Source organism: Podarcis filfolensis, assembly GCF_964270895.1.
Source record: "Podarcis filfolensis genome assembly, chromosome: 15".
Classification (NCBI taxonomy): domain Eukaryota; kingdom Metazoa; phylum Chordata; class Lepidosauria; order Squamata; family Lacertidae; genus Podarcis; species Podarcis filfolensis.
In genome coordinates, this window is record NC_139618.1 from 893,769 (window position 1) to 1,030,264 (window position 136,496).

Consider the following 136,496-nt stretch of genomic DNA (forward strand, 5'->3'; position numbering starts at 1 on the left):
CATGCAATGAGGGAAGGGCTCCTTTTATGGTTCCCATGTAAGAACACGAAGAAGAGCCCATTTAGTCCAGTTTCCTGTTCTCACAGTGGCCAAATATCCCTAGGAATCTAGATAAGACTCTTTCTGGAGGTTCCATAGGGACGTGCTAAGAGTTGCTGGATCAGGGCAATCAAGTCCAGCCTCCTGTCCTCACAAGTGGCCAACAAGATGCCCCAAGGCAAAGGCCCCAAGCAGGATCCACGCACGAGAGCCACACTCTCCCCTCCTATGGTTTCCAGCAACTGGGATTATAAATAATAATAATTTATTATTTAGACCCCGCCCATCTGACTGGGTTTCCCCAGCCACTCTGGGTGGCTTCCAACACAATATTAAAATACAGTAATGCATCAAACATTAAAAGCTTCCCTAAACAGAGCTGCCTTCAGATGTCTTCTAAAAGTCTGGTAGTTGTTTTTCTCTTTGTCATCTGGTGGGAGGGCGTTCCCCAGGGCGGGTGCCACCACCGAGAAGGCCCTCTGCCTGGTTCCCTGTAACTTGGCTTCTCGCAGTGAGGGAACTGCCAGAAGGCCCTCAGCGCTGGACCTCAGTGTCCGGGCAGAACGATGGGGGTGGAGACGCTCCTTCAGGTATACAGGACCGAGGCTGTTTATTCAGGATTCAGAAGCATTGCTGCCTCTGACTGTGGAGGCAGAGAAGAGTCATCAAGAGCCCTCTCTTCCATGAACTGGTCCAATCCTCAGTTTCTTCCACAGTTTAACTCTGTGCTGCGTGGACTTTATCTGCCCTGAATCTTCACTGTGCAGACTACGGAGGCTGGCACCCATGGGGCTGGGTGGCTGGCAGGCCAGACAGCAGCCGGATCCAGAATCAAAGACAGTAGGAAGAATTGATGATGATGGTGGTAATTTATATTCTACTAAGGAATTCTGCCTGAGTTCTATTAAGGCAAACTTGAGACTAAGGGAGGAAGGGGAAAGCAGCCAGCCCCACCCTGAGAGGAAGGCAGGCGGGTGGGGGGGGGCTGGCTGAGGTTGGTGGGGAAGAGAGCCATTTGCCCACATGGACCAGAGTCCACCTGTGCAATCCCACAACAGGCAGGTCTGCTCCTCGCCACCTTCATCCTCCGTACCTGAAGCAGAAGAGCACCTGGCTCCCCCCCACAGCTGCTCCAGGGCCCCACCACTGAATTGGGAAGGAAGTTCTCTGGGGACAAGGGAGGAATGTGATGCTTTCATTACGAAGTGGTGGGCAGGCAAGCTGGCAGCTGCCGTGAGAAGGATGGGCCATGGCAGAACCACAGCTCAGAGCGAGGGCTGAAGCCCAGGGAATTGCGGGCAGCAAAAAAAAAAAAAAAAAAAAAAAGGCACTTCTAACATGCCATTGAGTTACTTTGATGGAGGGAGAAGCCAGTGGGTAATAAGAAGAGAAGAAGAGTTTGGATTTAATATCCTGCTTTATCACTACCCGAAGGAGTCTCAAAGTGGCTAACATTCTCCTTTCCCTTCCTCCCCCACAACAAACACTCTGTGAGGTGAGTGGGGCTGAGAGACTTCAAAGACGTGTGACTAGCCCAAGGTCACCCAGCAGCTGCATGTGGAGGAGCGGGGAAACGAACCCGGTTCCCCAGATTACAGGTCCACTGCTCTTAACCACTACACCATAAGCAACACCTGGCCAATTCCTCCACTTGGGCAATTGGGACATGTCCTGGCACATCCATCATGGCTCAGCTCCTTGTCTGTGGGACTCATAGGGGAGGGTGGGGAGAAGGGAGATATTATCTTTAACCACTAGGGAACATAAGAGCCTGCTGGATCAAGCCAGTGGCCCACCTACTCCAGCATCCTGTTCTCACAACCAGATGCCCCAGTGGGAAACCAGAGAGCCCTCTCCCCTTCCCAGCAGCTCAGTGGGAGAGCATCTGTTTCGCATGTCCCAGACCCCAGGTTCAATCCCTACCACTCCAGGTTGGACAGGGAAACACCCATCGTTTTCTGAAAACCTGCTGAGCTGCTGCCAGTCAGTGTAGACAGCACCATGCTAGATAGACCAAATAGTCTGGCTCAGCATGAAACTCCCTGAGATTAAGACACCCGCCCAGCCAGTGTCCTAATCACCAATTGTTTCTGCTTAGCCAGCACGCAGCAGAGGGGTCGCTTGCTTCCTGATCCACTGACGAGGAAAGTGAGCGCTTTCCCCCTGGGACCAACACTGAGCAGGGGACATGGTGTGTGGACGCATCCCTTGGCCCCCAACAGGCACCTGAAGCAGCAGGCTGGGATCATTTTGAAAGTTTCCCTGGAATACAAGAGGCTTTTAAAAAAGGACACCCTTTATTGCTCCTACAGTAAGGTTACCAGACAGTCCCCGGATTTACAAATCAGCCCCCATACAAAATGAATTGAAGTTGAAAAGTGTCCCCGGATTCATTGAAAAAAAATCTGGTAACCTTATCCTACAGTGGTACATAATAAAAGGCTTTTCCTGCTATGGGCCAAACACCATTTGCAGTTGCTTTGCTTGCAGGATTCCAGGTTCAGGGCTGGGGAAACCGTGGAGAAGGGCAGCCAGGATTCGATTCTGGGTGAAGTGAGCCAGTGGCCTTCCTGGCTATAAAAGCAGCTTCCAGTGTTGGCCCTCTCTGTTGTCACAATGGGAAAACAAGCCAGCCAGCCTCAAAACCCAAAGGCCACATGGATTCCTGAAACTGCAGGCTCACTCTGGTGTGGAGTGGGGCATTTAACAGCTGGGCTAGGCAGCGGCACCAAACAGCCACCCTGCTATCTCTGAAGGTCATGTGGAAGATGGAGGAAGCTATCTGCTGCTACAGAGGATCCAAGCCAACGGATTCAATTGCTGAGAAATGAGATTCCGACTAAACAACAGGTAAAACTTCCTGATGGCAAGAGCCACTCAACAGTGGAGCAGACTCCCTTGGAAGGTGCTGGATTCTCTTCCATGGCCATCTGTCAGGGATGCTTTAGCTGAGATTCCTTTACTGCCAGAGCCTGGGCAATATGACCCTTGAGGGTCCCTTAAAGGTAAAGGGACCCCTGACCATTAGGTCCAGTCATGGCCGACTCTGGGGTTGCGGTGCTCACCTCGCTTTATTGGCCGAGGGAGCCAGCATACAGCTTCCGGGTCATGTGGCCAGCAGGACTAAGCCGCTTCTGGCGAACCAGAGCAGCGCACGGAAACACCGTTTACCTTCCCGCCGGAGAGGTACCTATTTATCTACTTGCACTTTGACGTGCTTTCGAACTGCTAGGTTGGCAGGAGCAGGGACCGAGCAACGGGAGCTCAGCCCGTCGCGGGGATTCGAACCGCTGACCTTCTGACCGGCAAGTCCTAGGCTCTGTGGTTTAACCCACAGCGCCACCCGTGTCCCCTTGAGGGTCCCTTACAACTCTACAATTCTATGAACAGGGTAGCGTAGGAAGCTCCCGTGAGGAGCAGATGGCACCACCTTTCTCTAGAAGAGCATCCCCCACCCCCGCCACCAGCTCAATGTGCTGCTAATGCACAGCAGCCGTATCAAGGGAGGCTGCGAATAACACAGCCATTAGCGCAAACTCACACGCCTGCGTTGCTGCGCTAAGAGATAGCATAACAGGTGAAAAAGCTAAATGCCTGGGAATTTTAGCACCCCCGCAGATAAATGGAAGCCTTTGAGCAGGTAAAAAGCAGTTCTCTTCCTCTCTTGTGTTTGGTGTGGGGGCCAGACTCGCCCCACAGAGGAGGGGAATCGGCTTCCCTTTCTATAAATAAGATGGCCAAGGCAGGCTCCCTGCCAGAGCAGCCCAGTCAATACGGCTTTCTCCGTCTGTGCTGCCAAACTTCACTTTAAGGGAGTGTATTAATTACGTAGTCGATATCTGTCTGTTTCATTAGTGTATTAAATACCCGGATCAATAATATTTATACTGTTCACAGAGACAGCCTTAAGTAGGGGGGCAGGGAAGGGGGGAGAGAGAAATGGGGGACGTTTTGGACCTGGAGGATTCGAAATGCCAGGGGAACCCACCAGGGACCAGCCGGGGCCTTTTAATGGAAAGCATAAAGCACTGGAAAGAGACAGGAGCCAGATTATCACTATCTGTTTTTCAGTCCCTTGAACAACGAGGCACGGGGGAATTCAAGGAACATTTAAGAACTGGAAGTGAAATGATTCGGTTCACTTCTCCCTCCCTCCCTCCCACGGAGAGAAGGGGGAGAGAAGGAACGCGATTCTCCACCCACCACTCCCAAAGAGTTAAGTGAAAAAGTGGCTCGATTGCAGAGCGCCACCACTGGCCTTTTATTACAGCCTTTACGAGGAAGCTAATGACTCCGTGCTTGAACCTAATTAGGACATATGGCTGCATAGAAGACTTTGGTCACAGCACTCCCACTATGGTTGTCTGCAAACAAACTTATTGGTGTTTTCTTTGCGGGGGAGGCTGCTTCTCTCCCCTCACCCCACATTCAACCGTCAGGCCAGAGAGCCATCTGCACACACTGAAAACTCCACCATTTCAGCCCGTGTCCCCTTCTCCTTCCTGAATTCGGGGGTGGGTGGGTGTGGTAGTGAATGGAAGCCAGGAAGGAATAGAGACTGGTTAGCAGAGCAGAAAGAAAGACGATCACACCAAACCTGCAATTTGTCAATCGCGAAGCGGGTGGAAGACCATAATTTCCAGCCAACGTTTCATAAGCAAGGTCAGAAGGAAGAAGTGCCGAGGCCCCAGAGCTCGCTTGGGAGAGCCAGAGAAGGATGCTCTGCTCCACGGAGAGAGCGAGGAGGGCCAAGAGGTCAGGGGTCGAGGGAAGCCCTATTTTCATGCTCATCGCTAGAGAGGACATGCGCTAAACAAGGGCGACCTGTGTGGGCAAAAGCATCGTTGGCTCCAGAGCCGCCTTCCAATTCACACCCCGCGGGGAAGCTGCAACGCTGCCCGGCCATGCAGCCAACGCTTTGCTGCAGCTGGCAAATGCATAATTCATGCAACCAGAGGCAGGCGCAGCTCTCTGGCTCTGCTAACTAGAAAGCCCAGCAGCAGCACCTCTGTTCCCGGGACCAGTTCACGCAGAGCACGTGTATGTAAAGCCTGGTTAGTTCTTAGACTGCTAGGTAAACATTAATAAAAAAATAATAATCCAAAATGCCAGAGAGGCCACCTTCACCAGCCAAAACAAGATCACATTATCGGCTCTCGTTGACACAAGGCTGAGAAAAATCGCCACTCTTCCATCTCGCCAACTTCAGCCCCAGCGTCTTTCCCCCAAGTGAAAGCGTATTATGAAAACTAATTAATTGCTTTCCAGTAATGAGAATCCGCTGGCGTTTGCAGAAAGCAGAGACCACAATATAGAACTAAATGCTGTTTATAGAAAGAGACAGGAGGAAGAAGGGGCACAGGCGCACCCTCCGTTGGAGGCTTCTATGTCCTCAGTGATACAGAGAAGGCATTTCGTTCACACACAAAAACTATGGACAGGTAGCAAAGCCACCGCAGTCGGCAGCCCCAAAAATGCAGTATTAATTGAAGTGCAAAACTAAAGCACTGCTTTGTAGTTGCCTAGATTTCCCAGGGGGATGAAGAGTCAACGCTTATCAGCCTCTCTCAGAAGAGACAATTTTGATTAATATCGGGCCCATCTGACTCAGTCTATTAAACCCTGAAGGAAGGATATTCTTCAGATATAAGAGATACGTCTTTGATTAATAATTCTGCCATATTGCCATTCCAAGCATTAACAGTCGCCTGGCACCTGTGGAAGGAACGAAGCCTTTGAACATTAGGGGGGGAGGGGAGCCTCTGTTGAGCTAAGGGACCCCTTCCACACAACACCACCCCCCTCACAGAAGTCCTGGCCCCTCCCACCCAGGTCTTTGAGCATTTCCCAAGTTTGTGGGGGGTAAGGGGGTCTATCGCAGCCTGGAGTCTCCCCTTCCCAGCTCAGCCTGCAGGTATTCCCTTTGTGCCGGCAGGTCTTCTCCACCCCCCACCCCAGTCAACGATGGCACTCAGCCAAGGCACAGGAACACAGAATCAACGGAGGCAAAGAAGGGGATGCAATGCATTCTGGAACTTGGGTCTGTGCAAGAGTGTGGAGAAACCAATTCAAACATTTGTCTCTAGTTATTCTACAGAGAGGACCCCGGCTCTGCCAAGGGGCAGGGGGGCACCAGTGCCAGGCTGCTCATCGCCCTCTTCAGCATCCCAGCTGGGCAGCATTCTTCCTGATGGTCCCGATCAGCCTCCTGCTGTACTCCTGGTAGTTGACAGGCTTGACATCCAATGCTGTCGCCTTCAGGCGCGATTCGTCCTTGGGAAAGAGAAAAGGCTTCAGGTGAGGACACCGTACCGTCTCCAGGCTCAGCTGCGCTGCTAGCAAACCAAACCACCTGGCGCGGCTGCACAGTTCCCGGCATTGCAAGCAAACCCCGGAATTGATTGGGAGAGGCCCAATTCTCAAAGGCTAATTCTCTGGCAAAGGCAGAATCCTACACAGTGTGCGGATTGAGGGAGCAGTGTAGTGGTTAACAGCCTGCCTTTTGAGCTGGCTCAAGTTCACAAAGTGGCCACAGGCAAAAGCCTCTCAGGCCCCCGCAGGAGCCTCCAGCAAAGGAACATCTCTACTTAAAGGGAAAGAGGGAGAAGGGGGAAAGTGCCTTTATATATATAAAACACACAGAGAGAGATTCTTTTGGAAGAGCCACAGAGGTGGGACCTGTTTCAAACCCATCTCAGTTTCTAGTGCAGACACTCCCCTCAATCCCAAGCAAAAAACACCTGCATGGAATTCCCTCAGATATAGTTTTGACTCCTTGCAGCTACTGATCATCACGCAGCATTTCCTGCTGCTGGTTTTCAAACCCTCTTTAATTTTGTCTAAGCTCTGTGTGTGACGTTCCACTGGACAGCCTCCAGTTTTATTCTGGCAGGGCCCCCTCTCTCCTACTTTTTCATTATAATGCTCATTCTTCCACCTCTGCCAAAGAAGAGCCCAAATTGCTTAACAAACAAACAAACACCCCAACCCCACAAGATACAGATCTGCTTGTGTGTCCATCTTACGTTGAAAGTCTCTTGCTTGACTCTGACCCGGAATACATGGGTGGTGAAACTGGCTTTCTGGAGCACCTCATCAAACGCGCTTTCATTCTGTGGAAGAACAGCAGAACAGAGGCGTTGAGGCCAACCCTGAGCTGGAAGGGAGCATGGGGAGCCCAGCAGAAGAGGCACTGTGGCACCTTCAGCTCCAGTCCTAAGCCAGCTCAGAAGTTCCTTCCCAAGCCAGACAGACGCGCAGGTTCACCAGGAGACGCTATCGGCAGAAGGTGTGGGAGGCTTCTCCGCTGCGATTAAAGGCGGGTGCTTAAAACACAAGCGTGGATGGCCCTTTCCTTGTTGCCAGGAGCCTTATCAGAGGCAGTCAGCTGTCCCTGCTTATCTTGCAAGCCACATCCCGAAGCTGCAGTTGTTCCAGCTGGGGGGTAGGGGATGGGCAGGTGCTGAATGCTCTCTGGTCATCCATAGCACCAGCGCTATAGAGCCACTGGCTTCAGCGCATAGGAGAGAAAAGCAATGGACTAGCAGCTCGGATGCCAAGCACTTGTGCCCAGGACACACCTCACGGGAGCTGCTTCCCTTCATTCCACCCCAAACCAGCCAAACTCTCCGGCTCCGAAAGAGCTCTCCATTAGCCGGCCACTGCATGACCCTTTGCCTTCCCTCCATCTGCATCTTCCCTCTCTCCACAGCCTTTTAAGGTGTGCTCCTCATCTGTGCCGATCTAAGCAAGGCTAGCCCAACCCTCAGAGCTTTAGATTAATGATCAGGCACTGGCTGCCCAGGAAAGGGGCCTGCAGAGAAACAAGGAAATGCTATTATCTTGTTGTGCTAAACGCACAGCTTGCGTCCTCCTTGGCAAAATGGCTGCTTTGAAAGCAGCGAGGCAAGACGCCTTGCTAGAGAGCACCGCTGCCCATCTACCCCTACAGAGCACGGCTCTTTTGCCAGCCACAACATCTCTGTTCCCCAAAAATTAAGACACAGCAAAGCCTTTCGTTCTTGCCGGAGTCTACCCGACGAGAGGGCAGATCGCGTCGCAGAAGCGAAACCGCATGCCAGGAACTTTAACTGTGTCAGTTGGAAGCCCTTTTTCTAGTTCAGGAAAGCAGGTGAGCTGCTAACGCAAAGGCAGACTCTGCGCCACAGGAAGGAAATGGATGGGGGGGGAAAGGGTTGTCACATTAAACGAACACAGGTTCTTCAGGGCACGAAGGACTCGCTCTTCCAAAAGCACAGCATTTCGGCTGCAATCTGGAAAGATTTAGTAAGAAAAGCTGCAGCCAGATCAGGCTGGGGCTCATCTAGGCCAGCATCCTGTTCTCACAGTGGCCAAGCAGTTGTCCCAATGGGAAGAAGCCTGCAAGCAGCGCATGAGAGCGCCTGGTAATGACAGGCGCAGGGCCTCTGGCCGTGGAGGAAGCACAGAGCCAGCACAACTCCTGGCCAGCCCTTTCTGGAAAGGGCAGCAACAGAGATGTGCCCCCAACCAACTCTGGTTTCTCATAAAACATCCAGCTACTCCTACATATATGAAAAGCAATTTAAGGAACAACCCTATAGGACAGTGGTTTTCAAAGGACATGGCAAGAGAGGATGGAAAGGGTGGCAGGAAGATGCAAGGACAATCCAGGAAACATTAAAAAAATTTCAGTGTAGTACAGTATAGTATCAAAATAATTTATTTATTTGCAGAATATGGATAGGTATCTTTTCAAAGCGAGCAAGAGCATCCTTCCATGTGACAACAAGGGGTTAGAGGAATTCACAGGAGGTTATCCCTGGCGAGGCAACACCAGGCAAGGGCAGAGACCAATGAGGCCATACGCCCCGAATGTCAGCTGCTGAGAAAGAGTGCGCCAGGTGATCTGGGACAGCACAACAGCAGGAAAGCACATGGGCCTCTGCCAAGAGACCACAGGCCACTGGGAGGTTCTGCTCAGCCCCACCACCTCCCAGAAAGAGCATCACTATGAGGGAAAGACAAGCCTGGGTCCATTTATGGGCTGGAGAAAGCTGCTCTCCCTGCAAAAGAGAACGCTCAGACTGCAGAGCAGAAGGGAAGAGACTTCAGGGAAATTCATCTGCTGTGGGTCCACTGGTGTGTGTGTGTGTGTGTGTGTGTGTGTGTGTGTGTGTGTTGTTTTGTGTCCATTGTTACAATCTGTTATTATTATCTTAAACCGTCACTATAGGTGTAACTGTTTTTAAATGTTTGTATTTACATTATTTCTTAAAGCCTGTATTGTTCTCTTATACAGAACTGAAGTGGAACTGATTTTCATTCTCGTTGTAACTGCTTCATTTGTTTCATAAGAATGTCTTTTGCGTATGCTGCCCAGGGACCTTGCGATGAAAAGCGCATTAAGAAATCAAGCACAATAAACAAATAAACGAAGTATTCTGATTGAGAGGCAGGGCACAAGCCTCCCAAAGTAAATGGATCCCAGGGAAGGCAGTGCACAGCACTTGCTAAGGACTCCTCACGCCCCCCCCCGGCCGGAAACACAAAAAGCCAAACAGTCCAGGCTGCCCTGCGCAGCTACTCAGGATTTCAGGTATTTTCTCACCGGGGTGGGGGTGTCCTCAAGAGAGAAGCAGGACTGTGCCCTGAGTGCCTCCCATTTTCAGACAAAATTGTTACACACTGCCTTGCCTGCAGTCCTCCCGCCACTGGCTGCCAAGCAGCCTTCAGACACAGCCCCCCCCAAAAAAAACACTGCCAGCAGTAGGCAGACCCCTCAGGGCAAGCCCCCCAGACTCCCCTCCCCAGAGAGCTCATCGTTGTCAAGGAGCCGGAGAGGCCTCTGCAGACCCAGTAATGATTGTTAAAGCATCCAGGTGAGGAAGGGAAGAGAAGCCCCCAAGGCAAGCGACACAAGTGGCCTGACCTTTTCCTTCAGTTCTCCCAGGAAGGCTGTATTCTGCCCAAGGATGGTCTCTGCCGACTCCTGGAAACAAGTCAACCACAAATTGTCCTGGAAATCAGCAATGTTGACCTGGGGGGCGGGGGAGAGATAAGAAGACCAATGATAAAGCAGCACAGCCTCAGCCCACCACCAAGGGCAGCCTGGAGCCCCCAGCTCAGCCCCTCCAACACGCCCCCCCCCCGAGCCTTGACCCCTCCTGTTCCCACTGCCTGCAGGCAGCCACCACAAGTGGAGGCACACATGCCAGGGGGCAGCGGCCACCCCCCAAAGAAAACGACATGTCAGGGAGGTGTCAGTGGAAAGGAGCTCCTCTCGCACAACCAGGCAGCACAGAGCAGCCACAAGTCAGGGCAGATCACAGGGCTCCTCTGCACAGCCCTTCCCAAAACCTCTGTCTTTCAAAGTCCTTCCATTTTATCCCCATCAGTGCCCACATCCATTATTCAAAGCAGTGTTTCTGTGCTGTGAAAGCAGCTCAGGGGTTCTTGGGCAAGTTTGTTTTGTTTTTAAAAACCGAGAGAGAGAGAGATGAGGAAGGGATGGGGAGTAGGAGCCTGGCCAAGAGGCTTCACTTCAACCGGCCACATCCTGCTGGGACCATGTGGGACAATCAGGGCTGTAGATAGGGGGGGTGAGGTGGGCCCCCGCCAGGGGCACAGGTAATGGGCCCCCCCCCCGCAAAAAATTGTCCATAAGTATAAATATCAATTATTGCCTCATAAGAAATCATTTTAAATAGAGGGTGAATTGAATGGGTGGAAGGTGGGGGGTTGGAGGAGAGGCAGAAAGAAGAGCTAATTTGTCCGTGGCTAGGGGGCGCAACCTGGACAGTTCTGTGGCCATCCCCAGCCGTGGAGAAGAAGCAAGGGATGCCTCCTTAGTGGTGGGGCCAATAACGAGGAGGGAGGAGGCGGGACAGGCGAGTCAGAAGAGCCTGGTCAAGGGCAAGCCTGGCTCTCAATTATGACCTGAAAGACAAAGAGGCTAGGCTCTGGGGCTTTGATTCTGGCAGGAACTGGCGCCCACCATGGTGGAGGAAGGAACCAGGGCAGCCAGAGAAAGCAGGTTGATAATGCCTGATGGGCATTTAGATGCCTTCTGAAAAAGCCAAGACACTTTAGTGTATTTCCAGGGGCCAGAACCAACTTCAGAGCAAGGAAAGGGTTTATAGTCCAGGGCAGCCTTCCCTTCATCCCACTTTCTGACTTGCAAATTGACCCTCTTCTGGACGGACAGGGCAGAGCCTTCCACTCTTTGGGGATTTGAGACAGCTCCCAATTCACTCAACAGTGTCACTCAAACACAGACACACTTTCAACAGGAACTGGGCGTGCAAGACCTCTGGAGAAGCCGCCCAAACACATCCCTAGGAGTGCACAGTGCCCGCCTCTTCTGCTCTGTAGCTCCTTCCTGGGACCACCAGCATCTCTCTCTATTTCTGGCCCAGCCACCCGCTGCCTGCTTGGGCCTCACAGCCAAACACACTCCCTCAGAAGGTGTGGGGCTCTCCTTCCTTGGAGGTTTAGAAGCAGAGGTTGGCTGGTCACCTGTCACGGACACTTTAGCCGAGATTCCTGCATTATATAATAATTTAATAATAATAATTTATTATTTATACCCCGCCCATCTGGCTGAGTTTCCCCAGCCACTCTGGGCGGCTTCCAATCAAGTGTTAAAAACTATACAGCATTAAATTTTAAAAACTTCCCTAAACAGGGCTGCCTTCAGGTGTCTTTTAAAAAGAAGATAGCTGCTTATTTCCTTCACATCTGAAGGGAGGGCATTCCACAGGGCGGGCGCCACCACCGAGAAGGCCCTCTGTCTGGTTCCCCGTAACCTCACTTCTCGCAGTGAGGGAACCGCCAGAAGGCCCTTGGCGCTGGATCTCAGTGTCCGGGCTGAACGATGGGGGTGGAGACGCTCCTTCAGGTATACTGGACCGAGGCCGTTTAGGGCTTTAAAGGTCAGCACCAACACTTTGAATTGTGCTTGGAAACGTACTGGGAGCCAAAGCATTGCAGGGAGTTTCACTAGATGACCCTCGGGGTCCTTTCCCATTCTGCAACTACATTCCCCCCTCTTTCTCTCCCCCTCCTCACGCTCGCTATCTTCACCATTTGGGGCGCGGGGGCAGGCAGAGAAGGGATTTCAAAAGGAGCTCCTGTCAAACACCAGGCAAAATCTCTTGCTCACCGCAGAGCCTAGCAGAACAAATGCGGAAGGAGAACTCGAGTGGCCCGTAATTCAGAAGCACTTCTCCGGCTTCCCTCTCCCTCTTGCCCTCCCACCTCCACTCCGTACAATAAATCCTTCCCCCAGGGGGACGGCTCCCCCCACCGCCACGTCCTCAAACATTCTAATAAGGTGAGGCCGTCGATTTGGAGAGGCTGTTCATTTAGCCGCTCTATTAGCTGAAGTGAAGCCTCCAGCAGCCGCCAACCTCCCCTTTGCAGGCTCCCTGCATGGGAGTTTCTAAAGGCGAGTCGCAGGGGCCCTAATTTGGGGGCACTTTCATGAACCGGAGGATGGAGGAAAGCAGCGGCGTTGCTCTGGAGGTGCAAGCAGGCGTCACAATGGCAGCCCTCAGATGCTCTGCTCCAAAGCCGGTTCCCGTTAATGCGCGAGACACAGAACATTAGCCACAAAAGAGAGAACTAAATATAGGGAGCAGCTGAATGAGTGCAATTACAGCTCTCCAGAAATGCCATTCCACATTAGCTTATCTTCCTAACAAAGAAACGTGGGCCAGCGATGCTCCTGCGCTGAAGGCTGCGATGCTCGCAAAGGGGCTCCGCTGGGCGAGAGGCACTTGGGGTGGGGAGGGAGGGAGGGCAAAGGGCTCAGGAGGGCGCAAGGACCGCAGGAGCCAGTTAACAGTACCCCCTTGAGAGGGGGCAAAAAGGATCTATTCGTTCTACTTCCTCCCTTGCCGCAGTCGGACACCTGAAAACGGTCTCCAAAACCAGCCACTAAGCGAAGTGCACAAAGGTGTTGTGACCACACAGTTCTCAGCAGCAGGGATCCTAATGCACCAATTCCCAGTTCAGTAGGAAAAGAGCGGCAGGGATAAGGGACGTTTAACGGCACAGCACCATCTAGGCTGTGCAGCAGCAGCAGCGCCACAATGGCAGCAGAGCAGCCGGAAAGACATACAATGAACAGGCAAGGCCAACTTTAAAAGCTTAGCCATTAAAAAGGGGGCATGTTCTGAACTGCAGTCAACAGAGCGCGCAGTTCAAGAGGCTGCAAGGCCCTCACAGAGCAATAGCCTGGATGGTTTAGCACAGATAAATAGATGGCCATATTGCTTATAGACTTGGTTTGGACAAATATACTGACATTTGGAATGAACTTATACAGAATGCAGTAGATTATTAATGACCATAGATGTATTAAAATAGCACTTAAGGTAATAATATCACTGTCATGGATGCTTTAGCTGAGATTCCTGCCTTGCAGGGGGTTGGACTAAATGACCCTTTGTGTCCCTTCCAACTCTACGGTTTTATTTATATATATGTGTATGTATGTATACGTGTGTGTGTAAAATGTATGGAAATATTGCTCATTTTACTAACTGTATTACACTGAACTTTCTGCACTTTTCTTTCCCCCGTTTTTTCCTTTTATCACTTTTGTTCTTTATAAAGGAAATTCTACTAATAAAATATCAATATAAAAAAGGAATGGACGGTCATGGCGGAAAGGGGCCCATTTGGCCTGGGTGGGCAGGAGAGCAGCCGTTGCTGCACTCCTTGAAGAGGCTGCAGTGAGGAGTGGGAAGAAGGGTTGCTTGGCCCCTCTGCGTGGCATCTGCACAGCGCACCTTTCCATGGGAATGCAGGGCTAAGGAACAGAGGAGCCTTGCCTGATGCCAAGTCAGGACATCTGGCTCAGGATTGCCTGCGTTGACTGGCAGCAGCTCTCCAGGCTTTTGGAGGGGAGTCTCTCTCTCTCTCCCTCCCTCCCTGCAGGGGTTCTGACAGTGAGCCTTCCCCCGCAGCTCCAGAGAGGGAGAAACAGAAGGTGGTCTCCGTGCACACTCACGTGGTCTGGGAAAGACCACTGCAAATGCCGATTGGCTCAGCATAATCTTCTCTCGTCCGCTGGAGCGGGAGACAGAAGCTCTTTGGTGCTCATCTTTCCCCTTAGCAAGAGCAGGCTGGCCTGCACACACAGCGTTCTCTGCTCCTCCCAAGCTGAAAAGGAGCCTGGCTGCGAAGGGCACAGGACCTGCTGGAAAAGGGACTCACCGAGAGGATCATGCGGTACTTGAAGTTGGAGAACTCCCGGTCACATTTCTCGCAGCGGTAGAGCCCGTTCTGCAGGTCGACCAGCTTCTTGTTGCAGTCCGGGGATGGGCAGGCCTGGTACATGCAGTTCTCCTTGCGCAGGTACACCACTGTGGCCAAGCAGCTGAAGTAGTCTGCCTGCGGGGGGACAGGAAAGGCTGTGGATGGGATTTTGTTTTTCAAACCTGACCAGCCACCACCAGAGCAGCGCCTCAGGGAGACAGGCAGGCCGCTGCAGCTCTAGCCCTGCTGGAATCAACACCCCCAGCCCCCCCATGTTAAAGGGACCCCAGCATGCCACACCTCCTGCTCAAAGCCAGAAGGGTCCACTGCCTAATCATTCCTTCGCATAATCAGGCAAACTCCCAACAGTGAGCTGAACAATGTGCCTGTGCTAGTTAGGAGTCAAGATAAAGAACTATGTTCATTAAATATCCTCCAACACATTACCTGAATTGAGATATTGTAACCTGCGCATGTGTGTTTTAATTGACTGATTAATGGACGAACCGTTTAGAGAGTGAACTAATTGAGCTGGCTGAGGAACCTGACTGGCTGTGCAGCCGACATTTCCCTCCATTGCAAATGTGAGGCCCTTTGTCTTGCCTTATTAACATCCCAACACCTCAAGACACCAGGGCTATTGCTCTTAATTCTTATTTTAAAAGATAATGAGCTGTTATCAAGACTGACATTTAGGCTACCAAAGTGTTTCCTTCACGTTTCTGCTCCACTGGAATTGAATTGCCTCCAGACACGGTATGATTTAATGTGGTTTAACTGCGTTGCCTTTAACTGGTTATTTACTGTAAGGTTTAGGAACGTCTGATGCATTCTTAAGAATAAAATACAACCACTTCAGTATGAAACACTTAATGAATTCCAATAGGCAATTTTTAAATTATTTTGACTTTTGTCCTTAGTAACTCTGCAAGGAAGGCAGGAACACAGGAAGCTGCCTTAGACTGAGCGAGACCGTTGTGCCCGGCTTGCTCAGGAGCGTCTCCTGCATCCTCCGGGGTCTCAGGCAGGAGCCTCCTTCCCAGCCCCACCTGGAGATGCTGTTGAGGACCTTCTGCTTGTCAGGCAGGTGCTATGGCCCGTCCCCTGAACGTAGCTGCTACTTTCGTTTCCGAGAAAGGGAAGGGATGCTGAAGGGGGAACTTGCGCATGACTTTGCAGGCAGCAAGGGGGACCCTTCTAGTTGCAGGGCTCTGCTGACTGCCTGCCTCTGCCACCTCCACCACAGGAGCCCCAGGGAACAGCCCAAAATGCTGAGTCCCCATTGTACCTTATCTCCTTGCCCCAGGTTCTCAGATTTGGCCTCATGCAGACTCTTCCAGTTGGTGTCTGCACCTCCCATGGGCCCAGTCCTTGTGCCTGAGATGGAGGTGGACTCCAGGAGCTGCCCTTCAGAGTCAAACCTGGAAGCAAAACAAAATAAAGCGGGGGTGTGGGATATTTCTCTCGGTTCCAAGAAGAAACAGGAACATACCAGGGTTTTTATTTTTACCCTCCTGCGCTCAATGCAAGAGGGATTTTTATCAATGGCTTGCACAGGAAACAATTACAGTAACTTGTGTATATTACTCACTAAAATAGCATTTCAGGATACACTAATACTCCATTTTAATTAGTGCAATATTTTATAATCTTGGAAAACGGGGACACGCTCCGTTTCGCTCGTGCGCCAACTAGAGGCCATGGCTCAGCACTGCAGCCGCTTCAGAGGAGAGCTGAGGGCACTGGGACATTTGCACGGTGAGAGCTAAATTACATGCTCACATTATCTTTGCAGAAGCTTGGGAGAGAAATGCAGGGAGAGCTTAATAGATCCCATGCCCGAAGTAAAAACCAGCCGGCCCCTCTGCCAACCAGATAAGCTGGTGCTACCACCCCTGCACCAACAAGCAGCACCGCAGTTTAATTTGTTTTTTCGCACGAAGCGCTGGCCTTTGTTTCATCAGACCCATCAGGCACGGCTAACAAGCAAGGAAGCGAGAGAGCAGCTCACGTCGGGCGGAGGAGAGGGGCTCAGTGACAACCTCTCGGGTACCGCAGGCGGAAAGAGAAACAGAGAAGAGAGGAAAGAGGAGAGAAGCAGCAGCCCACACCAACAGCAGCAAGAAGCCGTCAGGGCAGGGAGGGGAGGGCGCTTTGCTTCAGGAGAATTTTGTTCCCCTCCACAAAATTTCACCAAGGAAGGGAGAGAAAGGGCTGAACGCAGCATTTTCCGCTTGTGAACACTGCTGGCTTCTGAAGGAGCCTGAGGCAGAATGCCAGGTGGGAGTGTGCAAGGGCCAGAGCAAAGGCGAAGCCCTCCCTCAACGGAGGCAGGACACAGGGCCTGCTAGGAAAAGAGCCAGGAAGGCGGCTGAGGAGAGAGCCCACGCAGAGTCCTGTCTTTCTTCCCAGGGGGCTCCTCAGGCCCGCCTTTGCAAAACCTCCCTGAAGGGGCGAGCAGCAGCCTAGGCAGCCATGCAGGCAGGGCGCTGCCTGAGTTCCTGTTCCAAGGATTCCCCTCTCAAGCCTGCAGTGGAAGCAGGCACCTCAGGGAACAGAGCCAGCCTGAGCTACTGACCCCGTTCTGGAGGGATGCAGCCACATCCCCCTCTGGAAAAATGGTGACTCTGTGCTTGAGAAGGACCCACCAATAATCAAGGTGGCAACTTGCGGGGCTCACATGGACCAGTGCTCCTCCATACCAAAGCAACAGCATTCCTTGCCTGCGGACAACTAAAAGGCAGAAGGGAAAGGAGTGGAGTGAAGCCAAGCCCTTGGCACTTGAGTTTCATATGCCCATGAGCCCATCGCTTGCACATCTTAAGCAGCTCAGCTCTGACATCCAAGAGGTAAACAGGCCCTGAGAGTCTGAAATGAAGTGTTTAAGAGGAACAACAGAAGCTGCCTTATACAGAGTCAGACCACTGGCTCCACCTAGCCCAGTACTGTCCACACTAACTGGCAGAGGCTCTCCAGGGGTCAAGGCAGGGAGTCGTTCCCAGCCCTACCTGGGGATGCTGCCGGGATTGAACCTGGAACCTTCTGCATGCAAAACGGCATCTATCCCACGGAGCTGTGGCTCTTCCCTTCCAAGACTGTTCCCAGAGCAGGGGTAGGCAACCTAAGGCCCGTGGGCCGGATGCGGCCCAATCGCCTTCTCAATCCAGCCCACGGATGGTCCGGAAGTCAGCATGTTTTTACATGAATAGAATGTGTGCTTTTATTTAAAATGCATCTCTGGGTTATTTTTGGAGCATAGGAATTCGTTCATATTTTTTTTTCCAAAATAGAGTCCGGCCCACCACATGAGGGACGGTGGACCGGCCCACGGCTGAAAAAGGTTGCTGACCCCTGTCCCAGAGGGACAAAGTCAGGCAGGGTGGCCAAGATCCTTGGCACTTTTGAGGCTCTATCTCGCAACCACCTGCTTGGTCCTCCTTGACTACGCTCTGCACCACAGCTGCTTCTGCCTCACAGCTGCCTGCCCCACCTCTCTCCGGTGCTCACTTCCTCCCCCAACACGGTTACCAAGAAGGCAGGCTCGGCCTCCTTTCCAAGCCCCTCTCCAAACCTCCATCACGCCTGCAGAGCCGTCCATGAATGCCAGCCCACGCACCGGCACTCCAAGCATGCAGGAGGTGCCCAGAGACAAGAGACGCCACCATCCTGTGCCTCTCCTGGTGGCTTCTCAGGCTGGCCAGCAATTCAGAAGAGAAGCGTTTGGCAGGGGGAGGAGGCGAGCACGGCTGCCTCCTCTTCTGTCTCTGGCACAGCCTTGAGTGTGCCAAGAGCACTTAGAGAGGAACAATGCGCCAAATGAAACGGAGTGCATTATTGAAGTGCCTCCGTCGCTAATGGATTCCTTTCCTCAGCAACACACACGAGGCAGCAGAGAGGCGTTGTCTGTGCCCCGTTTATAAACTGGGGGGGGGGGAGGGGGGAGAGACACTGAAGCCCAAGGTTAACCAAGCAACTTTCTCAAAACTTGTTACGGCTGATTCAGGAATGCAGGCAAGCTTCCCTGAGCATGTTTTGGCCACGTTCGGATTCCTCACACGTCAACTGGCAGGGCAGGAAAAACTCTTTCCCTATCCTGGCCCCAGAACCTTGTGCTCCAGCAGGCAAGTGTGGAGCGGCTACAGCCTCTGCGCAGTTGCCAGCAACTAAATGCCCTTTTGGCATCATGTCAAATGCTGTAATCAACACAGAAGCCAGAGTGAAAATAAATGGCAAGCCCCTCGCAGAACAAGAAAGCAGCATCGCCTCCCCCTGAAGAGGCTCAAAGGAAGCAGGAGTATTCTACAAATGAGAGCAAGTGGAAGGAAACACAAGCGGGGGGGGGGTCCCCGAAGAAGGCTGGTCTAATGGGCATCTGGTGGGTGAGGTGGGAAATCCGAAGGACAAGCCCCCTCCTGACTGATTCAAACATGGGGTGCAACACAGCAGGGAAGTCTTGTGGGGCAGCCTGGTGTGATGTGGACCACAACTCTCTCCCCCACCCCAGCCAGTGCAGCCAATCAGAATCACCTGGAGGGTAGCAGGCTGGCCTAGTGGGCAGATCTCACCGAAATGGTCAGGAATCACCAGGACACCTCGCTGAAACGATCAGCACAGAGTCCAACCATGGAACTCCCTCCGGCAGATGGCAGAGATGGTCACCAACTTGAGCGGCTTTAAATGGGGACTGGACACATTCATGGAGGAGGAGAGGGCTATGGGTGGCTGCTATCAAGGATGACCCTGCGCTGCCTCTGCAGTCAGAGGCACTGATGCTTCTGAATACCAGCTGATGGGACCCAGAGGGAGAAGAGAGGCTCTTGCACTTCAATCCTGCTTGCTGGTTTCTCACAGGCATCAGGTTTATTTATTTATTAAATCTGTATGCCGCCCTTCATCCGAAGATCACAGGGCAGTTCTCACAACATAAAAATACAAAATCTGGTTGGCCACTGTGTGAACAGGATGGTGGGCTAGATGGGTCACTGGCCTGATCCAGCGGGTTCTGCTTATGTTCTAAGGAGCTGTGCTTCAAGAGCAGCCGCCTGCAAAAAGCTCCCAGCGGATGGGTCGGATCTGCCTCGCACTCCACTGTCCTCCAGGGTGGCCAGAACCTGCCCTGTGAAGCCAACACCTTGCCCCCTTGGCTCCCAGAGCGGAATCCCATTTCATGCTGCCTTGCACAGATCAGGGAACTGCTTCTGCCTGACCCTCTCCCCACACCCTACATCTGTTTCAACACCCAATCCTTCAAGGTTTGGTCACAGGATTACGGGTGTGCGTGTTTTGCCTCTCTCAAGAGGAACAACACCTCAAATTCCTAGTGCCTAGTTTTTGCATGCAAGCATGTGGCCAGGAATGGCGTGGGGTTTACCTTCCCCCACCCCACTCTAGCCAAGATGTTAAATCCAACACATGCCATGCGGCGCTCACAGAAGCGAGCAAGCGTACCATCCACGCAGCTTGAAGGACTCTGGGATGTCAGGGTTGATGAGGATGCTGCTCGATGAAACAACAGACAGAGTCCGGCCACCAAAATCCGAGACTTTGACTCCCTTGATGGCCACCACAGGCTGCTTAGAGCCGTCAAAGTTCTCTGCCTGCGAAGATAAAGAGGGGCACGCTCATTCCACAAGCGGGCATTTGAGTTTAGGGAAAAGGTGAGTAAGAAGCAGCATGATAGAGCTTGAGAAAATTACACATGGTGGGGGGAAAGCACTAGAACTAGGCTGAAAAGAAAGTATTTCCTTCACATGAACTTCACATGAACTCTGGAACTCCCTCCCACAGTAGGCAGTGATGGCCACCAATCTGGATGGCTTTAAAAGACAATTAGACAAATCCACAAAGAAGAAAGTAGGTAGTAACCATAGTTACTAACACTCATGCTTATGTTCTGCTTCCACTGTCAGGGACAGTAAATGCACCTGAATGGCAGTGGCAGGGAATCCCAAGAGGAGAGAGAGCCCTGCTGGGCCCTGGTCACTAAATGGACCAGGCACGGGATTGGTGAGCCGCCGCCCCGAGGCAGCAGGCACTCCTTGTTCGTCCCTATGTATGGCGTGAGCAGCAGCATGCCTATGGGGTCTGGGTGGTCCTGAGTCTCCCTGGGCGCAAGTGCAGCAAGCCCATGAGGAGTCCACAACAGCACTTTCTCAACCAGCCCCTGGTTCTCGGGTCTCTACAAAAGGTGGCAGGAAAAGTGGTGCTCGCGTGGGCTCTGCTCACCCCCCTACACAACTCCCCAATGTTTCAAAAGCAAGAGGAGTTTGCAATATCGACCTAGGAAGCCGCGGTGCAACGTATGGAAATGACTCCCTCAGTGCTTTCTGAGCACGACAGCATTAAACCCAAGGCCATCACGACTCCATCAACCCTATTTGGGGGCGGGGGAGGGAATTGCAGGGAACAAAAACCTTAGGAAATAAAAATAATGTCCCTGGCTTTTCAAGCAAGGAGCTGAGAATAAACTACAGCTCAGGGAGCTGCCCTCTCATCAGATCAGTGCCCTGCCTGGCCTTCCCCGACCTGGCGCCCTCCAGATGTTTCAGACACTACAAGTCCCAGCAGCCTCAGCTTTCTTCAGTAGTGCTGGCTGAGCCTGATAGGACAGTGCCAGGCGGGAGGAGGTTGGTCTGCTAGGATTGTGTCTTCCTCATCACCTCCCCTCTGATCCTTTTGAACAGGAAATGCCAGAGACGGAACCTCGGACCTTCTACATACAAAACCACGGGCTCTACTATGGCTCCTCCCAGATCCAGGGCCAAGAGGCACCTGTCAAAGGGTGCCATTTTCCTGGGTCCACAGGTGAGGCAAGCTGGTCAACAGAGCAGCAGAAATGAAGAGGTTGGGTGGCCCTCTCTCTTGGATGCTTTAACCCTGTATTGCAGAGGGTTGGACTGGATGACCCTTGGGGTCCCTTCCAACTCTACAATTGCATGATTTCTACGATCTTAAGGTTCTAAGAGCAATGTTCTGTCCTGAATGGGCTCCTTACTCCTCTGACAACTTACGTCGTTTCCCCACAGAGTGACGTTCACTCCTTTCCCAGTCATGTCCATCAAGTGCACAACTCTCTTCCACACCTCTCGATTGGAAGACTTTATGGTGATTTTCGTGAGGTCCTCGCAGCTCTTGCAGATCCCAATTACATCTGAAAGGCAAGCAGAGGGATGTTAGGAGCGTTCTCCGTACGTTTATGGCACAGCCCATGTTAGTGGAGTAGCCCAGATCAGCCCTGCCGAAATAGGAGACGGTCCATCCGTATTGGCATTCCGCCAGCTCATGAAGACACACCTGAACCCGAACTTCCTGATCTGATAGCTTTTTAAAAATAACTCCTTTAATTGCTATGCTTTTTAACTGGCTTGTTTTACTGCATATTAAATTATGGATGCTTTTAATGCTTTGATGGAATAGTTTCACTGCATATTGTTAATTATGTATAGATTTTATAATTGATTTTATACCTGTAAACTGCTTAGAACAAGGCTTGTCAGTGGCTATTAGCTACAGTGGCTGTGTTCTCCCTCCAGTGTGGTATGCCTCCGAATACCAGTTGCTGGGAAACACAAGTGGAGAGGAAGAGCATCTGACTGGCCGCTGTGGGGAACAGGACGTGGGACTAGAAGGGCCTCCTTTGGCCAGCCGCCAGCCTCTTCTGACATTATGATCCTAATTAGCACCGTACACTTATCATTTGCCACTCCATGCATCACCAGGGGTAGGGCTTTGGATCCATTTCATGAACGGGGGCTTTTCCTGTGGGGAGGGCACAAGCCCTTGGCTGACGTGCAGGACAGAAGCATGGCCACGGAGGAGCTTGGTGGCGGCTGCCTTCAAAAGTATCATTCTGAGTTGTTAAATGTGGATAAGGAAGTTTTAAATGTTTGACGTTTCACTGTGTTTGGTGCTTTAATGTGTTGGAAGCTGCCCAGAGTGGTTGGGCCAACGCAGTCAGATAAGCAGTATAGAAATAATTTATTATTATTATTATTAATAATAATAATATCACCCTGAAGAGAAGTACTGCAGCAGCAAGGCCCTGACCCACAGCCCAGTTTGCTTATGCACCTTTGGAATTAGTAAGGCCCTGGAAAGCTGTGCCTTAGTGCACTAAGGCAGTCTGGAACCTTTCACCTGAGCTACTACAAGAGCTGAGATCACTGAGGGGAGGGGAAGTTTGGCAGAGCCAGTCTAGAAAGCAAGCCAAGAGGGCTAATGCAGCAGAGGCAACAGCCCAAGAGGAGGAAGGTCAAGAGAGCAATTCAATGGTCCTCTTCTTGTGAAAACACAAATTACTATGTACCCCAGCTGGTGACTAGGTCTCTGCGTGAAAGAGGAAGGCTGCTGGTCTCTTGGCAACAAGGAGCAGCACTGGGATTGTGCCAGGGGAGCTTTCCAACGAGTGAGCATGAGAGACTCATACCTCAGTACCTAAGGCAGCAGCACAGTACTGACTTGGGCTGATGGGAATTGTAGTCAAAAACACCCTGGAAGGCGCCAGGTTGGGGGTGGCTGCCCAAGGTCTTTGGGACCTTTAAAGATGCTCTGATGTGGCCTATCATGTGGTTCCCCTCATACCCCCTGAGGCTTGGGCTGCCTTCACTAAGGACTGAGCCTTTAGAGCGGCAGGCCCTCTGGAACTCCCTGCCAATGAAGGCTCAGCAGGAATCATTCCTGCCTTCTTGCAGACATCTCCTAAAAACTGTTATTCAGACAAGGTCTTTGCAATGGCCTTCTTTTTCTTTACCAGGCAGTATTGATGATTTGATTGTAATTTTGTGTGCTGTAAACCACTTTGCTGTGGTGGTGGTGGTGGTGTTTTTAATATCCTCACATGGCTGGATTGTTATGACAGTGCTGCCCAGAAACATTTTGCTAAACACGCAAGCAATGCCCCCGCTGCCTGCCTCACCCACAAGGGCGTCTCTGTCTGCGCTCTCCAGGTCACCAATGGGGACAAAGTCAAACTTCACAGAGGGGAGGTGCTGCGCTTCATCGCAGGCGACGACGGACGTCTCATTCGAGAACGTGATCTCGTAGTCGTTCTTCACGGTCGTGTACTGCTTGTTGGCCGTCTTCAGGTGGCCCTTTGAGAAGTAATAGACCTGAGGCAGAGAAAAAAGAGTGAAGCAACCGCACACACCCCGATTCAAGTGCTCCGCTGCTCCCCTCTCAACCCCAACTAAGGAAATTCCAAGGGGGTGGAAGATCAGGGTCGCGTCCAGAAACACAGAGGAACCTGCGCTTTCAGACAAGTCCACTTGCTGTCTCCTGAAAGGGGAACCTCAAATTTATATGGGCTAGCCCAAACCCTGCTGTCTTTATCAAAGGCCCTTCTCCAGATGCCCCACCCAAGGGAGGGGTGGAGGGTGACCACACAAAATGGGCTCCAGCTGCAGAATACTCTGCTGGCCTTTGACAACTAGGCTGCCTCCCACGGTGATGCTCGTGTTTCAGTGGGGCAGGGAGGTCTTGTGGCCTTTTATGTTAGCAGAGGAGCACCTTGTGCTTTTGAATTGTTCCCTGCTTTGAATGTTTCTCCTTTTAGTTTGTTGCATTTTAACTTGCCAAGCTGCTCTGAGGCTTTTTCTTTTGTATATCGCCGCTGATAAATTAAATAACCATGATTATTACTATACGAGAGCTCTGCTCTTGTTTTCAGGCATGTGGACAGGGCAGCAGTGCCTCCTAACCTGTGAGCTAACCCAGAGACCCTGCAGGGGAGGGGGGAGGTTTGGCTATGGGCAAATCAAGCTGTACTGCAACCCTTCACCCCTTAGGCAAGAGTAACTGCAACACTCTTCCCCCTAGCCTTAAGAGATTCCAGTTATCAGGCCCACAGATCAGACAGACCCACACAAGGTTTATTCCTCCAGGCAAGAATGAAGGCAGGCTGTGCACATTCTGCTTTAACACGTTTAAAATACATCCCCACCCCCGCTGATCCAGCCAAGGGCACAGTACCTTGTTCAACTCAATGAGGGGGAAAAACTTGTCCACTTGTTCATTGAAGGCCGTTGCTCTGATCTCACCCTGAAATAGGGAAGCAGGAAGGGCAATCAGCACAAAAAAGGGGATTCCAACCCCACCTCCAGACCACATGAAAATTGCTGGGGGGGGGGTCTTTGCAGACCCCTTAACGGTTCTTTCGCCTGTTGAAGCAATGTGCTGTGCTAGATGCTATATGTGAAAGCAGCAGTATTTTTACTGCTTCTTTCACTGCTTACATATTGTATTACCATTCCACAGAATTCAAATTGCAATTCAATAAGATACAACAGGTAAGAAATAAAAGAAGCAATTAAATTACAATTAGCAGTCAATATGAATGTTATATATCTTCAGGCGCCAGGCAAGAACATTTCTTTGTAATCAGGCCTTTGGCTTTTAATGATCTGGGGCTTTTTAGAGTGGGTAGGGTGTTTCAATGTTTTCTTTAATGCATGATTTTTTTATTTTGTTAAGTTGCCTGTAGCAAAAAAGTGACTAACAGGATTTGTTGTTTTAAAAAAAGTCTAGTGTGATGGATATGCAGTCTTCTATCTTCAACCATAAATCTGCAGGCATGCCACAAACCACCTGAATGTACCCCAGGGCCACAGCAGAAGTGGCACCGGTCTGTTCCCACCAGGCACCAGTGCTGATCTGTTACCACAGAAGATGGAAAAGGTGAAAAGGTGGCCTTCCCTTTCAGCAACAGGAGAGGAAACCTTTTGCACATTCTCACAGTTCCACCATTATCCCAGAGAGGCAGGCTTGGGTAGCATGTAAATTTCACATGAATTTAAAATCAATCAATCAATCTGTTAAAAGGGCAGATGATTTCTAGTTGCCAAATCAGCTGACAATCCTAATGATGCGAGGTATTTTGTATTTGCTTTATGAACGTAATCTTACTGTTGATTTTATGCTGTTTGCTGCCATGTTGTTTCCCCGTCCTTAATGTCAGTGATGTAATATTTTTTGCAAATGAATAGATAAGTATAAAAAATAATACCTATGAACAGATTCCTCTCCCCACCCGGACTCCAAGAACTCTCTGGGTTGCATGCTTCCCTATAGTCCCCTGAAAATAAACTCCAGAAGAACAGGGCCTATGCCAGGCATAGGGAATCTTTGGCCCCCCCGGGTGCTGCTGAACTACAACTCCCATCCTCCCCTGCCACTGACGATGCTTGCTGGGGCTGATGGGAATTGTAGTCCAGCAAAGGTCCCCCACACCTGGCCCATACAGAGCAGCAATGAGCCCCTTGCGCTGCCGCCCAGCTGAGAGCCCTCTTCCGGCTCCACGACAGTGTCGTTGTCTCACAAGCTCCCTGATACCTGCTTCTCGCTCCACAAATTAGCGGATGACATCACCCACATAGCAGCAGGAGCAGAGGCACCCAGAGTGTTGTGACAGGCCCTTCCCAAAGTGATAATTAAAAGCGGAGCTAGAGCACCACCAGCTAAGATGTTTATGCAGGAGGAGTATTAAAATTGTAATAAAAACCGTCAGTCAGGAACCTGACAGCACGGAGATAGCGAGGAAGCAAAAGGAACAGCTGACGAGGATGTGCCAGGAGTTCAGAGCCACACCTCCCCCCCAAAAAATGTTTCCACACACGCAGACAAACAGGCAACAAGCCTCTGCGCAGCAAAGAGAGCTGTAATTTGATCAAAAGCTTGGAATTACAGAGCTTAAGTACAGGGCTTGGCTAATCAAGCTTCCCTCCTCGCAAACAAACTGGAGGCAGGAGTTTTCCTCCAGTTACATATTTATTTTCTAATTAAAAAGATGTTCTGTTTGGAGATGCTAATCATTTGCATACCGTACCTCCCTGATTCCACAGGGCGGCTGGGCGGGGGGGGGGGGGAAGAGAACCTGCAATCCACACTGCAGCAGCAGCAGCAGCAGAGCCAGCTGTCCATTAAAGGGGTGCAGCAACAGAAACCAGCAGGCTGCTCTACTCTCTCTAAAAGTTCCTCCTTAGTGACACAAGGTTTTCGGTGGACAGAGAACCTGTGGGGTAGAAGGCTAGAGAAGGTCTGGAGGAGACATGGTCCTACTCACTGAGTGACCTTGGGCCAGTCTCTATCTCTCAGGGAATAAGCAGCGTACATATTCCACTTCAAGACTGGGAATGGGGGGGGGGAGGGATGGTTGATTTGAACTCGGAGCGTTCAAGGAAAGGTGGGCTGTTGAATCCAGCGGCAGCAGCAGAGATGGGAGCATGTAGTAAGTTCAGAGCTTTTGGCTGATCTCTCTGTAGCTTTCTTCTGCAACAGCCTTTGCCAGCTGGGTGCCCTCTGGAGGGTTTGGACTACAACTCCCATCAACCCCAACCCAGCCTTCAATTCTCGCCTCGCCACGAACACTTACACTTTCATCAACCAATTCGATGGAGAAAAGCTTCCCTTCCCCACGTGAGTTGCTCCATGCACGGACCTGGCCCTTCTGAGTCACCCGGGCGCAAATTGTCCACCTAGAACCACAGGGGAGAATTAGGAACCTTGCCAGCCCACTTGGACTAGCTCTTGCCAAAATCTCTTCAAGAGCCTTTATAGACGGACGGCCTTGAAATCCATTTTAAGATTAGGGAAGAACCACACAGGAAGTGCTGCAGTCTCTTACCGTGTGTGTGTGTGTGTGTGTGTGTGTGTGTGTGTGTGTGGAGGGGGGAGAATGAAGCCCTCTAGGCCTGTCTGTCCAGCCCTCTGGACTCCCCCTCCCCTTCCCACTCCACCCCTTCCCTGCACCCCTCTCTCCTAGAGTGCTTTTGCCAGGGTAAGAGATGTGGTCCTACAGAAACCACTGGCACCGATCCCACTGGAATACAGTTCTCTGATCAAACCTGGTGTTCCACCCAATTCTGCCTCCAGCCACGCCCAGCACTGGCATGTGGGCTCTCCAGAAGGTTGCCCACCACAAGAGAATGAGGCTGAAAGGGCCTCCAACCCCGCCTTACGAGCCTCATGACAGCCAATGGCTGATCCAGGGACCGCCTCCCGCTCACCCAGCAGAGCACCTACAGGGCAGAGACAAAGGAACACGCCTGGCAGGCACTTCTGTAGGCAACAGCCTACTTCATCAGATGTGCATATGGAATAAGTGGCATTCAGCTCATAGCTCTCGTACATCTCGCAGCACAAAAGCCCCTTTGTTCTGCCGCAGTAGGAGTAAGCCTCCCTATTCTTTGCCTTCCCCCACAATTTACACCAATGACTACAGCCAGTGACTTGCTGAATGAAGCACGGCAGCATTGGAAACCCGAAACGCAAAGGAACAAGGATGGTAAACAGGCACAATGGAAGCCTGCCATGCCCAAGCCACCTGCTAGGAACGCAGTCGGGAAGGACACTCTGTTTTCGCTGGGAAGAAAAACAAGGCAAAGACGCATGCACGTGCACTCAAGAGCGCAGCTTGCATCGGATTCTGCAGACTTTGTGCCACAGGAGCAAAGCCCTCCCCCCCCCCAAAAAAGAGAGGCACCTGCAGGCTTCAAAATCAACTTCCTAAAAATTAATTTGTCACCCAACCGGGAGAGGTTAATCCCACAGTAGTTGGGGCTAAGCAATTAAGACCAGAGACACAAGCATAGGGCAATGGGGCAGCAGGCCCTGACGTGAAGCTAACGCAGCTCTGAGTGCCCAGGGCGTTCAGGCCATGGTGGTGGCAGGCCCTCACGCTGGACAACTTACCTGGACTGGTACGGGTTCAGACTGGCAATGGGCACCACTTTGGTCTGGGAGCCCCCAGGGGTGCTCAGGAAGCTGGAGCCGCCTGGCTTCCCAGGCACCTTTGAAGGGGTGATGTATTTTGACGCAGACCCTAAAGACAAGAGATGTATCGGGCTAAACATTAGGAAGAACTTTCTGGCAGCAAAGGCTGCTCGATGGTGGAAAAGACTTCCTCAGAAGGTGGCAGACTCTCGTTTGCTGGAGTTTGTTTAAACAGAGCTTGGATGGCCATAAATTGGGGGTTATTTAGCAGTGACTCCTGCAGTGCAGGGGGTTGGACTAGATGCCTCTCACTGTCCCTTCCGACTCTACAATCCTACGATTAGGGATTCAGCTCTGCGGCGCAGCAGCGACATCAAGATACCCTGGCATTTGAGCTCCTTCCATGTATTGACCAAAACCCAGGACAGACTGGTTCTGGCGCCACTCGGCCACTTCCCCCACCCCACCCCTTCAATATCTCAAGCAAAGGCAAGAGCTGGTACAAGCTATTACCACAACTTTTTGTTGTTGTTTTGCATTTAGCTTTTAGGGCCAAGAGCATCCTGCTCTGCCCAAAGGGAACAATCACCGCAACACTCAGCTGGCACCCTGTGACAGTTCACAGTCTAGTGCCTTGTACCCTTCTATAGCAATTCTGTGTGCAAACGCTGCCCCCCACCAGCCACACTGAGTATTGCAAGGAGGGGAAAGCCTCATTATGCAGTTTGCTAACATTCTCTGTTATCACTTGAATTGCACATTCCATGAAAAAGAGGACAAACTGCAGCACCAGTGGGGGGTGAGGGAGGGTGTTTACAATATTAAAATCAACACAGATCCTTTCAGCACCTTAAAGACTTAAAACATACTTATTCTGGCCTACGCTTTGCACCTCTGGTGAAATGGGCTGCCGCCTACGAGGGATCGCACCTTAATAAATGTGCATTGTCTTTTCTGAGGTGGCAACAAGACACTTTTGCAGGGGTTTTTGTTGCAACCGACTAGTCTGCCTCCGGAAGTTTTATAATGTTAGCAATATATACACAAGCTGTTCCGATATGTAAACTCCTTTTGCAAGACATGTATTTCCTTTTCTCTTATGCTGAATAATTTACGCTGCACCACAGTTTGTTTCGCTGTTGTGAAATAATGCCTTAATAAAAAGTAAAAAAAGGGGGGGAGAGAAAAAGAATTAAGCTGCCTATCAAATGCCAGCACAAAGCTGTGTTTCCTCATTTAGATAACAATTACAGTGTGCGCCTCTGATAATTTTCTGCAAGCTACGAAAATGACTGGCTCTATCATTATTAATGAAGCTCCGCTGTAACCTGACAGGGGCTAAAAATTATTTTTCTGTTTCAATTTCAGCGTCCGCCTCTCTTTTTCAATTTGCCTTTCAACTCCGTGTCACCATCCTCCCTGTTAGCACCACTCACCCCTTGGAAACAAAAAGGCAATTTTAATTATAAACGTTTGTTGCCAACGAGCCAGGAGCCAAACTCAAAGAGCTCAGAGTCAAGCGAAGCACCAAGAGAAACCTTTGGCAAATCAAGTCCAGTATGCTTTGATGTTACTTTCACCCACCTGCTGGACTTTCTGGCTTTCCATTTAAAGTAGGGGGAAGGAAATATCTGTACCCCCCCCCCCGATGCTGCTGGGCTACAATCCCCACCAACCCTGACCACTGGCCATGCTGGGGATGATGGGAGCTGAGAGTCCAGCAACAGCTGGAGGGCCAGAGGTGCTCCCCCATCCCCATCTCAAGGCCGGCTCCGTGCAGAGGCCAGCAGAGCGAACGACAGCAGCGCCTGGTGACAGAGTACTTGCCTTGCATGCAGGTTCCATCCCTGACTGCAGCTCCACCTAGGGTTGGGAAAGGCTCCCTGCCTGAAACCCCCAAGAGCATGGGCAGGCAAACTAAGGCCCGGGGGCCGGATCCGGCCCAATCGCCTTCTAAATCCGGCCCACAGACGGTCCAGGAATTAGCGTGTTTCTACATGAGTAGAATGTGTCCTTTTATTTAAAATACATCTCTGGGTTATTTGTGGGGCATAGGAATTCATTCATCCCCCCCCAAAAATATATAGTCTGGCCCCCCACAAGGTCTGAAGGACAGTGGACCGGCCCCCTGCTGAAAAAATTTGCTCAAGAGCTTCTGCCAACCAGTGCAGACAATACTGCGCTAGAGGGGCATTGTATAAGGCAGCTTCCTACATCCCTATGAAATGGGCGCCCACTGAGCAAAACCTCTTTGCCCTTTCGCTCAAAAGATCCTATAGCCGCATACGACAAAGTAGATCCACTGGAAGTAATGGGCCTATGTGAGCCACGTACATCAATTCCCATGGGTTTGCTCTGGGTATTTAAGAACGGTGGCAGCCACGACTTAGCACAGGGCAGCCCAAATCTCTCCAGTTCTTGTGAGGCCAGAATGAGCTTAGCGTAGGGATGCCCCCCCCACCAGACACAGCTGGCCTCCAACTCCCAGCAGTCACCTTGGCCAATGGTCAGAGGTGCTGTCGGGAGCTGGAGCCTGGCAGTATCTGCAGGGCACCACATTGCCTACCCCTAACTAAAACCTACACAGATCTCAAGACTGGGAAGGGCCTTCAGCCATAAACCAACCAACCACCACCACTCCCCCCCCCTTCAAATTGCAGCAAGTAACATTTTGACCAGTGGTTTTTAATGCAACCCTGACCTCACACAGACAAGGGAAGCCAAGCCGCATGGGAGCAGCAAGACACTACCTTCTCTTGCTGCTCATCAAACCTCCTTCTCTCTCTCCTTCACACATCCTGGACCATTTACCTGCTGCTGTGGCTGCTGCGGCTGTGCTCTCATTCGGATGTGCTGGCCTGCTAGGGGCTTGGTTGGTTGCCAGGCTCCCAGAGCTCTGCTGCTGCCCTGCTTGCAAAGTGCCTGGGAAGCAGAGGGGGGAAAGCCATTTCAGTTGCAAGAGCAGGCAAGGAAAGTCTAACATGCTCCCTTGCGGACTTCCGTGCAGCTGCTCAACCAGTCAAAGCAGTGTACAGAGCAGGGGGCTGTTGAGCTCCCAGCTCACGCTAGTCCCAGGCACCACGGAGGGCACCACATTGGCAAATGCTGATAAACTGTACAGTTTATCAGTTGCATTTTGGCTGCTCGTGTCCATTAATTTCAATGGGTCTACTCTGAGGAGTAGCACTGGCCAGAACCTTGTACATTCTTCGTAAACTGCTCAAAACTTTTACCTAAATTTAAGCCGCATACACTTCTTCAAATAAAATAAAATGCAGAGGATGGAGGAAACTCCTGGAACTATTTGTAAACTCAAGAACTTGAACCTCAGATTGCTTGTTTCTAACTTTCTCCCAACCCATATTCATTTTGTGCCATGTCTCATGAGGGCAGGGACTGGGGGGGGGTTAAGAGGGGGATAAAAAATATTTCAATAAACAATAATAACCCTAGCAGCTGTATAGTGAAGTCTCATTATAAAATCTCATTTTCATCTATGCTGCATTTAAAACAGGCACACACTAAGCTTTAAGGGCTGTGGATATCCAGGCTGTAGGGTTGTTTATTTCCACACTTCAGCAAATGGACAACAAAAACTGTTTTTGTACTGCATAATATTTTCCTTCTGGACCTGAATTTATGCTTTAGATTTACGCTCCAAAAATTTGTGAAGTTCAAATCATCTGCATTAAGTCTGGCTGATTTGACTCAACTTATGAACCAACTAACTCCCGTGGCTCCTCTCTGTGAGGACAAGGAAATTTTGTGGTTCACCAGTGTGTTGCAAATAACTCCTAGCGTTCTTAAATATGGGTTCTCCCTAGAACACTTGCCACCTTCTCTTGGGCTGATGGATTTAATCCTTCGTCTGAGATGTGCCCTGCCGAAAACTCAATTTTAGCGTCATCCGACTCTGTTCCAAAGGGCCGAACACATTCCAACGGTGGCGACCGCTCACCAAAGCGGAAGGAGTTATGAATGAGATAAGTGATCCCGGAGTAACAGGGGACGTCAGCAGAGAAGAAATCGCTAATCCAGACACAAAGGCATTTCAAGCCAAAACACAAAATCCCTGTTTCTCATTAGGACGGGGAAAACACATCATTGAAAAGGGCATCGCGGCAGTTAAGATGCCAGAACAAGGCCCCTGCAGACCCATCGCTCAGGAAAGCTCCTTACCTTCAGTGTACTGCACTGGATTGCCTATCTTCCCCGCCACCATGTCAGCCGTCTGGAGGACTTCTAAATCCATCACAATGACCACCTTCCTGCAAAGAAAAAGCTGAAGTTTTACCCGCCTGGTGCCTGCTTTGCTTGTTAAGAGACTGTGAAGGTAAACAGGAGTCAGGATCTTTTGCCACAGGGCAATAGCTGAGAGGCAGAGGTAACCCAAACTGGGGATTTAAGTGCTACAGCACCTAGAATCCATGCTGCACTTTAATTTTAATTATTGAATTTATATACCACCCTACACCCGAAGGTCCTCATATGTTAGAATAGGGGTGGGGAGGCTGCATGCAAGGGCCGCATTTCCTTCACAGCAATTTTCCAAGGGTCCCATGGCAGCAGTAAGCAGGACCAGAGGGAAAAGTAGGCAGAGCAACACACGTCAGTTTTTACCTTTGTACAGTCAGCTAGTTTCTACACACAAACCCCTCTCTATCTTCCATTCAGAAAACCAAGGAGCATCACCAGGGTTTAAGGTTACTTTCCCAGCCCTGCTAAAATACTCAAGGTGCAAAGCTGGGTCAAGTTTTGCAGGCCAGGCAGAGAGGGCTGGAGAATCATGTGGGAGAGTCAGAAAGGGCTCAGGTCTGAGTTTACCCACCCCTGTATCAGTACAGTGGTACCTCAGGTCAAGTACTTAATTCGTTCCACAGGTCCGTACTTAACCTGAAACTGTTCTTAACCTGAAGCATCACTTTAGCTAATGGGGCCTCCAGCTGCTGCCGGAGCCCGATTTCTGTTCTCATCCTGAAGCAAAGTTCTTAACCTGAAGCACTATTTCTGGGTTAGCGGAGTCTGTAACCTGAAGCATATGTAACCTGAGGTACCACTGTACTGGATTTAGAGTATTGGGGGTAGGGGGGTTTACAGTCCAAGATTTGGAAATCTTGAGGAAACAGAGAAAGGCGAACTGGAAATAAAAAATTCTGTCTGCCCATTGTTTTCTTGTTTTGAATGCATTTTAACTACCATTGGATCAGATGGTGGTTTCACATTTTATGGCCCATAAAAGAAACCACTTTTGTCACATATGATTTTGTGATTTATTTGCTCAACACTACCCAATAAGTGAGGGACGCGGGTGACGCTGCGGGTTAAACCACAGAGCCTAGGACTTGCTGATCAGAAGGTCAGCGGTTCGAATCCCCGCGACGGGGTGAACTCCCGTTGCTCAGTCCCTGCTCCTGCCAACCCAGCAGTTTGAAAGCACGTCAAAGTGCAAGTAGATAAATAGGTACCGCTCCGGCAGGAAGGTAAACGGCGTTTCCGTGCGCTGCTCTGGTTTCGCCAGAAGCGGCTTAGTCATGCTGGCCACATGACCCGGAAGCTGTACGCTGGCTCCCTCGGCCAGTAAAGCGAGATGAGCGCCACAACCCCAGAGTCGGCCACGACTGGACCTAATGGTCAGGGGTCCCTTTACCTTTACCCAATAAGTGAAGTTCTGTGAGGGGTTTACAACAGAGATTAAAAAGCATTAAAAATTACCCAAAATCTGAAAGAGAATAAAAATACAAAATGTGTAAGAAATTGCTGCCTGCTTGCCTGCTCTCCACAAGGAGGGGACACAATGCTGTATCAGAGTCTTGAACCCTAGATCAGGCTCCCCAGAAGCCAGCGCTCACTCTAGATGTTTTGGACTACATCTCCCATCAGCACCAGCATTGTACAGCCATTATGATGCTGGGGCTGATGGGAGTTGTAGTCCGAATCTTCCGAGAGCTGGTCCTTTTTGTTCTTCTAGACCCTCAATGTGCCACAAAAGTGACTAATATGGCTATGTGTGGGTAAACAAGGCAATTCGAAAATCTAAGGAAAAATTGCTGTTGCAAACTTCCTCCCCAGGTTGCCGTGGCAGACCTGAGGGCTAAGATGAAAGACCGCAAAAGCATACCAAGAGGAATAAAACACCATGCCTGGACCTTAATGTCACACTAGAGGGGATTGGATTGTAAAGCAGAATCATAGGCCCTCACTTTTATCACAGATTGAGCCGTTACCTTCCATCCTTCAGGACGTTAATGATGAACCTGTTAATCTTGCAGATGGCATTCGCACTCAAGCCCTGGTCATTAACCAGGTCGTTCAGCTGTGTTGCCAGCATGAAAGCTGTAGAAGAAAAAGAAGAAAGGAGGGGGAAAGTATTTTATGAGGTGAAAGGAGGCACCGCGTGATTGTGGCCTGGCTGTGATAAGACTTCAGGTTACTGCTCAGGGATCTAAGAACTGCTTGACTTAAATCAACACTCATCTCATCAACCAACCACCCAAAGACTGACTCTGCTTTGATAGAGGTGCCTGAATAAAAACTGGAGGACAGCCACACGCCAAGGAGGCCTGCAACTGCATCTTGCACTGATTATGATTCTATGGATATAGTTGAAATGCAAACCAACATTCCGTTCCCAAAAAGACAATTTGAGACGGAATAGCCTCTACATTAAGCCAAGAAACTGAAGCCATGTTAAGCCACGTGACACAGCAGCTCTCAAACTCTTTAAAAAACCTAAGTTCATTCAGTGTCCCGCATTGGTAAATTTTTGGGAGGGGGTAATAGAAATGATTAACATGACTATACAGAAAAATCTTGAATTTGCAGAGGAAAATATCCCTTTGAATTCTATTCCCAATACATGCAATCTAACTAAGAGACAGTATGGATTCTACATGCCCCTAATACAGCAAAAAGACTGGTTTTAATGAACCGGAAGAACAAAAACGTGTCTCCCTTCAGCGAATGGATAAAAGATATGTATAAACTCACAACGCATGAGCAAATTACATATAAATGTAGACTTGCTATGGACAAAGTCAACAATATATGGAAATCAGTTGTACAGTGGTACCTCTGGTTACGTACTTAATTTGTTCCAGAGGTCCGTTCTTAACCTGAAACTGTTCTTAACTTGAAACACCACTTTAGCTAACGGGGCTTCCCGCTGCTGCTGCGCCGCCACCGCACGATTTCTGTTCTCATCCTGAAGCAAAGTTCTTAACCCGAGGTACTATTTCTGGGTTAGCGGAGTCCATAACCTGAAGCGTATGTAACCCGAGGTACCACTGTATAAACACTGCATTAGATAAAGTTCAGGATATGTATAATAACAATCCTTTAAGTTTTCTTTTCTTTTTCCTTTTTTGTTTTTAATAAAGAACATAAAAAGCTCTCAAACCCAAAGGCTCAAGAACATGCTGAGGCCCCTAGCACAAGAAGGCTTCCACCAAACCCTACCAAAGCAAGTTCCTATTTTTCTGGAGGGGGAAAAGGGCTGTGGATACACCATACATTTAAAAGCATGTTCCACCACCACTAAGGAATGCTGGGAAATGCAGTTTGTTAAGGGTGCTGAGCACTGTAGCTCTGAGAAGGGTAAACTACAGTCCCCAGGATTCTTTGGAAGGAAGTAAAACCAAAACCACTGATTCTTTAGTCTTTATCTAACCAGTGGCCAAGCAGCAAGGTGGAGAGAGAGTAAGTCAAACTTCACTGGAGCAGGAATTAGGAAAGTTACTTTAGGTAACTTCACCAGTGTAGGGTAAACTCTTAAGACCTTGTGATTGCACTCCACACCCTCTTGTAAATGCACATTGGCAGTGGGCCTCTAGTCCCAACGGCATATGGTCTATTTAGCCTAGTAGTACCATGTCTGGCTGACGGTGGCCCCCCAAGGCCTCAGGCAGAGGGTTCTCCTAGCCTGTCTAACTCAGGATCCTTTTTTAAGAAGGGTGTGCCAAGGGCTGAGCCTGGGATCTTCTGGGTGTAAGCCTGTGGCTCTACAACTGAGCTACACCAACACCCCTCCAAATCGCCAGTGCTGATGTCCAGGAGCATCTTGCAGCAATGTCCCCCCAGCCAACTGTCTCTGTGCATGTGACGCTTACAGGAAAGGGTTTGCACGCCATCACTCATCAGCATCCGGTAACGCTGTGGGCCAGTTCCAGTGGAGATAGCTCGGATGGTCTGCACAGAAAAGCACAAGAGGCACGGTTAGGTCCAACAAGGAGAGCTGACTTAAGGCAAGAACAGTAATGTGAAGGACACATACAGTGTCCCCAATGCTTTGCCCCCTGGGTCAAGATGGTAAAGCTCCCCCATCCCCCGAAGGCCGGTACCTGGCCTCCTGTACATTTATCTTGAAGCTTATTGGACAGGGAGCAGGGAATACTCACAATGAGCTGCAAGACGGGATTATTAACATTCTCTCCTTGCATCATGGCCTGAAAAAAGAAATAGACAGCTGACTCCTTTGAGCAAGAGAGGGTGAATGGCCTGATCTCAGGAAAAGGTTTCCTTGGACTAAATGAAGTTTTTCTTTCTCCTGGAGCAAAGATCAGCACATTTACAGGTGGTTCCCCAGGGAGGCAATTCCAGCTTCCCCAGCCTGCAAAAGGAGTACTGTATTTTTTGCTCTATAAGACTCACTTTTTCCCTCCTAAAAAGTAAGGGGAAATGTGTGTGCGTCTTATGGAGCAAATGCAGGGTTCGCAGCTATCCCAGAAGCTTTCGCTGCGCAGCGATCCCTCTTGTTGTTCTGGCTTCTGATATTCAGAATATTTTTTTTCTTGTTTTCCTCCTCCAAAAACTAGGTGTCTTATGGTCTGGTGTGTCTTATAGAGCAAAAAATACGGTATATCTAGGAGACAGGGAGTGGGGAACCTGCAGCCCTCCAGTTTTTGGCACCCAATGAGAGCCGACCTTTTATCTGTGATTTTAAGTTGTTTTAAACTGTTTTAAAGATTGTGTTTTAATTGTTGTAACCTGCCCAGGAAACTTATGGTGAAAGGCAGCTAATAAATTATAGTATTTTTCTGGACTACATATCACTCAAAGGAGACCCACTGAAATAATAATAATAAGCAACTTTTTTTGTATCCCACCCTCCCCGGCCGAAACCGGGCCCAGGGTTAAAAGACTAAGCTATTCATCACACGTTAATGAAAAAAGGTTTACTTTGAGCAGGGCTAATGCTTGATGCAACTCCACCCTGTGTCGCCTTGAGTCCCTGTTTTGGCGAAAAGGTGGGATATGAACAAATAAATAAAAATAAGTCTCTCTCCCCTTGCAGTTCTTCCTAATGTTATGGAAAAAATCTAGGTGTGAGGCTGCTCAGTCCCCCAGCTGTTCGGGCAGAGCCCGCGGGTCCCTGCGGAATAAAGGAAGGAGTCCAGCCAACCGGAGCCAATAGCTGTAGACCAAAGTTTATTGCGCAATAGGTTCAAAGAGGAAATTTGAACCCCGAGGATGGGGTGACAAAGACTTTTAAAACTTTCCCACCATATCCCAGAATACAGTTTGTACAGCATCATTAATATATCACGGACATGTCACAAAAGGGGAGGGGTTAAGCTTGGCAAACATGTCCAGACAAGTCCTTGGTACAAGATTAGCATAAGCAGACATGTCAGGGCAAGACTCAGGTATAAGATTAGCATAGACAAACATGTCTTAAGTACCCACCACCCAAAAGTACAATAGAAGTTCCTTTGCATGTCTGGAGCCTGAGGAAAGTCAGGTGATGAGATTTGGCATCCTTTGGCTAACAATGAGCCCAGCAATTGTCACCTCTGGGAACTTCCTGGAGTCCTTTTTCAAGGGGAAAATAGCTTTGGAATGGAGGAAACTGGGAAAGGTGATGATTTTATATTATTTTTAAAGCTAGGTAACTTCCCTGAGCTGTCAAGTTGAAAGGATGCATTCAGGCATAATATTTGTAATATTTAACTTTAAAGATGTGCCCCCCCCCCGTAATTTCCGTAACACTCTGGAGCAGCTCTCCCTTGAAGGCTGCCAGGGTTGGAGGGGGCAAGGCAGGTGGAAAGAGCCATTGCCTGATGCTGGCCAGATGGAAAGTCTCTCTCCCCTTGCAGTTCATATTGATGCAAATAAGTGTGTGGATACACAGGCATTCTTCAGTAGCCAGACTGTTCTGTACTTTAAAAAATGGTTTCTGATGTTTTTATTGTGGCTGCAGACCACCCTGGCAGGGTAACATACAATAGGCACCTGCACACATAAAGTGCCTACGATTTAGGGATTACAGTGGTACCTCGGGTTAAGATCTTAATTCGTTCCAGAGGTCCGTTCTTAACCTGAAACTGTTCTTAACCCGAGGTACCACTTTAGCTAATGGGGCCTCCTGCTGCCGCGCGATTTCTGTTCTCATCCTGAAGCAAAGTTCTTAACCCGAGGCAATATTTCTGGGTTAGCAGAGTCTGTAACCTGAAGCGTATGTAACCCGAGGTACCACTGTATATGCAAGTATGTAAAATGGAAAACATACACGTATAAGCAAACTTATGTAACCAATTGTAAGTTATGCACGTTCTTGCATACACACACACACGTGTGTACTTTCGTGTATTCCCGAACTGGATTTCTAACCACGTGCAAATACATGAATACTACTTGCAAAGTCGCCAGAAAAGCGCTAGGAGTCATTAAGTTGGCGGCTCCCGCTCTCCTCAGCCTCACTAAAAAAAGCCACGGCAGAGAAAGCGGGAGCGCGTGCGCGCGAGCATGTGCAGAGTGCGGCCCCCTCCCCGCCTCCCCTCTCACCGCGATGGCCCCCTCGCTGAGCCGCGCCGACATCCTGGCCTCCTCTTTTTCCTCGCCGACAGCGCTTCTGAGGAGAGCGGGGCGGGGGCGGAGCCGGCCTCCTCGTCCCGCGCGCGCGAGGCAGCCGCCGCCGCCGCCTTTCCCTCCGTCACGTGCTGCTGCCGCGGAGGCGCCATTGGCCGAGGGGAGCCTGGTGAGGGCGGAAGGCGGGCCCCGGAGCCGCCTCCCCGCTTCACCGCCGGCGGCGCCGCAGCCGCGCCGGGCCCTCCTCTCGCTTTCGCGCCTTTTCGCGCTGAGGTGGAAAACAACGGGAGGAGGAAAGGCGCGCAGATTCCCGCGCGGGCACCTTTGGTGGTCGGGGCGGCGGGGGCGAGAAGACTGAGGGGGGCACCGAACAGCCGCCCCCCGCTCTTTATTGGTGCGGTGTTATTGCCGCCATTGCTGCTATTGTTGTTGTTGTTGTTATTGTTGTTGTTATTATTATTATTATTATTATTATTATTATTATTATTATTATTATCCTCGCTCAAGTAGCATGACGGGGTTGTGTCTAAGTTTTAGTCGGACTAGACCCCTTCTCTGACAGGCGAGGGGCCAAGAGATTTCTCTGCCGCAGCTGTAATCCGCCTTGAGCCTCTCTCGGGGAAAGGCGGGTACGAGAAGCAAGAGCGGGTGGTTAGGGAACTGGGTACAACAATTGCTGTTCTTCTCCTCCCCTCCTTTTGCAGCACTGCTATTATAGTTCTATTATCAGTATACTTACAACTTACTACTCAACCTTCACCTGCAGGTTCCAGGGTGAGTCACAACAGTTTAAAATTCTGAATTAAAAAGAATGAAAAAAACACTGCAATCACAATGCTAGGCTGGGTATTAAGTGTATGAATATTTGTGAGGGTGGGTAGAGAGAAAGAGACCAATGTTCAGTTCTGGCTACCCCCATTTAAGAAGGATATTGAGAAGTAGGAACAAAGGTGACCAAGATGGCAAAGGGTCTTGAGACCAAGCCTGATGAGGAACAGTTGAAGGAGCTGGGGATGTTTAGCCTGGAAAACAGGAGATAGAGCCATCTTCAAATATCTCAAGGGCTGTCGCATGGAAGAGGAACATGCCTGCTTGCTTCTGCTCCAGAGGGTAGGACTCGAACCCATGGCTTCAAGTTGCAAGAAAGGAGATTGCGACTCAACATCAGGAAGGGATGTTCAAAGTGGAATAGTCCCCGTCAGAAGGTGGTGGACTCTCTTTCATTGGAGGTTTTTTAAGCAGAGGTCGGAAGGCCTTCTGTCATAGATGTGTTGACTGAGATTTCTGCATTGCAGGGGGTTGGACTAGATGACCCTCGGGGACCTTTCCAACTGTACAGTCCTATGGTCCTATCTCAAGTGCCAAATGCCAGGGGGAAGGGGTGGTTTCAGCATAGGATGAAAGCTCTGGGGATGGAATTTCTAGTTCTTTTTGGAGCAGTACCATTATTGCTGTCATCGTCCTTGTCCTGCTTCTTCTTCCCTCCAGGGTGGCAAGCACCATACTCACCTGCCCCAGCTTTACCTTCACAACAACCCTGTGAAATAGGCTGCATGGTAGGTGTGGGGGATATCTTTGGAGGGGGCAGGGATATCTGTAGATGTCATCACAGCCCCTGGCCGCAAAGCCATGCTGACTGCTGGAGCCAAGAAGAATTGGGAGCCCAAAGGCATTTGAAGGGAGAGCCACAGCAGGTTCCTCATCCCTGGTTAGCACCCAGAAGCACACCCTCATATGTCTTTGATGCAAGAGATTTTTTTTAAATGCCCAATTTATTAGATTATGTATTTTTGTCAATATTAGAGTATGTATTTTTGTGTTTTTATACTGTATTGTAAACCGCCCTGTGATCCTTTGATGAAGGATAATTTTAATAAACTACTACTACTACTACTACTACTACTACTACTACTACTAATTTTCCACCTGCTCTGGTCTAAATTCACCCTCTGTTAAATCAGGTATCTTCAACTTTTTCAAGCCCAGGACCCACTTTTAACACAAATGTGCCTTTGGGGCACTTTTCCTAATCTTTTACCATATATTTGCATTGTAGTAGTGCTATTGTTTTAACCTACCATTGCAGAGGCTTGCACTAGATGACCCTTGGGGCATAGCTGTCAATGTTTCCCCTTTTTTAAGGGAAATTCCCTTATTCCGAATAGGATTCCTCGCAAGAAAAGGGAAAAGTTGACAGCTATGCCTTGGGGTCCCTTCCAACTCTACAGTTATGTGATTCCCACCAGCTGAACACCAGTGCATTATCAAATAGTTGTAGATTGTATAGCCTCTGAATGGTTAATCAAAATTTGGATGGATTTGTTTCTAGCTTATCATGGACTTACCTGTGGAAAAATGGAAGCTTTACATTAGCCAGAAACTGACTTCACTGCAGCCATTATTGAAGGAACAACTTTGTCACTCCATGTCGCTCAGGGACAGCTTTCTTCTTTCCTTGACCCTTTTTCAGTAAGTAACTTTGTATATTTGAGTGATGTGTGTGAATATTTTGCTGAGAAGCCTGCATGCTGTTCCTCTGCAGTTCGGCTTCTGAAAAAAACCAAAAACGTTGAGCTAGCTGCTTGACAATGATGAAATTTAATAACATCGTTAATTTGTGATTGTTATGCAGTGCCACGCCATTCATTTCTCGGAGGGGAGCATGTTGCAAATAATGACAGCGAATCGTGGACAGAAAAGGCAGTAATGGCCACCAACCTAGATGGCTCTAAAGAAGATTAGACAAATGCATGGAGAGCACTATCAATGGCTGGTAGCTATGATGGCTATGCTCTGCTTTCACAGCTGGGGGTAACAATACTTCTGAATACCAGCTGCTCAAATCAAAGCAGGGAAGAGTTGCTCTTGTGCTCAATTCCTGCTTGCAGCTTTCCCACAAGCCAGTGTGAGAACAGGATGCTGGACTAAATGGGCCCCCTTTGGTTCTTCTTATGTTCTTGCATTAGATTATAACAGCCAATACCAATTGTATTTGCTGCCTGATATGTATTCCTGTTTGCAGAGGGGCACACAAACTAATGCCATTCCTGCTCTCATTTCCTGTTTTGACAGAATTCTGTGACATCTCTAGCGCTGACTCTCTGCACACCTGTCTCAAATCTCTCCCCCTGTCTCTTGCTCTTTTCTCCCTCTTGTAGTCCTGAAGATGAAGAGTATTTGCTCAGGCTGTCCAGGTACTATTGTGTGAAGAAAGATCCTAAGATGACTCTGTCCTGCAAGGAGGAGGGGAACAAATGGTTTCGAAAAAAGGAGTATAGAACAGCAGCAGTACTCTATTCCAGGGTAAAGACCTGAGAGTGGATGAGGGCGCTCAACACCTATTTATTTATTTATTTATTTATTTATTTATTTATTTATTTTGTTGATTTTTATCCCCCTCCCCTTTTCACTCAGAGCACCCTCAGCGAAGTTTGCAGTATAACACGAATAATGCAAAAATGGGACACAGGTGGCTGGATTAAACCACAGAGCCTAGGACTTGCCGATCAGAAGGTCGGCGGTTTGAATCCCCACGACGGGGTGAACTCCCGTTGCTCGGTCCCTGCTCCTGCCAACCTAGCAGTTCGAAAGCACGTCAAAGTGCAAGTAGATAAATAGGTACCGCTCCGGCGGGAAGGTAAACGGCGTTTCCGTGTGCTGCTCTAGTTCGCCAGAAGCGGCTTAGTCCTGCTGGCCACATGACCCGGAAGCTGTACGCTGGCTCCCTCGGCCAATAAAGCGAGATGAGCGCTGCAACCCCAGAGTCGGCCACGACTGGACCTCATGGTCAGGAGTCCCTTTACCTTTAATGCAAAAATACACTGAAATCCATCTACCATATTTTTCCATGTATGACACCCTCATCTATGAGACGACCCCTATTTTTTTGAACCCCAAATTAAGAAATCAATATTTTAAACACCAGAGAACAACTTTGATATTTCATTAAATATTCAAAGCACTGGGGGTGGGGTGCACACACGGGCACCAGCCCAAGCCAGCTACATGAGATGGACAGTGGCTTTGGCGGTTCCGGCAGCTTCTTCACAGCAGCTGCAGGAAGTTGAATGGTGTTTTTTTTAACCCCTGTGCATTCACCGTCCCTGTATAAGATGACCCCCAATTTTTAACTTCTTTTTTTCTTTCAAAAAACATCATCTTATATACAGAAAAAAACGGTAATCTAATATATATTTTGCAAAGTTGTCAGCATTTGGACACCTCTTTAAGATAGGTAAAGTTAAAGGGACCCCTGACCATGAGGTCCAGTCGTGGCTGACTGGGGTTGCGGCGCTCATCTTGCTTTATTGGCCAAGGGAGCCGGCGTACAGCTTCCGGGTCATATGGCCAGCATGACTAAGCCGCTTCTGGCGAACCAGAGCAGCACACGGAAACGCCGTTTGCCTTCCCGCTGGAGCGGTACCTATTTATCTACTTCCGCTTGGCGTGTTTTCGAACTGCTAGGTGGGCAGGAGCAGGGACCGAGCAACGGGAGCTCAGCCCGTCGTGGGGATTCAAACCGCCGACCTTCTTATCGGCAAGTCCTAGGCTCAGTGGTTTAACCCACAGTGCCAATTTTGCATGGCTGTTCCTGAGATCAAGGAGCATGTTTTTGTCTTGCATTTGGGTAGAACTGGATGCCCTTTTGAATCAAGATGCTGGACTGAACCTTTCAAAATGGAATTTAGCTCAGTCTTCTTACATGGTCATTTCTGAGATCAAGGAGCAGGTTTTCATCTGTGTTTGGAATCAATTGGATGGTCTTTGGATAGCAGACTGAAGCTTTCAGCACTTCACTGATTTTAACTACTGATTTCAAAACTGCTTTGCTTTTTTTGTTCTCTTAGAAATCCTGAGCAGTGCCACGTATGAGACTGCTAGTATGTTAAAAAAGCTAAACCACAGCAGAGCAAAAGCTATAGCTGGGAGACTAAAAGCCATCAAAGGGGTGTGTGAGAGAGAAAGCCTGGGAGTGAGAAGCCATAAAAAGGATGGGCCAGGCAAATCCCAACATAGGGCAGGGAGTTCAGCATTTTGGGCACTGCCACAGAGAAGGCCCCCATCAAAGTCTTTTCCACTCATAAGAGAGATGGGTGTGTGTGTGTGTGTGAGTGTGTGTGTGTGTGTGTGTAGTGGTTAAGAGCAGTAGACTCGTAATCTGGTGAACTGGGTTCGCATCTCCGCTCCTCCACATGCGGCTGCTAGGTGACCTTGGGCTAGTCACACTTCTCTGAAATCTCTCAGCCTCCCTCACCTCAGAGTGTTTGTTGTGGGGGAGGAAGGGAAAGGAGAATGTTAGCCGCTTTGAGACTCCTTTGGGTAGTGATAAAGCGGGATATCAAATCCAAACTCTTCTCCTTCTCTTTTGAAGGCACACCAGTGCATTTTGCCTCTGCAGTTAGCTGTGTCCTGTGGCTGAACTGAGGTTCCAGCCAGAAACTTCCCAGCTCTTGCCCTTTAGCCACTCTACTTATTTTGGCCTCCTCTTTCTCTGATCTTTCCAGGCACTGTCCCACGCAGAAGCCGGCAGCCCAGAAATGGCAGTGTGTTATGCCAACCACTCGGCAGCTCTTTTCCACCTGGGTCAGTTTGAGGTGAGTTGGGGCCAACCAAGCATCACATTGTCCAAAGCCATTGTTTCCAGTTGGAGGCCTGGCAGTCAGAAAGTCACATGCCCCCAGAAGCATTTGTGTGTCTGTGTGTATAGTGCAAGCACTGCAATATCTAGGGCTCCCCCACCTTTGGGGAATCCGGGTTATCGCTTAGAGTTAGAGCATTGCATTCTTGCATTCCGACAGTCCCAGGTTCAACCCTGGCTTTTCCAAGAAGGGCTTCTTCTGCGTGAGCCTCTGTCAGTCAGTGTAGATTTTACTGAGCTAGATGGCCCAATATTCTCACTCAGCATAATGTAGCTTCCTGTGTTTCTAACATGGTAATGCACTCTCTGATTCTAAAGATTGTAAAATAGCTCTCACTGCTTATTGTGCCTGACTGAGATTAACTGCAGGATAGTGGTTTCCTGTAAGTAGAAAGGTGAAAGCTTGGGGGAGCAGGGGTGTGGGAAGTATCATTAACGTGTAAGCACTTCTGGGAAAAGCCATTTACAACACAAAGAGAACCTTGCACGGTATACATGGCACTTGTAACTAGCAAGCTGGCAAGTGGTGGGGCAGATGAGGACCTAGTTGTAGCTGTAAATGTAATAAGAAAGTTGAGCAACAGAATAAGCAGAGCTTAGGACATTGTAGTATCCACAACCCCCTTTTCAAGCTTTCAGAAAACCTTTATTTTCTCCGCAGGTTTGTTTGGAGGACATTAAGAGGGCACAGGGAGGGGGCTACCCAGAAGAACTGCTCCCCAAGCTGTTGCTGCGGAAGGCCAACTGCCTCCTTTCTCTAGGTCGATTTCAGGAGGTGACAGAAGCCCTAGACAGCATGGAGGAGAAAATGTCTGCAGTCCAGAGTCTGGAAGCTGCCAGCCATCATGTGCTGCTTAGTAAATTCAACCAGCTGAAACTCAAAGCCTGCAAAGGGAAGAGTGGTTCAGTCTGTCAGCCTGCTGTGTCTGACAGGATCCAGAAGGATTTGGAGCCCTGGGAGGAGAGCAGTAGGATTTCATGTGCCTCTGCATCAGTGAGCTTAAACTTCTCTGCGTGCAAAGGGCGCCATTTAGTTGCCGCCAAGGATATCCTTCCTGGTGAAATCTTAGTGAGGGAAGAGGCCTTTGTAAGCGTGCTATGCCCCGGGGAAAGCCTCTTGCTTCAAGGCAGTGCAGAGGCCATGTTGAATGGGCAGCCAGCTAACGAAGATCTTCACTGCCACCATTGCTTGAAGCAGCTGCTGTCACCTGTTCCCTGCCAGGGGTGCAGCTATGCCAAGTACTGCAGCCATGCCTGTGCCCAGCTGGCATGGAGGACCTACCACAGCAGAGAGTGCTCCTACGGGGGACTGCTTCTGACATTGGGAGTGTTCTGCCATGTCGCCTTAAGATCGGTTCTGGTGGCAGGCTTTGCAGAGGTTAGCACTTTAATAAAGCAGTCACACACAGAGGAAGTGGTGACAGAACCTGTTGCTGAAGCACCAGCTCCCAGTGTGGTTGTAGAAGAGAACTCTGCCTCCTCCATTCCTGGCTGTGATGCTGATGGGCGGTACAGCAGTTCCTACCAAGCCATCTTCTGCCTTTTGCCACACACTGAAAAGCACAGCCTTGAGCTCAGGCTTCTCTGCAGCCTGAGCGTTGCTGCCTTGTGCAAGATGCTTGGAGAAGCTGGTCTGGAGGCTTTCATTTCAGGGAAGAGCACACCTGAAGACCAGGGAGGACCAGAAGCTGGCAAAGCATGTCCTGAGTGGGAAGTCCCAGGGGAGGCCATGCTGAGGCACATGCTGCAGCTGCAGTGCAATGCGCAGGCAGTGTCTGCACTCCACGTGTCAGGTGAGTACACATGGGATTGCTCTTTCTCATGCTTGGACTCCCTAGAGGAGATGGGCAGAGTGTGTGATACATGAGGAAGCACTTTTAAGAACTGGAAGCTGTAAAGGCCTCCAGATTCTTCCGGCTGGGTTCTCTCCTTCACTGCTGAAGGCAGTAAATGCCTCTGAATACCAGTTACCATTCACATTATACATTTCATTGGTAGTGAGAGATATTGGAGGGCAGGGTGTGGTTGGTTGGCTGCAATGGGGTTTGTTTGCATTTGTGAGGAGGGGAGGGCTTGTTGGGTCAGGAAGCCAGATTGATTTGTATGCTGCTGATGGATTCTTTTTGTCCTGTTGGGCTATGAATGTGATTAAGGGGAGCCATACCAGGGTCAACGCATCCTCTTCTATTTATCCCCTTGTCAGTTTCAGTTTATTGGTTAGCTTTTCTAGGAAGGGCCTATTCTCAGCCAGGTGCCACCCATTGTTGACTGAAGCAGGGTTCGCTCAGGAGTTGGCTTCTTTGGGTGGGTTGTGTATTTCTTGTAGGAAGGCAATGTGTGGTTTCATGGTGTTTACTTACAAGTTGGTGCGTTATCTTTTGATCAGGTTTCCCAGTCCCCTCACATTTAGTGTAATTGCTTTTAAGCTAGCCATTTTGTTTGTCTATTTTACAGGATGATTCTCTGCTAACCTGTCTGGGTTGTCCTGTGTTTCTCACCTTATATTGGCTATTGAACCTAATGTGCTGATATATAGTGTGGGGGAAGAGCAGGGGTTAGTGTTAGGAATGGGCTGAAGATTGGGAGGGTAGGTTATAGAGAGTAATCTTTATGTAATTATATAGGTGTTTGTTTGGGGTAGCTTAGACCATTTGGCTCCCAGCCAGTTGGTCCTGTGTCTCATCTGGGATGAATGGCCTTATTTGAGAACAGGCTGTCCCCCCTTTCACTTGCAATAGGGGTGGGTCAGTGAGATGGTGCCAAGCGCCTTTGTGGCACCTGTGTTGGGTGTAAAATTTATAAAGAATGTTGTCCGCTGGTGGGGCTGGGGGCTCTGTGTGGCCTCCCTGGTTGTCGTCCCCCCACCAGTGGTGGTGGCAGTGTTGACACGGGGACCAGCCAGGTCCAGGACCTGCCAACCCCCAACCCCCGGTTGGTGCTGGCGATCCTCAGGTGCTCCACTCAGCCATGGTGCTCTCACCATCTTGCCTTGTTGGATGTCCAGCCAGCCTCTTCTGATGTTCTTATGGATTCCTCTTGTCCCTAAAGGCCTCATTGTCACTTTCACTCAGGGGCTGAAAATGGGCCAGTGACTAGCAGCAAACAGGTGCGTGTGGCCACAGCTCTCTACCCCGTGGTCAGCCTCCTGAACCACTCCTGTGAGCCAAACACCAGTGTGACTTTCAGCAGCAGAACCGCAGAGGTCAGAGCTTTGCAGTCAATCCCAAGAGGGCAGGAGATTCTCCACTGCTATGGTGAGTAACTGCTATCATTTGGCTGAGGAGGGGGCCAGGTGAACTGATGCCTGGAAACCCTGTCACACTTCTCTCAAGAGAAGCCAGAATGTACCAGTGGCGTAGGTCTTGGGATCTTATCTTTGCTTGTACGTCCTCCCTTTCCCTTTTCTCCCTCCTTGACTGAAAACGGGGCTTAAGGGCCTCATCCCTGCAGATCAGCCTCATTAGTTTCTTGGTGATGCTGAAGAAGTTCTGGGGAGCTGCTCTCAAATTCCTCAGGATGCTGGAATTTGGAAAACAATTTCTCTGCTTCTTTTCAACATTTCAACATGCTTTTTGTCAAAACGATTACAGCTGAGTTCTACAATTTTATCATTTTTATTTCAATTACTGTATTTGAGATTGAAAGTGAATTTGAGAACCCAGCCAACTGATGAGCGAGATATAAATTTTTAAGTAGTTAGCACAATATCGCATTTCTGGGTGACCTGAGTGCATGGAATTTTTCCAGCTCAAGAAAGCTCAGGCCAGAGTGAAAGGTGCACACAGGAAGGCACCAAAAGAGCCACGCTCTTGAAAGTGTCCAATTATTCATTTCAGTTATTTATATCCCACCTTTTCATGATACAAATCATACCAAACAACAAAAAGCCTTAAGGTCCCCCCTGAGGTGGCCTTCGCCTGCCTCTTGCTCTCTCCTGGAATCCTCCCCGTAGGCGAGTTGATAGTGGATGAGGACCCCATGGGACAGAGAAGGGGGAAAGTGTTTGTGCCTGTTCAGGGCCAAACTCAGGGGAAATAAGCTTTCTGGTTTTGCAGTGGGAGATGGCATGCTGTTGGTCAAGATGTCAGCCTCACCTCTCCAAATCTGTTTTACAACCTTTTAAAAAAATGAGCGTGCTTATTTCCTTTAAAAGCCATCCATTAAACATTAAATTGAATGAAGGCAGTGTTCTAACTCTTTCATATGTTTTTTAATGGCCATCAACCTGCCCACGTTACTGGGAGGGGCAAGACCTGAGAGCTCGAATAACATTGGGATTGCTGGCAAGTCTGCTTGTTTCTGGCAAAGCAAAGGTGGCAGGAGGAAGCTGGACTCAGAACCACAGAAAAGCGTGGTGCGGGAGCAGTGGCTTTGATCTGCTTTTGCAAGCACCCCACACTCCAGATCAGTTTCCCCTTGTGGCTGTGGCTCCTGTGGCTATTCTTTGTGTCCTCTCTCAACAGGGCCTCACAGGTGCAGGATGGGGGCTGCCGAAAGGCGTAAGCGGCTCCTTTCTCAGTATTTCTTTGAATGTTGCTGTCTGCCCTGCTTGGAGGAGCTGCAGCCCAACTCAGGAAAGATAGCATCCTCCCAAGGCGGTCTCTTCTATTGCCCTGCCTGCCACAAGCCCATGCAGCAGGTAATGCTCTGACAGGGTTGCTTCTGCAGTATTGAATGGGGCAGCTGCATCTTTGACGGGGGGGGCAGGGCACAGCCCTCCAGTTTACAAGCTGAGGACATTCTCCGCTTATGATAGTGAAGAACGTAAGAGCAGCCCTTCTGCATCAAGTCACAGGCCTCTCCAGGCAGGCATTCTGTTCCCATGAGCCAGCATGAAGGCAAACAGGCCTTTCCCACTGTCATTCCCCACCAATTGGCACCTAGACATGGAAGAGGCATAGTATGGCCATTGCAGCTTCTGGACACCAGTCCACACTGTGGTGTGCTTGCCTGGTGGTTTTAGCCTTCCTCGCATCCCTTTGCTTTCCCCTTTCATGATATAACTAAAGGAATATTTGAAAAGGAATTTCTCCACACATAGTTGTGGAACTCACTCCCAGAAGAGGCAGTGATTGCTGCCAACTTGGATGGCTTTAAAACAGGATCAGACACATTCATGGAGAAGGAGATGGCTATTGATGGCTGCTAGCCAGAATGGCTGTGTTTTGCTGCTACTGCTGGAAGCAGTAAAGGCCTCTGAACAATTGCAGTTGGTTGGTTGATTTTTTTAATTCATTAAATTTTTATACTGCCCTCCTGGGAAAAACAAGTGGGGGGAGTTGCTGTTGCACTCAGGTCCTGATAGCAGGCTTCTTGCTGAGTTGGCTGTTGTGAGCAGGAGGATGTGCTACTTGGGGCCCCTTTGGCCTGATCCAGTTACGGTGCCCTTCTAAATGTTTTTCATTGTGAGAGTAACGCTCATGTCATTTGCTGCAAAGACACTCAAACCGGTTTTTGCATAAATTGGGCTGGATCTGTGCCTGAGTCTGTTTATGGGGTGCCCTTTTCCCCCAAGCACCACCTGGCTCAGGGGTGTGATGGATGAGGCTCTGTAATGTGATACAAACAGGGAGCTGTCCGCTGGGTTTTTCCAGGGTGCAGAGGGTTTGCTCCATTGCTCCAGTGGGGCCTGCGAAGTACGAGTTCATGAGGATCACTTCCAGCATCAGCTCTGTGACCTTCGACTGCAGTCCGAGGCAGCCTTGGAGCTTCTGCAGTGTGGCCACCCAGGTGAGCATCTTCTGCAACAAGTGTCTGTGCTGCTGCTTCCTCACTGACCAGTTGGCACAAGTAGAAATGACCTTGCCTAGGATGTCGTGTTCCTGATGACCACATGGGGGCAGCATTGTTGTATTCAGGCTGTTCCCTCTTAAGGAGCCGCCTTTTGGGAAATTCTGAAGGGGAGAGGCCAGATAAAGTGTGAGGCTTAAAAACACCCAAGAAACTCAGGCAGGGCCTCTCCCTCTAGAAGAGTCGGGTAGGAACCAGGAAGCCCTGGGTTTAGCTACTTAAACGTTTCTGCCATGCCTTTCTGCAGCATTATGAGCCACTCAAGGCTTCTCACAGCAAATCGGCCCTTAATAACATGAAAAGCAAAAGGTGACACTTTTATCTGTCTCGACAGCAAACCTCCACAGCCGCACATATGCAAAACAATACAGAGATCTTAATAGAAATCTGCCCCACAGGCCTCTTGTGAATATGGCCAAGGCTGTCATGTGTCCATCTCACAATTGCATTGGGCCTGGGCTTCTTGAATTTCCAGATCAGTCGATGGAGCTGCTTCTGAAATGCAGGTTGGATGCCAAGAGATTCCTCTCTCCAGCGCACTTGATGGTGGGAGAGATTGAGGATCGCCTGGCGCAGGCCTGCGTCACCCTGGGTAAGGTGCTCTTTTAAACTAAGGGGGGGAAACCCTTTTTGGCTCTGCCAGCCAGAGCCTTATCTGGCCCCACCCCTGCAGACCAACTTTGATGCAGGGGGTGTGCGTGCATGGAGCAACCTACCTGCTAATCACATGATGTAATTATGATAACAGATGAGTGACAGGTAACCTGTCCGGCCCAACTGTCAAAATCCCAAGTGCTCCGCTGGCTGTCAGGCCCTTGGGAATCCCAAGCAATGCGCTTTGCAATCCCTGTGCAGGCAATACAGCCTGCTTCAGCTCTCCTGCCCACCAGCTGATCTTGACTGCATATATCCCTAGCACATCCCCCACAGCATTCATTGTCTTTCTAAACCGAAAAGGCCCAAATGCACCAACCTTTCCTTGTAAAAATGGTGTGCCAGCTTTTTCATCATTTTGTCCTCTTTTGAGGACACCCTTTGCCAGCTCTCTGATATCCTTTCTTGAATCAGGGTGACCGGAACTCTGTACACTATGTTTATTCCAAGTTTGGTTGCAACAAATAATTACATAAGGCATTACGATAAGTGCAGTTTTATTTTCAGCCACTTCCCCAACATCCTCCAGCATGCAATCTGCCTTTTTTTGACACAATCAGACTCTGAATTATCCTTGTCCTTGAGCTAACCACGGTGACCCCAAGCCCTGCCAGGTAAGATCCCCTAAGTCTGCATACATGGGGTTAGGGGTGGGTTTGTTTGTCTGTCTGCTTGTTTTCTCCAATATGCATCACTTTGCACTGATATTTGGCAGTTTGCACTTGAGTAATAAGTTTGCATGATTGATTGATTTTGCAAGGTTCATATAATCTTAAAATGGGAGCTTGGCATCAGGGCTTTGATGATAACAGCCCATGAGATAATACGTACGTGCATACAGGCAACCACCATTGCTTAGAGCTAGAGCCCTCCGTAATCCGTAAATAGATAGCATTTAAGATAATGAGAGCATGAAGCAGTAGCTGTGAGGAGGCTAAGGAAGCACTGTGGCGCCCAGTAAAATGATTCCCACATTATTTCTCCTACCTCGCTCCCAACCTTTCCCAGGGAAGTGGCAGGAAGCAGCAGGGCATCTACGCAGCAGCATCCAGACTGTGGAAGCCCATTACGGCCCCTCCAGCATAGAAGCAGGCCAGGAGCTCTTCAAACTGGCACAAGTCCTCTTCAATGGGTAAGTGCCCCTCCCCCGCTCCCTATGGTGGCTCACAAGGCACATGCTTCCGCATAGCAGTGGACAGGAGCAGCGTGCTTTTCAGAAGGGGCTTTTCAGCGCTGGCCTAGGGAAAGCAGCTGAAGGGTTCACACAGAGGAGTTTTGTGGCCCACCCTGCATCCCCTTAGGGGCTGTGGAGAAAATGGACTTACCTGTGTCATAGGATTGGGAGGCATGTCTTGGGGTTACCTCATCTGACCCCTGCCTCTATTCAAGGCAGAAAGTCCTGTTCTGGAAGTGTCCGCAAGAGCCAACTTTTCACTGGAACCCTCCAAAAGGAGCCTGAGCACTTTGCTGTGTTACTCAAGGGCTGAATCACATGGGAAGTTAATTGTATGTTAAGAACATGCGTATATTTTTAATGTAAATAGCAGCTGCTAAGCCTGGAAGCCATGTGGAGGGGGAGGTTTAGTTCCCCCCCCCCTCTCTCCCCCTCCCTGCCACGGTCAGGATGAATTGCTTTTCAGAGAGATTTTTGTCCAGATTGTGGACAAATTGCTGTTACATAACACAAAGTTCTTCCTAATAATTAACTCCCCAGAACCTCCATCCCTATTTTTTGCTGCCTCCTCATCCTTCCTGAGGCCTCCTGCTCTCCCTCCCTTCAGCCTCTCCTCCTTCTGGACTCTTCTTCATCTTGGGTGGCTGAGATTAGGTCCAGAGCTCAGCTTGGGGTTCTGTTGAGGGGAGGGAGCCATTGCTGCAGCCCTTTCAAGAATGCCTCCTTCTGTGGCCAGGCGTGCTGTACCAGAAGCCCTGCACACCATCCAGGAGGCTGAGAATGTTTTGTCCAGGCACTTTGGCCCCCAGAGTACCCAGCTGCAAGAGCTGCAAGAGATGAAAGCCTGCCTGGAGGAGTTGCTCAGAGGAGGCGGAGCCTCTGTTGCCAGTGCAAGACCCAAGATGTCGTAAGTGAGAAACATGCAGGCCGCCCGGTTAGGCTGCTGTTTGGTACCCTTGGCGGGGATGAAGACACCTGAATGATGGGAAGGACACACCCTTTGTACTCTGGGCAGCCAGAGGCAGGGAGCAAATCATGTGATATTGGCAAACTTCATTAAACTTCCCCAAAGGCTTGAAAAACCATTCCTGCCTCTGCCCACTTGTTCCAAGGAGGACATAGAAAGTTGCCTTTTGCCAAGTCAGACTTTTGGGCCAACAAACCCAGGATGGTCTCATCTCATAGGCAGGATCCCAGGTGGAGAAGGGTTTTTCCCACTGGGAGATGGTTGGGCTGGACCTTTCCCATGCAAAACATGCTCTCTTCACCACTGAAGCAGCAATCCTTTGCCATGAAATTTTCCTCAGTGCATTGAAGGTGGCTGCCATCAAATACATGCTTTGGGAGGGGCAGATGTATCTGTGTCTCGGGGGGGAGTGGGGTCCTCAACTCACAGGATTGAGAGGTACCTGTTGGTTCATACAGGTGCATACACACAGGTCAGAGCCCCTCCAGAGGTACAGGCAGGACTGCTGGAAGGCAACCCCCTCCCCCAAAGCACACACAAGATTCTCTGGATCCCTGGGGAGTAGGGTATTGCCTAGTGGTGAGAACATTGTGCTGGACACTGGGAAGGAAAAACGGGGAACAGAGGTAACTTTTCTCTGCTATCTCTTCCATCCTTCTCAATAATTCTTTCTCCCCTGGTACAGTGGTGCCCCGCAAGACGAATGCCTCGCAAGACGGAAAACCCGCTAGACGAAAGGGTTTTCCGTTTTGGAGGTGCTTCGCAAAACGAATTTCCTATGGGCTTGCTTCGCAAGACGAAAATGTCTTGCGAGTTCCTGCGGGGTTTTTTTCCTTCCCCCCCCCCTTTTTCCCAAGCCGCTAAGCTGCTTATCAGCTGATCCGCTAAGCCCGCTAATAGCGCTAAGCCGCTAATGGGCTTGCTTCGCAAGACGAAAAAACCGCAAGACGAAGAGACTCGCAGAATGGATTCTTTTCGTCTTGCGAGGCACCACTGTATGCTTTCTCTGTCACCAACAAGATAATGAACTACAAGACCCACACAGTTGTTCTTGGGGCATGTTTATTGCAGCACGTAAGCATAAACAGTTGTGGGCACAGCAAGAGTGCAACAGGGCAGTCGGGCCCCACCTACCTACCCCCAACCCATTTCCTCCCCGATGACCACAGGCTGTTCTGATGGGGGTTTTTGGGGGGGGGAGTCTAAGCACTCCGAGGGTCCAGAATTTTCCCAATAAAAAGGAGAGTGCCTGTGTCATTGTCCCGAAGCACAAACAGGAAGGGTCTGTCCAGGTGGTAGTCTATGGCGAAGTTCAGGGGTCCGGTCATCTCTGGAGCAGACACAGGGCGTGCGCCGTCTTCTCTGAGCTCAAGGACTACTTTGTGCTGTGCGTGGGTGAGCTTGACAGGCTTCACAGCGATCTTGCTGAAGTCGGGAGTCGAGAAGAGTGCCTGGAGCCCTGTGAGGAAGGAGGATGTCTCATTAGCTGGGGGGAGAACTGACCAGGGGTGCAGCCAAGCTGCGTCTCCTGGGCTCCTAGCCAAAAAGAAGAGGACAACACTGACAAACTAGGGAGAGTTGGCCAGCAAGGAAGATTGGTGCTGACATGGCTGGACCAAGGCAGTGCATGGGAAAAGAGGAGGCTGCTTTATCCCAAGACCATAAGTCCACTGAGCTCAGCTTGGTCTGGGCAGGACTCGCACTAACGCTCCAGGGTTTCAGGCAGGGAGTCCATCCAGGTATCTGAAGCTGAGACCTTCAGTATGCAGGACGGGGGCTCCACCATAGAGCTGTGGCCCTCAGTGCACAGTCCAGTTGGCTGGAAGTTACATGAGTGATACTAGACCTCTCGCCATCCAGTAAACTAAAAACTGGCACCAAGGGTCACATTGCTTCCTGCAGTTGCCCTATGGCTGCCACAAGTGCAGTTTACTTGTTCAGAAGATTAGACTGGTTCACTGGAAGAGTAGAGGAAGCAGCCTTAGACCAAGCCATCTAGCTCAGCAGTGTCTGCACTGACTGGAAGGGAAACAGCCCACCTGGAGACTCCACAAATTGAACCTGAGGCCCTTCTTCAGGCAAAGCATGTGCCTCTTATCCTGCCCATCCCCAACGTGGACAGAGTCTCTTTGTGTCCATTAGCTTTGGCAACTAGGAATGGCCTTCCATGTTCAAAGGCAGCCAGTGAAAAAATAAGGGAAGGGACGGGGCTTGTAACCTTCAGTGCTTCATCCACCCTGCTGGGTGTATCTATTTTGCCAAGTGCAGCACTGCACTGACGCTCTCACCCCACCTCAGCTGCAGAACTGGGCTGGGTACATACGCATTTCCTGGAGTGTGCTGGCAAGGTTCGTCTCAGAGGTCATCTTGAGCTGGGGTAGGCTCAGCACCGCCTGGACGGTCTTCAGCTGCCTGTCTATGTCATGAATGAACTCGGAGGTGAGGCTCTCTTCAATCAGCGTCATGTTTTGGGTCACACTCTGGGGCAGGAAGAACATGATGCTGACACTTCCTGCCAGGGGCAGCTGAGCAATCTAGAAATGGGAGCCGGAGAAAGTGAAAGGTGTTAGGTGCTGACATTTCAAAAGAGTTCCTCCATCTGTGCTCCTTGCAGGGCTTTGACCCACTCGCTCAGCCCAGGACCCCCCCCCCCCAAAAAGAACGTTGCAGAGTGAGCTGTCTGCCCCACTGTTACAAAGGTAATTAATTTCCCTCTGTTCATTCATGTCTTAGCCATCATAGATGGCTTGAGAAATGTTGCCACGGCCCAGGGGATCCCGTTTGTTCCCAGCCTGTGGAAAGAAGCTTATGCTCCAGAGGAGGATTTTTGGATGTGTTTGTCACTGGGACTATGGGTGCAGCTCTTTGGGAAGCAAAAGGGGGAGTTGTTGACTGAGCCGGGGCAACAGTCGTAGGCAGGTGGAAACTGGGGTCTTGGGATGTTTAGAAGGCTTGAATCCTGCCTACACACATATTTGCACACACACACATATATCCATGGGGCATTTGTACCTGCAACACTTAAGAACACCCTTCATTCTCTATTGCAGCAGCTGGCTAGGGTCCTACCACTTGAAGAGAGGCACTTTTGAAAATGAAAGAGATGACCCAATCAAAGTTGTTCTCAGTGCATAAGCTGCAGTTTACAATCCCTTCTTTTTCATCCCCAGCTTCCAAGTTTAGCTTGCAAATGTGTTGCAGAAATTGACGTACAGTGGTACCTCGGGTTAAGTACTTAATTCGTTCCAGAGGTCCGTACTTAACCTGAAGCTGTTCTTAACCTGAAACACCACTTTAGTTAATGGGGCCTCCTGCTGCCGCCACGCAGAGCACGATTTCTGTTCTCATCCTGAAGCAATGTTCTTAGCTCGAGGTACTATTTCTGGGCTAGCGGAATCTGTAATCTGAAGCGTATGTAACCTGAGGTACCACTGTACTTGCAAAATTTGCAATTCTTCATGAACCAAAATAACCCCATCTTATGTAGCCTAGTTCTCCTGGGCTTCAGCCCAAACAAGCAATGGATTGTGCTGCTCTCTGACTTGGACCTCTGAGAGAAGCCACAGGGTGGGAGGGACTGCTCCAGGTGTGTGAATGAGTTGCCAACCTGCAAGGAACTGGGGAATCTTTGCTGGCCAGTTTTAGCTTATAGCAGGGCAGAGCCACCCATGGAGGTACATCATTGGCACACATTTATATTTCAATAGCATATCCATGCAGAGGTTCAAATCCATCCTCAGGGTTCCATGTGTGATCTTGGGCAGATGGCAATATCTGGCCGCTTCTCAGTGGCAGCGTGGCTAAACAGGAATGGCTTCTTGGGAAGAAGGGGACAAGGGCAAATAACAAATCTGGGCCACTGAAAGTGCAACAATTAATGTTGTTGTCTGTCTTGAGAGACAAAGGAATGTGCCTTCAGAGGCGAAGTCAAACCACTAGCAGCACCGAAGTGACTTCCCTGGGGAGCAAGTCTGGGCAGTATATGGAGGTCCTGGGCTGCCCAGAAGACAAGATGCCTCTCTCAGCCTCATTTATGTGGTCCAAAGGAAAGCAGAGCAATACGTTTGGCGGCAGGAGTTCCTGGAAGGAGACCTACAAAGCGCCATCCAACTATCTTAAGGATTCCACTCTGGACTTGTGTAGGGTTGACTCCTGAGCCTTTTCTTCTCCTGAAAATATCCCACAAGGCAGTGGAGGTTTAGGACCAGAATTTTCCTTCTAGATAGACTGCCTTCCCAAGTTGACAAACCCCACTTGCTCCTCACCTCTCTATGGCACGTGCTGAAACTGCCTTCTTGGCCATTGGACCCACTATTGCTCTCGCCTCCTCTATCCGCCAGAGCCTGTCTTCACATGCAGGGGAAGTCCCTAACTCACTGAGGGTTTGAGACGCTTTGGCTACCCTCACCTAGTTTAGCTGGCCAAATGAAGCTGTTCCCTTCTTGTCACCAATTTAGTGATGAGAGGGAGCAACTGGTGAAGGAAGGCCTGCCTGCCCTTATACTGTGAAGCAGGCAGGGAGACCCTTTCTGCAGGGTCTGCTCCCTGTACTGACCTTGCAGTTGAGCTCAGAGTCAAAGCCGTACTTGAGGATGGCTTTGGGATCTGACATCATGGGCACTTTCACCGTCCGGCCCTCATCCAGGTGGAAGTCCTGCAGCTTAGTCAGCCTGGTGTCAAACCTGGTGACCCACTGCCCTGTTGTTAGAGAAGGTGAAGAAATGTTATTGAGTTCCTAACTCCCTCCTCCTTCGAAAAGCTTCAGCTGGAACAGGGACTCCCCCCGGGGAGAAGCAGAAGACACAGCCCAGCCTTCACCCTCCTCTGTGATCCTAACCTCAAGGAATTTGAGACACCTCTTGTCACCCCAAGGTGCCCGCCACTGGACCTTACCTTCTCCTTTCCTTGAGCACCTCTCTCGGCATGTCTCCCCTTACCTTTGAAATAGGCTGCCCCAAGGAGCAGGATGCTAATTCCAGCAGGGATCTCGCCAAAGAACCTCGTGACCTTCCCGCCAGTCCGCTGCTGCACCCAGTTGTTGATCTCTTGCAGGTCTGCCCGGGCGTTTCCACTCAGCACTCTGGGGCGGACTCCATAGGCCTTGTCCAGCTCATTCACAAACCCAATTTTCATTTTCAGCCCTAGGGGAGTGGGAAGGGGTGAGACCAGAAAGCTCCCATCCTGCTCAGTACTTGGAGGTGATGTCTTAACAGCCTGTACTCATGCAGCCACAGATGTGGAGGCAGCCCAAGGTGACCTGGTCCAGCCTACTTGTATAGAGCCACTTGCCCAGAGGCAGCCAATGAAAAAACCCTTCCAGGCACTAAATCTGAAGTAACTTTAGCAGTTCTCAACAGGAACTGGTCCGTAGAAAACAGTGAGAATCGTGCAGAAGGCAGGCGTTAATTCTGCCTTGGACTTTGAGGCTGGGCTGGTGCTCACTGGCTCCAAACAGCCTGGGTCAAATTGCTCATGAGACTGACAGACTTTTTTATAGAGGGGCTAGGTTAGGTGGCGCCTGCTGCCCAAATATCCAATCCTACCAAGGCAAATGGGTACATCCTACAAGTACGGATGGTTTGATTTGGGGACCAGGAATTCCTGCTTACTGGACCATGTTCCCCGTGGCCGCTCACTCTGCCTTGGGGTGCCTCCTTGCCATCCCCTGTGACATGGGGAGCAGGGTCACAAGGTTTACTTCTCTCCATGATGAGGCGGAAGACGCTCTTCAGGCCTTTGGAGGGAGCCGCCATGGTGGTCAGGAGCTCCTTGTATGTGCTGTGGATCCCGGCCTTGTCAAGCATGTCGTAGAACAGAGCACGAGAGATTATACCTTCGGTCCGTTCTCCTGCCCCTGCGAACCACAAAGAAAAAGGCCTGTGAAATTCGCCTTCCTGGGATGGGTGATGTTAGGAAAGGATGGAACAGAAATAAGCTCACCAAGGGAAATGCCAGAGAGAGCAGTGGCGATGCTGAAGGGGGAGAGCAGGACGTTGGCGCTGGGAGCCTGGCTGGATTGCTGGCGGTACAGGTCATAGCCAAAGTTGGAGACAGCAGCTGCTAGCTTGTTGAGAGGGCTCTTGAAAAAGGGGTCCTCCTCCTCAGTTCCCTCTGTGTTGTCGGGTTCAGGATCCTGTGAAAGGCAAAATTTGCTTGCTCAGAATTGTCCCGTCCCTAAGACTCCTTCCATTTGTCTGAATGCCTTAAAGAGAGCCTTCGCCGCCGCCACGCCCTCCAGATGTTTTGGACAAGGGTTGATGGGAGCTGTAGTCTAAAACATCTGGAGGGCATCAGGTTAACAGAGGCCGCTGTAGAAACATCCTAGGGACTTCTCAAAGTACAAAAGCGAGAAGGCAGCATATGGGTTTTCATCCCCAGCTTGCCATGGGCTAGGTTATGCAGCCCGTCCCTGCCCCTTTTTTCTAGTTTTTAAACAAAAGGGGACATGAAGAATCCCTCAGGGGTCGTGTTCACTATTTTGGGAGGAGCCCTGAAGCCTCAGACAGACCTGTGGGCTGCTCCTGGTACCAGAGTCCTGGCTTCTGCAGGAGATGGCTAGGAGTCCCAGCCACAGAAGAACCACCAGATGTCGCATGGCGGGGCCTGGAGAGGAAAGAACGAACAAGTTTAACTGCTGTCCCCCTCAGCCTTCTCTCTGTAGCTGGAGCTGCAAATACAGGACAGAGCACTGAGGCAGGAACTCATTTCCCAGGACTTTCATTTAAAACAAACCAACAAAACTTCACTTCCTGTTTCATTAAAGAGAAGACTGCAGTGGGCATTGGCTTTGGTACTTGCTGATGTCTTACTAACTGCCCTGCTCCCATGAGCCAGCAGAAGCAATAAAGCTACAAGTAATATTTACTATTTCCACCCCCCCTTGTGAATATTCCAAGCAAGAAACAATGGAAGAACCACAGCTCAAGTCCAATGCTTGTCACGGTCCTAAACATGAATCAAAACCTTGAGCTTTTAACTTTGCCCCAGTAGCAAAGCTGAGTATTCCTCAGGAAAGACTTCCCTATAACTTCTAATAATTTGTGCAATAACTCCAGACCAGCAATTCCTTGGACTGCCACAGGCACCCATTTCTCCCATCGTGAGTCCTTCAGTCCTAATGGGACAAATGGACTGGGGCAGCCGAAGCAGACCTCTTGTTTTGCACGGTTCTGGCATGAATCCATCACTTGTGTTTGCAGGGGATAGACTTAGATAATGCCGCATCCAGTCCAAAGGGTAGCCTGCAACCTCAGCAGACACCAAAGCCATGTCCCTGAAAGCTGGCGCCACAAGGGCTATGTGGAAATAGTAGTTAGGTCTTTAAAAGGCTACAATTAAAGGGAAGGCAGCCAAATCACCAGGATGGCACAAAAGTTTCAAATTACTGCAGATCTAGAGTGACCATGTCTCAAGCACACTATTCTCCCCATTTGTGATTCCCAGCAACTGGTATGGAGAGGCATTTGCTATTTCCAATAGTGGAGGCAGAATTGTGGAGGCACAATTCCATTGTGGCTAGCAGCCATCAATAGCCCTCTCCTCTGTGGATTTCTCTAATCCTCTTTTAAAGCCATCCAGGTTCATGGCCATCCCTGCCTTCAGGAGCGAGTTCCACAGAGAAGGGTTTTCTTTCCTCTGCTCTGAATCTTCCAACATTCAGCCTAAGCCACAAGTTCTAGTCTTATGAGAGAGAGAAACTTCTCTCTACCCATTTTCTCCACACCATGCTTGGTTTTAGACACCTCTATCCAGTCTCTTCTTAGCTGCCTTTCCCAAACGTTGCCCTTTCCTGAACCTTTTCCAGCTCTCCAATATCCCTTTCTAGTTTGTTTGACGGACTACTGTATTTTAATATTTTCTTGGAAGCCGCCCAGAGTGGCTGGGGAAACGCAGCTATATGGGCGCGGTATAAATAAATTGTTGTTGTTGTTATGAAGCGACCAGAACTGGACACATATTCCAAATGCAGCCACACCATAGATTTTTATAATGGCATTATGTCATTGGCAGTTTTATTCTCAGTCCCTTCCCTAATTGTGCGAGGTGACCAGAGAAGAACGAGAGAGAGAGAGAGAGAGAGAGAGAGAGAGAGAGAGAGAGAGATTGTGTGTGTGTGTGTGTGTGTGTGTGTGTGTGTGTGTGTGTGTGTTATGCCTTATTTAGATGCAAATGGCTATTGGCATGTTGGTCGTAACCCCATTCCACACTGGGGAAGAGGGCCTCAAAAGGGAGATGATCATGCTCCAGCTTGATCACCATTGCCAGGCTGAGAATTTCCACATTTGCCAAAAACCTATGCTGAAACTTTGCTTGCTTGCTTGCTTGCTTGCTTGCTTGCTTGAGTGGGCCTAGACATCTGGATCCCATTAGCACAAAACTTAAGCACACAGCCAAAATGAGAAAAATAAGAGCTACTACTTTAGCCAACATTGGGTGGTTCCTGGGACAGGGTGGTCCACCCCCCCCCCCTTTGTAAGTTGCTTCTATGAAGGAGAAGAATCTAGACTCTGAACCTCTCTCTCCCCCCCCACACACACACCAGAGGCACCTGAGGCAAGAGAAAAGGAGCTGTCAGATGAGGTGGTGGGTGATCTCTGCCATCTGCAAGTCTGAAATAAAAAGGCAGGTTTCTTTCTGAAAGGTGGGACTGAGGCTTTGTTCTCTCAGGGTGGAATTTTTGCAGCTGTCAGAGGATCTGCCATTAGCACCCTGGTGCCCTGGATGGGATTTACAAAAACAATCCTATTCTTACAAAATCTCACACTGGGACCTTCTTTCTCCAAGTGAAAAAATGGAGGTGTTGCCTGGCTCTTAACTGATGCTGCCTCCTGGGCAGAACCAGTGGAGCAGATGGTGCTTTCTCTGAAACTCTCATTTGGTTTCTGTTGCAGAGACAAAGTAAAGACGGAAGAAGGTGAAAAAATGGACATTGCTCCCATGTCCCCCACCCCAATATGACCTTTTTTCCCTTTTGAGTTTTGCCTTCCTGCTGCGCTGTGCTCTACGCCCCAAAGGAAAGTAGCCTTACACCCACCCACACCCCTGGGCAGCTGGAATAAGCTCCTCTGAGCACCTCCTTACCTCAGGCTCCTGTCCTCCACTGCAGTCCTTCTTGACCAGGCTGTGTGTGAGTGTGTGTGGAGCTTCACATCTGCCTGGGCTGCTGCTGCTGTAGCTGCCAGCCCACAGGCTATCCCAGCCCAGCCATCAGCAGGCTTCAAGTTACAGCTCCCCTCTTAAAGCAGCCTCCTTTTGTTTTCCACACTGCATGGACAGCTGTGCTGTGAGGCAGAGCGTAAGAGCCTGGCTGCTGGATCAGGGAGGCGTGAGAGACCCATCTAGTCCAGCATCCTTTCTAGGACCCGAGTACAAGAGCACTCTCCCCTTCTATGGGGTCAGCATAATCACCATTGGCCAGTAGCCATTGACGACCCCCCTGCTCCATGAAGCTTGGCCCAGGCTGGAAAAGTGGAGCTTAGCAGAGCCAAGATCATCTTGCCAGCAGACAAGTGTTGGGATTGGAGCTGTGCTGCTAGCATGAGATGGGGTGGAGTCTTAATTACCCACCCTGCACACACATAACATGCTTTGTGGGTGCACACTCTTGTATTTATTCAAATGCTGGGACAGATTAATAATTAACCAACCAAGTTTAATTTCTTCATAACCCAGATGCTAGACTGCTAAACACTTTTCTTACATTCTGCTACTTTGGCAAAGTTTCTCATCCTTAACCCTGCAAAGATTGGCTTGAAAGTGTGGGCAAAACCTGATGATGGCAGAGAGACGAAAGGGCTCAGCAGGAGTCCTGGTTCTCGGTGGTCAGGGCTTTGCTCAGTTATTTGCTTCTGCCCAAGGAAATTCTGTTGTGGCAATAGGTAAAGGACCCCTGGACAATTAAGTCCAGTCAAAGGCGACTATGGGGTGTGGTGCTCATCTTGCTTTTCAAGCCAAGGGAGCCAGTGTTTGTCCACAGACAGCTTTCCGAGTCATGTGGCCAGCATGACTAAACCACTTCTGGCACAACGGAACCCCGTGGCAGAAGCCGGAGCGCATGGAAACACCGTTTACCTTCCGGCCACAGCGGTACCTATTTATCTACTTGCACTGGTGTGCTTTTGAACTGCTAGGTTGGCAGGAGCTATGACAGAGCAATGGGAGTTCACCCCATCGTGCGGATTCGAACCGCCAACCTTCTGATCAGCAAGCCCAAGGGGCTCAGTGGTTTAGACCACAGCGTCAACCGCATCCCCTTTACCTTAACCTTTGTGGCAATAGCCTAACCTTGAGAATTCATCCTCTGGGTGCCACAGTCCCTGGCTAGCATAGTGCAGTGTTTTGCTTATTCAGCAGTGGGATCTAAAATGAGGAAAGAGCATCTTATGCCATAAACTGCCAAGCCAGTCTGAAGACTTGGATGATACCTTCCTAGAGCAGACTGCCACACATTCAAAAAGGAGACATATCGTAGTCATGGAAGATTTCAACTACCCCAATATCTGTAGGAACACAAACTCTGCCAAGAACATAAGATCCAACAAATTCCTCAGTTGTCTCTCTTGACAGTGACACCATCACCCTGAAGGTGAAAGAAGCAACAATGGGATCATCTGTCTTGGACCTGACCCTCACCAACAGAGGAACTGATCAGCCTTGGGAGGAAGTGATCATGTCCTCTTGGGTTTCAGGATACAGAGGCAAGGGAAAGCGGAGTGTAGACAGACATGCACTCTGGACTTTAAGACGGCCAATTTCAAAAAGCTTAAGGAACTACTGGGTGAGATCCCATGAACAGAAATACTCAAAGAGAAGATGGATGGGAGTTTCTTAAAGGTGAAATATTGAAGGCCCATGTAACTACCGACCAGTCAGCTTGATGTGGATACCAGGAAATGTCCTACATCAGATAATTAAGTCTATGAGCACTTAGAAAAGGATGCTGTGACTACTAAGACCCAGCATGGGTTTCTCATGCCAGACGAATCTCATCTCTTTTTTTGATAGTTATAAGCGTGGTGGATCAGGGGAATGTTGTGGACATAGTGTATCTTGATTTCTGAAAGACTTTTGACAAAGTTCCCCATGATACTCTTACAGAGAAGCTAGCAAAATGTGGATTGGACAAAGTAACTGTTAAGTAGTTTTGTTGTAGGTGATTGACTGAATCCAAAGAGTGCTCACTAAGGGTTCCTCATCATCCTGGAATAAAGTGACAAGTGGGGTGCCACAGGGCTATGTCCTGGGCCTGTTGTTGTTCAACATTATTTATAAACAACCTGGATGAAGAAATTGAGGGGATGCTCGTCAAGTTAGCAGAAGACAACAAACTGGGAGGGGGTAGCTAATGCCACAGAATACAGAACTGGAATTCAAGATGACCTTAACAGATTGGAGACCTGGGCCCAAACTAGTAAAATGAATTTCAAAAGGGACAAATGCCAGGTTATAAACTTAGGAAGGAAGAACCAGCTGAATAAATGGAAGATGGGGGACATTTGGCTAGCCAGTAGTACATGTGAAAAGGATCTAGGGGTCTTAGTAGACCTCAAGCTGAACATGAGTCCACAGTGTGATGCAACAGCAAAAAAAGCAAATGCTATTCTAGGCTACAGCAACAGAAGTCTAGTGTCCAGATCAAGGGAAGTAATAGTACCGCTCTAGTCTGCCTGGATTGGACCACACCTGGAATGCTGTGTCCAGTTCTGGGTGCCACAATTTTAAAATGCCATTGGTAAGCTGCAATGTGTGCAGAGGAGGACAACAAAGATGATCAAGGGTCTGGAAACCAATCCTTATGAGGACTGGTTGAGGGAGTTGGGTATGTTTAGCCTGGAAAAGAGGAGACTGAGAGGAGATATGAGAGCCATCTCCAGATATCTGAAGGACTGTCACATGGAAGATGCGAGCAAGCTTGTTTTCTCCTGCCGCGGAGGTTAGGACCCAAGTGATGGGTTCAAATGACAAGAAATGAGATTCTGGCTCAACATTAGGAAGACCTTTCAGACAGTAAGAGCTATTTGACATTAGAACAGTCTCCCTCAGGAGGTGGTGGAGGTTTTTACGCTGAGGTTGGATGGCCATTTGTCAGGGATTCTTTAGCCATGATTCCTGCATTGCAGGGGGTTGGACTAGATGACCCTGGGGTTCCCTTCCAACTCTACAGTTCTATGGAAAGAAGGTTTGAGCATCTGGAGGGGAGCAGTTTGCTGGTCCCAGGTGTGCAATATGGGGAGTCAGTCTCATTGATTCCGGAGTGCAGCCAGAAGCACATACCAACTTTCAGTTCCGCATTGTGGCAGCTTGTGCAGCTGCTTTAAATAAGGAGCTGGGAATACAGAACTGGGAAGTCTTAACCAACCTCAGTCTCATCCCCCCCCAATGAGTCACTGGAGATCCCCAAGCAATTCTCTCCCCACACCCAACAGCCTCCTTGTCTATCAAGGCAATTGGCATTCACATTCATATTCTCTCTCACACATGCTCTGTTGCTACAGCAATGTAAGTGTAAAACAGCCCAAGTGGGATTTTGCACAGAAAGGGCAGGGGCACTTTACACAAACCCAACAAGCAAAGAGAACAAAGACTCCACAGTGCTATGCAATGCCCTTCTTGAGAACTGGATTCGAAGTGCAGTCAGTCACACACATTAGTGGCAACAGGCATTAGGATACCAGCAGGTTTATTTTCCTAGCAATTCCCAACACTCTTATTTTTTCTTGAGTTGTGCAGCACTATGCAGTCTATTCTGTTGCATTTTTGTGGCCACCTGAAAGGAAAAGTTGTGGTCTGGATATATTGTGGGGCTGCAATACTGAAGAGAAGCTGGCGCCAAGATGGGAAGTGAGCCCGTAAACTCCCCAGGGCCTGGGCTGCTGCTGCTGCTGCTGCTGGTTCTTGTATTCTCTGCATCCTTTTATTTCACGGCACTCACAGCTCACTCATATCTGTGGCGCTTCAGATTCCTCAGCCAGTGTCCCTGCAGAACACAGAACCAGAGAAGGAGGTGCAACCTTGTGACCTTTTGCTCAGCTTTAATTCTAGGGCCTGCAGGTCAGGGTGCAGGATCCCATCCGCAAGGGCCATTGAGAAGAAGATGAGTCAACAGGGCCATATTTTATAGCTTGCAGGACTGGGTACAGGATGGCAACCCCCATCAGCAGCCAGTTAGGTGAAAGGGTGGCTTTTTTTTTGTTTTCTGGACATTTGGGGAGAGGCTGCTGAAAAAAACCCTGACTGGCCACAACACACTTTGCCCTCCTGGGTTTCCTGCATCCTGGAGGCCTCTGAGGCTTTCAGGGCTTCTCTTGGTCCGTGGAGCACGGAAAGAGCTTTCCATCATCTCCCACAGCACAGTCACTCGTCTTCCTCTCCTGAGGGGCACTGGGGTTGGGGTTCCGGATGGTGCCCAGGAAGAGAGGGATGCCGGTGGTGTCCTCTTGGATGATGAAGAGGAAGGGCTGGTTGAGGCTGAAAACAGAGAGGGAGCGGAACATGGAGACACTGGTGGCAGCTGATGCCTCTACCCCGTCCTCAGAAAGCTCCAGGGCGGCTCTGTGCTGGACACTGGAGACCACGAGGGGACCCTCTGTTATGGGGTGGAAATTTGGGGCAGAGAACAGCTCGCCAAGGCCTGCAAAGAAAGAGAGGGGAGTGAAGGCAGTACCAAGGGGGAAGCTGCAGGCTTCTCTAGAGAAAGCAGCCGTCAGTCAGGATGGTGCTGGTGCAGAATATCAGCAGCGTTTGTGACCCAAGACTATTCTCAGGGCTGTGCGTATTTGGGGGATGAGGAGAATTTCCACCCACCCACAGCCTGAATTCTGCCACTGCATTAAAATCGTTCAAATGGAGTGCCTATGTGTTTTACTAAGGAGGCAGAATTTCTGCTGCTTCCAAGTCTGGCTTGAAACAGAACCTGGACTTCTGGAGCGGAGATGGCAGAAGAGTTAGGAAAAAGTCACACACGTTTAATCCGTGAGTGAAAAAGAAAACTTCTGCCAGTGTCTTGCTTGCAATACCAGAGCAGCCCATTTCGCAACATTAAGCCTCCATCTGGAAGCATCTGAAGAGCCACTGTGGAGGAAGCAGAGAGAAACGAGGACACAAACATCCCCTCACCAACATGCCCTGCTAAGGGTCTGAAAGCTCTTTCCAACCTCCGTCTGGTGAGGACTCCAGAGAATATCAGAAGCTGCCTGTGCCCATTTCAACAGACAAGTCTTCAGATAATGTTGTGTGTCTGAGGTCACAGGAGCACAAGGCAGGGACTGTAATTAACACAGGGATCTGCCTTGCTTGCCCAGCTATCCTCACACAGAGCATGTCAGGAGTGCGGAACCTGTAGATCTCTGGCTCTCCTTGGACGGCAGACTCCACCATCCTTGACAGCTGGCCTTGCTGGCTGCTGGGGCTGCCGGGAGGTGAAGCCCCCCCAACTCTGGTCTGTGCCAACTGGCAGCCGTGGCTTCTCCAGGGCTTGGGGCAGGGGGACAGAACCTGGGACCTTCTGCATGCAAAGCAGGAGTTATGAACCGTGGCCCATCAAGCTGTTTGAAATAAGGCAGCAAGGTGGCTGAGGGTATCCAAAACCGTCCTGTAAAGGCGAACAGTGAAGCAGGCTGGCCCCCTCCCTCCCGCCCTCCTCTTACCCAACTGGCGGAGGGCTTGCTCTAGGTTCAGGTGGTGCTGCAGGTGCAGTTTGGGCATCTTCACCATGGTGGGCCTCTCCTTGGGGAAGTGGCTTTGGAAGTTGGCCTGGCTGAGATCGGAGAGCAGCCGAGAGAAGTTCTGCTCAGGGTGGTTTGGAAGGATGGCCACAAAGCTCGTGTTGCCCTTGAAGGGGAACCTGGCCACCTGGGAGAGAAGCACAGGGAAGAGTCAGCTGGGGCAGCCCAATAGAACATTATTTGTGGATGCAAAAGGGCAACTGCCAGGAGCAGAGGAGAGGAGAATCAATGGTACGGCTTTTGCCTTGAGCCCTCCTCTCGTGTGCTCCAGGGGCAGGAGAAAGGCCCATGCCCACCCCACGACTGAAGGCAAGGAGGCCAACGCTCTCCCAAGCACTTTGACCTGATGCCAGACCCTTTGGCAGCGTCAACAACAAAAGTTCCCAGCCCACCTGGACATCCTGGGCCTCCAGGTTGAACCAGCTGAGAGGGTAGACCCGAGCCCGCATCATCTCCACGGAGACGGTGAATTCATCATCCAGGTAGAATGTGTCAGGCTCAGTCAGAAGGGGATCAAACTTGTTCTTCCAAAACCCTGCCCAAGAGAGGGAATAAAAAATGGGTTGAGGAGAGGAAAGGCAGTGTCTGGAAACCAAGCTCCCTGGAGTCCTGTCTCCAGTTCTGGGCACTGCAGTTTAAGGAGGATATTGACAAGCTGGAAGGTGGGCAGAGGAGGGCGACTGAAATAACGAGGGTTCTGGAAAACAACCCTTATGAGGAATGGTTGAGGGAGCTGGGCATGTTTAGCCTGTATGATAGGAGACTAAAAGGTGCCATGATAGTCATATTCAAATAACTGAAGGGCTGTCACAGGGAAGATAGAGAAAGGGCTTATTTTCTGCTGCTCCAGAGGGTGGGACCTGAGCCAATGGATCAAATTACAAGAACTAATGATTGGGAAGAACTTTCTGATGGCTTGACAGTGGAGTGGGAGGTGACAGACTCTTCTTCCCTGGAGGTTTCTCAGCAGAGGTTGGATGGCCATTTGTCAGGGATGCCTTAATTGTGATTCCTGCATTGTTTCCGAGCACAATTCAAAGTGTTGGTGCTGACCTTTAAAGCCTCGGCGCAGTATACCTGAAGGAGCATCTCCATTCCCATCGTTCTGCCCGGACACTGAGGTCCAGCTCCGAGGGCCTTCTGGCGGTTCCCTCGCTGCAAGAAGCCAAGTTACAGGGAACCAGGCAGAGGGCCTTCTCGGTGGTGGCACCCGCCCTGTGGAACACCCTCCCACCCGATGTCAAAGAGAAAAGTAACTGCCAGAATTTTAGAAGACATCTGAAGGCAGCACTGTTTTTTGTTGTTGTTGTTTAGTCGTTTAGTCATGTCCGACTCTTCGTGACCCCCTGGACCAGAGCACGCCAGGCACTTCTGTCTTCCACTGCTTCCCACAGTTTGGTCAAACTCATGCTGGTCGCTTCGAGAATACTGTCCATCCATCTCGTCCTCTGTCGTCCCCTTCTCCTTGTGCCCTCCATCTTTCCCAGCATCAGGGTCTTTTCCAGGGAGTCTTCTCTTCTCATGAGGTGGCCAAAGCCTCAGCTTCAGGATCCGTCCTTCCAGTGAGCACTCAGGGCTGATTTCCTTCAGAATGGAGAGGTTTGATCTTCTTGCAGTCCATGGGACTCTCCAGAGTCTCCTCCAGCACCAGAATTCAAAAGCATCCATTCTTCGGCGATCAGCCTTCTTTATGGTCCAGCTTTCACTTCCATACACCACTACTGGGAAAACCATACCTTTTACTATATGGACCTTTGTTGGCCAAGGTGATGTCTCTACTGCAGCGCTGTTTAGGGAAGTTTTAATGTTTAACAGAGTATTGTATTTTAATATTTTGTTGGAAGCCACCCAGAGTGGCTGGGGAAACCCAGCCAGATGGGAGGGGTATAAATAAAATTATTATTATTATTATTATTATTATTATTATTATTATTATTATTACGACTACTACTACTACAGGGGGTTGGACTAGATGACACTCGGGCTCCCTCCCAACTGTGATTCTATGACAATCTTGCTTTTCTTGTAGGTGGTAAAAACTACGGTCCATAAAATCACAACAATATTAAGTTATTAGGATGGATTAAAACGGGGGAAACAGAGGCCTTGTTCACACAGTTACTTCTTGGGCTGCTGCAATAACTTAAAGGTTGACTGCTCTGCTGGCTGTCCCAGCAAGTCAGGGGGCTGGGGGTGGGGAGGAGCAGCCGAGCTCACCTCGGAAGTGCACGGCATTGAGCAGCAGCATCACGACACTTGCCGGCAGCTCAGTCAGCATGGTGGGGATCTGCCCATGGGTCGCGTCTTTCACCCAGGTGTTGATGGCCGCCAGGTCTGCCTCGCTGTTCCCAGACAGGGTGGCTGGCTTGGCCCCGTAGAACGTCTCTGAGTCCTCCAGGAACTGCTCTTTCACTGGGAATCCTGCAAAAGTACTTGATGTGAGGCAGTCAGGAGTTTCAGCCCTCCCCCTAAGACTGGGGTAAGCCTGCTAGGATTCTCCCCAACCCGTTTTTGGGCCAGGGGACTGCTGCTCCTGTGTGGATTTCCCTCCTCCCCTGCACTTGAGGTCCTCGGGATTCAAACTTATTTGTGAATAGCAGCTGCCGGGGTGGGGATTCTTGGTCCAGATTGGGACAGAGAGGGGTGCTGACCCCTCCCAGTGCTGTTATCCTCATGAAAACTGCTACCACCCATCCAACCAATGCTGTTTGCACCATTCACATTATGATGCTTTGCTACTGGTGCAGGGAGATGGATGGTGGTGACATTAGTTGGGGAAATTATATGGGCAAAAGGGTTAAGAAAAAACACTACTATTCCTCTCCAGTCCCAATACAGATTCTCCCCCTGCCCCATCCCTCAATATCTGCTATCCATTAAAGGTTTAGTAGAGGTTCGCCTGAACCCTTATATCCTCAGCTCAGTCATTGAGATCACTCACAGGAGTGTCGCTGGTTGTTCCCCGAGTTGGTGCAGTGGCGTAGCGTGGGTTGTCAGCACCCAGGGCAAGGCAAGTAATTTGCGCCCCCTAACCCGTGGATTTGCGCCCCCTAACCCGTGGATTTGCGCCCCCTAACCCTAACCCCCAGATGTTGCACCCGGTGCGGCCGGCCCCCCCTGCACCCCCCACGCTACGCCACTGAGTTGGTGAGGCTCGTTTGATAACAACAGACCAAGCTTTTAGTGTCATTAGTCATGTCCTGTGGAACTCTCTACCACTGGAGATTCAGTGGCACCTTCTATGCCAGCTTTTAAATGCCTGCTAAAAACCTTTATATTCTGCCAGCTATATTATTATTGTTATTGTTATTTTGTTATACCTTGCCTTTTTCCCTGACAAGCCTACACAGGCAGTTAAGAATACATCTCCCACAATGGTCTACTGATGTTTGTTTTTAATTCTTTGGCTTTTAACCTGTTTTTAACTTTTTATGATTTTACTTTCTGTTTTTATATTGGTAGGAACCATTGTGATACATTTTTTTTAATGATACAGCGGCATACAAATATTTTTTAATAAGTAAAATAAGGAGAGAAATTCAAGCCACACCATGTGGAAACGCCCGCTCTTCCCTCTCACGCCCAAAGGGCAGGCTCACTTGACTTCTCCTGTTCCACACCTGCCTGCCCACACCTCTCACCTTTCTGTAGGTAAAGCCGGGCCGCGATGCTGAGCGTCTGGCTGAGGTGCTGGGAGACGGTGCGCAGAGCCTGGTGTGGGCAGGGCACAGACTCCACGTGCAGAGCCTTCAGCAGCTGCTCCTCGGTCCGGTTGGCTGCGCCTGAAAGGGAAACCAGATTAACAGCAGCACAGTTAACACTCAGCTAACCTGGGAACGTGGTAACCTGACCCTTCAGATGCAGCAGCACCGAGCGTGTGAGCGTGGCAGTCAGGCATGGAAGCCCTCTTGCTTGCATTGGGCCACTGTGCTCCAAAGCGCTTGTCACATCAGCCAGGAGTGAGAGAGCTGCCACTGTAGGCCCCATGTTAAAGCAGAAGGGGGCTAAAGACCTTTCATCACACAAGCAGGAAGAGGGAGGCTTCTATGCTTAGCACTCTCTTATCCTTCAGTAACAGAACACCAGCATTGCAGGCAGAAGGTCTCTGGTGCAGCCCCAACGGCTGGGAAAGACTTCCTGCCTGAGACCCTGGAGAGCCACAGCTGACAGTGTGGAAAACACCAAAGTAGATGGACTGCTGGTCAGACCCTGTACAAGACAGTGTCTTCTGCTCCTACTCTTCCCATCTCCATTGCAGAAATTCTCAGACTGTGCAGCCAACAAGGCTGCTCATGTGCTGGAGGAAATTCAGTTAACTGGAGTCCAGAGCACTCAGCGGCTGGCAGGCTGCTTTGCTTTCACCCCTGCTGGGCATTTCTCCTGCCATCTCTGCATTGGTTGTTCATTCAGAGAGATGACAGAATTGCCTCTCCCCATGCACACAGGAGCCATCATTACTTGGAGAGAGACCTTTTCCACATCCTAAAAGCAAAACCCTTCATTGCTCTTAACCACGAAAAGCACCTTTGCTTTTGAGTTCAGAAGAAGTCAACAAACAGGCTGTCTTTGAGGGATTTGGGGATACTGACCTAGAGCCAAGTGAGCCAGCGCCAGGCTGATGCTGAGGGGAGAGAAGAAGAGGTTGCCTTTGCTGTTCTCCAGTTCCAACTGCTGCAGGAGGTTAGCACCCAGCTTCATCACAGCCTCGGCCACCGCCTGCGTCTTCTCCAGAGGGATGTCCCTGTCGCAGCTTCTTCCACGGTCATCGTCCGCTGCCTCAGAAGAGCTCTGGGGCTCACCCAGCTCTGTGGCTGAAACCTCCTCTGCCAGGCTTGGATCAGAGGGTGGCAGCATGGTGCCAAGGAGGCTCTCTGGGGTCTCGGATGCAGGTGGGAGCACCTCCGCCTCAGGCAAAGCAACCTCCGGCAGCAATGCTTCTTCCACCAATCCATCTGGTTCATCGCCCTGTGAAGAAATGGGCCCTAGGAGCTGAGGGTGGGGGGAAAGAATGGGCAGCTAAGTCTGGGATGGAAGGAGACATCTGGGTAGCTGAGGGGCAGAGGATGGGCTGGGCAGGCAAGAGGGCCCAGGCTCACCCTCTAAAGAAAGAAGCACCTTGTTTTCACACTGGGTAAAAGCTGGCAAGTTCTCTGCTCGTCAGGAGGCCAGGGAGCTGCTGCCAGTCAGAGCAGGCAGTGCTGGACTGCATGGACACAGAGACTGGCCTGATAGATGGTAGTTTTCATAAGCATAAGAAAGGCCTTGCTGGATCAAACTAAAGGGGCCCCATCTGGTCCAGCCTCCTGTCCTCACAGTGGCATCTGAATGCCCCAAGGGAAGCTCACAAGCAGGATCTGAGGTGCAACGGCAGGACTCTCCCCCTTGTGATTCCCAGCAGCTGGTATTCAGAGACAGAACACATAAATGAATCAGAGCTAGCCTAAGTATTCCTTAAACCCTCATAAGGCAGCATACAGAAAAATAAAAGCAACACACAAAATCACATTTCAGCAAAAACCAATCATTTAAAAGCAGCATAGGCCTGGAGAAAAAACCTGAAAGAAGTTTCAGCATCAGTGTCACTGTCAGGTCCTTTAAGACAGAGCTTGTGCCCTTCCAGGCGTCTCTGAACTGCAACTCCTATCATCATGGGAGTTCTAGTTCAGCAGCATCTGAAGGGCCAGCGATCGGTTCTCCACACCTGCTTTGGGAGAAAGCCGCCTGAATTGACTGGGTTTGCAAGGCCCTTTTTAACAGCTTCTGGCAGGGAGTCCTCATGACCGTGTGAGGTCTCCGCTGAGGAAATCCTGCATGCGCTTGATTATTTGACCTTTAATAGTACTTCTCAGCAATTTACCTGGAAGAGACGGCAAGCCTGTAACTTCCTGAATCCCTTTGTAAATATTGGTGTTGCGCTGGCTGCTTTCCAGTCCTCTGGGACCAAGGCCACTCTTAGGAACGGTACATATTTTTGTTAGAAGATCAGTTTCACATTTGAGTTCCTTAAGAGCTCTTAGGCAATACCATCCAGATTATCCAGCACGGCCTGCCATCTCCTCTCTTGCTTGCCTCTGCTCCCAAAACTCCCTTTCTCGAAAATGTCATTCCAGGCTGAGAGATCTGCCCTGCACCTCCTGCAGCGATTCATCCTCTCGACCATCTCCTTTTGCACAGCTTTGGCTCCCTCGTCCAGAGGCCCAACTTCCAGAAGATGCCCCCCAGCACCCAACATAACCAAGCCCTTCTTCCTGACAGCCACGTGCCCAAGCCCTTCTGTGGGGAACCTCTTAGAGAAAGCTGCCTCAACAGGTCCTGTCTTTGAACTTTCTACTTGTCAACCTAAATTCTGCTTCCGGGACTGGCTACGTTTGCTCACGCCATTGGTGTTGGCCTCCATATATGATTAAAATGTGGTGACGACCCAGGACCAGAACCATCACGCAGCAATGTTACCCACCCTGCTCTCCATTCCCAAGGAGAAGCTGTGAGATTCATCTCCCCTTACCTGGAGAATGTTCCTCTGCCCGTCATCTTCAAAGGCATGGGCAATCGAGACCTAAAATAATAGAATCTTAGAGCTGGAAGGGACCCCCCCCCAACTCCCTGCAGTGCAAGAGCCACAGCTAAAAAAACCCTGACACCTGGCCATCCAACCTCCTGATTAAAGACCTCCACCACCTTCCCAAGGCGAGGGCGTTTGTTCCACAGGAAGCTCCCCCCACTTGGGAGACCAGCAGCACATTCCAGGGGCCGGTCCCCCCACCCCATGGTCCCCACGCCCTCTCCTGCCCCTGCCTGCCTCCCCGCCAGTCTCCCTCGGCTGGGCCCTTTTGCCCCGGTCGGAGAGGAGGAGCTGGCGGGACCGTGGCCGGGACTTACCCCGTGGTGCGTCGCGCGCAGAGCAGGCAGGCCGGCCAGCAGGAGCAGCAGCAGAGGCCAGGGCGGGGCAGCCATCTTTGGACGGAGGGGTGGAAATCTGCCGGAGATGGGCGGATAAGTGATGCCTAGGGTGGCTTCGGGGTCCCGTCCCCCCTTCCAGACAGAGAGGGACTCACAGCCTCTCCGGCCGCTTTCCCTTGAGCTCACTCCCTGCCTGCCCCCCAAAAGGAGGTCTCCACGGCAAGCCCCCCTTCCAGTCACCATCCTCTTCGAGACTGAGGTTGCATACGTTTAAATTCCACCCCGCCCTCCCTTGGAATTGGGACTTTGGTGGGTGGCTGTCGTTGCTTTTTGAAACGAAGCTCTTCAGGGACTTGCTCGGCTCCTTAACGCTTCCTGGGTGCAAATTTGGGAGGGAAGGAGGCTGAGCACCCCCCCCAGCTGCAGGCCGAGAGAAAGGGCAGGGGTGGGTGCTGGAAGCTCCAGCTGGTGCGTGAGGGCATGTGCTCTTTCCCTTCCACGGCCACAGAAGCCAAGGGTGGCGTAGTGAGTCAGTGTCGGACCTCGGGAGCGACCCGGGTTCAGATCCCGCAGCTCAGCCATGAAACTCCCACGGGGTGTGAGCCTCTCGGCCTAGCCTACCTCGCAGGGTTGTCGTGGGGATTAAACGAGGAGGGGGATAATTGGACATGCCGCCTTGAGCTCCTTGGTGGGATATGAAATGCAATTAAATTAAATTAATTAAAAACCAGGAAAGCAGAGCCAGGACATTCCCCCACAGCCGCCTCTCTCTTCGCTCAGAGGAACCCAAACTGCCCATTGCGCAAAGACTCCAAGCTCCGGCTCCCCTCTCCCCCCCCCCAGCTCAAGCCCCCCATCTCACGTTGGTCCTGCACGGGGCTCTTCCTTGCGCCTGTCTCCTGCCGCCGCCGCCACCACTGCCAGCTTCGTGGAGGGGGGGGGCGATTTTGCAGAAGTGGCCCCCAAGTTTCGCCAGGGACCAGCTGCTGCAGGAGCAACGCCTACTCGTGGAATCTCTCCCCCTTCCTCACTACTTCACCACCCTCCGTGGGCAAATATTGACTTTTTCTGCACCTGGTTAAACATTTCTCCGGGAACTGTGTGGCGGCGTAGGAAGGGACCTGAGCAACAGGACCGAACCGCTTCCCCGCCTGCTGCCCGACGTGTGTTTGGGGTGGGCTGGGGAGCCTCCTAGAGGGCAAGAACGGGGGCCCTTTGCAGAGGCGAGCAACGCGGCCCCCTCAGCCGGCCCAGCTGGGACCACGGAGCCCTCAAGCACCCGCCCGCTGGATCCTGGCCAAAGCATCTGGGGAGGGGGCAGCAAGAAAGGGAAAGACGACTCTCGAAACTCTGCATGCAAAAGGGACATGCACTCCCCCCTTGAAAACCAGAGCTGGGCCTGGCGGCGGCAGCTGAACAAACAGCCTGCCTTGGGAGAAATTGAGGAACATGCCCAAGTGAAGTCCAATGATTTCTAGCAGGTCTACCCCCTGCAAAACTTAGCTGAATGCTACCCTAATAATTCCTCCCTGCTTGGCTGGAAGCTGCTTGGCCTTTCGAGGCCTCCTTTGAAATCAACGTGGGGCTGGGAGCGACCCCAAGGGTCATCTAGTCCAACCCCTTGAAGTCAGGAATGGCAGCTTTGCCTTGCCTAGAGGGCACTCATCACCTTGACTATCTGGTGTGTTTGTTTCTTGCCAGGGACCGGACACACACTTACTAAATAAATAGCCAGGCTGTCTCACTATCTGGAACAGATTAACTTTTGAGTCACCACAGAAAGTTTTGGAACTTCTTGGCCCTTTTGTGGCGCCCTGTTGTCCCTTACGGAGGAGGAGGAGGTCTGGGGAGGGGGGAGAGAAGGAAGCAGCAGCAGGACACCAAATTCATGCCACACACATAGAGAGAGAAGGCAACTGCGAGCTCCAGGGTGTTTATTAGAATATGTATATATATAATCTATTGCAATCTGTTAATCAGCAAAGGGGGGGGTCTGCTCCCCTCCCCCCAGGAAAAGGGGGCAAGCACTTGCACAGGTGTGCTGACCCTTGCCTGGGTGGGGGTTTTTCCCACAAGCTGCCTCCCTGCCACTCCCACCCCAGGGGAAAAATATCATTCCAGGAGGACAGGCAGAGCGAGACGGAACCTGGCACTTGGTGGCACCCAAGTACTCAAGGTGGCAGGGCAGTTGGACCGCTGAATGTGTGTGTGTGTGTGTTTGCATCCTCGCTGGGCTTGAGCAAAGACAGGGAGACGGGAGAACTGGGTGCCAAGGGCATCTGCAAGGGCTGGTGGGCCAGGAAAGAGGCTGCCCCCTTCCCAGAGGAGGAGGAGGTTCTGAGGGTTCCAGTTCTCCAAGCACCACATGAGGACCATTCTCCACAGGGTGGAGAGAAGGCACTCTCCATAGTCCAACTGGAGGCGCCCTCGGTGCCCAGGTGATGCCGCCGTCCAGGTGCACAGCCTTCTCTCTTTGCACGGAGGCCAGCTCTTGCAGGGTGGGGGCAGGAGACGCATATGGGGTGGATGGGGGGAGGCAGGAGGACAGAAGAAGTCTTGTGCGACACACACACAATCGAAAAAGTTCAAGAACAGGAATGCTGCATTGGAGAGGGGAGGTGGAAGAGGGCACCAAATCTACCACCCTCTGTAGGTTCCTCAGGGAATGCCCATCCCACTTCCCAAAGAGTCAGGCACATACGGTGATGAGAGGATTGGGGCCTCTGGCTGCCCAGCAGCCTGCTTGCAGAGAGTCAAAGCGGGCACGGAGGTCTCCTCGAAGCCCCCTGCCCCCTCTCTCACCCACCCCCAGTCCCCCCACAAAGGGGCTCTGCCCCCGTCCCCAGAAGGGAGGAGAGAGCCGGGGCTACGCCAGGAGCCGGACGGTGCCGTTGTCGGAGCCCAGCAGGAGCTGGCACTTGGTGGGCAAGACAGCCAGGCTGGTGAGGGTGCCCCGGAAGTTCTCGGAGCTGAGCTTGGTGACGCTGGGGGGCAGCGCCTCCTGCAGGGCGTAGACGCTGATCCTGTTGGCCACGGTCCCGGCCACCACCTCGTTGCCGTAGAGGTCGAAGGTGTGGATGGGCTCCGAGGAGGCCGGCTTGTAGGTGTGCAGGGGCTTCGGCTCCAGCTCCTTCCAGATGGCCAGGGAGTGGTCGGAGGAGGAGCTGATCAGCACATTGCCCTCCGTGGCCTGTGGGGGAAACGTCACTCGTCAGCTCAGGGGCATCTCGGCCCACACCCAGGAACCCCACCCAGAATGGGGGGGCAGCAGTCCTTTGACGCGAAGGGGAGATGCACCCCACCACTGAATCCTGCTTTACAAAGCGGCAGGGGAAAGGCACTTTGCACATGCCTCAAGGCACTCTTCCTTACCCAGCAAGATTGCCTTACCCTCCATATGCCCACTTGACGTCTTCCATTGCCACAACTGGCCACATAGAACACCCGTCCCACATTCGCTCAGAACTCAACCTGTGAGTGTGGTGGGACCTAACCTTTGTAACTCCCTGCCTATTGATATGAGACAGACACCTGCACTCTACTCTTTCCAGCACGAAACATTCACGTTCAGACAAGATGGCCCAGAAAGTTGTGGTCATTTTAATCCGTTTTAGTATTTTAAGTTTTTGTATGTTTTAAAGAACTTGCAGATTTTTCATGATTTGCTTTTCTTTCTTTTTTAACAATCAAGCGGTGAATGAATTTTATGACATAAATAATTTCACTTCCCGTGCCCCAGGCAGGAGCTCTGGCTAGTATTCAGCCCCAGCACTAACTGGGGGACTCACCCACCACCCACCCGTGCTTCATGGAGGACTCCAGGGGTGCCAGCTTCTCCACCGTTCTCAGTGTGCTCTCCAGCAAGTGTGGCAAAAGCAGAACCGCCCACTGGCATCTCACTGCCTCCGCAGAGCTGGTGGGGAGGGCCTTCCCAAAGGCCACCCCTCCCAATGCAGAATCGGTTGCGAAGGACCAGGGGGCTGCCTCACAGGGGTTGCACATCCCATTTTGCTGCCCAAGCCTGCCTTGCCTGCAGCAGCAGCAGTTTCCGGCAAGATCACATGAGATTTTGGCAACATTCTGCCGGAATCCAGTGCCGCTGGCAGCAGAGGCAGCAGGGCGCCTGTGGGATACTGCCTTCAGCATCTGCCACCCAAGGCAGCCTGCCTAATAATAATAATAATAATAATTTATTATTTATACTCCACCCATCTGGCTGGGTTTCCCCAGCCACTCTGGGCAGCTTCCAACAAAACACTAAAATACAATAACCTATTAAATATTAAAAGCTTCCCTAAAGAGGGCTGCCTTCAGATGGCTTCTAAAAGTTTGGTAGTTATTTTTCTCTTTGACATCTGGTGGGAGGGTGTTCCACAGGGCGGGTGCCACTACCGAAAAGGCCCTCTACCTGGTTCCCTGTAACTCGGCTTCTCGCAGGGAGGGAACAGCCAGAAGGCCCTCGGAGCTGGACCTCAGTGTCTGGGCAGAACAATGGGGATGGAGATGCTCCTTCAGGTCTACTGGACCGAGGCCGTTTAGGGCTTGAAAGGTCAGCACCAACACTTTGAATTGTGCTCAGAAATGTTCTGGGAGCCAGTGTAGGTATTTCATGACCGGTGTTATATGGTCTCGGCGGCCACTCCCAGTCACCAGTCTAGCTGCCACATTCTGGATTAGTTGTAGTTTCCGGGTCACCTTCAACGGTAGCCCCACATAGAGCGCATTGCAGTAGTCCAAGAGAGAGTGGGTGGGCCGGCCCTGCTGCCACACAGGATGCAGGTGCCCCACTTGGCCAAGGAAGGAGGGTGTGTGCATGGGTCCCAGCCAGCCCAGTCCTGACAGCAGCAGTGCCTGGGAGCTGCCAGTGGGGCTTTGTGGCCGAGGGCCTCCCGTCAGCGGAGGAACAGCAAGCAGCTGGGTTGTTTGGCTCTGGGTGAAGGACACGGAGGGCAGCCCAGGGAGCAGGCAAATAGGGAGAAGGGTTAGCCATTCAGATGGGGGCAGCCGGCCAGTGCTAAGGGGGAAAAGCAGGGACCGGCAACACACACACACACACACACTCGGCTTCCCCGCCTCTGGCACACAAGACCTTTGTCCTCCTCCCACCAGCTCAGAAATGGCCCCCAGAGAAGGATCAACAGAGGGGACAACTGGCCAAACCCCCAACGCCCTGACCCCACTTCCACACCCGTGCAGTACAAGCCGCTCCACAACCGGACGCCTTCCACAAGGTCTTGCTCACATGCGACCGCCCTCCGCTCTGGAATCATGAAGGAAGGCTGGAGGCAGGGGTTTTTGTTTGTCTGCGTGCAACGCTGCAATACCAGATCCCCCCGGTTTCTCCCGCGTGCAATCTGGGAATGCACTGGAGACACATAAGCAGACAAGGCTATGGCGAATGATGCCCGTGTTGGATCTGAGGCTGCAAGGGCCTTGGGGCAGGGGGCCTGAGACCCCCCCCATGCAGAGCATTTCCCCGTACAGAGAGCAGGCCGAAGCCTGGCTCCTTGCGCTCCCTTAACCTGAGTCCCTCAGCCCAGCGCCCAAGAGCACCAGGCGATACCTTGGACCCACAGAAGGGAATCTTCAGCTGTCCGAGCTGCAGCAGTGGGGAAAGGGAGGCAGCCTGTCTCTGAGCAAGAGTGAAAAGGCATCTAGGTCAGACCAGGAGAGGCAATCTGGGGCCCCCAGGGTGGTGCCCATGGGCCTGGGATGCCCTCCCACACCTCCTAATTCCTGGCTTTTATTTCAAAAACTTGGTTGACTACAGGAGGTTGCTTAGATGGGCCGGAACCAGCAGGGCTCTTCTTGCGCTCTTACAACAGGATGGTCCCTAGTTTTAGCCAGCATTTGAAAGGTCAATCGTAAACGAATTTGCCTTCGAGGTGAACGAGGCGGGGGGGGGATGCATCCAAATGAACCCCTCCAGCCCAGCCCCTTACCTTGATCTGCAAGATGTCTCCTTCGTGCGCTGGCCACACCTTCAGGATGAGGCCTGTCCGGGTGTCCAGCAGGGCCATGAAGCCGGAGGAGAAGCCGGCTACCACGCTCCGGCCACTGGGGCTGACGGCCAGGCAGCGGACAAGGCCAGCGTTGGCCCCACAGGCCAGGCGGAATTCATGCTGGGGGCACAGAAGGAGGGGAGGCAGAGGGGCATCAGAAGCAGCCTCACTCCCAGTCAGAACCTGCGGCAATTCTCCCTCGGTGTCACCTGCTCTGACTGGCAGCAGCAGCAGCTCTCCAGAGTTCCCCCCCCCCCCCAGCATTTCCCCAATGCTGCCATCAGGGATTGGACCTGAGACCTTCTGCCTGCCTGAGACCCACTGCTCTGCCTCAGAGGACCAGGGGAAGTTGCTTCAAAACCACATCAGGCCCTCCAGGGCCCTGGGAAAGGGAGACCCTCCCGGCACCTGCCACGTGGCCCCCTTGGTAAGTGAGGGGACTGGTGTGGGGCTGGACTGGGGACCTCCTGCCTGCAAGCTGGGTGCCTCCCAACTCCCAAAGTTGTCGCTTGGGGTCACAATTCATGACTCCCAGATAAATGTGAGGCCCCCTCCAGCCCCCAGGCCCACCCTCACAGGGCACTGCCTGGCTGCAGGCCAGACTCTCTGTCCATCTGGTCCAGTGCTGCTCGCTCTGACTAGAAGCATCTCTCCAGGGCCTCAGGCAAGGGAGGGTCTTTCCCATCACCTGACATTTTTCCAAGAGGCTGGGAGCGAACCAGAGACCTACATGCAAAGCAGATGTTTTGTCTCCGAGTGACAGATCCCATAGGGAAGCGGCTGAGGGATCCCGGAAAAGAGACTCGGAGGTGACATGAGAGCCATTTTCCAATCTCTGAAGGGCTGCCACATGGAAGGAGTTTTCTGCTGTTCTGGAGGGCGGGAGCCGAACCAACAGATACCAAATGGCAAGAAAGATTCTGGCTGGCAGAACATTAGAAAGAACTTCCTAAGAGCTGTTTGGCAGCGGGACAGACTCCCTTGGAAGGTACCCTCCTTCGCTGGAGGTTTCTGAGCAGCTCTGACCACCAAGACGTTCTTCCGAATGTCCCGTCAAGTTGGCTGGCCATCTGCCAGAGATGCTCCTCTTGTGATTCTGACATTACAGGGAGTTGGACTGGAGGACTCGACAAGGCTGTTATTCTAAGCTGCCTTCTGCCTTTCTCTCTCCAGCTCAGTCCTGGCAGTACAGGCAACGACACGGCATTTACATGTATTCATGCAACACGCCAAGCTCGGAACCACCCAAAAACATCATCAAAAGGGGGACTGCCATAAAACTTAGGGAAAAAGCTGTACTACAAAAACGATTAAGGTTTTAAATGATAATTTTATGTTATATTTTAGTGATCAAGATTTAATTTTTTAAAAAACTGCCGCTATATCTGAATTGTCTCTGTTATACCCAATTCAATGTATTCCTGTTGTGTTTTATGATTTTCCTGATATTGTAAGTGACCCGGAACTGGTCTGTGACCGTAATAATAAAATTCATTAATCATCAAAAGGGGTGGAACAGGGTGCTGGCAGGCTTTTCCAATGGTGCTTCAAACATACGCAATTTCACATGAACACGCGGTTCCTTGGAACGTAACCGCTGCATAAATTGGGAGTTGCCTGTATTGGCTCCCTGGTGTCTGTGGAACAGAAAACCATTGCCTACTCAGACCCTTTTCCAGTGGGAAGCTGGACCAGGGCAGCTGCTCTGTCCCAAGGCTACGGCCTCCTCTTCACAGTCATGCCCAATGGGGAGCAGGAAAGGCCCCCCACCTCCGCCGACTAAAGCAGCCCCGGGCGCAACGAACCCTCAGAGTACCTGGAGTCCCGGCTTCCGGTGGTCGATGAAGCGCAGCACAGAGTCAGCGCTGGCCATGCTGATGCTGGTGTAGGGAGGCGGCATGGCGCTCACCGCCGTGATGGGCACTTTGCAGTCAGGTGCCTCAAACGTGCGGACGACTTTACCTGCAAGAGAGAGACAGCCGGTTCAGAGGGGGCGAAAGGGGCAGCCGGCTCCAGAGCCGGTTGGGCTGCCCCCAATCCACCTCTGGCGTGTTTTCCTCCTGGCACATGTGCGTCACCAGATGAGGTATTCTGAAGAGGCTCCAAGCCCCCCTTTCCCTCAACTAGGGCCAGGGCCTTTTCAGTACAGTGGTACCTCGGGTTACAGATGCTTCAAGTTACAGACTCCACCAACCCAGAAATAGTACCTCGGGTAAGTACTTTGCTTCAGGATGAGAACAGAAATCGTGTGGTGGCAGCGGGAGGCCCCATTAGCTAAGGTACCTCAGTTAAGAACAGTTTCAGGTTAAGAACGGACCTCCAGAACGAATTAAGTTCGTAACCAGAGGTACCACTGTACTGGCCCCAACTTGGTGGAACGCTCTGTCACAAGAGACCAGGGCCCTGCGGGACTTGACATCTTTCCGCAGGGCCTGCAAGACAGAGCTGTTCCGCCTGGCCTTTGGTTTGGACTCAGTCTGACCCTTATGTTTCCCTCCCCTTATGGTTTTGATCTATCGGCTACTTTTAAAACGGGGCTGCATTTTAAATTGGTTGGTGTTTTTTTTTGGTTCTCCCCCCCCATTATGTATTTACTGTAATTTTACTGGTGTTAGCCACCCTGAGCCCGGCTCTGGCCGGGAAGGGTGGGGTATAAATAAAATTTATTATTATTATTTTTATTATTACATCACCCAGCCACAAGGGGCCACACTCCTGCGGCCTGGCAAGCCCCCTCCCCTGCCTCACCAGTGAAGGGGTCCCAGATGTGGACGGTGCCGTCGCAGCTGACCACGTGCTGCGGGGCCTCCAGGGCGCCGACGTAGAAGACAGACTTCTTGTGCTGCCCGTAGGTCAGGCGGGGCTCCTCCTCGCGGGTGCCGTCCCCCCGGTTGTAGAGGGGCCAGAGGCGCACCGTCTTGTCCTTGCTGCCGCTGAGGAAGAAGTCCTCCCCGCCCAGGGGGGCCAGGCACTTGATGGCCCCCGCGTGGCCCACGAAGCTCTGCAGCTTGATCTGGTGGAAGTGGAAGCGGGCGTCGTGCTGGCTCACCCCGATCTCGTACTGCCAGTAGGCCAGCCAGTTGCCGCAGAGGTGGTGGGCGCTGCGGTGCAGCTCCTGCTTCAGCGCCTCCCCCTCCTCCCGGCGCCCCGGCGTGGGGCAGAAGCTGCCGGGGCTCCCCGAGGCCTCCTGCTGGGTCTCCGTGGGGACCTGGATCCGGTTGCCCACCAGCACGCTCCCAAAAGTCCCGGAGTGGGTGTCCTCGCAGGGGCCGGAGGAGGGGTCCGCGCCCAGGGCGCTTTGCTCCAAGGACCCCGGCCCTGGCGCGGCTGCATCCGTGCTCTGGGAAGCCAGGCCTCGGGGGTTGATGCTCTCCAGGTAGAGTCCGGCTAGCCGCCCAACCAGCGCATGGTTGGGGACGAGGGTGTGGATGACGTCGCCTGCAGAGAAGGGAGGAAGGTGGGAGAGCTCTGAGTGTGGATCCAGGCCCCGTGCAAGGCCAAGGAGCTCCAAGGCCTCTCCTCACCAAGCGCAACTGGATTAAGGAGCTGCGAAGGCAACAGGGTCTGGGGCTTGTCAAGTTTTAAAAAAGGAGGGAGAGAAACAGTCGGAGGGATTTATAAAAATTGTGCACAGGTTGGAGAAAGGAAGCAGGGAGACGTTTTTATCCCATGCAGTTCTAGAATAAAAAAGTTTATTCAAACTGCTGCAAATTAACCTGTGGAACTCACTGCCTCAAGATGTCCAGGGTCCAAAAGGAAGAATGGATGTTCCTTAGGGGCCTTCAGGTCATCTCAAGGAGATGGGGGAAAAAACACACACTTATACCTTTCTGCTTTGCCAGCCTGCCACCCTCCCAATGTTTTGGGCAACTTGGCCACCCCAGTCCCTGCAGCCCTATACAGCTGGAGGGCACCAGGTGGGCACAGGCTGGGCCGATCTTCAAGGTGCCACAAGACTCACTGTTGTGTCTGCTGCCCAAGACTCACACCCAGAGCCATTTGAGAAGGTGCAGAGCGTGTGCGCATGCATGTGTCTGCAAGAGCACAAAAGAGAGACTCGGATCGAGAGAGAGAGGGGAGGAGAGTCAAGCCATATGCCATACCTAGCAGGCAGGAGAAAGGGACAAAGGTGATGTAAGCCATCTCCAGGCTGAAAACCTTCTGCAGCTCCAACACAGCAGACGGGTCCGGGGGCAGCAGCCTTGTCGGCAGGGCAGGCGGCTCCTGTGTCACACCCTGGGCAGGGGGGAGGAGGAGGGAACCAGTCACAGACAACCTCCGCCTTGCTGGCACCCTCCTCTGGGAGATGATTCCCACCCAGCGCCAACAGCCGCCCTGAGAACAGCACCGCATTTTGGAAGAGGCCATTTCCCCCCTGCCTGCACTTTTCATAGAACTGTAGAGTTGGAAGGGACCCCATGAAAGCATTGTAGAAACTGGAACCCAGTGTTTGTTTCTCCCCAACCTCTGCCACCAAGGCTCCCCAGATATGATCCGTACAGCGAATAAGCTCTGCAGAGGAAAGATCACTTTCTGGACGTTTGTGGCCTGAGAAATGTCTCCTGGGTTGACCTGATGCCTCTTATGAGAAAGAACCACTTCCACCCCACTTCCATGTGCCACGAGTTCAAGTCTTGCCAGAGCCAGGGGTCCTTCTCTCTCCCCCCCCCCGCCCCATCAGCAGAGGCCGAAAAAGCTCCCTGACCTTCCCGACTCACCTGCTCCAGCAGCGAAAACGTCTCAAAGAACATCCGGAGAGTCTGGCTGAGGTGCTGCTGCACCATCTCCGACCCGATCCGCAAGCAAACCAGCGCCACGAGGCTGATGGTCTTGAGGCACAAGCCGATGCGGGCCTGGACCCCGCTGGGGAAGCTGGAGGGGGGGGTGGTGCGTCATTCAAGAAGGGTGCCCAAGAGAGACATCCCAGCACACACCGCCCAGTCTCCCCCACAAGGGCTCTGGGGGCACAGCAGGGGCTGCAGGGTTCCCCCAGCCAGCGCCTCCAGAGCGGAGGCCCTCATGGCCAGAGAGGGATGCCTGGGACAGCTCCCTCCTGCTGCATGCCAGAGGGGGTCTCTCGCCCCAGCCTCTCATCCCCAGCAAACTGCCCTAATGGCAATACGTCACCTGATGGTGGCCGAGGTGAGGAAGCCCAGGACAGGCAGAAGGACCTCCTGGCTGATTTTGGGCAGGATATCCATGAGGGTGGAGTCCGAGAGGTAGACGACGATCTTGCGGGTGAGCGTCATGGCGGCCAGGAGCCCGGCCTCCTTGCGGCTGTTCAGCCGGACGACGCCTGCTCCGCCCCCAGGAGCCACCTGGAACAGGGAAAAGAGGTCCCACGTGGGTCAGCGGCAGAACGCCTGCTTGGCATGCAGAAGGTCCTCAGGTCAATCCCCAGGAGGTAGAGCTGGGAACAACCCCCACCTTAAAATCCTTGAGCGTCACCGCTGCCTTTCCTATGGCACTTGAGAAAAATCATAAGAGTGGTAGAATTGGAAAGGACTCCAGGGTCATCTAGTAAAACCCCCGGGGGAAGCCTGTAAGCAGGATCCGTGCATGAGCCCTCTCCCCTTCTGTGCATTCCAGCACCTGGAAGCAACCATGGCTAGCTGTCTCCTCCATGAAACAGACCATGGCCTCGTTTACACCCCTGCCTTCAGGGCCGGCCCACTCATGAGCAAGCTGAGGTGACTGCCTCAGATGGCAGGATCCACAGCGGCAGCAGATCCAGTCTCCAAGGAATGCATCACCTGCTGCTGCTGCTGCTGCCTCTGTGGCCGCAATGGCTGTGCTGCGCTGCTTGGAGGCTGGATCTGCCACCTCCTGAGTAGTCGCCCCCAGGGGTCTCCTGGCATGATTCAGTGCCCTTGGATTCCCACTTCAACCGTCCGGTTGGTTCCCCTCTTGTTCCTAATGTAGCTCTTCACCCACCCCTTTGCCCCTAGTGGAAGGGGGTGCCGTTTTGTGGTTCACCCTCGGTGCTAAACTGACTTGGGCAGGTCCTGCCTGCCTTGCCAGCCTGGCCAAGTGGACATCACGGCTGCGAGGCTCAGCGCAGCTCTTCCCAGAGGCCGCCGCCTCCTCTTTCTCCTCCTCCCAGCCAGCAAAGGGGCTGCTCCCTCCCCTGACTTTCCTGAATACAACCCTCCATGTTGGGAAAGATTTAAAATGGGGAAGTGTCCCCCAATACAGAGTGTGACCTCCACACACAGAGAGAGAACAAGTGAGTGTGCAGAAGGCATTCAGAGCCCCTGAGGCTGAACGTGAGTCAGCTTCTCCTTTCAGAGCAGCTGCCGGGGAGGAAACGAAACTCCTCCCTGAAAAAACATGGTTCCGGAATTGAAATATTAACAGAGAACGTGTAAAATGTGCAGGAGTAAGCAAGAAAATAATAATAGAATCAATTGAATAATTACTAAATTTTAACAACACAACAAGATGGAAGAAGTAAAATATTGAGATCACACACGGGTGAAGGGGAGTGGAAGGTATATGGGAACCTATAATATAATTTATAATATAATTTGTTAATTGCTTTGTATTTACATATAGCAAAGGGAAGCATAGAGCAATTCGATATATTTTAATTTAGGTAATCTCTGTAATAGGCTTATGTTAGAAAATGAATATGGATTTTGAATTTGATGTTTGTAAATTTTTTTTTGGTTTTGAAATGATAATAATAATAAAAGAAATTCCTCCCTTAGCTGCCGCACCCCACCAGGACACAAAGCAAGGCAAACTCCCTCCTTGGAAGTTGGGTGGGGGGGCAACATCTAGGATTTTAGTTGGCATATATTTGCCCAATCTTCCGTCCCGCTGGCCCCTCCTCTGCTCAGCCCCCCCCCCCGCCCTCTGGGAGTTCGCCAGGCACTGCTCAGGTACATTTCAGCTTCTCCCTAAAGCCATAAGGGCTAGAAACTTGGGAAGGTGAGTCTGCTTGGGCTGCTTTGTTTTTAAAGCTAAGCTTCTCTGGCTGCTGAAATCTTGAAGCGAATCCTGTGTTCCCTGCAGCAAGCTGCTCAGGCTGCCCAAGAATGGTGCTGGAGTGGAAGGATATGAGAGAGAGCCCCGGGTAAGGGCCCAGTAGTGCAGAACACCTGCTTGGCATGCAGAAGGTCCCAGCTTCAATCCCCAGTGGCAGCCCCAGGGACACTCCCTGCCCGAAACCCTGGAGAGCCATTGCTGCCAGTCAGCCTGGACAAGACTATGCCAGGCGGGCCCGGGGTCCGACGCAGCATATGGCAATGGTGTAGGAGAAGGCAAGATGGAATCAGAGCATCCTGGAGCTGGAAGGTACCCCCCAAGGTCATCTAGTCCAACCCCCTGCGATGCAGGAATCTCAGTTAAAGAATCCCTGGCAGATGGCCATCGGAACTTTGTTCCAAGGAAGATGAAGAGAGAGGAAACGTGGAGGGGCCCCACAGACATGCCTGGAGCCCTGAAAGTCACCCTCAGATAGAGACACTGACCAGGTAGCTGATATAGGGCAGGTACAGGTAGGTGAGGACGGGCTCCCCATACAGGTGTGCTAGGTGGACGAGGCAGGTCAGCACCGGCTCGGACACCACATCCCCCACCAGCAGCCGCTTCTGGTAGATGTTCCCGGAGCTCAGAGGGCTGCTCTCTTCAGCCCCGGCCACAAACTGCTGCCTGCCAGGACCTGCAGAAGGAGAAAGAGCAGAGAGAGAATGTGGGGGGCACCCTCAAAGGTCATCCAGCCCAACCCGCTCCCAAGGCAGGAAATCCGATTGCAACAGCAGCCCTGAAAGGCAGCCGTTCAGCCACTGCTTACACGCCCCTGGTGAAGGAGAGTCCACATACACAAACCCCGGGGCATCTCAGACCCTCAATGCTCCTGGTTCAAGTCCTACCGTCTGGGGAATGCCTGTGGGGCTGCTGGGCTCTAACACCTGTCCCTGCCCCTGGCCAGGTTGCCCATGCCAGCTGCTGCAGCTGATAGAAAACTGGAGCCCAGTGAAGACAAGTCCACCACTTTCAGAGGGAATCTGTTCCACTTTGAACAGCTCTTGTCCTCAGAAAGTTTTTAGTTGGACTCTCCTTTCTTGCAATACGAGTCTGTTTGTTCAGGTCCTGCCCTCCAGGGGAGGAGAAAGCAACCTTGCGCCTTCTTCCATGTGACAGCCCTTGAGACAGTTGAAGATGGCTCTCCTATCTCCTCTTCTGCAGGCTAAACTTGCTCTAGACCCCAACTGCCCACCCGCCCCACTTGGGCACCAGGTTGGCAAAGGTTGTTCCAACAGAAGGCCTCCCCCAGAACCATGAAAAGCAGCCTCCTCCTTTCCCGCCCCCCCCTTAACCCCACAGGCGAGAATTACCGATGTAGCAGGACGTCAGGAGTCGGAGGAGGTTCCTGGCCACGTAGCGGGAGGTGGTGGTGGGGCCCAGCTTGGGCGAGAGCCACCTCACCATCTTGCAGGCTGTGTCTGGGAGACAAGAGAGGGCGGGAGTGGGTGATTAGGCGGCACCCTGCCCGCACCCAAGGGAGCTCCCTTTGCGGGCGCAGCCTGGCCTCCCAGCACCTCCCCAGTCCCTGCTGGTGCTTGTTTTGAATTCTTCTTTTGCTTATAACTTATATTACTCTAAACCACTATGATACAGCGGTATACAATTTTTTAAATCAATGAATGAATGACTAGGCCCCCCTCCCTGCCCACCCCCGGAAGGAGCCTTGGCTCACCCAGCAGAATGCTCCTCTCCTTGTCCCCCTCCTGGTCCAACAAGCCCCGTCCGACCCGGTCCTCCTCCTCCTCCTCCTCCTCGCCCTCATCGTCCTCTGCCAGGCTGGCTTCCACCGAGGCGCTGAGTCCCAAGGAGAGCGTTAGCTCCTCCGCGACCACGGTGGTGGCGTCGTCACGCTCTTCCTCCCCATCCTGCTGGCCCTCGTCTTCCTCCTCCTGCGGCTGCTCCTCCTCCTGCTCTTCCTCCTCCTCCTCCTCGCTGTGCTTCAGGTCCTGGCTGCTGTCGAGGGACTTGAGGCTCCCTTTGTCCTTCTGGGACTCTCCGTCAGTGGCCGACCGCTCCTCCCCCAGGGAGACCTCGCTGGCGCTGCTCTTGTCGCTCAGGCGGCCCAGGCTGAGGGATTCCTCGGCTGCCGCAGCCTCTTCCTCCTCCTCCTCCTCCTCCTCCCTGCCCCGCAGAGCCTCGGCCACATAGAGCCCGTTCTGGAAGTCCTCGCTCTCGGGCAGGTCGGCCTGGTCGTGCAGGCTGACCCCGGACATGTAGCCCAGCAGCTGCAGGGCCGAGCCCCTCTCCGCCTCCGCCTTGGCCTCCTCCCCAAAGGAGCAGGGCCCGGGACTGCCCCCTCCGCTCTCGTCGTCCTCCTCCGCCACCCCCAGCAGGGCCTTGTTCTCCTCCGGGGCGGCCCCCTCGGACCCCACCAGCACCTGCAGGATGTGGGGCAGGAGGGCGGAGAGGAAGAGCTGCAGGCCCAGCCGCGCCATCAGCTGCGCCACGAAGCAGTCGGTGTACAGGTAGAATCGCCCATGGAGGCAGCGGGGGTTTTCGTAGGCCCCCACCAGCAGCTTCAGCAGGTACTTGTGGGCGTTGCGGGGGCCCAGGGCCCTGGCGATGGGCTCAAAGAGGTACCAGGCGGCGTGGACAGCCGTGCGCTCCCCGGACAGCAGCGCCAGGACGAAGGGCAGCAGGATCTCCAGGCCCTCGGGGGTGATGCTGCTCAGGACGCCCTCCAGCTGCCGCCACAGCTGGAACACCAGCTCCCGGCCCTCGGCCTCCGCCTGGCGAGACAGGTAGGTGGAGATGAAGCGGTGCAGAGCCGGGAAGTAGGCGGGGAAGGGCAGCACCGCGCTGAAGGAGCTCCGCAGCTGCCAGGGGCAGGGCGGAGGGAGGCCCTGCCAGACAGGGGGGTAGTCAAACAGGAGCGGCCCCCACCCCGCCCTGGCGAGCTGCCCATCCGCCACCCTCAGCCGCAGCAGCGTATCCAGCAGGTGCTGCAGAGGAGCTGGGATGTCCTTGGGGTGCTGGCGGCACAGCCTCCGAGCCGCCTGGAAGCGCTCCGCCAGGGCCGCCCCGGGCTCCAGCGCCCGCAGCTTCGGGGCAAAGACGATCTCGGCCACCACAACCCCCAGGGCCTGCATGTCTCTCTGGAAGAGGTCCGAGGGCCCCAGGGGCAAGCGAGGCTGGCGCTGCTCCGGCCGGCCCACCTGGGCGTGCAGCCCCTTCAGGAGGAAGGTGTCCAGCTTCTCCAACTCCTCCAAGGCCTGCAGGAAGTTGCAGCCCTCGGGAACGACGATCTTGGCCTCTAGCCCTTCCGCAGGAGGAGCCCCCGCCTTGGTCCTGCTGCGGCCGAGGTGCTTGCCCTCTGCGGGGATCCCCGGGGGCGGGGCGGGGGGACCGGGCAGCTCCGTGGCCCGGCATGCCCCCACAGGGAGGGCTTCCAGCGCCTCCGCCCCCTGCTCCACCTCCTCCTCCGCCGCCGTGAACCGACCTCCAGCCCACACGCCTTCGCATGGCGCCGCTTCCACGACCGGCCCGCCAGCCCCATTGCTGGCCTGGCCCTTGGGGGCACCCCCTTCCAGGACTCTCGTCTCCTGCACAGGTGGGATGAGGGGCCTGGTGATGGGCGGGGCTTCAGCGGAGAGGAGGGCGCAGCTCCCCGCCAGGCGCCGGGGGTGGGGCTGGTCAAAGAGAGGCACCACCCCATAGCTGGCCAGGTGGGTGTGGCCGTCCACCAGGTGCAGGCAGACGTTCTTCTCCTTGACGGCCTCCTTGCCCAGCAGCTTGTAGCCGAAGGTGAGGTCGATCCAGTGGTGGAGGTCCTGGGAGACCTCCCAGCTCTCCAGCAGCGCCCGGTGGGCCGCCACAAACTCCTCGCGGCAGGCGCACCAGGCCGGCACCTCCAGGTCCGGCATGTCCGGGTGGATGGAGCGGAAGATGGCGGGGTCCGAGTAGAACTCGGGGATGCACTCGTCTGGCGTCCAGCCCTGCATGCGCTCCATGCTGGCCGGGTACTCGTTGGGCTCCCACTGGGAGCGCACGTGGGAGCACAGCACGGCCCGGGGCGTCCGCCGGGCGGTGTAGACGTAGTAGGTGATGTCAGAGAGGACGTCGGAGATGTGGTGGGGCACATGGGGCTGCTCCCCGCCCAGGCCGCCCCCGGCCACAAAGGCCTGCTTGGTCATCTCATAGGTGAAGTCCAGCTGCTTGTCGCCCTTGTTGAGGCGGAACTTCGACTTCCGAAGGTCCCGGAAGCGGCCGTTGCGGGTGCTGAAGTCCACCACCCAGGGCAGGACCGGGTGGTAGTTGGGGTCACCCGCCCGGCGGCCGGCCAAGCGGTTCAGGTGCAGGAGGTAGTCAAAGTTGCTGAGGCGCCCGTGCACCCAGTCCAGCACCAGCTGCCCAAGGCCCTTCCCAGGCGCTGCAGGGATGCCGCCTCCGTCCGCCAGCGGGTCCCTCCCTGCAGTACCCCCCTCCGCTTCTCCCGCCACCTCCTCCTCCTCCTCCTCCTCGTCCCACTCGTAGTCCCGGAGCTGGACCCTGAGCCGGGCGCACAGCTTCTCGTCCACGGCCACGTCGTGCAAGGAGAAGGCCCCGCACGCCAGCCCTGCCCGGTGGCAGGCCTCCATGGCCTGCAGGACCTGGAAGAGGATGAAGAGGAGCTTGGCATGGCTGTTGGTCAGCTTGGCCGGGCTGAAGGTCACGATGTCGTGGAGGCAGAACTGGACGTAGGGGAAGACCACGTACAACATCTCCGGGGACTCCAGCAGCGCCTCCGCCAGGAGGATGCTGGGGCAGCGCAGAGGAGGGCACCTGCCGGGCGAGCAACCGCCCTCTTTGGCCGGGGAGGTGCAGGAGGGGGCGCCCCTGCCCACGGGGACGATGGGGCAGCCGTAGAGCCTCTGGAGGGCCCCACAGAGCACCTCCAGGGCAGGGGCCGTGGGCGGGGTGGTCGTGTGGCAGTACGGGCGGACGTAAACGCGGTGAGCCTGGCTCCACAGGTTCCGGTAGTTCTGAGAAGCCACATGGCGCATGAAGCCATGGAGCGTCTCCGGGGGCTCCTTCGGGTCGCCAGGCACCACAGCCAGCCCGTAGCGCAGCCGGTCCTTCCTCAGGCCGTGGATCTCCACCCTGGTCCAGCCGGACGGCAGCTTCTGCACCGAGTGCTGGAGGCAGGTGCGCACCTCCACATCGCTGAGCCCTTCGGGGTGCGGGCACAGGCTGGGCAGCACCCCCCGCTCCTTCAGGCCGGCCAGCCACTTGGTGGGCACCAGAGCGATGACGTGGGAGCTCCCCGTGGCAGCTGCCAGCTGGCTGCGGTCAATGCCCAAGTCCTTCTCCACCTGCCTGAGGAGGGTGTCCATCCTGGGGGGCAGCACAGCAGCATTCCCTGGGGAGGGGGAGACACAAAGAGCCACAGATCACTGGGGCAGAACATAGAACGTCTGTGGAAGGGGTGGATGGCTAGAATCAGAGAATGGGGAGGGACCCCTGCTATGCTCAAACCCACAACCCTGACTGAGATTGGGAGTCTCATGCTCTGTCCTCTGAGCTATCCCGGCTCACAGCCAGAGGCCTGTGGCAAAGTTGGAATGCCTGTGGGCCGCCTGTTGAACCCAAGCCCCATTTGAACAAAGGGTTGGGCTGGATGACCCCTTGGGTCCCTCCGAACTCTAAAAGTTCTGTGGTTCTATGGAAGAGAGCCGCCAGATACCAGCTCCGACCATGTTGGTCCATTCACCAAACAGCGGCTGCCCAGTCTCATAAGAGACCTACACATAAATGAGTCCATCTAGCTCAGGACTGCCTGCTCTGACTGGCAGCAGCTCTGCAGGACTTCAGGCCAGGGCCATTCCCTGCCCTTCCTGGATTTGCTGCCAGGGACTGAGCCTGGGAGCTTCTGCGTGCAAACAAGGGGCAGCTGAGCCCAAGCAGAGCTCAGAGACAGGATCAAACCAGAGGCCCACCTCGCTCCCCGGCACCCCCCTTCCCACGAGGCCAAGGGATCCCACCCACCCCGGAAAAAGTCACCAGCTCCTTGACGATTAATTTCCAAGAACTGAGGAAGCGCCCAGCCCGAGGCCGCCTCGCGTCACGCGCCTCGCGCGCTGCAAACTGTCAGCTGACAGAGCGCTTCGCCGGCGCTGCCCCGCGGAAAGGGGAAATCCACTCTGCACATGCTCGGGCGACCGGGCTGCCAGGACCACGCGGGAAACGAGCTGAGGGTCCAAGCCCGGACTCCGGGCGTGGGGCGGCCCCCTCCTCCAACCTCCCTCAGCTCCGGGGGCGCGGCAGCGGCGGACCCTCCCGGGTCCTTCCCTCCCCGGCCCTTCCCCGCCGGGCGCGCCCGCCCTACCTCCGGCAGCGAGCAAGGCACTCTGCACATGTTCAGAGGCCCGTCTGCCCCGCTTCCCTGGCGGGGAGCGCTGCTGGGCGAGGCTCGGGGCCGAGCAGGGGCGGCGGGGCAGCCTCACCTGGCCTGGGCGCGGGGCTCAGGCGGCGCGCGAGGGGGCGGCTTCCTCGGCGGCGGCCGATCTCGCTCCGCTCCCAGCCATGTTGGGTCAGCTGACGCGCGGGTCACGTGGCGCCGCTTCCCTGGGAAAGACACAAACTCCACGTGGCCCGAGGGGGGGAGCGGCGTGCACGCGCAGCCAAGGAGGCACGGGGGCGCGCGCTCGAGAGACGGGCGCGGGGAGCGAGTTGACCTAAATTTACGTCCAATTTACGTAAATTTGGAACTTCCTGCCTATTGATATCACTATTCCGCTGGGCAGCTGCTGAGAAGAGTAATGTTTACTCAAGTCCACCCAGATGGAAGTTGCTGGGGGATTTAATCTAATATTTTAACTTTTCATCTGTTTTAAAGCAACGCTGTAAAAATTTCTCGATTTTATTGCTTCATCTTTTTGTAAACCGCTCTGAGGTTTTGTTTTTGCGATCACGACGCCTGCGCATCAGATGTCTAGTTAAGGAAATGTGCTGACGATTTTTCCCCGAATGATGGGCGCGGGTCACAATCCATACTGTGCCTTATAAAGTTGAAAAAGCCACAAACCGTCTCTGCCGTGCTGCACCCCCCCCCGCCCTTCTTTTGAATTTGGGAGAGTTTGTGCGTGGGCGGGTTGGAAGGAACATCATTGACCCGCCCGGGAACTCCAGACCCGACCCGACCCCCATCTGGAGCTGCGATGCCCCCTGGTGGCAACTGCTGGGGCGCCACCCTCGTCTTTTTCCGCGGTGGCGGCCGTTGCGACACAGCCGGCAAAGGTGGGCAGGTTGCGCGAGGAAGAGGAGCCTGCCAGCCCACCCTCTGCCCCTCCAGGCGCCTCGGACTTCAACTCCCATCAGCCCCAGCGGGTGGGCAAAGGCTGCTGCAAGCTTTCTCCTTTGTTCCCAAAGGTCGGGTCGTGACCTCCCTGGATTGTCCAAGCACTCCAGGGCCCTCTCTGAAGATCAGATCTATGGGGTGGTGGGGCACCTGGGGCACCCCAAATCCTGCTGGACTCCAGCTCCCATCGCAGCATGGCCAATGGGCAGGTCATGGTGCTGGGAGTTGTAGGTCCAGCAAGGGTGGGGAGGGAGTGGGGTGGGAGTCGCCACCTTTGCATGAAGCCCTTGTAGTTCTGCGGGGGGGGGGTTGCCTTCCTGGCCCCCACTACTCTGCAAATCTCAGCTGCTGCTAAAAGCAATTCATTTACAGCAAATTGTTGCTCCAAAGAGTTCAAAGCTGCGTATCTTGTTCCTTGTTCCTCCCCTTCCCCAAATTATCTTCACAACAATCCTGAGAGGTAGACTAGATTTAGGGGTAGCAATGGGCCCAAGTTGGGCTGGTTGCTGAGTTTTATTATATTGGGCAGCTGCACTATCTATTGGGGGACCGTAGGGGCCAAGCCCCCCCCCACCAACAATTTTCACTGACAGGTCAATATTCCCCAGCCAGCTGAGCCCCACTGGGCCTCCTCCCATTGTGTTGGGCAGAACCCATCACACCTGATCTCGGGTCTCCTCAGGCCTAGTCTGAGACACCAACCCTGACAGACTGAAGAAGTGGATGGACTCCCACCCCTCATCTGTGGGCCCCCCCCCCATGGCTGCTCTCACCCCTGCACCACACCAGCTCCCTCCCAATATGCTGAGGTGCTTCTTCCTCCTGGTAACTTTCCACTCCACCATTTTTGGGTGACCAAGCAGATCCCTCTCCTGGGAAGCCCCCCAGCAGGACCCCCATAGCTGCTGCTCTCCCAGTTTGCTATTCCCAGCAACTGGTATTCAGAGGCCAGCTGCCTCTCACAGGGGAGGAAGAACCTTGCCATTGTGACTAGGAGACACACTAAGCCTTACTCTCCTCGGTTCACCTATCTCATCCTTCCTAACAGCAGCAGCTGGATCTGGCCAAAGCAGAGCTATCTAGTCTGGCATCCCGTCCTCACAGTGGCCAAATATCCCTAGGAGTCTAGGTAGACTGCCTGTGGACCTGGAGGTTCCATAGGACCATAATAAGAGCCTGGCTGCTGGATCAGGCCAAAGGAGACCCATCTAGCCTAGCCTCCTGCTTTCACATTGGCCAACCAGGCACCCCCAAAGGGAAGCACGCAAGCTCCCCCCAATTTAGTTTCCCAGCAATAGGCACTCAGAGGCCTCTGGCAGTGGCTATAGGCATTCAGCGGCTAGTTCATAGCTAGGCAGAATAGTACCCGCAGAGACAAGGACAGGAGGATATCTCTTGCAAAGCTATTCCAGACTTTGGGTACCACAACTGGAAAGACTCTGTTTCCATAACTCACCAGCCACCATCCCATAATTGGTGGGTGGGGGCAGAAAAGGAGCATCATTTTGTGGGATGAGCAACTGTTGAGAAATTATTATCCCACGCAGTTTGAGGCTTTGAAAGGTCAAAACCAACGCAAGAGATAAGCAATACAACCCTATGTGCTGGGAAGGAATGCCTAAAAAAAAAATACCTGTAAGATAAATAAGCAAAACCATCTCCCTGTGGCCAGCAGATGGCGCCCCAGCCAGGTTTGAGAGAAAGGGGTTTTCCTTCGGGGAACTTTTGGGTGAGCCCTGAAGGAGAGCAAGTCGGGGGTCTCTTATGATCCTTTGATTCTTCTTCTAGTCTCTCCTGCCTCCCCACCGACAGCGCACAGCGCAGTGGATAAAATGTATTTTCGCCGCTTGGGATAGTTGCTTGCCTTTTAAAAACTGAAAAATACCTTTAATTGGTTCAGGAAAGGGGTCAGTTTTGACCCACCAGCGGGTCACCCTCTTCCTATTTCTATCCCACCTTCCGATTTTATCCTCCCAACCAGCCCTGCGCGGGGGATTAGGCTAAGAAAGAGATCGTGCGTGGCCCAGGGTCACACTGGGCAGGAACTGCAGTCGGGGTCTCTCCGGGGTCCCAGCCCGGCACTCTCGCCTCTGCAAAGAGTCGCCCCCTCCTGCCCGCCCCCGAGGAGCTTCTCCTCTCACAGCAGGCGGGGGGGGGGGAGTAAAAATGGTCAATGGAGGAAGAGGAGAGGCTTGCCTGCTTCTGAGCTAACTCCTTAGCTGGGTCCGCAGGCATTCGCCCGGCTGATGACCCTCCTTCCTCCGGAGACGAGCCAGGGGTCTGAGCAAGGGGCGCCTGAGGGGGCGAGGGCTGCGAGGGGACGGCCAAGCACCAGGGGGGAGATGTGGGGGGCTGCCACCTTCCTGGGATTTGCTGCGCGCCTCGCAGCCTCAGTCTCCCCTCCAGGAAATGGGAATAAAAGAAACCTCCTTCGCGGAGGGGTGAGCAGGGCAGCCTTGCCCGAGTTCTCCCCTGTCCAATGTGGACTCGAGGGAAACGGGTCGGCGCCCGGACGGGTGCACGCGCGCGGCCCCGGGGATGGGCGCCCCTCACCTTGGCACAGGTGCGCCGGAGATGCTGCGCTGCCCTCGCCAGGGGCGGCCAAGGGGAGTTACGTAAGTCCCCGCTGGGTGCCCGAGGCAGCGGCCTATACATAGCCCGGCGGCGGCGGCGGCGGCTATTTCAGTCCCGGGCGGCCAGGAGGAGGTCAGAGCGGCGCAAAGGCGCCCCGAGGCCGCAGTCGGGAAAGTGGCGCTGGCGAGGCGGCGGCTCGTCAAGGCTCGGGCACCCGAAGCGGCCGCAGGGCGCCTAACGGGGCTGGCGATGGGTGACGTCGGGCAGGGCCGACGGGAGAGCCTGGGAGTGGGAGCCTCTTCCTCGTGTCCTCCGTCTAACGCAGAAGCGGAGGGGGCCGCGGCTGCAGCCGCCTTCCCTACGAGAGGAGTTGGTTCTTTTTTCCTTTTAGAAATCCCCACGGGAAGAGCCAGGTTTCTAGCTGAGATGGCTCAGAAACCATTTGCCCCAAGGAAAGCCTCCTGCCTTCTTCACTGGAGATTTCCAAACACGCGTTGCCTATTTTAATATTTTGTTGGAAGCCGCCAAGAGTGGCTGGGGAAGCCCAGCCAGATGGGTGGGGTATAAATAAATTATTATTATTATTATTATTATTATTATTATTATTATTATTCCTCTCTAGCTGCCATTCCTGAATCACAGGGGGTTGGACTAGATGACCCTGGAGGGCCCCTTCCAGCTGTATAATTCTATGATTCTGTCACAGCCCTCCTAGTTGGCACCGGGAGTCGTGAGATGGGCCTGGAACCCCAGCAGCAAAAGCAGCTGCCTGGGCCTAGGTCCATCTTCCTCACCCCATCTCTGCGGCCAGTTCCCTTGCTCCAGGCCTCCAGCCTTGGGTCAGCTGCTCTCTGGCCTCCCCACACCCTCCAGGCCAATGGGGGGGCTGTTTCAGGTGACATGGGAAGAGCGAAGGCCACGACTGCTGGATTTCTGCTGCTGCCCCTGTGGCCACAGAGCATTCCTCCGCCTCCTCCCATGACTCATCCAGGAATGTCTGGAGAGTGAGACAAGCAAGGCTCCCTCCCTCTACACCCCAGGGCTGCGGAGGGCGGAGGGGCCCCGGCAGAGGCTGCCTTTCCCCCTCCCACGTGGCATCCCTCAGGATGGTGCCCTTTACACCTGTGTTCACACATGCAGGCAAGGTCTGGCGGGAGAACCAGGAGCTGCTTGTGGGGGCCTTTGCTGCCCAGGTGGGTTTGCCCTGCCCCTCCAGCACCAAAGGGAAGGGCGTGGCATTTCCTGGTTAGAAAAGCCCTCCCTGGGTACCTTCCCCCTTCCAGGGGGGCTGCCTGCCAGACTCCTGAGCCAGGATGTGGTGCCCTCTGCCTCTCCTGCCACCCACCCTGTGGCACCACTCCTGGGCACCTCTGTCTCTCTGGCTGGAAAGGGAGCCCCTGCCACCCTGAGCTGCCTCCAGGGCTCCGTCAGGCCCACATGCTGCAGGAAGGGCGGAGGCACATAGCTGACATTGCTGGGGCATTGGCTCATGTGCAGAAGCCTGATTCGCTCTGCAGCTTCTGGCAGGGTCTGGAGGGGCCATGGCAGGCCAGGAGTCCTGCAAGGACAGGAGAGGCAAGCCAGGACTGGGGAGGGGAGAGCAGGGACTGCCCCAGAGGAGGAGGGGGCAAGCAGGGGGAAGCAACTTTCTGGGTGAGGGTTTGGCAGACTCCAGAGGGAGGGAAAGGAGTTGCAGCCGCCTGGAGTGAGTTGGTGGACCCCATCCCGCTCCTGCCTCTCCTGGGGCATCTGGTCACTCTGTAACAGGTCACCTCCAGGGACTAAGTTGCCAAGGCAGGCCAGAGGAAGAGGTCAGTGTGTTTGGGTGAAACAGAAGCTGCTGTGTCAAGCTTGTGAGGAATAAACATATCGCCTCAGTTCTCTCTCAACAGCCCTCCTGAGACTTCCTGGCCTGCTTCCTCACAGGGACAAGAGAAGCTGCCTTCTGCTGAGTCATAAGAACATGCGAAGCGCAGGCTGGATCAGGCCAGGGGTCCATCTGTTCCAGCATCCTGTCACCAACCAGGTGCCTAAATGGGGAACCCACAAGCGGGACCTGAGTGCATGAGCCCTCTCCCCTCCTGCAGTTTCTAGCAACCAGGATTCAGAAGCATTTACTGCCTCCCAACTCTGCAGAGCAGAGTAATTGTAGTTAGTGGCCACCTCCATCAGAAGAGGACGCAGGTGGTGCTGTGGGTTAAACCACAGAGCCTAGGACTTGCCGATCAGAAGGTCGGTGGTTTGAATCCCCGCGACGGGGTGAACTCCCGTTGCTCAGTCCCTGCTCCTGCCCACCTAGCAGTTCGAAAGCACATCGAAGTGCAAGTAGATAACTAGGTACCGCTCCAGCGGGAAGGTAAATGGCGTTTCCATGCGCTGCTCTGGTTCGCCAGAAGCGGCTTAGTCATGCTGGCCACATGACCTGGAAGCTGTACGTCGGCTCCCTCGGCCAATAAAGCGAGATGAGCGCCACAACCCCAGAGTCGGCCACGACTGGACCTAATGGTCAGGGGTCCCTTTACCTTTACCATCAGAAGACTCTTGTGCTCCACACGGAACAGCAGCAGTGGCTCTCCCAGGGCTTCAGGCCTACCTGGAGATGCCGCCAGTGGGGACAGAGCCACCTGCATGCCAAGCAGGGCCTCTGTGCCCATGCACTTGGCCTCTTCGCCTCCTGAGACCCTCCCAAGCCTCCTGTGCCTTAGATCCTCACCCTCATAGGCAGCAGCCCCCACAGCCCTCCCAAAGTGCCTCCCCTTGAACCTGACCAAAGAGGCAGAATGATAGAATAATAAAAGCATAGAATTGTAGTGGTGGAAGGGAACCCCAAGCGCCATCTATTCCAACCCGCTGCAATGCAGAAATCATGGCTAGAGAATCCCAGACAGGTGGCCTTGCTCAAAAAACCTCTGCCTCCCTTTGGGCCCTTTTGGCCTCCTTGCCAGAGGCTGACGACTAGGAAGCCACCTCCAAAAGCCGCTTAGGCTAATTAGGGCTTAGCAAAGTCTCCCTCCAGCCAATCGGCCTCCTCCTCCTCCTTCTCAGAAGCCTTCGCAATATGCATCTATCATATCTAGAGCTCTCATTTGCCTCCCCCGCCATCCTTCCACCCTCCTGCTTCCTCCATGCTGGCTGGGCTTCTGCTCAGCCTCGTGGCCGATTCCGTGGCCACGATTTGGCAAGGGGCCTCTCCCCTCTCCCTCCCCAGCCTCTCAGTTAGGCTGCAGTCCTCTTTGGGCAAGGGGCCTCTCCCCTCTCCCTCCCCAGCCTCTCAGTTAGGCTGCAGTCCTCTTTGGGCACGATGTGTCCATTTGCGCCTGGCCAGCGTCAGAGGAGCAAAAGAGCAGGAGGGGAAGGCCTAGGCTGCACCAGGGCTGCCTCTGTGCCCCACTCCCAACACGAGCAGCTAGCCAGGGGGCTCAGCACAGACTGGCAGCAACAGTTCTCCAGGTTTGGGGCAAAGTCTCTCCTCCCAGCTCTGCCTGGACCTTCTGCATGTGGCTCTTTGGTCATGGAGGGGAGGGCTCTGGATGGCTCCCAGCCACTGTGGCCACGCTCTGCTTCCACACGGACAGGCAGCAGTGCTTTGATTTCCACCCTGCATCCTGCTTGCTGCTTTCTTGCTGTTCAGCCACTGGGAGAACAGGGCACTCCCTGGACTATTGTGGGCTAGCTGTGGCCTGAGCCAGCAGGGCTCGCCTTGTCCTTATGATGAGCCCTTGCTCCAAAGGAGGAAACTTCGCCAATGCCGTCTACACGTGCAAAAAATCGTAACTCGCAACGCGGTGCTTCGCGCTTTTCCACCGCTGAGAGCAAGGGGGCTTCCCTCGGAGTGGGGGGCGGGAGTATGCGGGCGGCGGCCCCTTTAAGATCCAGTTTCGGGGAAGTGGCGCACGTGGGCTGCCCCCCCCCGGTTGATTGCACGGCCGCCGCTGCGGCTCCTCAGGCGCGTGGTAATCACGTGGGCGGGATGTGGAAACAGCTGATTGGCCCCCTGAGGTCCCGGTTGCTGCTTTGCATCCATCAGCTGTTACTGGGGCGAAGGGCGGCCAAACTTTCTTAAAGCGGCAGAAGCTTCACTGAGGGTGTTCGTGTGAATGCAATGCATTGGTTCATAGACTTCAAAAGGGGGCTTCTGGCCGGGAAGTGGGGCGGCAGATGGAATAGGTCCTGGAGGTCAGGGCTCTCGCGAGAGCTCCGCCTTCGTTCTGGAAAACTCTCCTCCGGAGGGCAGAGGCGGGCCTCTGCGGCTATGGGGAATGGGCGAGCACTCTGCGTGTGCTCAGAGACTGCCTTCCGTTTAGCGCGAACCACAATTCCCCCGCCCCCACCAGCTGAGCAGCTAGAACGGTTTTGCCAGGGAGAATTGGTTCGCACGTGTAAGGCGAGCGCATCTGGGCAGGTGGGGGGCGGCGACCCAGGTGGGGAGCAGGTGAATCCCCCTGACTCATCCTCACATTGGCAGCGATGGGTAGCCCTTAAAGGCAAGAGCCGTCAAACGTGGTGCGTTCACACGGCGCCTCTGTCCAGAAGCCTCTTCGTCCTCCCGCCAATGACGCATCCCCCAGACACCCAGAGGCGCCCCACTCTCGCCCAGGCCAGCGCACCCCGCCCCGCCCGAGCCGTGGATGCGAGGAAACTGGGCCTGCGCTACCATCAGGGCTTTAAAATAGGCTCCGAGAGGAGTCCTCTGCACATGCTCCGGGGCGCTCTTGTTTCGCCCTTCTTCCCCCGCCCCGATTCCCGGCACTTCTCTCCCGAGTTCTCCCGCGGAGCTCCCCACCCCCACCCGCGCCTTCCCACGGCGGGAGGCGCAGCAGGGCAGATCGGGCGTCTGTCCCTTTAAACAATTTGCGCAGTCATCGTCCGCCCTGCCCGGATTGCCAAGTCACCGGGTTCAACTGAGTTCCCTGGGCCACGCCCCCTCGGCGGGCTCCGATTGGCGGGCGGCGGCGAAGGACGAGAGAGGCGCTTCCGATTGGCTCCCGCAGTTTGCAACATCTCGGAATCTTTGCCTGCGTCATTGAGCTGGAACTCTCGTTAAAGCTGCAGTGCGCGCGACCCCGGGAGCAAAGAAACGGGGGCGGGCGACGGGGGGGGGGGGAAAGCTGGCTTGCAAAGCGAGCCAGACAGAAAGTCTTGCAATCAGCATTAATGGCATCAGTTGCCAGGGATGCCCGCCCCCCCCCGCCACTTTCCCCTATTGCATTCATTAGAGGGCCCCCTCCGAGTCTAGAGAGCCTCTTTCCCGGCCCCCCAGACGGGCTCGCCCCGCCGCAGCTTTTACTCCCCTCGAAAATGCCAACTCACAGCGGCGGCGCCGGGCATGCCGGGAGGGTGCCAGAGCCGGTGCTCCCCAAACTACATTTCCCGGCAGCCCCTGGCGCTGCCGCGGGGTCTCCCTGGGCCAGCCAGCCGGGCCCCCTCTCCCCTCCCCTCCCCGGCTCAGCCCCTGTCAATCACGGCCGGCTTGGCTCGCACGTTGCAGCGGGACGGGGCGGGGCTCGGGGCCGAGGGAGGCCGCCGCCGGCGCTGATTGGCTGGGCCCGCTTGCCAATCGGGGGGCGGTGACGGCTGGGCGGCGACTGGGCGGCAGGCGAGGCCGCCAGCTGATCAGAGGCAGCGGGAGCCGGTGAGTGCGGCGGGGCGGGGAGGCAGGCGGCCGGCGGAGAGGGAGAGGGGAAGGGGCGCCCAGTCGCGAGCCCGGCCCCGCCCCCTGAGCCGGGGTCCCTTCGGCCAGCTGCGGGGTTCCTACCCCGGAATGACAGAGGTGGCGGGGGGTTCCTCCCTCGACGGAGGTGGCCGCCCAGGGGTCCCGCTGACTCCCCCTCGCCCCCCTGCTGCTCCCCCCTCCCGGGCCAAGCGGGGTCCCTGCCCTCCTTCGGGGTGGGGGCGAAAGGGTTACTCGGCGGGGTTGCCGCGACTGGGCTGCGGCCGGCGCCGCTTATGCAACCAGAGGCCGGTTATAGGGTTTCCAGTGGGTGGCACCCGCCCCGCCGCCGCCCCCGCCGGAGGTCACCTTCCCTTGTGCCCGGCCGGGGAGGGGCGTCTCGCTGCCCCGCGCCCGACCTGTGCGGAGACCCGGCTGGGGGTGTCTCGCGTGGCTGTCCGCCGACCCCGAGGGGGAGTCCCGAGACCAGACGCCTTCTTCCCCGGGCGGCCAACTCCGCTTCCCACTCCGCGAAAGTTTGGCGCGCCCTGCCGGGGAGGCGTCCGGGCAGCACCCCATGGACGGCACGGAGCCCCTTCCTCCGCCGCGCCGTCGGAGCGCGCCCGGGCCACAGCCTTGGCCCGGGCCGGCTGCTGATTCATGCCTCGGAGCCCCCGGCAGGAGGGGGTGGAGTCCGGCCGGGCCGCCCTCGGGCCGAAGTTCAGCGCGGCAGACGGGCTGGAATGCGGAGCATCCGGAGCAAACGCGCGTGGAATGCGCGCCGCGCCCCTTGGCGGGGTAAGTGGCGGCCCCGGAGCCGGGCTTGCTGCTGCCGGGCGTCGGCGAGGGTCCCCGCGGTGGAGGCGCTGCCTTTGGCCGGGCCGAGGGGGCGTGCCGCGCCGGGGCCCCGAGGGGGGCGAGCGGAGCCCTTTGGCCGAGCGGCGCTCCAGCGGGGATGAGTCAGAGCTGCTCTGGCGGAAGCTGCTGGTTCCTTCGGCATCCAGCCGGAGGCCAGAGGGCGCCGCCGCCGCCTGGGGAGAAGGCAGGCGGGGAGGCTGCGCAGGGCTTTCCTTCGCCGGGCCAGGGCGGCGGCGGCGGCGGCGGCTGCGCGCCCGTGTCTGCCCGCCTGGGGTCCGTACGCGCCGTCTAACGTGTCCCCGCTCGCTCCGCAGGCTCTGCGCCTGGTGGGCCCGCCTGGCTACCGCGCAGCAGTTCTTCAGTGGCATGCTTTACGTCTCCCCTCTCGCAACTAAAGCTGCCAGTTGAAGAACTGTTGGCCGTGGCTGCTCCTCTCCTGCCCCGACGGCGCCTCCGGATGGGTGTGGACGCGCCTCCTCGCTGCGGCCTCCGGGTAAGTCGGACGTCTCTTCCGCGGGCTCTGGCCTTGGCTGGGGGTCCGCGGGCAACGTGGCAGCCCCAGCTGGGAGCAGCCAGACGGGGGACTTTCTCAGCAGCTCAGCTTAGCCGTTCCCCCCCCCCACTCCGGTTCCAGCCTTGCTGGTGCTCCCACCACCCTAGAGACAGACGGCCACAGGATGAAAGGGTGTGTTCTTGCAAGAGAGAAAAATGGCAGCTCCAGGAGGGTTAAGGGAGGAGCTCCACTCCTCTCCCTCCCCAGGAAAGGAGACCCTGCTTGGGGCCTCTAGTCTGTTGGGGTGATTCCTCTGTGGAGCAGAGGGCCACAGAGGGTTGGCAAGCGAGGACAGGTGGGGGACAGCCACCTCCGACCCTCAGATACTTTCGCCCGCAAGTGCAGTTGTGTGGGGTGGGGGCCCTGGGGGCCCAGCAGTAGCGGAATGCAGAATGGGAGCCCCACCACCACGGCTTGGGGGGGAGGGGGCCTGGCCTTCCCACTGTCTAGTGAAGGGGCCCAGTGTATCTCCCATGGGCCACCCTTAGCAGCTGAGACATAAGGGGGGGAATATTTGGCGTGAGGGGTGTCTCTGGCAGGGGAACAGGTGACAGGGCAGGCTAGCCTCCCCCCCCCCCTCTTCTCAGCCAGGATCCTGTGTCAGTTTATTTGGTCCAGTTCTGCTTTCCTGCTGGGAGCCTCTTCTAAGGGGATCTCTTGTCTGCTTTAGCTAAATGAACTTGGTCGGTGTTTTTAGAAATGGTTATTGTGGGGGGGGGCAGGGTCCTTCCTACAGCTAAAAGAGAGACTCTCTCTCTTGCTGCAGAAGCAGGGGAACACCCCTCCCTCCTGCCTGGCCCTCACAGGTCTGTCCTAGGAAGAACTCCCTGGAGTTTATACCTGGGACCTTCATTGCATGCAAAGCAGATGTTCTGCCTCAGATGTTCTGAGCTCAGGCTTCTCTCCTTGGAAGCTCCCTGGCAGGGATTCAGCCTTTGCCCCACCAGAGTGCCCCCCCAAGCTCCTTCCAGGGTACACGGGGGCACCCCTCCTGTGCAATACAGATGCCGAGCTGCTCTTTGCGAGGTGTCTTTCCTCTCCTCCCTCCTTAAGATGGTTCTGTAGCAGAGGCTTCCCCACCCCCAAACTGGTCGTAGAATCATAGAGTTGGGAGGGATCCCCGAGGGTCATCTAGTCCAATCCCCTGCAATGCAACAAAATCTCACCTTCCCGCATGTCTTTCTGCCTGGAATGGCCCAACCCTGCTTGACACTTGCCTGACTGGTGATGCAGCTGAGAAACTGGGGAGCCGGGGGGGGGGGGGGCTGCCTTGGGCCGCTTTTCCCTCTGTCCTGGTCCCAGGGAACCTCCAGTCAATGAGGAAGTGAGCCGGCCAGAGTGCAACCAGAGCTGGGGCAAGAGCACCCTCTGCTGGCCAAGAGTGGAACTCCCTGCCTCTCGCCATCTGAGGAGGTGTGGGCTTAGTGGGGGTGTCTGTCTGTCAAATCTCCTTAAGGGGGATCCACATGCAAAAATCCTATTACATTAAAGGCTCTCACCTGGAGTTCTTTTGGACAAACTGTTTATGAACACTGCTACAGTTAATTCAGAACAAAAGTGGCAAAGCCCTTCATCATATCAGAACAAATATTACATTTTGCAAGACCTACTAGGCAGCTGCCTCCTCTCCACAGAATCTAGTGTTGTCTGCACAGGCCGGCAGATGTTCTGCAGGGGTCTGAGCAGAGCCCCTCCCTGGAGATGATGCTGATGCTCCACCCGTGAGCTGCTGCAGCCCCTTCTCTCCCCCCCCCCCAAAAAAAAAACACGGCATGGGGGCCCTGCTTGGAAGGAGGGTGGGACATCTGGAGGCAGCTCAGCTCAGGCACTTTTTCCTGGTCTTCAACACTAGCAGAGAGGAAAGCTTAGATCGGAATTTCAAAAGTTTGTGAGAAACCTAAAGCTAACGTGAGTTTTAGGAATTCTTTTAGGCAAAAATTAGAAGCTTCAGTGCCTGTTAGGATCAAATCCAGCCTCTTTTTTCTCATGGCCTCTCCCTGGCCCCGATCCTGGCATGGGGTGGGGAGAGAGGTTAGGCCTTCTCTGGCGGGGCTTCTTCATTCATCGCCCTGAAAGGAAACAAGATGGCTGGGGTCACCCAAACAGAGGAAGCGTGGCCCTGGTGGGGGTCAGCACCTGTGTTTGGGGGGGGGACCCCTGACGCAACTTACTCTGCCTCATCCTTGGTGATGATCTTCCCCGAGTACAGGACCTCAGCCACCATGGCCACCATGGGGTCAAAGTTCAGGCTGGCCACTGCAGTCACAATGCCATCCCTGCGCAAGGAAGAGAGAGGGCTGGGTCAGGATTGTCCCCCCCCCTCAGGATCTTTCCCATCAGCCCCTGCTGCCTGTCCCGTCTTTAAGGAGAGATTCTGAGGAATGAACCTGGGACTTGCCAGCAGCAATGTCCCCCCGCCCCCAATGACGGGTGCCACTCTGACAAGCCTCTGCCCTGCCCCCCCAGAGCAGAATGAGTCCTGCATGATTCCTGCATCGCAGGGGGTTGGCCGAGATGTCTCTTGGGATATTTCCAGTTCTAGGTTTCTATCTGCAGAGGTGCTCTTTCTGAAACTGTCAGGCCCAATGTAAGAGGGCGGGATTGGAGAACACCCCTCCCCCGCAAGGTGGCAATGGATTCCCATCATCCCTGACACTGACCAACAGCATTTAGGGGACCCCCCCTTGCTGTCTCCCCTTCCATGCAATAGGAGTTAGAATGCACATCAGCCTGAGGGGTGGGGTGGGGGAGAAAAGGGATCTATCTGCCCCTGCCTTAAGACAGTTTGGAGCGTCACCAGCATTAATGCTCTATCCTTAACCCCCACCCAAAGAAAATGCTGTTTTATCGATCAGAAAATGCTATATTGTCGATTTAGAAATAATACGATATGCCTTATGCTGTAATTCTGATGTTCAGCTTATTTGTTAGGTTCCGTTTTGCTGACCGAATTTCATAAATTGCAGTTGTTTTACTGATTATTAATTAAATGGTTTGTGCTGTACTTGTTCTGTTCTGTTATTGTTGTTCATTGTTTTGTGAGCCACTTTGGGTTTCATCTGAATGGAAAGCAGCACAGAAATGCAACCAATCCAATCCAAAGCTTCTCTGCAGCGCTGGGCATGGGGGCGTCTGCACTGGTAACTGGGGCCCCTGCTCGCCGCCCCCCCCAGGACCAAGCGGAGCTCTTGACTCACCTGATGTAGAAGATGAAGAACTTCTCCTGGCTCAGATCTCCCTTGAGCACCGTCTCAGTGTAGCCGATCCCGCAGCCTGTCAGGCAAGAGGGCAGCAAAGTTTTGGGATCCAACAGGATAGTTGGCAGGGAGCTGGCAGAGGACTGAGACCCCTCCTGGACATGAGGCTCAAAGCTCTAGGATGGCATTCTCTAGGTGGTTTATACAGATATTATGTTTTTATATTTTGCTGGAATCCGCCCAGAGCGGCTGGGAAAACCCAGCCAGATGGGTGGGGTATAAATAAGAAAATTACTATTATATTTCATAAAATTCATACAGCACTAGACTAAAAAAACCCAAACAAACTGCCAAGTGGATTTACTAAAAGATAAAAAAGAGGAAATGAAGAAAAAAATGCGGCAGTGCTTTAAAACATACAAAAGTTAAAATGTTAAAACAGGTTAAAAATCACCTCTACTCTCTAAGCACCTGGACAAGCTTGTCTAAACAAGAATGCTTTTAGCAGGTGCCAAAATGAGTACAGCGAAGGCTCCCGCTTGATATCAATAGGCAGGGAGTTCCAAAGTGTACGCGCTGCCACACTAAATGACTGGGTTCTTACAGATGTAGGGCTGGGATTATGGGGCAGCGCCAGTTGGTTGGCTCCTCTGCCTCCTGGCGGCCTTGGGCCAGGAGGCTGGTGTGTGCCCCGCCCCCCTCGCCTACCTGCATAACGGATGCTCTTGGCCTGCAGCTTGGTCCAGAAGAAAGGCACCGTGTGCAGCTTCTCCTGCCTCTGCAGCATGTTGAGGGCAGCCACACGGCCTGTGGGGAGAGAAGGAGAAGTGGGGAACAGCCCTCAGAGGAAGGATGGAGGGGGGGCTGTGGTCAGTCCTCTAGGGATCACTCTGAGGACACAGCAACTGAGCAGGGACAGCTGCCCCCACCCCTTTCTGGCTTTTCTTACGCTCCGCCTGTCTGCCCCTTCTTCAAGAAAGCAATCCTCTATTCTCTGCGGTCAGTAAGGGCTAGAAACCTGATGTTTCTTTAAGAAGAAACACATGCAAGCTCTAGGCTCCGGGCAATTAATTCTGCAAACGGTGTATTTGGGCTGAGGGGACTGCCCTGAGGGGTGCGCACATTCCTTCCCCACTCCTGCAGTGCCTACCGTGGGCTTGGGCGATTTGCCAGTGGCAGATGTCGATGTTTTTCCCTCCGAGCAGAGCCACGGGGAAGGAGGCCACGTCCCCAGCAGCGAAGACAGAGGGGGCGCTGGTCCGCATGAACTGAGGGGGCAAAGGAGATGGTGGTCAGAGATGGGGAGGGGACAGAGGGAGGGGGGTCCTCTGCATCTTCCACCTACCAAATCCACGACGATGGCACCTCTGCGGTCCAGCACAATGGAGCTGTCCTGAAGGAAGCTGGAATTGGGGGTCACTCCTGGGGGGTGAGAGGGGGGAGTGAGGTGGTGGCCATGCCCAGCTGGCACTAAAGTGCTTTGCTCTGGCCTCTAGCCTGGCATTGCTGAAGCCCTGGCCTGATCCCTCCTTGCCAAGCCATGTGACTTACAAATTATTTTCTATCTCTGTGTGTGTGCTTATTTATTTGCTTGTTTGAGGGGAACACTAAGCTCCCCCTTTCAAAGCAAGATTGTGACCCTGCTGGCATGACATGCTAGAAATCATTGTAGCTAAAATAGCAAAGGATATGTAATAATAATAATAATTTATTATTTATACCCCGCCCATCTAGCTGGGTTTCCCCAGCTACTCTGGGCGGCTTCCAACCAAACATTAAAAACAACACAGCATCAAACATTAAAAACTTCCCTAAACAGGGCCGCCTTCAGTTGTCTTTTAAAAGTAAAATAGTTGCTTATTGCCTTGACATCTGCTGTACCACTGAAGACATTTTTATTATTCTGTGCCGAGATATTATTCTTGAAAAATAAATAGAAACATACAGAGAAAGAAAGAAAAACCATTCCAGTTCTGCAATGGGTGGGTGGCAAGAGCACCAAACCTTGTTGCCAGAGTGTGCAAAGGGCTTCCAGCTTTTTGGGGTGTGGGGGGAGGAGAAAACACCACCATCCCTGTATGTGGGGTACAGAGCCTGGGCTGCCTGCCCTGCTGCTCATGGGGGACAGCACTCCTCCATACAGCCCAACCCTTCGACTCACCTATTCCCACCACCACCACATCTGTGAGGATCACCTGCCCGCTGCTCAGAAGGACCTGCGTGACCTGGGGGTAGGGAAGGAAGAGGAGGAAGGCAGCTGTGATTTGAGGACCTGCCAAGCCCTCAGCCTCCCGCTTTTGTGGTCGCTGAGCTCAGCCCCTGCCCCCCCCCGAACAGACCTTTCCTCCTTCGCCTTGCAGCTCTGTCACCTCTGCCTGCAGGTGGAACTTCACTCCCTGCACCTGAAGCATCTGCAGAGGTGGAAGGAGACACAGGTGTTGGCCTTGGAGCACCCAGGGAGGGCAGGCAGCCTGCACCTTCTTCTCCTGGGTTGCAGCTACTACACTGGGGTGCTCTGGGAGGGCGTCACAGGTGCCAGAAAATGCCCACAAGAAATTACCCCCACCTTCTACTTCTCTTTCCAAGAGGTCGCCCCATAACCCAGCCTGGAGCTGTTCCAAGACCACCTCCTAGCCCAGCCTCAGGGGGGTGGGGGGGAGGAAGGTCCAATCCACCATCAGAGCATGCCAAGCAGGCACTCTGGCCCTGAGCTCCCACCTCTTCCCTCTCTAGAAATCCCTCTGGCTCCATGCCTGGGCTGCTCACCTTCATGGCCACGTGGCCCACCTGGCAGCCCAGGGCCGCTTGGTATGGACACTCTGCCCTCTCAATCACCTCGATGCAAGCGGCTTTGCCCACGAGGCTGGCGGCCACTTCCATGCCTGCAAGAAGGAGAGGAGGTGCCTCACTCGGGGGGCCTTTTTGGGGAGGGGGTGCAGGGGGGAGAGGCCAGCTGCACCTCTTTGGTCCTAGCACCTGCTTCGCAGAAGGTTCCTTCTGCAGCTGCTCTGTCCCTGCCTTCCCCCCTGCTGCTTGCCAGGCCCACCCAAACTGAGCCGCCTGGTTTCCATACCGATGAAGGACGCTCCCACAATCGCCACCCTCTTGCCCGTTGCCAAGCGCAGGATCCGGCTGGAATCTTCGGGGGTGAGGAGGACGCAGACGTTCTGGAGGTTGGCGCCTGGGCACTGGAGACGCCTGGGGCTGAAACGGGGGCAAGAGGAGATGGGGCTGAGCAGGATGGCTTGGCTTATGGTAGGGGCAGCGTTCAAAGCTCCCATTGTTCTAGGCATGTTTTGCGACAGGGAATTTCAGTAGCGCGAGCAGTTTCTCAGCTCTGGGCGCAATACTGGACCCTTGTGCCTGGGAGCGGGCAGTGCCTACCTGCTGCCCGTGGCAATCAGCAGGTGGTCGTAGGTCTGCCAGGTCCCGTCACTGAACTCTGCCTTTTTGCCATCCGGGTCCAGAGACGCCACCTGCAGCCAGGCCAAAGAGAGGACCCGAAGGGGGACTGTGATGGAGTGTGATGGACTGTGATGGGGGATAGGCAGAGTCCTAGAGCAGTAGAGTTGGAAGGGACCCCAAGAGTCATCTAGTCCACCCCCATGAACTAAATCTGCCCTTAACATCTTCCTCCGTTGAGCCTTTGACCACAGTCCTTAAATGGCCTGGGGAAGAGCTTGGGCTTTAAGAAAAGCCTCATCCTGCAGGACAAGGGTCAACACTGCTAGCTCCTCCTCATCCTGCCTTTCTGTTTGTCCTTTCCATTGTTCTGAAATGGGGGCACCCCATTTTGCATGGCATGAGACCCCCTCCTTATGCAAAGGTGCAGGGGTTTGTGTGGCATCATCCATGTTAGTGTGTGGGGGGTCTCCTTTCAGTGTCCTAATCTCCCCCTCCCCTCACAGGTGGCAACACCACTCACCTCTTTCTCCATCCAGACTTCGATGCTGTGAGCATCCAGGAAGCTCTGAGACCGCAGGTAGATGTCTGTTGCTTTGGCACCCAATGCCTATGAACAGCAAAGGAAGGAGACCTGCTTTATACCAGTGTTATTTTTGTTGTTATATATTTATAAAAGCAGAGACATCACCTTGCCAACAAAGGTCCGTATAGTTAAAGCCATGGTTTTCCCAGTAGTGATGTATGGAAGTGAGAGCTGGACCATAAAGAAGGCTGATCGCCAAAGAATGGATGCTTTTGAATTCTGGTGCTGGAGGAGACTCTGGAGAGTCCCATGGACTGCAAGAAGATCAAACCTCTCCATTCTGAAGGAAATCAGCCCTGAGTGCTCACTGGAAGGACAGATCCTGAAGCTGAGGCTCCAATACTTTGGCCGCCTCATGAGAAGAGAAGACTCCCTGGGAAAGACCCTGATGTTGGGAAAGATGGAGGGCACAAGGAGAAGGGGACGACAGAGGACGAGATGGTTGGACAGTGTTCTCAAAGCTATGAGCATGAGCCTGACCAAACTGCGGAGGCAGTGGAAGACAGGAGTGCCTGGCGTGCTCTGGTCCAGGGGGTCACGAAGAGGTGGACACGACTAAATGACTAAACAACATTTATTTATACTCTGCCTTTCCTCCTGACATGGAATCAAGGCTGCTTACAGCTAAAAACACTGGGGGAAAACAATAATTTTAAAACTCTTAATTTTAGACTTCAGCTGCTGGTGGAAAGACAGCAAAGAGGGAGCCTGTCTGGCTTCAATAGGCAGGGAGTTCCAAAGCTGCCTGGGAGAAGACACCTTTGAAGACTGGGAGCACCCAGCGCATCTCTCCCCAGCCCAGCAGTCTTCTAAAGCAGGGGATTAAAAAAGTGGTGGGGTTGGCTGGGTGGGGTTCCTGCTAAAGGGCAGTATAAAAATGCCATCATGTGGCAGAGGGGGTGCCCATCTTTTTGGGCAAGTGGGCACAGGTAGTGCCTTGGGCACCAGCCACAAAACGGCTGCCATGCAGAATGTGGCATCGTACACCATTAAACGACTGTCATGCCCACCCTGCACCCGGGCAACCTTGTGCCTACCCAGAGAAGGCCAGTGCTTCCTGCTGGTCCTGGGTGGGCAGATCCCACCATACTGATCCTCTGTGCCAGGAAAAATGGGCAAGGCAGCCACACCACCCTCTCAGTTCTCAGAAATCACTTCAAAGGTGCCTCCACCTCTTGCCCCGTAACTTTCCTTCTACAGAAGCTAGAGACATCCTCATTGTAAAAAACGAAAGCCCCCTGAAAACCTTGGGTGATCCCTGGTGTAATGAATGAGGGGCAAAGAGACTTCCCACCCTCAGCGTTTTCAGGTATTATGAGCCCCACTGCTCATGCCCCAGGCCCCCCAGAGACCTTGCTCAGCTTCGTCTTGTCATAGGGCAGGTGCTTCTCCCGGGTCACCATGACGATTCTGCCAGTGAAGCCCTCCTGGCGAAGGATCTCGGCACAAGTCAGGGCTGCGGGGCCTAGGGAGGAGAGGGCAGCCTGGTGAGCAGTGATGACTCTTTGGCACTCTGGGTGATGCCCCCCAGCCTTGGCCCTCCTGGACTCACCTGCCCCCAGGAGCAGCGCCGTCTGGCTGTTGAGCGGGTTCCGTTTGCTCATGGGCTTCACCCTGTGGCTGCTCTCCAGGTCCTGCCAGAAAGTGGGGGGGCAGGTGGGGAGAAGAAGGGTGTGAGCCTGGGCTGTGGCTGGGCAGGAGGAAGGACAGGCAGCCAACACCATGGCCCCCCTGACATCCAGCCTTGAGAAGGGGAGGGGAGTCAGAGTTCCTTACCTTAATCTTGGCCGTGACGTACACATGCCCACCGTCCACAGTCACCTGCGGAGACCCAAAGGATACTGACTGGAGCTTGGACAGCAGAGGGTTAATGGGGCTGCAAATATCCCTTGATGCTCTGTAGGAAGTGGGCACAGACATCTTTTGGTGGCTCTCTAACTCCCCCCACCCTGCACCAAGGTAACTGAGGGCGTGGGGTGTCTCTGGGGCAGGAAGCCAGGGGGAGAGCAGGAACTTTTCAAGGGAGACCCAAAGAGAGACAAGGTTTCTGGGTCTCTGGGGAGCCACTCCCTCCAGGGATCTGATGGGGAGCAGTGCATTTTGGGTATGTAAAGCTGTGCCTGCCAACTTCACCTGTGCTCAGCCTGTATACTGGTAAGTGAATGCCACAAAATGCTCGTTAAGTCTCCTGTGACTTTTCCTCCCAGAGGAAATCAAAGCCCAGGCAAGTCCTGCATTTGTGGGACTTCTCACCCCCAAGGGAAGTAAGTGGGGCCACGTGGAGCCATCCTCTTTCCCACTGCAGCATTTGTGGACTGGCCTCCCTCTACTGAGGCTGACCAAAGGCCAGGATTCCGGCTGCCACAGGCATTAAAACACACACTGATTTATATGCTCATTTTGGCGCCTTCACAGCTGACTCAGTTGAGGCTGACTGTGGTTGTGGCCACCAAAGGCAGCTTATAGCCGTAATAATTCACATGGCACAACTGAGTCAGAGCCTTGGTCTATTGAGCTTAGTATCCTCTACTCTGACCTGCAGCAATGGCTCTCTGGGATTTCTGGCAAGGAATATAAACCTCTCCTGGGGTTGAACGGGCCTGAAGAAGTCATCCCTTCCACAGCCTGCCTAAGGGCCTTGAGAGAAGAAGGCAAGCCAGCCGCTCTCGAAAGGGAGCACCACAAGCTCCGGTGCCACAGGCGAAAAGGCCCCGCCATCCGTCCGAAGGGGCAACAAGATAAGCAGCAGGGCCTGGGCGGGGAGGCTGTCCTTCCAAGATCCTGGCCCTGAATTGGGCATGCAGTGGAGCACAGGCACTCTTAGCAGCCCCTTCCACCCAGGCAGGGAAGCTGCGCAGCAGGACCACAGCGGAGGCCTCCCCCTCCCTCTCAGGATGAAAAAGGCCCCTTGGCTCTCTGTGCAAGGAAGCCCCAGCAGATGGGGCAGTCAGAATCAGAGCACACCTTGAAGGATGTGAGGCAGTCCAGGGTGGGGTATTCCTCAATGTCCCCCGTCTTGAGGCTGAAGCAAGCCCCGTGCCAGGGGCAGCGGATCCGTCCCTGTCCCAAGTAGCCTGGAATTCAGACGGAGAGACCAGCTGAGCAGGAGAGAGAGAAACAGGCAGGGAGGAAGAGAGATGGGAGACAGGCACTCCCTTACCTTTGCTGAGGGGGGCTCCGGCATGGGTGCACCTGCTCCCTAGAGCGCTGAACTGCAGATGGTCCCTCACGAGCAACACCGGGTGCCCAGCCACCTCCACCTCTCGCATCCTGCAAGTGGAAGGGAGACAGGTGGCCCTTGAGAAGCAGAGGCTCCTTCTCCCTCCAGAAGCCTATTTTTGGGAGAGTTTGGTGATGCTCTCCAGAGGAGTTTCCTAGGAACTGGACTCCCCCACCCCACACATCCAAGGGAGCCAGGGACTCCAGGGTTTAGGGTCCAAAGGAGTCCTGCAGGAAGGCAGGGATTGTCCTGCTGCCAGTTGCCCCCCCAATTGTCCAATCTCCTGCCTCCACAACAGCGAAGGCCAGAGGACCAGGACAGATGCTCCAATCTCTTTGTTGACTCAGAGCTCCAAATGCACCAGGTCTGCAGGGTGGATGATTCTGCACCGTTTGCAAATGACAGCATGTCTAGCTTGCTGTGAAACGAGCTAATGTGAAAGCAGGAAAAGAAGCCTTTGCTGAACCTGAGCTGCCAGACAACTCTGCAAGGCCATGGAGACATGTGCAGATGGGTGGGGAGGCTTGTATAAGACCCAAGCAGGAATTATGCAAAGGCCTTTGCATAACATGCAGGCTCATAACATGCCGCCTGGCTCAGCTCCTGTTCTGGGCAGCCCGATGGCTTAAGAAACCGTAATGGAAAAGAAAGCAGCCCATGCACAAGGCCAGGATACATATATTGTAAAAGTGGGAAGGGAGGAGGGGAACTTGGCAGCCTTAAAAATGTGTCCTCCCCCCGCATCCAGATACTCTGCAGGTCTATAAAAGGGCAGAACTGGGAGGGGCTGGGTAGCCAAGCAGAAACCGGAGGAAGAGGAGGCAGAAGTTAGTAGCAGGAGGGCTGGGTGGGGGGAGCGGGGAAGGAAGGAAGGAAGTCTTCCTTCGGGAGAGGGAGGGGGGAGAGAGGGAGAGAGAGAGAGAGAGAGAGAGAGAGAGAGAGAGAGAGAGAGAGAGAGAGAGAACGCTTCCCTGTGTGTGTATCTATATCTGTATCTATATATATCTGGATCAGCCCACAGCTTTCAAAGACTAGACAGATCCATGCAGGAAAGAGAAGTCAATCATTGGTTATTAGCCTCAAGAACTTCATGTGGAACCTCCAGGGACAGAGGCAGTCTATCACTGAGCAGCTGGGGAGAAGCGACAGGAAAGGGCTGTTCCCTCCGTGTCTTGCTTGGTGGTCTTCCGTGGTGGCACTGCTTCTGTTCATATAGCCAAAACAAACGCAGCAATGCTTTTACCGCTTCCCTGCCATCTATACTCACTCTCCGTCACACATGTCGTCCTCCTGGCAGACCTGCTGTGTGACCACCGTGTCTCCCCCTTCCATGGCTCCTGCTGGAGGCCCAGAAGAAACAAGGTCAGGCAGAGAATACAAGGGCAGACCCTCCCTCCCTGAGCAGCCTCTCTTGTCTGCCCCCCACCCTGGGACCTCTCTCAGCAGAAGGAGCGGTGAGATGAGTGGGTGGAAGCACCCAAATCCACCCAGGCCACACCCCAGCTCATTAAGTCTGCATTAACATTGCCCAGCTGCACACTCCAGGCAGGGAGTTCCACAAGGCAGGACTCAGTCAGAAGGAAAGGGAGCGAAGCTTGCTTTTTTTCTGACATCAAAGACATTACATGAAACATTATCTCTGACAATGATGACACCAGAGTCCCTCATGTTGCGTTTGTAAAAGAAGAGAGCCCAGGGCAAATCAACGCATAATTCCTTGCTAGAAGTCGGCTGGCAATGCAGTGAAAGCACTCCACACACTCTCAGAGGCACTCTCTTCTTTATTAGAACACACTATCCTTTCAGCTGCCAAGCACCTTGTGGTGGCTCAGCCCTCAGCAGTTTCTGATAACACCCAGCTGACAGCCCTGAGTTGAGAGGGGGGGCTCAGCTCCGTGGCAGAGCTCACTGTTCTGCATGCAGAAGACCCCAGGCCAGCCCTGGGAAGTGTCTCCTGCTGAGAAATGACCCAGCAGCCGGTGATGGCGAGGCAGGCCCAGTCCTCCTTTGCCTGGGACCAGAGACAGAGAGAGAGGCTGCCTGGCAGAGGGAGGCAGGCCAAGTAGAGATGAGGGTTGGGCAGACCTCACTCTTGTGGGACCTACTTTGTGCTCTCTGATTAGGACCCCCAAGCTCTACCAATCAGAGTCAGGTGCAAGAGACAGGCAGCTATGGCATGGGAGAGACAGAGAGGGCAGGGGAGCCTCCAAGCACCTTCTGAGCTAAGGGCCTTTGTTCTCAGCGGCAGAACCGTTTAATTTAATTTTATAAAATGTATACACGACTTTGTAAAAAACAAACAAACCTCAGAACAGTTAACAAACAGAATATGATGTGACCTCGCAGCCCTCTCCCATAAATCCGCTTTGAGGTTGGCTGCTTCTTACAATCAAGCAGTCTACTTCTCATGAAATAAGCATGACATAGGAACAAAGCCCCACTCCTGATCAGCATCTCCCCCCTCCCAATTCAGGAGCCTAACTTAGCACACCCAATGCTGTTCCCCTGTTTCATTTTACCGCAGGGCAGTTGGGAGCCCCTCACCCCAGCTTCTCTCCTCTCGGCTCCTGGGGTGCCTCTTTCCCAGTGTCACCTCCCTCAGTGCTCTCACCCAGCCACAGCTGGAGCGGCCAGTGTCCTTCTACATCTCAGGCACCTTCTGGCGTGCTGCTTGCGTGTGGGAAGGCAAGAGGACGTGCCTGGGGGAGGGAAGCTACTGGGCCGGAAGAGGCAGAACCAGGTGCTTCGAGTGCCATCTGTTTATTTTTTGTGAAATTATTCCTGGTCCTTCAATGGCAGATCATCAAATACAACTTTCTATCAAGGGACCCTTCCCCTGACACAGAAACAAATGGCACCATGACAGAGTTTGCCCGCCTGGCGCCCAATGCATGTTTTGGACTACAACTCCCATCAGCTCCTGGGTCAGCACCACTGGATAGGCTATCACTTGGGCTTGGATTGGAGGGATCTGGGTTCAAATGTCTATCCGTTGACTGGAGAACCTTCAGCCAGCCTCTCTCTCTCTCTCTCTGCCTACCTCACAGGAACGCCATGAGGGTTCAATAGCTGCTGTTACAAGACAGAGAGACAGTGCATAGGAACATAGGAAGCTGCCTTATACCAAGTCAGACCATTGGCCCATCTTGCTCAATAGTGTCCACACTGACTGGCAGCAGCTCTCCAGGGCTTCAGGCCGGGGGTCTCTCCCAGCCCCACCTGGAAATGCCATTGGGGATTGAACCTGGGACCTTCCGCTTGCAAGGCGACATTCTACCCCTGATTACTTGGGATGCTGCCTTCTAACAACCGGCCTGATCACCTAAGCTAGAATGGTGGCAGGCAGGGAAAGGTCTTCCTCATTGCCAGAGACCCTTCCAGCAGAGCACAGGGAAACATCGGTGGCTGCCCTCCAGATCCCCTCAGCATCCTCCTCGCCCCTAGCTATGAGCCCAGGCTGGCTGCGGAGAGCCCAGCAGGCAAGGCCAGGGAGGAAGCAGCAGCCTCCCAAAGGCAAGACAGGTTCTCTGTCCCCAGGGGGGAAATCAGATGCTGGCCACCCTTCAGACTTGGAGGCAAGCCCCATCCCTTGTACCTCCTTCAGCCTGTGCTGCCAGGGAGGTGGCCTGTGGTAGTGCCAGCGAGGCAAAAGCAAGTACTCACGGCCTTGGATTCGGTTTCCCTGGAGCTCAGCTGATCTGCCTGTGGCTCCTTCCCTCCCGGCTTCTCCTGGGAGAGAAGGTGGGCGTGAAGAGAGGCAGCCGGCCTGCTTCAACCAGTTCCTCCTCTCAGCTCCTGCCTCCAATGCACAGCTCCTCCACGGCTGTTGCTCTGCTGGAAACTGGGGCCCCCAGGGGCACCCCTGTTGCTCCGGAGGGCTGAGACCTGGAGAGGAGCTTCTGGATCTCCTTAATCAAGGTGTCAGAAAGGGAGTGTGCAGACTGCCCATGGGGTAATGAGCAGCTGGGCCTGGGTGTGGCAGAGGCTTGGCAACTCCTACATCACATGCAATGAGGCAGGAGTTGCTCCATCCATTTCAGGACTGTCTACGCTGACAGAAAGAGAGCCATTCCTAGCCCTCCCAGGAGATGCCACTGGGGACTGAGCCCAGGCCTTCTGCATGCCAAGCAGGTGCTCTGCTCCTGAGCTACAAGGACCCTTCCCAAAGCCAGCCCAGCCAAGGACACTTCTTCTTGGACTTGCAGCCTCAATCCTCTTCCTCTCCAACTTGGGGGAGGCGAACAGTAATACTCGAGCCCAGGCTGTTGGGGCCTAACTGCAAACCATCTCTCCGCTGCCCCTACAATCTTTGGAACTCCCTGCCTATTGACACCGGGCAGGTGCCTTCGCTGCACTCTTTTCGGCACCTGCTAGAAGTGCTTTTGCTTCGACAAGCCTACCCAGATGTTTGGAAAGTTGATGTGAGTTTTGATCCATTTTTAATCCCTTGTTATTTTAGCTTTTCAAATTGCTTAACTTATTGCTGCTATATTTTCTTAGTAATAATTTCATTGTTTTATCTCTTCTGTAAACCAGCTTTGAGGTGTTTTGGTTTTTTTAATAATCAAGTGGCAGATAAATTTTATGAAACAACCAGCAAAACTTTCATTTGTATAGACCAGCAGATGTGAAGAAGGTGGACAGGCCTGTCTGATGGAGGATGTGGAGGGGACCCAGCAGGCAGATAGGGAGATGGGCAAGATCCTGCTCTCTGGTGAGAACAGCCTCTGAGTCAGCAGGAAAAAGGGAGAGGCAAGTCCTGAGCAGAGGAGCAAAGATGCAACAGGTTGGTCCTCTAATGACTGATGAGTCCTTTATTGACTGAGTCCCTTATTAGAGGAAAGTCTGCAAGTCTGATGTTGCAACAGGGACCTGAGAGTGACTTGACTGGCTCTGGTATCGCTTGGAGAAGCACAAGAGTGTGCATAAAATCAGCGTTGCCAGAGGTTGGGTGTCAGTTTAGGAAGAAAGGCATAGCTTAATAAACTTTGGCAGAAAATTTCTGGCACGGCCTCCCCTACAAGTTGCAGAGTAAACGATGGGGGGGGGGGAACCCAAGAGAAAGCATGGCCATGGGGCAAAGCAATAGCAAAGGATGGCGCCCAAGACTACGGAATGAGTTTGCTGTGTCAGTGGATAAAGATTAGGCAGGCATTCTCTGGAGGGCTGTTAGCCTTAGGAACATAGGAAGTTGTTTTCTACCTCAGAACATTGATCAGGGCCTCAGACAGGGATTCCTTCCCCAGCCCTTCCTGGAGATGCTCTCTGAGAGTGATCTGGGGAACTTCTGCATGCAAAGCAGATGCTCTGTCACTAAGTTCTGGCCCTCTGACCCTTGGCCAAGCCTGTGGGGAAGAGCGCATACTCAAAGTGTGCCCTCCCACTTTCTCATATGCACACACAGGCTGGTAGCATCCCCACTATTTGATGACTGGAGAAAGGTAGATCTGAATGCCCTTAAGAGCACTGGGCTCTCCCACCCCAAGCTTTGTGCTGATTTTATTTCTTCTTTTTCACCTTTTCTTCTGCCACCAACATTGTCTAAGTCTGGGAGAGGGCAGACAAATTTGCCTGTTTTCCCCTCCCTTTTGCCCCCAAACAGAGCGTTTTGCGCTGGCTGGGAGTGATGGGGATTGTGGTCCAAAGCATGTGGGGGATTGGCACCAGATTGGCACAGGCTGGCATGGTGTCCGCTTTAGCAACGCTTCCCATGCAGTTTGGTGCCTGAGGGAATTTACATGCGCCTTTGCTCAGTCAAAAAAAACACAGATTTTTCTCAATCTGTTACAGGCTGTACTCAGTGTCAAAGTAATGAATGGGCATTATGTCCTGAGGTCCGTTAATTTCAAGGTATCTACTCTTAGATGGGAGCGAGAGATTTTACTTTCTTGGGCTCCATGATCACTGCAGATGGTGACAGCAGTCACGAAATTAAAAGATGCCTGCTTCTTGGGAGGAAAGCAATGACAAACCTAGACAGCATCTTAAAAACCAGAGACATCACCTTGCCAACAAAGGTCCGTATAGTTAAAGCTATGGTTTTCCCAGTAGTGATGTATGGAAGTGAGAGCTGGACCATAAAGAAGGCTGATCGCCAAAAAACTGATGCTTTTGAATTCTGGTGCTGGAGGAGACTCTTGAGAGTCCCATGGACTGCAAGAAGATCAAACCTCTCCATTCTGAAGGAAATCAGCCCTGAGTGCTCACTGGAAGGACAGATCGTGAAGCTGAGGCTCCAAGACTTTGGCCACCTCATAAGAAGAGAAGACTCCCTGGAAAAGACCCTGATGTTGGGAAAGATGGAGGGCACAAGGAGAAGGGGACGACAGAGGACGAGATGGTTGGACAGTGTTCTCGAAGCTACCAGCATGAGTTTGACCAAACTGCGGGAGGCAGTGGAAGACAGAAGTGCCTGGCTTGCTCTGGTCCATGGGATCAGGAAGAGTCGGACACGACCAAACAACAACACTCTTAGATGGAGAGAACGACCCATATCTACAAATTAGACATGAATATTATTATGTTGGTAGGTTGTTAAGCCTTTTCAACATGACTAGGTGGGCAGACCCCTCCCCTCCCCGGGTCCACTTTTCCAGAGGCCCCTCGCCCCGCTCCCGGGGAGCTCTCTGCGAGGCCCACCCGAGCCACCCTAGCGGTGGCGCTCTGTGCGCGCGCCGGAGGAGCGCCTCGCTGATCCTGCCCATTCCTGACCGGTTGGATCCTTGCTGGCGAGGAATGGGACGTCGGAGTACCCCACCACGGCATCCAACGCGGCTGACGCTGCTGCTCCAGGGCGTGCCTCCCTGCCCCAGTTTCCCCGCTGGAAAGGGATCCCCGTGTAGTCCTGCCGCTGCCCGGCTGCGCTTTGCTGCTTGTGGGCGGCGAGCTCCGCGCAGCCCTCCCGTTGCTCTTTGCCGGGAACCGGACCCTACAGGACCAAGTCGCTCCGGCCGCGTCACTTCTGCCGCCGCTGATCCCGCCCGCAGCGCCCCCTCCCGTCCCGTCGGGGCGTGCCCGTCGCCATGGAGACGGGCTGGCCGAGGAGCCAATGGGAGGCGCGCCCGGGGGCCCGCTTCGTCCGGCGGCTCCTGCTGGTGCGCCCGGGCGCAAAGGGAGCTGGAGGCGCCGCCGTCGGGGGCAGTTCTCTGGGGCGCGGCCGGGCGAGATCGGCGGGGCTCGCGGCCCGCGGGCAGCCCCTCGATGGATCTGCTGGTCCTGGGGGGGTCGGTGGTCGCCTTCCGGCTGCTCAACGGCGGCCTGGAGCGCCTCGTGCCGCCGCCGCCCTCGGCGCAGCGCAACCGCTGGAAGTGGCGGAACATTTGGACCTCCCTGGCGCACAGTCTGCTTAGCGGCTCGTGGGCGCTGCTCGGGTGAGTCGGGGGGCCGAGAGAAACTGGGCGGAGTTGGGGGGAAACGGAACACCGCGCGCTCAGGGGTCTCACGGCTCTCTCTCTCCTTTTCCAGCTTCTACTTCCACCCGCAGATGGCGGAGGACCTCATCGACACCCACTTGCCCGCCGCGCACCACCTGCTCGGGATCTCCGTGGGTGAGTGGCCGCCAGAAGGGGCAGCAGCAGGAGGAGGGGTCCCCGCCTGCAGCCGACCCCCGCTCCTCCTAAGCGCTGACCATAAAAGACGGGCGGGCGAGAGTGTGTGAAGCCGCACCCGGTGGGCACAGTGGTTGGTACTCTGTGCGCACCCAGAGGCACTTTGCCCACGATTCCCCGGTCCCAGAGCTGATGTGGGATTGAAAATGGGCCCTGGAAGCTGAACACAGCGCTCTGGACCCAAGGAAGCCACAGAAGGACGTGTGTGGCAAAGATTGCCTCGGTGCCCCCAGAGCCTTCCCTTTCAATGGCTGCTCTGCTTGCCTGCCTTTGTCCCCTGGGGCTGCAGCCTCAGCAGCTGACCCACGGGGCGGGAAGCGGCTGGTGCCAGGCTATCTCCTGGGTGCGCCTCTCGCCACTTCCCTCTGGCAGGCACGTGACCTGGGGGCAAACAAACGAGCCCATTCTCATCCCTTGCTGCTGCCGCCACAGCAAATTCCTCTCCGCAGAGTTCAGCCTCGCTGCCCACCCCCAAGAGACAGAGAGTCATTGAAGCGCATGCAAAGCCCCCCTTGGGCCACGCCCCAGCCTCAGCCCATGCAGCAGATCCGTTTCAGGGCTATGCCTGGCTATGTCTCCCCACCACTGACAGGATATAGCATGGTAAGCTTCCTCTAGATAGCAGGGAAACGGGGAAAGTCACTGGGACATTTGCTTTGGTTTACTTCCCACAACGGAAGCCTGCAAAGCAAGGCACAGAGGTGGCAAGCCTCGCCTGCTGTTTCTCCCCAGCGGTTCAGTGGTAGACTGCCTCTGACCCTGGAGGTTCAGCGCAACACTCTTGAGCGCATAGCCAGTGAGTGACTTTTCACTCCTCCTTTTCAAACCAGGCTCCAGAACTGCACCTGACCGCAGGTCCCTGAGGATGGGGCCTGGGAGAGATGCGAGTGGCCCAAGGGGCTTGGGGGGGGGGAGGCCTTCCAGAGCTGGGCCACATGGCCTCTTTCTCTCCCCACACTCCGGTCTTTTGCTCCAACAGACATTCTTCCGGATCAGGAGAGAGCAGGGCACCCGCCTGGGGGAATTAAATTCCTGGAAGTGGAGATGCCCCACCCAGCACTATGAGATTTGTTTGCCAGATACTCTTGAGGCAGGGGAAGCCACGAGGAGGAACAGGAACGCTTCTCATGTGACTTTTAAAATAGCTGGCGGGGGTGGGGGGTTGTTATTCCAAGTCCGAGAGTCCTAGCCAAAGGGACATGGAAAGGCCTTGCGGTTGCCAGCCTTGCTGAGACTGCTGCCTTCCCCTATTGGCAAAAAAAACTCATTTTATTTTTTGGCTGTGTGTCTTCACCTGCCTTGATCCCTCTGGGGGCACTCAGGACTGGGCTCTTGGCACTCGTGCCCATGTCGACGGGGAGGAGGATGTCCCGGTGAACAATTTGGGGGCCTGGAGGGGTTTCATCTTCTTAGCATTTGGCAGAAGTGGGTGGAGAATCCTGTGTTTCCATAGATCATTTATCTGATGCATGGGATTCTGTCTCAAAACATGCCCAAAGCAGCTAAGGAAGATCACCTTTAAAGCAACATATAAGCACAGCAGCCGGCAGTTAAAATTATGCCGCAACCAGAGACTCGGTTTTCATAAATTATAACTAAAGGCCGTGAGAGCAGGCAGGTCCAATCTATCAGAGTGGATCCCTTGTGTGAGTGATCCTGCAGGCTCTGCTGGTGGGGTTTGTCCTTGAGCTGTGAGAGGGCTGGGGCAGCTATGGCTTCAACCTGGATCATGAGCTTAAATCCCAGGACTCAGTCACAGAATACAGGCGAGAGCGCCTCTGAACCTGTGCAGGGGCTGAGGCAGTATTCAGGTGGCATGGTGCAACTGCCGGTTGATCATGCTCATCAGGACAGCGTTTGCCAGCCTGGCCGGGGCTGACGAATGTTAAGACATCTGGAGGGCACCAGGTTGGTGAAGTCTGCTTGAAGAAAGTGGCTTTGAGCTGCCAGCCCCCGGGACAGGCTGCTGGGATCAGAGGCTGTCACCTTGGAGAGGAGAAGGGGAAGCGAGAGGCCTTCTCTAGGCTTGTCCTGAAGAGGCCCTGTTGTTGTTTTTTTTACAAGGGGGACAAAGGGCAAGGCCGGGAGCTTTTGAGGAAACGGCATTGTCAGGGAAACGTGGGCAAACAACCCTTGCCAGCCCCGTTCCCTGCCTCTGGCCCTGAATGGAGACGTTAGAACTAGGAGGGGGGGGATCTTTACCTGTCGGGTTAGAGGGGGAAACGCCCAGGCATCTGCTTGCCTGGGGAGCTGAAGAGACAGGCAGGGCCATCTTCCCCTCCCTGTATGCATGTTCTTAGCATGGGCTGAATCTGACCGCTGCAAACTAAGCAGTCAGAGGTGGGGTAGGGTGGAAGGAGTCTGGAGCCAGGAATTTGGAGACTTTTTTCCAGCCTCTTCAGCATCTTCATAATTTAATCTGTGGAAAGTTTAACACACGCCAGTCCTCGGAGGAGCACGAGGCCAAGCTCTGCACACTCCCCTCCTCTTTGGTCTGGTGTGTGTGTGTGTGAAGGGGCCTGGCTGCTAACGCTTTCTTTTCTGTTCCTCCCTCAGGCTATTTCCTGCAGGACTTCTTCGACATGATGTATCACCAGAAGATCCAGCAGTGCTGGGAACTGCTCTTCCATCACTCTGTGGTGAGTTCTGGGAGCACCTCTCCCCCACATGCAGTGGGAAGGGATTCTTCCTCCTCGCTTTATCTGCACAACAACCCTGTGAGGCTGGCAGAGAAAAGTAGATAAGAGGAGTTTCCTCCCTCCCCTGTCTCATAACACTAGAACTCCTGGCCATCCCGTGAAGCTGAATGTTGAAAGATTCAGAAAGGATAAAGAAAAGCCTTCCTCACGAACCACACTCACTCCTACAGCAGGCAGGGATGGCCAACTTGGATGGCTTTAAAAGAGGATTAAAGAAATTCATGGAAGGGGAGAGGGCTGTCGATGGCTGTGCTCTGCCTTCCACATTCAGAGCGCTCCTGAATGCCAGTTGCTGGAAACCACAGGAAGGGCGAGTTGCTCTTGTGCTTGAGTGCTGCTAGCAGGCATCCTCGTGGGGCACCTGATCCAGCAGGCACTTTGGTTCTGATGCTAGGCGAGGATTGTCAGCAACCGCCCCGTCCCTGAGCGTGTTTTATAATGATGTCTGTGCAGCTTACATAAAGAGAAGCTGACCTGTGCCTCCTTGGAGCTGGGCAGGGCAGGGCGTGCCATGCTTGGCTGCTCTCCAACAATGGTCTCTGGCAGCTCAGCTTCTTGGCGCAGCCCTTGGCTCAGGCCACTCGACAAGGGCCAGGGGCTGTGGGGTCAGGCAAGCTGATACATGCAGGGCTTGACTGCATGTGCTGGGTGGTCTCATTCCCCATTCAGACCCTGTTACTAGGAAAACGTGCTTCCTGCTCCTCCCGGTCCCTTTGCAAGTGGGCAAAGTTTGAAGTGGGGGGTGGGATGAGCGCATAGTAAGTAATCTAGGAGCAGCTGGGGGGGGGCAGGGGGTAGAGAAGGCAAGGAAAGGAGCCTTCGTAAGGCTTTGCCCCAGTTTTCAGTCCCAAGGCAGTTCAGCCTCACAGCAGGTAAGGTGGTGGTGAAGGCAGGAGTGTCTCTGCACATGCAGACAACCTTTCGACCCAAGCTGATTAAGCTGCCTGTCTGGAGTATGTTGGGGGGCAGTGTGCACACCCTCCAGGCAGGCACCTCTCCTCACTGGGCTTCCATCCTTCTGGTGGCTTTCCAGCCCATTAGAAGCTGCTGCCAGATGGGTCAAAAGGCCATTTAAATAATACATCTAATTCAGGCAGAGACAAAGCTTAATCCCCAGGGGGCAGCTAATCCCATTAGGGCCTGTGCTGAGGACAGCACTGCTGGGAAGAGCTAGAGGACCCCCCCCTCAGAAAGAATGGATCTCCTACACCCCCCCATTAAGAGAGGGGGATCTTGGCAGCTCCCCCTTCCTTCCTCTGCAGTCCTACCCAATCTACTGAGGTTTACAGAGGAGGAGGAGTCTGTCTGCTGTGTGATCCCAAGATCCTCCTTCCTCTCCCTGCCTCCCTCAGGTGCTGAGCTGTCTGGCTGCTTCTCCTCTTGCTGGCCACTAGATTTTTTTTGGACAAGGTCCCACTGCTTTTAACAGCTGCAAGACAGGTAGAAATTCAACAGGTGATGTAGGCACCACTGCCACATCTCCATGCAAGGGGATAGCCATGTTTTTGCTTTGCTTGCAGCTGTTAAAACCTCCTTATAAAAAACCTGAAGATTCAAACTGTTTTAGCTGGTGCCTGGCTTTGCTCTCCCCACTCCCTGTCCCTTTGGCCTCATGTCATACTTTTCAGATTGGAAGCCTATGGGCAGAGACTGTCTTACTTTAATTGACTGTAGGTAAGCTGCTGTGGGTGCCCTTTTGCTTGATACAAATCCTGTAAATTAAATAAATCCACCACAGCACCCTTGACTGGCATTGACCCAGTCACAGGCACTCACCCTCTCCCCCAGCCAGAAGTGCCCTGCCTTCCTTCCTCACCCGGTGGATTCAGCCTCAACCCCGAAGCTGCTCCCCAAAGTCTTCGTTGTAGGAAAATGATGTGACATGGAATTGGCTGGGGCTGATCCGCTCTCAGGCTCTCCAGGCTGGCCGTCTTCAGTTGCTGCAGATGGAGAGGAAGGGGCATAACTGCGTGGACACCTGTCTTGCATGCAGAAGGCCCCAGGTTCAATCCCCAATGGCAGCCTCTGCAGTTTACAAGGGTCAGGAAGCTGGCGAACAGGCTCTCTGCCTGAGAGTCTGGTGACCCGCTGCCAGTCTGAGCAGGCAATCCTGGGCTAGGTGGACAGAGCGTGTGAACGAAAGTAGACTGTCTGCTTTGCATGGAGGATGCACTCTCCAATGGCAGTCTCTCCAGTTAGCAGCTGGAGTGGGAGAGACCTTTTCCTCAGCCAGAGCCCTTCAGAGATGGTGCTGGCTTCCTAACAGCCACTGCTCCCTTCTTGCCTCTCTCCCAGGTGATCCTCTGCTTCGGCTTTGCCTTCCTGGTCCACCGCTTTGTGGGCTTCGCCATGGTGGCCCTGCTGGTGGAGATCAACTCCATCTTCCTGCACCTGCGGACGATCCTGTTGATGGCTGGCTTGGCCCACACCACCTCCTACCGCTTGACCAGCCTGCTCAACCTGGGCACTTACGTGGTCTTCCGCATCACCACCCTGGCTTGGATGACCCGCTGGCTGGTGCTCAACCGGGAGAACATACCGCCCAACACCTACACCCTCAGCACAGTGGGCATGGCCGTCATGACTCCCATGAACATCGTCCTTTTCTACCGCCTGCTCCGCAACGACTTCCTCACCTCCAGCCGGCGTGAGAAGGAGAAGTGACCACCCCTGGCTCCTCCCTCCTCAACAGCTGGCTGTACAGGCCACAGGGAGGGGGAGAGCAAGTCAGCAGGAGAGGAGAGGAGAGCCAGAGGGTGGTCTTCAACATCTGTTTTCCAGATTGCAACTGCCCCTCCAGCTGGATCATGGAAAGGCCACCGCAGCCACAGCTGCAGCCGCATGGCAGGAAGAAGCTGCTCCTGGAGAGTCTCTTGGGACAGTGTTTGGGGGCCCTCTGGTTAGCTGGGGAGGGGTCTTGGCAGCGGTCGGAATGTGGGCTAGCGGGAGAAGTAGCCAAGGATGTAACGTCTCCCTGCAGGGAGGGAGCTGGTTGAAATGACTTGGCCCTCACAACTGTCTGTGCTCTGACCGTTGTTTTTGGCACCTGCCTGCCCCCCCTGGCAGGGTGGGAGTTTCACTGCATCAGAGCTCCAGAAGGCAAGACCCCTTTCCGGACACCAACACCTGAGATCCAGGCCAGAGCAAGTGGCAGGATGCCAGGACCCCTCGCATCTCCCTCACCCCTCTGTCTTGTTGCCTCCTGGCCCTTCTCTGCCTGCACATGGAAGCAGGATTGCCCTGGCCTCTCTTTCTCTCTGCAGAATATTTATCTCCTTGAAGAGCCTGTATGTGATCTGCCCTTCCATGCCATGCTCAGCTGAGCCTCTCAGTAACTTAACAGTCTGTGGGTGCATTCTCTGCAGGCAGGCGTGGGGGGGTGCCAGTTGGCAATTGTCCTCTTACTATTCTCTCTTTTGAAGAGTTGCAAGCAAATCCCACTCTCCTCGCCTCTCTCCAGGCTAAGCCAGGGATGCTGCCATGGCCAAGTTCTGCCCCTGCTGGCCACCTAGATTAATCCAAGGCATCCCTGTGCCAGGGGACAGCACCACCTGGTTGTACTGGATGCTGAGGGCCAGGATCTTTTAACCCTGCTAAGAGCCAAACGGCTTCCTCTGAGGCCTCAATATTGTGTAGACCAGTGGTGGCGAACCTATGGCATGCGTGCCAGGGGGCGCACTCAGAGCCCTCTCTGTGGGTATGTGCGCCATTGTCCCAGCAGGGCCGTAGCTAGGGGGTGAAACTGGTGCTCCAGCACTGCAGGGGGCTCCTGGCCGCTTCCAGCATGGTCCCAGCACTGCTAGGGCACCATTTTCACCCTCGGGGCCGCGCTGAGGGGAGGAGGAGAGGAGGGCTCGTGCTGGGAAACTGCCGGTCTGTCCAGGCCTCGACTTTTGATGCGTCAGGGCCTCCCGCCAGATTGTTGTTCCTACTCAGGAGTAAGCCGCCTTGAGTTCAGCAAGGTTAGACAAATTATCAGCATGTGTACAACAGCAAAAATCACATTAATTGTTCAAAAGCATGCCAAATGCAAACTTTTACCTTTCAAAAAAAAAAGTTGTTTGTATCATTGAAAGCACTGTTATTGTGGGGGTTTTTTAAGACAAAAGATGTTAATGTATGAGTTGTTTTTTCTAAACTAAAACCTCAGTATTCAGGTTAAATTGCCGTGTTGGCACTTTGCGATAAATAAGTGGGTTTTGGGTTGCAGTTTGGGCACTCGGTGTCTAAAAAGATCGCCATCACTGGTGTAAACAATAAGGGAGAATGCACTTACAAGAATCTTATTCTAACAAGGTGTATGGATACGTTTGCACAAAAGTAACAGAAATAAAAGGATAGAGTGAATGCTGGGGCTCGGTCTTACCTGGCAGGAGGGAGGTTCCTTGGCATCCAGTGGGGAAGGAGGCTCCAAGTGGCCCTGAAGGTGGGGCTGGGGGAACCCAAAGCTGTGTTGCTGCTCAGGCCAGCGTCATGATCGTCCTGTAACACTGACCTTACGGGATGGATATGCCACTGTCCTCAGGAGTTTGATCAGGTTTACAGATGGACAAGATGGCAGACCCCACGAAATAGTCACACTCCGAAAGATAGCTTTCTGAATTCAGAGGCCTTCCAACACGGCAAGAGCTGTAGGAAGACCCATGAAATGTCACAGAAGAGTGTTTCTGAACCCTTCATTGGGCTGGACTGGAGGATTCAGAAAGGCCCCCCTGTTCCTCAAAAGTGGAGCATAATGATGTTGCCCCAGAAATTTGTAACAATTATTGAAATGGAACACAGGAGGCACCTTCTGCAGGTAAAGCTGGTCCTCTGCACTAAGTGTTGGGGCCTTTCCTCTGGAGACAACCTTGTGTGCGTCTTCTGAACAGGTTTCGATGGAGCTTAGCCCCAGGCAAGTGTGTGTACAACAGGGCTAGGGAACTGGTGGCCTTCCAAGTGGTGCAGGACTCCCACATCCCATCAGCATCACCCAGTAAGAACCGTGGCTAGGGATTATAGGGACTGGAGTCAAGCTGCATCTGAAGGACCACAGGCTCCCCGTTCTCCTGCTAGAGGATATCCAGTAAAACTGAAGGGCAGTAGATTTCGGACAGGCAGGAGGACATACTTAATACATCAGCCACTTACACACCAAACATGTAAAGCACATTATTTGACCCGTTCAAGAATCCTGGAAACCATTTACCTCTCACAGCTACAATTCCCAGCACCCTTGAACTACAGTTCCTAGGATTCTTGGGGGAGGGGGAAATGGGTTAAAAATGGGCATCCCTCCCCCTCAAGTATGGCCAGTAGCCAGACTGGGGGGGGGGAGTGAAAACAGGAGGGGCCCTGCAGCACCTGGAAGGCCACCACCAACACACACGTTCCTGTAGCCCCAGGGAAACTGGGTGGCAGCCTCAGGCAGACCAGCCTCAGCAATTGTAGGAGACACCCAGGGCTCACAGGATAGAGAAGCCATAGTGGCTCCCCATACATAGATACATTTGAAATATCTTAAATTGAAATTGTTATTATGAGGGAGAATCATTACTATAGTACTATTAAGGCTAATAGTGGCTGCCGTGTTTTTTAAAAGTAAAGGTAAAGGGACCCCTGACCGTTAGGTCCAGTCGTGGCCGACTCTGGGGTTGCAGCGCTCATTTCGCTTTATCGGCCAAGGGAGCCGGCGTACAGATTCCGGGTCACGTAGCCAACATGACTAAGCCGCTTCTGGCGAACCAGAGCAGCGCACGGAAACACCGTTTACCTTCCCACCGGAGCGGTACCTAATTATCTACTTGCACTTTGACGTGCTTTCAAACTGCTGTTATAATTATTACTGTACTGTTTAGGTTAATAAGTGCCCGGAAGCTGTACGCCGGCTCCCTCAGCCAATAAAGTGAGATGAGTGCCGCAACCCCAGAGTCGGACATGACTGGACCTAATGGTCAGGGGTCCCTTTACCTTTTTTATTGTTTTTATAATTTTTAATTTTAAACGTTTCAAGGGATGAGTCATTACTACTGTTTAGGTTAATAATGGCTAATATATATAAATATATAAAAATGTTACTATCTATTTCAACTTAATATTATTATTATACGGGTGAATTCTTACTATTAAGGTTCTAAATGGCTGTGTATGTTACATAAATACAGGCCGGCAGCCATTGAAAACCTCCAGGCAACGCAAATGTTTCTTGTCACGAGAGCGAATCAGTTGCTCTTTTGCCGGTGAGGGAAGACTTTCCTGGGGGCGCCTATATTCGCCTCCCCGGCCCTGCCTGACGCATTTAATTCTCCCCGCCCCCCTCACCTATTTTCGAGGGGGGAGGAAGAGGGTGGTTTCTACGTAAATGAAATAATAATAATAATAACTGGGGCGCGTAACCGACACCCTCGCGCGCGCCCTTTCTCTCTCCCGCTCTCACTAACCGGAAGTTCTGCTCGTGCTTTCCGGAGCGACGGTGGAGAAGACCTTTCCACTCGGCGCCGCCGATTGGACCCATTCCGCGTCCGTCTCCCGCTGCCGACAGTTGATTGGCTTCAACGGCCGTTTGCGCACACCGCGCTCCGCCACATCCGGTTCCGCGGCGCCGCGCCTGCGCAGTGGCTGCGATCTGCGTCCCGAGGGTGGCGTTGGTGGCGGCCATTAGAGTTTTCCGAGGAGCTCGGAGAGAAGCGGCGGCAGCGAGAGAGAAAGCGGGACCCGGAGCGGAGGCGAGGGGAGAGGAAGAGCCGGGCAGCCCCCCTCGCGGAGGGGACAGGTATGCAAAGAGAGTCGGGCTTTGGGGGGAAACCGGAGTGGCCGATTCGGATTAATGGTTCCACATGCGCCAATCCGGATTAAGGGCCGCACCTCCCCGGGAGAAGCGCCCTAAGGGTCGTTTTAAATGTGCGTGCAAAATACGGCACGACTAATTTATGCGTGGAGCGTGTGTGTGTGTGTGTATATATATGTTTGTATATATGAACGCTATGTATAAGTATGTATGTGCGTATGTGTATATATATGTACACGTGTATGTGTGTGCGTATGTATATATACACACACACACACACGTCACTTTTGTGTACATACACACACACACATATATGTATATGTATTCGTACGGCTGATGTAATTCTGTTTGTAACGCACCCACATTCCAGCACACGAGTCTGCATGCAAGTAAGCTTTACTTGGAGGAGACCCCCAGTGAGTCACGCCCTTTGGGTCTTTCAGGGGGTCTCCTCTGAGTAGGGCTGACCTTGGCGCAACACACACACACACACACATTTCTAAATGTTGAAATGTGCCCTCAGTTGTTTGCATGTACCATTTTTGTGGGCGTGTTTTGGATGTGCTTTGATATTTATATTTAAATGAACTTGTGAGGGAGCTGTAGTCCTGCAGCCTCTGGAGGGCACCCAGATGGCTCCCGCTGATCAGCCTCATCAGATGGACGGACCTGGGGTGTGATACTGCCTTGGCCTCTTAGCCTGAGGCTTTGCCAGGCCTCCTCATATGAAAAGTAAAACATGGGAAACACTGATTTTCTTGTAGTGTAAATCTTCCTGCAGAACATATTCCACAGCTTTGTGAGATATTCTCCCTCATGAAGGATTTCTGGGATTTTTTTAATGCTTTTCTGTCTCTCCGCAGAGGTGGTGTGTTTGGTGGGGTGGAGGTTGGACCGTGGGAAGTGCAGTGCAGTAGAATTCACACCCCTTGGAAGGAGGAGCACCCACTTCTCTCTCCCTGATTTGCTTTCTCTTCGCAGCCCTAACTCCTCAACATGGCAGGCGTGTTCCCTTTCCGGGGGCCCTGCCCCCCAATGCCTGCTCCCTTGACCCCACTGCCTGACTACATGTCTGAAGAAAAGCTGCAAGAAAAAGGTATGGCTGTGGCAGGATCTGTGTGCCTATTTGAGAGGGAGGGAGGCCTGTCTGCTTAGACCCTGGGGGGGGGGGTTGCCCTCTTGGCCTGAAAGGCATTCTTTGCAAATAGTTCTCCAGGGTTTCAGTAAGAGCACCTTCCCCAACTCTCCCTGGAGAGGGCAAGGATTGATGCTGGGACCTCGCCTGCTCCCCTTCCAGCTCGCAAGTGGCAGCAGCTGCAGGCCAAGCGCTATGCCGAGAAGCGGAAGTTTGGTTTTGTGGATGCGCAGAAGGAGGACATGCCGCCAGAGCACGTGCGGAAGATCATCCGGGACCATGGGGACATGACCAACAGGAAGTTCCGGCATGACAAGCGGGTCTATTTGGGGTGAGAAGGGGAGATGGTGACCTCGGGCAGTTTGGGGGTGTGGGGTGTTTCTGGCGTTGCTTATGTTGGGGAGCAGCCAGGCCTTTCAAGGGGTGGGAGGCTGAGTTGATTCTGGGAGCTTTTGGCAGAATCCTTTATGCTTTTTACTGGGAGGATCTCCAAGTTAAGAACTTCAAAGAAGCCCTGAACTGAGTCGGACAGAAGGCCCAGCAACCTGTTTTCCCCCATGTGGAGGCACTGACCTTCTTTGGCTTCTCAAAAACTAGTCCTAAGAGGCAGACTGCCTCTGAATGTGGAGATTTAATTTAGCCATTAGGACTGGCAGCCATTGGTAGCTTTATTTATTTCACCCTATTCAGTGGTTGCCTGTTCACTGCAAGTGCTTTACAGCTCTGCCTTGAACCTTCAGTGACCTGATGTCAGCTGATTGACAGGTGGGCAGCCCCATCCATCTGTCAGAAGTGGCCAGCAGAGGGTTGGCCACTCCTGGATCTGGCCCTCTTAACTTGATCCAATTCCCCCTCCCCAAAGACTTATATTTTGCTTATATTTAGCAAGCAAAGCTTAAGGCATTGAAACCGTCAAGGTTGCCAGATGCAATACATGCAATTGACATCCATTCACTGTTACCCATTCATGAAAAAACCCACAGAAAATTAAAAGTACTGCAATTTTTTTCCTGGAAAATGTACCTGTAGAGCTTTGTGGTTGTGTGTTGGCTGCTAACAGCAAGTCAGCTAACCCTGATGATAATAAAGCTTCTGACTACCAGTTGCTGGAAATGGCAGGAAGGGAGATTTGCTTTTGTGCTCACTTCCTGAATAATAATAATAATAATAATAATAATAATAATAATAATAATAATAATTTATTATTTGTACCCCGCCCATCTGGCTGGGTTTCCCCAGCCACTCTGGGCTGCTTGTGGTCTTCTTCCCTTTGGGGCGTCTGGTTGATCACTGTGAGGACAGGATGCTGGACTAGACAGGCCCCCTTTGGCTTGATCCTGCATGGCAGACCTTTTCTGATGTTTGTATGACATTTGTAAGGACTGGCCCAACCTTTAGAGCCTGTTTTAGCTTTGCTTTTCCTCCCTCCCAGTGCCCTCAAATACATGCCCCATGCAGTCCTGAAGCTTCTGGAAAACATGCCGATGCCCTGGGAGCAGATTCGCGACGTCCCTGTCCTGTACCACATCACGGGGGCCATCTCCTTTGTCAACGAGATCCCGTGGGTGATCGAACCGGTCTACATTGCCCAGTGGGGGTAAGTGAGGTCTCCCATCTGGCTCCAGGGGCTTGGTCTTGCAATGTGCATCTCAGCCCCTGACCCTCCCAATTTGCTCCAGGTCCATGTGGATCATGATGAGGCGGGAGAAGAGGGACCGGAGGCATTTCAAGCGCATGCGCTTCCCGCCCTTCGATGATGAGGAGCCGCCCCTTGACTATGCTGACAACATCCTGGACGTGGAGCCCCTGGAGGCCATCCAGCTGGAGCTGGATCCCGAGGAGGACGCCCCAGTCCTGGACTGGTTCTACGACCACCAGCCTCTGAAGGACAACCGCAAGTGGGTACCATCTTGCCTGGGCTCATGGCTAAAGCAGAAAATCCTCTATGTCAGGCTCTGCACAGAAGGCAGGGATGGAGAGAGTGGGACCAGGTAGAGAGGGAGTCAACCAGAAGGGGGTCTTTATGGGCATCAAATTCTACTACCCCAGACAAGGCATGGCGACTGGCAGTGATTAAGAAACCCACAGAATAGGCAGAAGACAAATTAGGGGGCTTAAAGGCAAGTTGCTAATTTCAGTATCAGTTTCCGTTTATGGAATTTGTATCATGGCAGCAAGGAGCCTCTCTCCCCTTTCTCATCATCCTTTGTGGTCGTCCATTATTCGCAAACACTTTGAGCCCTCAGTATGAGTTTTCCAAATAACCTGGATTCTAAAAATCTACCTGAAGACTGAATGTGTCATTACATACTATCTCCTTCTGGTAACCCTCCACTCTCCTCCCTACCCTGGATTCTGGATCCTAATCCCCTTTTTAAAAAAATTATTTAATCAATTTATCGATACAAATATCAACCGCAAAAGACACATACAACAAAAACCATGATAACAGTAATAATACAATTTGACAATTCAGATTTGGATACACTGATATACCTGTGACTACACCTTTTTAAACAATATTTTCCCACCTCTCTCTCTCCTCCCTCTACTTCCCACCACTATCCGCCTTATCACTTAAATATTCGTTCCAGATTCTTCATACTTATCCATTCTTATTTTGCGTCGACATGCAATTCGTTCATATGTAGCTAATCTGGCCATATTATCAATCCATGTGCTCAATGGAATCTTTTTGCAGCTCTTCCAATTCATCAAAACAAGTTTTTTTGCTTCTAATATAGCACGGTACATCCATTTTTTTTAATCCCTTCTTTGATTTTTCTGCAGAAACGTACCAGGATTGTGTTTGTTGAATTATGCTTTTTGTTCCATCGTGTTTGTTAAAAATGGAATTACTTGGGGGGTGGGGGAGCTTCACTAGGGCTTGAAAAAGGTGCTGCTGGAGAGCTTAGGGTGGCTGAGAGGTGATGCACTTGCTTTTTTGGCTTGGGAGAACAGCCTGCACTCTCAACAGCCCCTTTCTCCAAGGCCGTTCCTTTGTGTCTCCTGCTGGAGAAGGGAGAGCTCTGAAGGTACACATGGGTTGGCTTTCAGCTGGGCCCAGTAGGCACCTTCAGAGCCCTCCTTTGGGAAGCTGTGGAACTCAGGACTAGATCTGTGCCTTCCCCAGATGTAGGCTCCCCATCAGTTCCAGCTGGGACCCCTGAGAATATCCTGCTTTTGGTGACTGAAGCGTTCCTTGTCTCTATTGCTAAGCACTGCCAGTTTGACCTGCAAAAATACCACACCAGGTTCTGTGTGCAAGGCCTGGTTTCTGCTGTGGGGATAGGAAGGAGAATG

At 53.2% G+C, this 136,496-nt stretch overlaps 8 protein-coding genes and 1 long non-coding RNA gene across 27 annotated transcripts in view; 3 read left to right on the forward strand and 6 right to left on the reverse strand.

The window, feature by feature from the left end:
* Nucleotides 1-5,351: 5,351 nt before the first annotated feature.
* Nucleotides 5,352-38,921, reverse strand: RPA1 (replication protein A1). The gene is made up of 17 exons (XM_083587678.1): nt 38,767-38,921; nt 36,381-36,428; nt 36,093-36,171; nt 34,212-34,320; nt 32,167-32,255; nt 30,799-30,909; nt 27,967-28,096; nt 26,648-26,750; nt 24,250-24,318; nt 23,198-23,390; nt 21,294-21,433; nt 19,732-19,880; nt 15,572-15,704; nt 14,242-14,418; nt 9,950-10,057; nt 7,065-7,151; nt 5,352-6,312 (listed from the first exon to the last, which is right to left on the reverse strand). The coding sequence occupies exons 1-17, from the start codon at nt 38,797-38,799 to the stop codon at nt 6,199-6,201; spliced, it is 1,872 nt and encodes a 623-aa protein (XP_083443804.1). The 5' UTR covers nt 38,800-38,921; the 3' UTR covers nt 5,352-6,198.
* A 465-nt stretch (nt 38,922-39,386) lies between these two features.
* On the reverse strand, nt 39,387-52,766 carry LOC310750224. The gene is made up of 4 exons (XR_014541990.1): nt 52,198-52,766; nt 41,136-41,340; nt 39,498-39,587; nt 39,387-39,466 (listed from the first exon to the last, which is right to left on the reverse strand). It is a non-coding gene; the product is annotated as an uncharacterized lncRNA (long non-coding RNA).
* Nucleotides 39,433-53,131, forward strand: SMYD4 (SET and MYND domain containing 4). Of its 2 annotated transcripts, XM_083587600.1 has the most exons (12): nt 39,433-39,564; nt 40,279-40,346; nt 41,120-41,259; nt 41,949-42,093; nt 44,295-44,384; nt 45,090-46,221; nt 47,500-47,682; nt 48,892-49,067; nt 50,023-50,158; nt 50,694-50,810; nt 51,881-52,004; nt 52,783-53,131. In XM_083587600.1, exons 2-12 carry the CDS (start codon nt 40,344-40,346, stop codon nt 52,955-52,957), a joined length of 2,421 nt encoding a protein of 806 aa, XP_083443726.1. In that variant the 5' UTR covers nt 39,433-39,564; nt 40,279-40,343; the 3' UTR covers nt 52,958-53,131. The 2 variants fall into 2 exon arrangements, with proteins under 2 accessions (XP_083443726.1, XP_083443727.1); XM_083587601.1 differs by lacking the exon at nt 40,279-40,346 and having other exon boundaries at nt 39,451-39,564.
* Nucleotides 53,132-54,058: 927 nt separating this feature from the next.
* On the reverse strand, nt 54,059-96,169 carry SERPINF1 (serpin family F member 1). The gene is made up of 9 exons (XM_083587875.1): nt 96,151-96,169; nt 62,095-62,351; nt 59,522-59,616; nt 58,954-59,146; nt 58,712-58,867; nt 57,951-58,154; nt 57,569-57,711; nt 55,337-55,547; nt 54,059-54,472 (listed from the first exon to the last, which is right to left on the reverse strand). The coding sequence occupies exons 3-9, from the start codon at nt 59,606-59,608 to the stop codon at nt 54,216-54,218; spliced, it is 1,251 nt and encodes a 416-aa protein (XP_083444001.1). The 5' UTR covers nt 59,609-59,616; nt 62,095-62,351; nt 96,151-96,169; the 3' UTR covers nt 54,059-54,215.
* SERPINF2 (serpin family F member 2) lies at nt 65,676-75,680 on the reverse strand. 2 transcript variants are annotated; one of them, XM_083587771.1, is made up of 9 exons: nt 75,499-75,680; nt 74,616-74,712; nt 74,242-74,292; nt 72,326-72,701; nt 71,378-71,518; nt 69,954-70,157; nt 68,129-68,271; nt 67,659-67,863; nt 65,676-66,643 (listed from the first exon to the last, which is right to left on the reverse strand). In XM_083587771.1, exons 2-9 carry the CDS (start codon nt 74,688-74,690, stop codon nt 66,306-66,308), a joined length of 1,533 nt encoding a protein of 510 aa, XP_083443897.1. In that variant the 5' UTR covers nt 74,691-74,712; nt 75,499-75,680; the 3' UTR covers nt 65,676-66,305. The 2 variants fall into 2 exon arrangements, with proteins under 2 accessions (XP_083443897.1, XP_083443896.1); XM_083587770.1 differs by having other exon boundaries at nt 72,326-72,725; nt 75,499-75,676.
* WDR81 (WD repeat domain 81) lies at nt 76,554-94,222 on the reverse strand. 3 transcript variants are annotated; one of them, XM_083587375.1, is made up of 11 exons: nt 94,093-94,222; nt 89,343-93,008; nt 88,981-89,088; nt 88,114-88,304; nt 85,766-85,956; nt 85,357-85,510; nt 84,742-84,874; nt 83,387-84,076; nt 82,455-82,600; nt 80,579-80,758; nt 76,554-77,826 (listed from the first exon to the last, which is right to left on the reverse strand). In XM_083587375.1, exons 2-11 carry the CDS (start codon nt 92,980-92,982, stop codon nt 77,503-77,505), a joined length of 5,757 nt encoding a protein of 1,918 aa, XP_083443501.1. In that variant the 5' UTR covers nt 92,983-93,008; nt 94,093-94,222; the 3' UTR covers nt 76,554-77,502. The 3 variants fall into 3 exon arrangements, with proteins under 3 accessions (XP_083443501.1, XP_083443502.1, XP_083443500.1); XM_083587376.1 differs by lacking the exon at nt 94,093-94,222 and adding an exon at nt 93,975-94,045; XM_083587374.1 differs by lacking the exon at nt 94,093-94,222 and adding an exon at nt 93,395-93,527.
* A 9,917-nt stretch (nt 96,170-106,086) lies between the features above and the next one.
* On the reverse strand, nt 106,087-131,874 carry LOC310750050 (apoptosis-inducing factor 3-like). Of its 15 annotated transcripts, none has more exons than XR_014541926.1 (21): nt 131,712-131,874; nt 129,659-129,921; nt 116,254-116,326; nt 114,927-115,036; nt 114,731-114,840; nt 113,543-113,587; nt 113,319-113,400; nt 113,119-113,231; nt 111,704-111,790; nt 111,163-111,254; nt 110,852-110,982; nt 110,545-110,660; nt 110,118-110,189; nt 109,940-110,003; nt 109,124-109,200; nt 108,929-109,046; nt 108,487-108,585; nt 107,779-107,854; nt 106,753-106,857; nt 106,315-106,650; nt 106,087-106,249 (listed from the first exon to the last, which is right to left on the reverse strand). XR_014541926.1 is itself a non-coding variant. In XM_083587670.1 (20 exons), exons 3-20 carry the CDS (start codon nt 116,316-116,318, stop codon nt 106,614-106,616), a joined length of 1,599 nt encoding a protein of 532 aa, XP_083443796.1. In that variant the 5' UTR covers nt 116,319-116,326; nt 129,659-129,921; nt 131,712-131,874; the 3' UTR covers nt 106,087-106,613. The 15 variants fall into 15 exon arrangements, 10 of the variants coding, with proteins under 10 accessions (XP_083443796.1, XP_083443794.1, XP_083443795.1 ...); XR_014541927.1 differs by having other exon boundaries at nt 131,350-131,713; XR_014541928.1 differs by having other exon boundaries at nt 131,395-131,712.
* Nucleotides 121,722-129,639, forward strand: TLCD2 (TLC domain containing 2; the record flags this gene model as incomplete). The annotated part of the gene is made up of 4 exons (XM_083587899.1): nt 121,722-122,356; nt 122,451-122,533; nt 125,150-125,232; nt 127,588-129,639. 4 exons carry the CDS (start codon nt 121,722-121,724, stop codon nt 127,954-127,956), a joined length of 1,170 nt encoding a protein of 389 aa, XP_083444025.1. The 3' UTR covers nt 127,957-129,639.
* Nucleotides 131,852-136,496, forward strand: part of PRPF8 (pre-mRNA processing factor 8) — a 23,796-nt gene continuing 19,151 nt past the window's right edge. Inside the window, exons 1-5 of the mRNA XM_083587372.1 lie at nt 131,852-132,043; nt 133,040-133,154; nt 133,356-133,524; nt 134,626-134,790; nt 134,873-135,091. Of these exons, the coding sequence (XP_083443498.1) occupies nt 133,055-133,154; nt 133,356-133,524; nt 134,626-134,790; nt 134,873-135,091 (653 nt within the window). The 5' untranslated portion in view covers nt 131,852-132,043; nt 133,040-133,054. The remainder of the gene's footprint in view (nt 132,044-133,039; nt 133,155-133,355; nt 133,525-134,625; nt 134,791-134,872; nt 135,092-136,496) is intronic.

Excerpts from the sequence above, each read along its gene's own strand:
- WDR81 (XM_083587374.1), bottom strand. Across the intron at positions 89,089-89,342 it reads GGAGAGGAGCATTCTGCTGG|ACACAGCCTGCAAGATGGTG; the intron begins GTGAGCCAAGGC and ends CTTGTCTCCCAG. Across the intron at positions 82,601-83,386 it reads CATCTGGGACCCCTTCACTG|GTAAAGTCGTCCGCACGTTT; the intron begins GTGAGGCAGGGG and ends TCTCTCTTGCAG.
- LOC310750050 (XM_083587664.1), bottom strand. The coding sequence starts at position 127,256 with ATGCCCCTTCCTCTCCATCTGCAGCAACTGAAGACGGCCAGCCTGGAG. Across the intron at positions 114,841-114,926 it reads CGGAGCCCCCCTCAGCAAAG|GCTACTTGGGACAGGGACGG; the intron begins GTAAGGGAGTGC and ends TCTGAATTCCAG. Across the intron at positions 107,855-108,486 it reads CAAGAGCATCCGTTATGCAG|GCTGCGGGATCGGCTACACT; the intron begins GTAGGCGAGGGG and ends CTTGCCTGACAG.
- SERPINF1 (XM_083587875.1), bottom strand. The coding sequence starts at position 59,608 with ATGCGACATCTGGTGGTTCTTCTGTGGCTGGGACTCCTAGCCATCTCC. Across the intron at positions 58,155-58,711 it reads CCGCCTCATCATGGAGAGAA|GGCTGAAAATGAAAATTGGG; the intron begins GTAAACCTTGTG and ends CCACTCCCCTAG. Across the intron at positions 54,473-55,336 it reads CAGCACACTCCAGGAAATGC|GGCTCCAGGCACTCTTCTCG; the intron begins GTATGTACCCAG and ends CCTTCCTCACAG.
- SERPINF2 (XM_083587770.1), bottom strand. The coding sequence starts at position 74,690 with ATGGCTGCCCCGCCCTGGCCTCTGCTGCTGCTCCTGCTGGCCGGCCTG. Across the intron at positions 70,158-71,377 it reads CCGGCTTTACCTACAGAAAG|GATTCCCAGTGAAAGAGCAG; the intron begins GTGAGAGGTGTG and ends GTACTTTTGCAG. Across the intron at positions 68,272-69,953 it reads CAATGCCGTGCACTTCCGAG|GGTTTTGGAAGAACAAGTTT; the intron begins GTGAGCTCGGCT and ends TCTCTTGGGCAG.
- RPA1 (XM_083587678.1), bottom strand. The coding sequence starts at position 38,799 with ATGTCGGCGCGGCTCAGCGAGGGGGCCATCGCG. Across the intron at positions 26,751-27,966 it reads CTGAACCCGTACCAGTCCAG|GTGGACAATTTGCGCCCGGG; the intron begins GTAAGTTGTCCA and ends CTGTGGTTCTAG. Across the intron at positions 6,313-7,064 it reads TCAAGCAAGAGACTTTCAAC|GACGAATCGCGCCTGAAGGC; the intron begins GTAAGATGGACA and ends CTCTTTCCCAAG.
- SMYD4 (XM_083587600.1), top strand. Across the intron at positions 46,222-47,499 it reads GTCTGCACTCCACGTGTCAG|GGGCTGAAAATGGGCCAGTG; the intron begins GTGAGTACACAT and ends ACTTTCACTCAG. Across the intron at positions 50,159-50,693 it reads TCTGCAGTGTGGCCACCCAG|ATCAGTCGATGGAGCTGCTT; the intron begins GTGAGCATCTTC and ends TTGAATTTCCAG.